Source organism: Urocampus carinirostris, chromosome 17 (assembly GCF_059441175.1).
Source record: "Urocampus carinirostris isolate Australia breed hairy pipefish chromosome 17, RoL_Ucar_1.0, whole genome shotgun sequence".
NCBI classification, from domain to species: Eukaryota; Metazoa; Chordata; class Actinopteri; order Syngnathiformes; family Syngnathidae; genus Urocampus; species Urocampus carinirostris.
The window spans coordinates 23,348,410-23,461,930 of record NC_142365.1 but is presented as its reverse complement, the minus strand read 5'-3'; the positions used below and the strand labels follow the sequence as shown (position 1 = coordinate 23,461,930).

Genomic DNA, 113,521 nt, shown 5'->3' with positions numbered 1-113,521 from the left:
ACGCAACCATAGACGTGACAATCTATCCACCAAATTACATGACACTATACCAGAAAAAATACACTACTTGACAAAATACACGACCACGATAATGCCAAAACACATGACTAAAATGTTTTCAAAATACACGTCCAAAAACATGAGAAAATACTCAACAAAATACATGATAAAATACACTAAAAAATAGATTACATATTACATAACTAAATATAAGACAGAAAACATGACAAAGTACACGAGAAAATACATGACCAAATACCCTCCAAAACATACACGACAAAATCTCGGTTCACCGCAGCACTTAACCGCCTAGGTTGTCAGGGCAACAATGAGGACGCAACCCTGGACAGCCTTCTCCACTGTTGACGGTCCCTAGCCTGTTCTTGGGTCCTGGTATCCTTGACACCAGTCCATTCCTTGATGTTGTCGCCCCAGTTCTTTTTCGGTCTTCCTCTCCTCCTGCCCCCTTGGACTGAGCCCTGGAGAATTATCTTGGCTAGTCCTGATGATCTTGTGACGTGACCATACCACTGCAGTTTCCGTCTGGCACAGTTGACAACAGTTCTTCGTAGGGTCCAGTGTTCCCTCTCATGGCGCTGTGCATTGTTTTGTTTGTCACATGGGCTAATTAGCAGATGCTAAGTAGCATCTCCATGGCCTGGATTTTCTTCTCCAGTTAGCTGTGAGAGTCCATGTTGTACTTCCCATAAAGCAGCTTGCTATTCTCTGTGGGACGCCTTCGTGAAATCCCCGAAGATGTGATAGAAGTTTTTCTGGTGTTGTTGAAACTTCTCACATAGGATTAAAAATCTGTTCTTTGGTGTTGCTTCCCTACCTGAAACCTGCCGGTTCTTTGGCTAGGATGCTCTCAGCTCGTGGTTTTGGTCTGTTCAGTAGGAGCTTTAGCTTAACTTGACTTGCACGGCTAATGAGACTGATGGTTCCGTAGTTGGAGCACAGTTGAAGGTTTCCGTTCCTTGATAGCAGAATTAATAGCAATTTTGTCCATGCAGTTGGCCACCGGCCTGTTTGCCAGATTGTTCTGCAAATCTTTGTCAAGATGTCTAGTTTGGACACCGCCATTTTGTGTGAGTTCTGATGGGATCTGGTCGATTCCCAGAGACTTTTCGTTTTTTAGCGAGTTAATTGCTGACTCTTCTTTGATGATAGGGAAGTCGCCACGTTTCTTCACGACCTCAGGGTGTCCCTGTGTCGGAGCAGCATTCTGTCCAGCTATTCTCGATCTCTTTTACTTCAGTTAGCTTTTTCCCTGCCTCCTGGCTTTTTGCAATCTGAATGACTTTCTTTGAATTGTTCTTGTTGAGGCACTCTTCTAACTCCGAGCATTGGTCTTAGATCCATTTCTCTTTTGCTTCTCTCAAGCTTTTTTTAATTATCTTGTCGGCTGCTCTATTCTTGGCTGCTCCTCCAGGGCAAGTTCTCACCTTGAGTCTCACTGTGGAGAATTTGGTTTGTAAGCTTTATCTTCTTTCTGTGTTTTCCTACAATTTATTTTGCTGCTAAGGTCATCGTCTCTGAGAAGTTGTTGGTCAAGGTTTAAGACATCTTCCTCCAAGGAGAGAAAAGGAGAAGACTTCCTGCCGATAAAGACCTGGAAGCTCTCGACCACCTGTGGGTCTTTCAGTCACTGAAGGTCAAACTTGATCTATGGGTTCCGTGACTTCTCGAACTTCTGGAGGCCAATGCGGAAGTTCATCAAGACCAGGTCGCTTCCCACAGCTCATTCCAATGTACATGACAAAATGCAAGACAAATGACAAAGCACATGACAAAATAATGACAAAAAAAGCTGTCTGGACCAGAACAGAGATAGGACCCACTCCCTTAACGTTTCTCACAGTTTTATTGGGAGGAAGGGAAAGGAGTGCACACACGATCCGGAGATCGCTGGTCGCGGGGAGTAGGTTGCTCAGACGCGGGAGTGGGACTTCCGTGGCGAGCGATGGCGGTGTCGGGAATGGAAAAATGGGTCAGTAGCCGGAATAAAAGGGCAAAAACGTGGTCGAGATCGAAACAGGTCGTAATTTGGTTGGGACGGGAGAGCAGATGTGGTCGAGATCAAACAGATCGTAGCAGAAAACAGGAGTAAAAAAAACAGGACAGGCGAAAAAGGGCTTACCGTGTAAAAACGGAGATCCGCAGACGGACTGACAAAAGGGGACTGACAGGACAGAGTTTAAATACTGACAGGGAGCCAATCTGTCAGCAAGCTGCAGCTGGCGCCACATGAGCAGGGCCAATTCGGCGTCATGGCAACCGTGACACAGAAACGGGGCCAATTGGGTACCATAGCAACCGTGACAAAAGCAAGATAAAATACGCTATATAATACAAGACAATTTCACATGAATTTCCACACGTGTTTTTTTCTTAATGTTTGAAAATAGAAAAAAAATATACTGTAATCCCTCTTTTTTTCGCGAGGGTTGCATTCCAACGAGGTCCCGCGATAGTCAAAAGATTTGAAGTAGAAACATACATTTATTCATTATTTGTTATCACTAATTGAAACCCAAATACAAACACACTTTACCTGCTCGAACATGTATAAGTACTTTGTGGACGTCTTTCTGCAATGCAGTGGTTAGCACGTTCGCCCAACGCGAAAGGTCTCTGGTTCGAGACCGTGTGGAGACATATGTTGGCCTGGAGAGGGATGGACGCCAGTCACCAGGCTGTGCTTGCCCAAGAGCCACCACAGGAAATGGTCCTCCTACTCTAGTGGTTGAGGGATCCAGCCAACCAAATTCCTGTACTCTACTCTCAAATCACGAGAGTATTTTAAGGACACGATGCACTTTACTTCACATGATATTTTGTCGCCATCGTGTGGATGTTTTGGAAAACTGCGTTTGCCTTCCTTGAGCACAAGGGGAGGCCTAAGATTTGGAGTCGGGGGTCGCATTCCGCTAAATGATATGGTCAAAGGGGGCAATCCTGGACACCTATACATTTTTTTAATTTATGAATAAACAAATATACAAAACTTTGTATGTTATATTTATTTTGATTTGTTTTTAAATGGTTTAGTTTCACCAAATTGCTTTTGGAACTTTCGCAGTTAAAGTAAAGTAATGCATTGGACTATTTGGTATATTGTTTGTTAGATTTGTAGTATTACTGTTGTATTTTTTTTATGTATTTTTGTAGTGTTCCTGTTGTATTTTTGTCTTATTTTCCTGGATATTTTTTCATAGTATTCCTGTAGTATAATTTTTGTAGTGTAGTATTACTGTACTGGTATATTTGCACTATTTCAATAGTAAAAATATCGCACTATTACTGTAATAGTATTTTTTTGAATGATTCTGACGCAATTGTATTCTAGTCTTTATGAGGAAGTATTTTTGTCCCATTTCATTGTAAAATACTTTTACTCTAGTCGTATTTTTGTATTATTTATATTATAATATTTTTGTAATATTTCTATTGTAGTAGTTTTATAGTATTTCAATAGTAAAATTATGGTACTATGTACTTGAGTTGTATTTTAGTAGCATTTCTGTAGAAGTATTTCCAAATAAGTATTTCTATAGTATTTTTGTAAAGTACAAAATACAATTTTTGTAGTATTACTGTAGTAGTTCTGTTGTTATAATATTACGCTAGTACTGTATTTCTATCGTAGTAATTTTGTAGCATTTCTGTATAAGTAGTTTTGAAGTATTTCCAAATTAGTATTTCTACAGCATTATTGTAATATTTCTAAAGTATAATTTTTGTTGTATTACTGTTGTAGTATTGTTGTCATAGTATTACTGTAGTGATATTTTGTAGTATTTCTGTGGAAGTATTTTTGTACTATTTCCACAGTAAAATTACTGTACTATTACTTTTATAGTATTTTTGTAGTATTTCTAAAGTAGAATTTTTGTAGTATTACTGTAGTAGTATTGTTGTAATAGAAATACTGTGGTGGTATTCTTATAGTATGTATGAAGAAGTATTTTTGTACAATTTCCATTGAAAAATGATTGCACTATTACTGTGCTTGTATGTTTGTAATATTTCTTTGGTAATATTGTTGTAGTATTTCTGCATAAGTATTTTTGTAGTATTTCTATTGTAATAATATTACATTATTTCCACAGTAAAAAGTGTGTACTATTACTAAAGTAGTACTTTGGTAGTATTTTTATTGTAGTATATTTGTAGGATTACTGTAGAAGTATTTCCAAATAAGAACTTCGATAGTATTTTTGTAGTATTTCCAAAGTACATTTTTTGTTGTATTAATGTAGTAGTTCTGTAATTATAGTATTACGCTAGTGGAATGTTTTTTGTAGTCTTTCCATGGTAATATTTTTGCAGTATTATTGTTGTATTTTTAATAGAATTTCAATAGTTGTATTTTTGGGGGGGAATTCTTTATTTTTTTTAGTATTTCCATAGCATTTTTTTTGTATTTCTGCATAGTATTTTTGTAGTATTTACATAGTGGGATATTTTTAGTAATTCTCTAGTATTTTTGTAGTATTTTCATAGATCATCTTTTGTAATGTTACTGTAGTAGTACTTTGTAGTATTTCTGGGATAATATATCTCTAGTCATTTTTTTCAGTATTTCTGTAGTAGTATTTTTGTACTATACAGTGTTCGTACAAGTGGTTGAAATTCTTGAAAATGCTTGAATTTTATTTTTGTGTTTAAAAGGATTGAAAAGTGCTTGAATTTTAGATGAAGTGCTCGTAATTGTTTGAAATTGTTGCCACAAGTCTGCTCAAAAATGACACTGACACAGCTCTCTGGTGGCATCCCCGGGACATTGCAATTTTACTTCAGTCATGATTAACGACACCTGGCATTAGTTTGTATGGCATTTCTTATTAAGTGTTTTTAGCCTCTAGGGGTTGCCCCCTAGAGGACAGGTGCATGCTACACCTAAACGGGGCACTCTGAAATGTGGGATTACGTATCAATTAAGGACATTTTTTATGGGCCGTGCAAAATACGAAGATACTAAAATGACATACTACTGTGATCTTTACCTAACACCTACAGTATACCTCAAAAACAAATATTTTCACGATTTAATCAATATCTAAAAATCATAAGTCGTGATTAATGATTAAAAATGGAGTATATAAATCATACGTACAGTATTTGTGGCTTTGCAAAATACATGATTCACACTGGATTTTTTTCTCTTTAAAAAGTACTGGAGGTATTAGAAAGTTGGCATTGAAAGTCCTTAAAAAGTGCTTGAATTTGGCCATGAACCCTAACTGTAGTATTACTGTATTTTTGTAATATTTTTGTAGAATATTTTTGGAATTATTCCATAGTCGTATTTCTGTAGTATTTCTGTTGTATTTCCATACTAGTATTTTCTAATATTTCTATTTTATTCTAGTAATATTACTGTAGTTGCATTTTTGTAGTTTTTCAAATGTAATTTTTCTGTGGTAGTATTTTGCACACAAAAGGGCAATAGCGATACAGTAGGCACCAAACAACGTTTTTATTAGAAGTACTTTATTTACTCTTATATATATTGTTATTATATTTTGATTATTTCATTCATGCTGCATTTGGCTTGCGGGCTGCAGTTTGCTCACCCCAGCTGTAGCATGTCGAGAAGTCCAACTTGACTGCAACGTTATTGCCGCACAGGCAGACACAGGCAGAAAAGCGACAGGGAGACTGTTTAGCCAACCAGGATGCAGTTCAAAAATCCGCAAAGTAGCAAAACGGCGAAAAGTAAACCACGAGGGATTACCGTACACGTAAGTAGAGACGGATTTATGTTGAATTGACTGAAATTAGTAAATAAGGTCATAAATCTAGTATATACATATGAGGGGATTAATCAGTGGAAACTTTGGGGCTGGCCATCGGCGGTCACAGCCGTCAGGTTCCCTCGAGCTTCCTGGTCCTTCTCGATGGCCTCGAAGAGCGACTTGAAGTTTCCTGCACCGAAGCCCTGAAAAATGATCACAATCTGAAGCAGGCTTGCCTTGTATGGTCCTACCGGGGCACTGTCTCAGGCACAGGGCTCAAGAATTTCTCCCTACTGATATTCTCCCTACAGTAAATAGACAACTATTAAACCAAATACTGAGAACAGGGGTGTGTTTAAAGGAGGGGTCTCCAACGGGTACCCCCTGGAGACAGTTGAGACGTCAGGGGACCTGTTCTGAAAATAGCTCAGAACAGGTCATAGTGATTTTCTAGTAAAATATTTTTTATTGGCGGACTGAGTCTACTCAACACTATTTTCAATAATTAACCTTGTAATAACATAGTAATTACATGCTAAATTTATATTTTAGAAATTCAAACAAATAAATTCCAGTTCACGGGCTTCATGGTCCCCCAAAAATATTTTCAAGTATGTTACATACTTTTAATTATTTGATTAACGGAATAATATGAGAATCTATTCATGTATTAAACAAATTCGTGTTTTGTTGATTTATTTTACAAGAAATACAACACACTTAATTACAATTTATGGGTTTTACAAAGCGAATAGGCAAAAACATTTGCATTTTTAGCTAACAATCTGGCTACATTTGTAAGCTATGTAGCTAGTTATCTTCCTAAAGTTTTAGCTATTTAGCCAGGGATCTAGCTAGCTTTTCACATTTTATCGCATGCTATCTAGCTAAAATGTCATCTTTTTTGCTATATATCAAGCTAAATTTTGGCCTCCTTTCTAGCTAGCTATGTCGTTTTTTTAGCTTTCTTTCTTGCTTATCACTCTTTTAGCTAACTATCTAGCTCCCTCCTACTCTTTTTACCTTTTTTCTTTTCTAGCTAACAATACAAGCTTCTTTTTAGCTATTTAGCAAGCCATCTAGCTAAGTTGCTATCTCAAAAATTCAGATCAAACTTACTTATTGAGTGAGTGCATTTTTAGACATGAACCAACTCACCAAGCTATACTAACTCAACAGGGTCCTCTAGCGGACAAACAAAGGATTTTCATAACTTTTCATAACTTTTGATTGAAATGGCCAAGAGACTCGCTTCTTTTTCTGAGATACTTAAAAAGACATGGCGCAACGGACCAGATCAGGCCTGTGAGCCGTATGTTTGGCATGCCTGGATTAAAGGAAGGAGCCGTTTGGGAGCCGTTCGGGAGCCGAAAGAGACAAATTTCCATCTCCAGACTTGGCGGGACTCTCGGAAGATGTTCCCGGTGATTATGAGAAACCCTCTAGGTGACACGGGAAGCCTTTTCATCTTGGCCCTTGATTGATTTATGTAGAATTGAACAAGCGGCGTCGTGTCAGAGGGCTGGCTTTAAACAGGTGTTCGGCATTCGCAGCTTCTTTATTAAACTGCAGGTGTTCGGTACCATCTATCAAGGGTGTTCATAGCCCTGGAGCTATCCAGTGAAGTGCGGTCAGGGGAGGCAAGTGAGGCTTTGCCTCACCTGTCATCATGGAAATGTAAAATTGAAAATAATCGAAATGTTTTATTTATTCAGTGTTAAAGTTCTTTCTCATGTCACTTCCAAATTTGGGGATTTTCATTTTCAAAATTGCTGGATTTCACGTTACACAGTGGTAATTCTACATACGAATGTCTCTAGTTTGAGGTTACAAAGTACCTGAACGGGAAAGTATCTGCTTTTAGAAGTCAAAACTACAGTGCCGTAGGCGCTGCCATTCGCCACTCCGAGAGTTCTAGTAACCCGAGCGTGAATCCCGGCCTGCTCTTCGCGTCTCCTTAATGCTCTAAACAGTCTTATGTATGGTAGCGCTTCTATGAGCTATCATTCACAGTGGACCCAAAGAAAGACATGAAGAAAAGTGGACAAAGGGAAAGGAATATATTGTGACTTTTTCTGGCCATCAAAACAAATCACCCGTAAATAGAAAGGTATGAAAAAGGGAGGCGTTTGTGTTGAAAAGGTTTTTAACAGCCCGTATTAAAGACAATTTGTTAAAATTCCACAAAGTCTCAGAACTCCTGGATAGACATCCCCCAGTAAAACATTTGACGAGTCGAGCTGTCGCTCATTATGATCACGTCTGCCTTGCGCAAAACCCAGCAAAAGCAGACGTCATTGAATCAGTTTTTCCAGAAACCCTAGGCATAAGACACTGTTGAGGACCAGTAAACAAAGAGGCCAGTTAAAACAAAGACACTTTTTTTTTGTTTATCTTTTTTTTTTTTACATTATGTGCCTCTTTATGTTTATTGTGCATTATTCAAATTTCAATGTGTATTTGTTTCATGTTTTGATGCTCTTTTAAGATTTATCAAAAATATAGCCTACTTTTGCGGGGCTTGGAACGGATGCGTTTGCATTCAATAGACATCTCTACTTACAAATGTTTCAGGTTACAACACTACTCCCAGAACCAATTACATTTGTACATAGAGGTACCACTGTATTATGGTTATTCGTATCAAACATATTGCTGAACGAGTGAGGCCTGCATTTCTCTGGCCTCATGGCAGAGGGCGATAGTGAGACCACAGATTCTGATGTGCGGCACTCCTCATCCCCAAACAATAGAATCAGTGATAGTACTAGCAAGATAACAGCAAGTCAAGCATCCAATCATTTTATGGGGCAGAAAATTCATCATTTTAAGTTATCATGTTTCTTAATTGTCTTAAAAAAAATAGGTGGCATCTGCCATTGTGAATTACATTGCTCACACTTTAGAATTTTTTGTCTCATAAAATCTGAAACAATGCGTTAAAATACAACAAAATGAGAAAATTGTGCGTTTAATAACCACATTATGAAAGGGAGTGAGAACGTATATTCTTAAACTTATTTGTGTGACACTAAGTAATGATAATAACTTAAGATGTAGGCCTTAAAACAGTTGATACAAAGTAATGGAAAGGGGCCAAACAAGACATAGTAGGAGTATTAAGGGGAAAAATGAAAGAAATGAAGAATCTGTACTGAATATACTCTCTGCCACCATCTCCTGGCTTGTGTAATCATTGCAGCCTCAATAAGGTCATTCATAATACGCGTGCAAGTACGTGCATTTTTTAGAGTGATCGAATAAACACTTCTTTAATATCTTTCTTTGGGTTTGTGTTGAAACAGGCCTTTTCTTACTTTCACCATTTTCATGCTACACTGACAAAAAGAAACAAAAAAGCAAGCAAGACACTCTCCATCACTCCACTAAGCCCCCATTCTCAAAACAATGTCTTCCCCCCCCAAATGACGCACCCTCCTTTAAAGCAAGTGTAAAATCCGTGTTGAACTTACATAATGGTTGTTCCTCTGGATGACCTCCAGGAAGAGGGTGGGTCTATCCTGCACGGGTTTGGTGAAGATCTGGAGAAGGTAGCCCTTGTCGTCAAAGTCAACCAAGATCTTCAATTCCTGGAAAGGAAATTCTTTTCGTGATCATAAACATCAAGACGACCGTGAATAAAAGCTAAAGTCGACTTCTCCTCACCTGCAAGCGGTTGAGGTCCTCCTTGACTTTGATCTTGGCTGTTCTGAGCTTCTCCCTCAGGGTGTCGTAGTAGGTGTCAGGTGCTGAGAGGAACTCCATCCCTCGGGCGCGCAGGTTCACAATCTTTTGGTTGTGAGGTTAGAAATGGGAAAAAAATAGCAAGGAAGGTGAGCAATGAAACACGCAAAGACTTGCCTTGTTTTGTAATTCAAGGTGTGTTGACATCCTGGAATTACAGTACCTAGCAAAAGTATTGGCCCATCCGAGAACTTTTTGTCGTATTGCCACATTTCGGACTTAAATACTTAAAGCTAAAAAGAGCTTGATAATATTTTCTCGGAATCAAAAACACGTGAGACACAATTATGAGGTGGAAGCAAATCAGTTTAACATTTTATATTATATTTACAAGGAAAAAAATGAAAAGGAGGTGTTGCAAAAATATGGGTCCCCTGTTCTCTCAGCTCAGCCTCCAGAAGTTCCCGGATAACTTCTAAATGATGCAACATCGACCTTAATGACTAACAATGACAAACAGAGTGATCCTGTGTGTCATTGAAATCATACTAATATTTTATTCCTGCAGTCCAAATTATTAAAATTAGATGATTTAGTACACTGCACAACTGCTATTTAAGGTCAACAAAAACATAGTGCCAGAAAACATCCGTAAATTATTCATTCGGAAAGAGGGACATTATAACTTAAGGGGCTTTAGTGAATTCATAATCCCAAAGGTGAGAACCGCCAGGAAAAGTATGTGTGTGTCTGTGTGTGGAGTCAAGCTTTGGAACGGATTGCAAGACGAGATCAAACGGTGTCCAACTATTCACTTGTTCAGGTTTAGATACAAAGGAACATTCCTGGCGTAATACAGAGAAGAGGAGGGTGGGGTATGAGTGGTACGGGAGATTGGGAATAGTGCGTTGAGTTAACTTTGTGTTTTTGTTGCTATTCTTGTATCATAACTGTTATTATTAATATAATTACAATTGTTGTTATATCATTGGTATATTTGGTGGGGAAGCTGAAGGGGTCGGTAATATGTAAACATTTTGCTTCTTACTACCCCTTTTCGAACATATCATGTAACGTTATTTTCTTCTTAAATTATTGTTTTTGTTCTGTTTTTATTTTTTTGTTCTCACATTCCTTCATTAGGTCTCACTTTAAATACACCTGCTCTGTGTTGGGGTCAGGGGTCTGCGAAAGGAGAACAGACAGCATTATGAAGACCAAAGAACAGAAAGATCTGAGATAAAGTTGTGGAAAGGTTCAAATCAGGAATGAGATACAAAACAACATTTACACATCTCCTGGAGCACTCTAAGAGCAGTAATATAAAAAAGAGAGAGCATAACACCACTGCAAACCTATCAAGACCTGTCTAAACCAGGGGTCTCTGATCTGGTGCTAGCCAGACCTGTTCTGATAATAGCTCACCAGTGTTGGGAAAATCGTTATTCTCTGGTAAAAGGATAGGATTATTGTAAGTTTATAATACATTAGCTACAAATATTGAGCATTACAGAGACCCTTACAGTTTAGTAGTTCCTTTCTTCAAAGAGACTCATCATCTTGTGAACCACTCAACTTTTTGCCTGAGGAGTACGACTGCATCGTCATGTTTGTTTTACTCCAGAGTGTTTGATGTTCCTTGTTTTATGATGGCATCCTCTTAATATGTTAAAGTCTCCTCTGACATCTCTGTGACTGAATTGTTTGTAATAAAATAGAGAAGGTGCTGAAGTTTTGGTCAGATAAGATTCAGGCTGAGAACTGACCCCATCCCCTTAAGAGCAATAGAAATATCTCTTGTCTCTTTTGGTGTGTAAGGTAATAGACCTAACAAAAATTATATTTCTAGTTGTGGACTGAGTTTATTTAACCCTACTTCAAAAAATCGACCCCGTAATAACATAGTAACAACATAGTAATCATAGCATGATCAGTTGTTATTTCAGAAATGCATATAAAACTGAATGCCGCCAGCGCTAAAATTTCAGACCAAACAGGGAGAAAACTAAACAGATCACCTGCAGGCATACACAGCTGAGGTGGGACAATTCGTGCATAAGACATTAATTAGTGTTACTCTGCATAAATCTGCCCTTTATGGAAGAGTAGTAAAAAGAATACAATAAAAAGGCTCGTTTGGCGTTTGCAAGAAGCCACAAACAACGTCTGGTCATATTATATCAAAATGGAACTTTTTGAAATGAATGCAAAGCGTTACTTTTGGCGTAAGAATGACACTGCACACTACACTGAAAACACCAACCCCATTGCCAAACATTGTGGTGGCAGCATCATGCTCTGGGGTTGCTTTTTCAGCAAGGACTGTGAATATTATTAGAGTTGCTGATAAAATGGATGGATGGAGCCAAATACAAGGCTATTTTGGCAGAAAATCTGTTGAAATCTGTAAAAGACCCGAGGATGGGGTGCAGCTTCACCTTCTAACATGACAACAACGGAATGGTTTAAAACTTACAATATCATGGTGTCAGAACGACCAAGCCAGATTCCAGACCTCAGTACTATAGAGCATATGTCGAAAGAGCTGAAAAATGCTGTCCACAAATTATCCCCAACAAACCTTACCGGACTTGAGCTAGTTTGTAAAGAAGAATGGGCAAATATTTCTGTCTCAAGATGTGCAACACTTAAAGAGACATACTCACGAATACTTGTGGCTGTGATTGAAGCAAAGGGGGGTTGTAAAAAGTATTAACCCGATGCTAGCCAATATTTTTGTAACGCCTACTCTTTTTTTTCTGTTAGTACAATATAAAATATTGAAAATATGTGGTTTCTTTTCAGGATTCTAGGATATATTTTGGGTATTTTTAATCTATAAGTGTCACGGTTGCCATGGCGCCCTATTGGCCCCGCCTGTGTGGCGCCACCTGCGGCTTGTTAACAGATCTGCTTTCTGTCTATTTTAAGCTCAGCGCTGTCACACTTCCTTTGTCAGCCTGTCAACGAACTTCTGCCCCACAAGACGGGGGTTTCGACTCGATCCTTTTTCTGACGGTATTTCCTGTCCAGTATTGTTCCTGTTTATTTTGTCCTGTTTAATTTAGGTTTCCAGTTTTGTTTCCGTCTATTTTTGTCCTGTTTATTATTTTCTCCAGTTTTCGGTCCCTTCTAGTTTCTCCTTTTATTTTTCGATATCCCGATTCGTTATCTATCCTGTCTGTCCCTTCCTGTCCTGTATCGACCCCATCTGTCCGATATCATCTCGGGCAATTGGAATCGATACCGTCGGTCTCTGGCTTCCTGTCTTTCCACGCCAGACCGCTGCCTAACGTGCATGACTCCCCATTCCCCATAAAATAAAAGGCTTGTGTGAGAACGTCACGCGTTTGGGTCCTGATCCTTTTCTGATTCTTGACAATGAGTTTAATATGTAATATGGCAATAAGTCAAAACGTTTTGGGGGGCCAAATCATTGTATGATGATGATGATGCAATGCTTACAGCTTGAATGATGTTGGATGTGTTGAGGGCGATGTGCTGGACGCCGGCTCCTCCGTTGTAGTCCACGTATTCCTGCATGAACGGGGGAGGCGCGAGGACCCCCAACCTGGTCAACTATTTTTTTCTAGCGTTAACCCTTGTTTGTAGTCAGACCTGTATCTGGGACTTCTTTTTCCCCACGGCAGGTTCGTTGATGGGCATCTTGATGGTTTCCTCGTAGTTGGTCACCACAATGGACCGCAGCGAACTGTACTGTGTGTGGATCTGCTTGTCATCGATGGACCAGAACCGATGGAACAGCAAGCACTTCCGATACCTGCCAAGTGGAGGGGATCAGTCTACACCAGCGGGCTGTTCTTACGGGGGCCGGACTAGTAAATGAATGTGTCCCTCAGCTGGAGGGCTGGGGGTCGTTCTGGAGGCTCACAATTGAATCATTATGATTCAGGGATGTAAGATTTAGTCATAAAACAATGATTAAGATTTAATCCCTTGTAGTGTTTATTAGAAAAGTAGCAAAATAATAATTGAATTAATTTCCACTACAGTTTATTTAATTCAGGGAAACTCATGCCGATTGCAAATTGACACAAAAGAGGCATATAAACACATGATTAATTTAATGATTAAAAAGTATTTTCTGCTTTTTTTTTAAAGAAAATGGTTTCCTAAATATCCCTGTTTGATTTCATATCTAATGTAAAACGCGCTTCTTTAAACTTCTGCAAAGACACAGAGGTGTTTTTTTATTTTAATTTTTTTAATTTTTGTGATTGTCTCTAATCCAGTGGATTAGAGAGAAAGAAAAGGAGAGAAAGAAATAAGAGCAAGAGAGGGAGAGAAAAAGAGAGAGAGGGACAAAGAAAGAGAGTAAAGGAGAAAGAGGGAGAGAAAAGAGAAAGAGAGAGAATGTAAGAAACAAAAGAGTTTAAAAGAGAAATAGTGAGAGGGGGGATGAAAGAGAGAGAAAGAAAGAAATCCAAAGAGAAATAGAAAGAGAGAAAAAGATGGGAAAAAAGAGAAGGAGAGAAAGAGAGAAGGGAAAAGCAAGAGAGAGAGAGAAAAAAAGATAAGAGAGAGAAAGTGAAAAGAGAACAAAGAAAGAAAAAGAGAGACAGAAAGAGTGAAAGAGGGGTAGAGAGTGAGAGAAAAGGGAGGAGAGAGAGTGAGAGAGACAGAGGGAGAAATAAATACAAGTACAGTGTCTTTGAGAGGCACCTAGCTTTGGCAACATCAAGGGGACATATTTCAACCAGCAGCTCGTTTTTCTCTTGCGCTCCCCTCGGCATTGTCTCGCGGGCAGTATTCAATCCCTCAGCGGGCCTGATCCGGCCCGTGGGCCGTCTGTTTGACGCCACTACTGTATAATGTTTTATGGCTTCATTTATAGTTTCTCGTATATTTCCCAGTCTAGTCAATTAAAATAGGCATAAATGAAACGTTTTGAATCCCTTCAAAATAAAAAAACCAACAAAACCCCCCCACCATATTGCTATGAAATAAATAGCATATAAAAAGATAATATACAGTATACACTATATATAAATGAATACTTACTTTAAATAAATCATGTAGTATCTAAATATATCACATAAATTCAATTCATTCATATATCAATGTATTTTGGAATTCATTTTGTTATTTATTAATTTCGTCATTATTTTTTATGTGCATTTCCGCAATTATTTTGTCGAGTATATCTGTATTTATTTGGTCGGGTATTTTATCTATATTCTATCGTGCATTTTGTTTGTATTCTATCGTGTATTTCGTCTGTATTTCATTGTGTACTTCGGCGTGTATTTTGTCGCAACGAAAATAAGGGCACAGGTCAAACTACCCAAACCTTTCACCTAGAGACGATTTTTTTCAATATTCAGGATTTTCTTTATTGGCATTAACATAAAACGCTAATGAAATTTTCTTTTCAAATGTAGCATTTATAAAAGAAGTTTACCATAGGATAAAATAAAATATGTACAGTGTATACAGAAAGGAAAAGACTATGTACATACATTCTGTGTTGTTGATTACTGATCAACCAATAGGTAAAGACCTCTTCATTTGAATAACATTTGGTTATTTCAAAATAAAAGATAAAATACCGGCTAATGTTATATGTCATGATGTAACGACAAGTAATCATAGTAATAGATTGACCGTGTCATAAATATTCAAATGTTCTTTGAACTGTGAAGTTTCACCCGAGTGTGTACGTGCTTACCAGTCCGATATTGGCACCATTTCGTTATCTGGCTGGTTTCCCACGACGTGGTCGATGAAGCGCAAACCCACTTGCGGGCTGCAGAGGAAGGAAACGAATAGGGAGAGATACTTTGATACTGGCCTGTGGCAATCATTGGTAAGAACTCTGACATCCATGTTTTTTTGTCTCCTGCTCATGAGAAAAAATATGAGCACTTGTATCACTGTGCTAAGAAGCTTCCATTGGGAACGTTTTGAAGAGATTCTGACATACAACAGAACTAAGGGTGGGCGATACCAGGAATTTTGGTATCGATCCGATCCAACAATGTAGTATCGATCGATACCTATACTTTTTGATGAGAAACGTCATGATCATTGAATAATAGAACCCTTGTCCCTTGAGCTAGTTTATTATATATATGTAATATATATATATATATATATATATATATATATATATATATATATATATATATATATATATATATATATATATATATATAAAATCTATATATATCTCATCTCATCTCATCAGCCGTACCGCTTATCCTCATTAGGGTCGCGGGGGGGCTGGAGCCCATCCCAGCCATCTCCGGGCAGTGGGCAGGGGACACCCTGAACTGGTTGCCAGCCAATCGCAGGGCACACAGGGACAGACAACTCATTCGCTCATTCACACCTAGGGACAATTTGGACCGGCCAATTCACCTGAAATGCATGTTTTTGGAACGTGGGAGGAAACCGGAGTGCCCGGAGGAAACCCACGCAAGCACGGGGAGAACATACAAACTCCGCACAGGAAGTCTGGAGCTGGATTTGAACCCACGACAGGTTCCCATGACATGAACATTGTGACCTTTTTCCACATTTCAGATTTCAAACATAAAGATTTAAAAGTGTAATTTCTTGTGAAGCATCAACAATAGGTGGGACACAATCATGAAGTGGAACACACTTTTTGGATATTTTAAACTTTTTTAACAAATAAAAAACGAAAAAGTGGGTTTGCAAAATTATTCATTGTAGCAAACTCTGTCCAGAAGTTCAGTGGGGATCTCTGAATGATTCAATGTCGATCTAAATGACCAACGATGATGAATGGAATCTACCTGTGTGTAATCAAGTGTCTGTATAAATGCACCTGCCCAGCGATAGTCTCAGAGGTCTGTTTAAAGCGCAGAGAGCATCATGAAGAACGAGGAACACACCACGCAGGTCCGAGATACTGTTGTGGAGAAGTTTAAAGCTGGATTTGGGTACAAAAAGATTTCCCAAGCTTTAAACATCCCAAGGAGCACTGTGCAAGCAATAATATTGAAATGTAAGGAGTATCAGACCACTGCAAATCTATCAAGATCGGGCCGTCCCCCTATACTTTCAGCTCATTACTGGTGTTTTTTGCCACGTGTTTCTTAAAAAACCAAATCCAATGATGTCTGCTTTTGCCGGTTTTTGACAATCCGGGGAATGCGCGAGGCAGATGGCATCATAATGAGCGATAGCCCGACCTGACAACACTTTTTCTGGGTGATTTCTTGCATGGGAATGCCACGTGTTTACAGAGCAGCAAGGGGACGCGAAGAGCATGCCAGGATTCACGCACACTAACCAAATTGGAGCGACAAAAGACGCGTACTGTACTGTATTTTCGTCTTTGTATCCTGAAAGTCCTAGGTAACTAGAGGCAATATTTTCCCATTCAGGTACTTTGTAACCTGAAACTTTTGTATGTAGACACATTTGTGAGTAGAGGTACTAATGTAATTTAAAAACAAAATCAGTAATGCAAATTAAGTGTATCTCTCAGGGTTTTCTTTTCAGGAACATTAACATGCTTACATTTTTTCTTGCAGTTTGTTGCTCTCTGTAGGGTGAGCTTTGTTCATAGTCGCCTGTAAATTTGTGGTATTGCCACAGTAGCAGACAATTTGACCACACAAATTACACATAGTATGGTCTTTTTTTGTTTTTTTGGGGGGGGGAGAAGCAGCTGCCTCTTGCACTTCCTAATTGCTTTGGTCATTTTGAGCCTTTTATGGGCGCACAGATTTGGCCCTTTCTTCTGCCTGGCAGGCAGGATGCAGCAGCTGGCCAGGTAAGGATAGGTAATAAAACTGTTACTATTAGTCCCAAACTCGGATGGTGCTACATAGAAAAGCGACGTTTTTAGGAAATAGTTGTTGGAGCCAAATATCAATCCCAGGACAATACAATCAATCTGAGTACATGTCGACATATGGATCGACCCGCCCACTTCTAATCAGAACTACTATGTTTAATCCCTTTGCCCGGAGAATTGTCTTCCCTTCTTTATCATCGCCCATGGCAAATTCCTACAGACAAACTCCCAATTTGAATCTGCTATTTCCCCAAAACACTTACAGTTGGCTTAAGAGGGGATCTCTAAACATGGGTTCTTTGTAGGCAGGCAGGAAAAGGCCTTTGTAGGGTCCCAGGTACTCAATGAATGTGTGAGTCGTCTGTCCGTACTGCATACAAACAAAACAGGAAATTTGCATCACATTTGAACTGGATTCATTGTATTTATATATATATATATATATATTCATACGCACCGTCTGCACCACGGCGTATTTCACCCTCCCATTGCTGTCCTCCTCCACCCAGGGATCCTTAACCACCACGGCTCCTCGCTGCTTGGCCGTCTGACGGAGGAAAGCAGATATTGAGTTTTTACAATTGCCTTAAAGAGACACTCTGCATTATTTGGCCACTAGATGTTGCTGTATTGTGTAGTGCAGGGGTCACCAACCTTTTCCAAGCTAAGAACTACTTTTTGTTACTAATTAGCACAAAGCGAGTATTTGGATTGGATCAATTCTATTGTCTAGGATTCGATACTGTCTTCCATTTTTTGGTGGTGCTAAAGCATGCCCAAAAACGAAATCATTTTTTAAACTCTCTTTCTTAATAAAGAACAGGATAGGCTTCAATATGATGAAAATGCTAGATAATGTTTTAAAAATGGTTCAGTCCATTTGATTTCTAACACCTCTCTCGCCCCCTCCCTGCTTCTCCTTAGCTCGGCTAGTGTCACTTGCGGCATAGCGGCAGAGTCTGTAGAGGCTCCGGTGTTCTACAGTGAGAGTATGTTATACAGTGGTTCTGTTGACCAATTTTTTCACCACCCAACACCGCAACTGTGTTATCATCAACAGATATTAGTCTTCAGTTTAGCTGCATTGAATAGAATCAACAATAACCAGCCTAGCTTAATTGTCGCATATGAGTAAGCTACGTGTGTGGACATCCTCCCAGCACCAGCATAGAAATTCACGTTTTTTTCTGTAAAAAAGCACCATGTTCAGGTGAGAGTCTATTACCCACAGTAACTAGAAAGAAAATAGAAATACAAAAACATCCTCCTAATGTATTTGTATACGGTCTTCAGTGCGATGGGAGAGAGGGGTAGAAAGGGGGGACAGGGAACCTGGAGCATCAGACAACACAAGTAACACACTCACTGAGAATGAATTGACACTGATTTTTATGATACTGAATTCTAATCTTCTTAGTATTGAAACAGTTAGTGTTTGAGAACAAAGAGCTAGATTATTTATGTATTATTTAATTATGTATTCCTTATTTAAATGACTAAATTGATATTTTTAATGTGGTTGTTGGTGGAAAGTGAGAGGGATTTAAAAAGGGAAAGGAAATGTTGGTCCAAGAACAGGTAGGATGGAGTGACCTGTGGACTTCATTTAAGCAATAGAAGACCCAAGGATTCCCCAAAAACCATCAGAAGATGTGCTTGACGAACTGCAAAACCAAAAAGTTATGGACAGGTTTGCAACCCCCAAGGCAGGCGGCACAGTTCAATCCGTAAAGTGTAGGGTGGAATTATAAATTTGGAATAGAATGCATCATTGTCAAATAGGTTCCATGCTTCTTCTTCTGTATGTGCGTGTCTGTTGGAAATAAATGAGTAAAAATTGGGCATGGCATAGTAATACTCTTTCTGCTAACCACAAATTGTGATGTTCACAAATGGGAAATGACACTCCTGAACCGTGTTGAATGATCCTAAATCACTTCAAGTGAAATTAAAAAAAAAAATCAACTGCTCTCGGAGCTCAGCACCCCTAAAGCTCTGAACCTAAAAACCATGCTGTCTTCCCATTTCAACTATCGCTATTGCGGTATAATGTTGATTGTGGATCTAAAGATTGTGTATACTATCCATTCTAACTTTCAAATGCGATCTATTTGTGTTTACATTTTGTTTGTTTTTGGCTATGCTAAAATCATTGCACTAGAGAATTCTAATCATCCATTAGCTTTCTTACACAATTAGACAACACAATGTACAATGAGAACACTAGTGTGCTGGTAATGGGCCTTGTAAGGGAAATGATGGTCTAAGTGTGCCTTTTATACTATATTCTATACTTTTACCTTTGCTTTTATACATTTATGTATACTCAATAATTGTGCAGTTGCGTTTTCGAGTATTTTTCTGGAGCGAACACCTCTAAGGTCAAGAGCATAAGCTTCCCAAGCCAAAGGAACTTTGTCCCTACAATTTGAAGGCGACTGTTGGGCTTCTTATCTGTTATCAAACAGGTGCACAGAACTCCTTTTGGCTAACCCATACAACCCAAAGACAGGAGCATGAGCTTCCCAAGCCTAAGGAACTTTGTCTCAACAATTTGGAGGCCACTGGTAATTTTCTCAAGACTCCTATCTGTTTTCAAACACAAAACTGCTGTGATGTATCATGTATTAAACTCGCACGCCATCTAGCGACCAACATCATACACTGCATTTAAATATGTGATTCCTGTCCAAACCAATCAGAATGCGCTGACATGCCCGTGTTTTATTCTATCCTCCAATCAGAAATCAATAAAACGGTAAAAGAAAGAGGCTCACGCTTCAGTCCGTGGGATTATTTTATGGCAATCCAAGAACACAATTTTGCCTTGTTTCAATGTGCTTGCTTTTCCTTAATAAACGAGTTTGATTGTAACTCAAAAGTCTCTTGATTTATCAGGACACCGTTTTGAACCTGATATTTCTTGGCACCCAACGTGGGGCTCTCAATATCCGACTGGCGGGGCGCCTGTGGGATTTTTTGTGAGCTTGGCAACTGTGGACAGGGGACCTCCTCCGAAAAGGAAAAGGAGCGTCCTAATAGCCGAAGACGGGGATGTCGCCGGTACTCCGCCACCAGGAGAGACCCCTTACAATGGAAACACTACTCTGATCGGGTAAATACAACTATTTACAATTTGATTTGATTGATTTCGTAAATCTCCGACTCAGAGTGTGTGTTATTTTCTTTTTTCTCCTACAATCTCAAGTTTTATCCTTGACAAGCCTTTATACACCTATGTAGATATCGCAACTAGAAATAGTCATTTAACAATGAATGTGTCTTATTTCTGATTAGTTTAATATTATCTTCATTGAAAAAAATGTGTTTTCCCTTTAAAAAATAAGGAAATTTCTGACCACCTCCAAACTTTTGAACGGTAGTGTATGTATGTATCGAACTCTAATTTTGAATTGTGGATTTTTAACAACAGTAAAGTATTTGTTTTCACTTTTACAGAGGATCAGTGGCCCTCCATAGACTGAGGCTACACGACAACGGATTTAGGAAATCCAGTCTGCATCCTAAACTAGGAATGTTTTCGCTTTTTAATGACGAGCCCAGAACTTGATTTGTTAGCTCAACCTTTCACTTTGACCTTGGGTTGGGTAACCAGTTCAACAAGTGCCCCAACGTCAACACTTTCACGTTTATCTCTTCAGTCTCAGTCCCATCACGTGTAACAAGTGGTCTTATATTAAAAGGATTTGCAATAAAAGGAGATGAAAGGAGATGAAAACACTTTGAACGTTACTACAATACTACATTTCAACTAGGGGTGTAACTATGTCGTTATGAGACGAGAGGGAAGATTAGCTGGTATAAATAAGTTCACGGGTGGTTTGATGGCGGCTCTCTCACTGGTATCGGGCTGCAAAAAGACGGGTTACAGACCGTCACCTTGTGAAAAAGAAATGATAACAATAAACAAAAAACATGCTGGGGTAGGGTGCAGCACATTTTGTTTTCTGTGTGTTCTTATCTTTGCTGACCTCACTGATGTTGACACAATATTTACATGGAGTCTGTGGAAACTCTGTCCACGTGTTTACATTTACTTTAGTTTTGCAACTGCATTGACCGAAACTATGGCTTCTATCGACTCTGTGGTAAAGATTTCAGAGACATTGCTGGATTATTGATAAGATGCCTGCTACAGCAATACCCAGAATTTGGTAAAATCTACTCTGATTTCAAAAACCGGCAATCGTCTGTGCATTTTTATATTAAATTTCCCCATTCTAGCTTGTAATAATATGGACTTTGTAGACCTGAAATGTGCTAAACACAGTAATCGCCATATTTAAAAATAAAGATGAATACATAAATAGACAATAGCAATGATGACAAATTACTTAATATTTGATTTACTTTTAAATTGTTTTTTTGGTTAATTTTTTTATTTTATTTTCTATACTGATTGTATTCAATATTGAAGGAAAACAAGTAATTAATGAAACTTAAGACCACTTTTAATTTGAAAAAATACTAAAAAGCAGCAAAATACATGCTACTATTGCTACCAATACAAATACCATGACAAACCTGTTTTATTTCTGTTCCAATAAAGGCAGATGTAGAAAAACAAGTACAAACTGTCAAATAATTAATGATACAATTAATCGCCAAGTACTATTTCAAAAGCTGCAACAATAGGAAATAAGAGGAATTGCTCATCACTGGGAAAAATCATAACTCTCAAATAGATCTCAGTAAGTATAGATTGGTGAAAGCAATATAAGTCTTATTAGCATTAGCTCTGGAGTCCCTCAAGGATCTGTGCTGGGACCTTAACTGTTTTTATCATATATAAATGATTTACTGTATGTAACGTATCATCGAAATTAAAATATATTCTTTTGCTGACGACACTACAATATTAGGCTCAGGTGCAAACCTAAAGGAAGAAAGTACTGTAGAAGCTAAACAGGTAAAAATGGTTTGATAAAAACAAACTATCATTAAATGTTTAAAAAACAAAGGTTATGGAATTAGGGAAATCCCAATCAGACGTTGAATAACAAATACAGATAGGTAATGTTCAAAAAGTTTAAGTTTCTCTGAAGGATTTTTAGATATGATATCAGCTGGAGACCCCATATAAAAACAATCAATACAATTTAGCAAAGAACATTGCAATTAAGAGCAGATATATTTGACCAAAAACTTCTCCATAATGAAGTTGATTTCTTGTTTTGATTTTGAATATGTCTTCCCTGCAAGGGAAATAAATGGAACAGGAGTAAGCCCTCTGAAGCTTTAGCCTACTCCCTTTGGACACATGTTAAAGTACTGTTTTATTATACTGTTTGTTTCCAAATAGTTTATTATTTCCGTTTGTTGAGTAATGATGTAATTGATGCTGTTTTGTGTGTTTGTGTTGTGCCTAAATTAAAAGCCACAAACAAACACATAAACAACTTACAACCTAATAAAAAAAACATGTTTTACTCTCATTTTATCAAGCAAAGTATGCAGTGAAGCTTATTAGAACATTAGTTCTCACTGAGAACTTCTCAGGGTCGGCGTTGAGAATTTCTTAATAAATGTTACCTCCAATGAGCCACTAGATGGCGGTATTATGCTAAAATATGTTCGTACCATGATCCATCGGGCTGTGGTTTATTGGTTTAGTTCACTGTTTCTTAATTGGTCTTACCCGAAGACCCACCATTCTACCCTAATAACAAGCTGCGACCCAAACAAGGAAAAAATGTCCACCTTAGATTCATCCAATAAAAGGATTGTGCAGGTTAAAGTTGAAATAGTAGAATACATCTATTTTTTTTAAAGAAAATGACCAAAAACCAAAACAACTTCAAGTGCCGTATGTACTCACTTATAAGTCCACGTTAAATATAAGCGACCCCCTAAAACTCCTTTGAAACAGCCACAAACACAAATACATTTAAAATACTAAATGAAGAGTATACCTAACAATTGATCACTATTTAAATGTTCAGTTAATAAAGATACATATACTGATAAAAAGCTAAAAATATTTTTTAAAATTGAACCATTTACTGTACTTTCCAGCAACGCTTCAATGGCAGACACTCATACATCATTTTCTAATTTTGCAATGGTTTCTCTCTTCGACTTGATCATTGTTATCACTGTTTACCACCTGTATTTCCCTTATATCTACCTATCTTGGGATTGATTATTATGGGCAGAAAAAGGAAATGAAACCCAAAAAATCACCATAAAATGAGATGTGATCCCTATTGGACGTGCCAGTTGAATGAACAAGCGGGGCATCATCGCCATGTACTGGTAAATAGTGTAATTGACCCTTCGATTTTTTTCTTGCCACGCTGAGAAATACTGGTTTATTTGATTTTTATGACATTTCGGTTTCTTAACACTTCAGTTTTACCTTGATTAAGTAATCACAGTCCTCCACTTGGAAGGCAATGTCTTTGGCCGCATCACCGTGCTTCATCAGGTACTCGCCCATTTCTGCAAGCACATGAAACCAAGTTCTTATGATGCATACATTTCATATTGTTATATCTATTCTTTTCCTCAAATGCCTTTACAAGGTTCTTGCCTTTATTTCCAGGGTTGAGTGCGGATTCAAATGCAAATATGATCTGTTTGAAGTATACAGCAGAGTTTGAGTAAAGATTGGAGAAAATAGAATAACGCTTCATATCAAAATCATGGGCAACAAAGGAAAAGTGATTCGCAGGATAGGTATTGGATGCGTTAACTGGTTTATTTTAACAGCTGACTGAATGCAGTATTACACCTGAATCAATTCACCACGCTACACAAACCCAAGTGGAAGCAATGACAAAATATATAATTTTGCCCTTAAATGTTGTACTGGTTTGACGCTGATAAGAAAGTAATGTGAAATAAAGTTGTTAGCAGTGCATGGGCAATGGGATTAGAGAACATTAAACTACTAGGCTAGGCCTACTAAAGATGAGAATATAACCCTTAATACCCTTTAGCAAGCATTTGGTTTGCATTTATTTAAAAAAAAATCATAACGTTTCATAGAAATCACTCAGACACTCGGTTCTTTTTTTGATATACTCAGAAATTCATGGCACGCCCAGATTAAATCATCCAATGGGCCGAGTGAGAAGTTTGACATCCCTGATGTAGAAGTTCCTGTACCTTGTCTTGGCGGATGACATGTGAGACCACCTCTCGGCTGCCAGTCTCCAAACCTTTGTAGGCCAGAGGCTCAAAGCCCATTTTGTCACAGTAGAAAGATGCAGCCTGCAAGGCGGGACCAAAAAGTAGTAGTTTAGTGCCCACTTGTTTGTTACTTTTTCTTTGTTTTCCATTGCCACACCCGGTTTCTATTTTTATATCTATTTTTTTGTTTCTGGTTTCTTGTTTGGACAGTTTGTTTGTACTTTAGTGCTTTTTTTCCATTTCCAATGTTGGTCTTTGTTCCCGGCTTGAACTTTGCCAGGTTTAGTTTGGAGACTTTAATTGTTTTGTGCCCCTTTGTTCGTTTGTTACATTGTTTCTGGTTTTGTTGATAAATACCCTCCTTTTATAACCAGATTTTTAATATAAAATATTTAAAAATGATAGTTTATACCAAAATGTGAAAATAAATGAACTATAATAAGCATATTCTATTCAAAGGCAAATCTTATTTTTTCTAATGAACTGATGAGTCCCCATTCATATTATTTCCAAAAGCAATGAGTAACATCACTGTAAATCTATGAATTAAATCCCTGAAATCCCAATCCAGCGACGCAGCAACCTGCTCACCTATTAACTTTTTGTTGTCCTGCTTGTTAAAATATTCTATTTGAGATCTTAAAATATTGAGCCTGTGAAATAATGAAATAAGCTTAGAAATGGGGTCTCCAAAATTTTTCAAGCTAAGAGCGACTTTTTGTCCCTGTTAGCTGAAATAACAACATATGTTGTTATTAATATGTTGCTACTAAGTTATTACCGGGCTATCTATTGCAAATAGGGTAAATAAAGTCAGTCAATCACTAAAAAAATAATTTTACAAGAAAATCACAATCACTTGTGAGTTATTTTCAGAACAGGCCCCTCAGCTGTCCTTAGGGGGCACACTGTTGCCTGCGGGCACCACATTGGAGACCTGTGGTTTAGATGATAGGATTAAATGTATACCCCTTTTCTACTACATGTTATTGAAGTATAGTAGCCAACCCCCTTACCTTTTGGAAGAAAAACTAAATCTAATAATAAATCCAAAACCAAACAGCTGATCTTTACGCGGGACCCAAAAAATAATGTCGGAATCTACTGACCTGCTTGGCATTGCCAACCCAAAAGGTTATATGATGGAACCTGAGAAATTTTCCCCTTTCATGCTAGAAAGAAACAAATGTTTTTTTTAATCCTCTGACATCAATGAGTACATTTTGATCTACATTTGTTTTTCTTCATAAGGAGAAAGTTTGGGCTTTAAATTATTGCAACTTACCTTCTCCCCTTTATCAGTGTAGCTTGTCTAAAAAGAAAATTGGGTTAAGGGTTATGACATCACCAAAATGTGCATAATTTACAAAAGATTTCATATTTCTTAGCGCTTTTGCATCATGTTCATTGAGTGCGATAAGCTCACCATGTCTCAAGTACAGCTTCAGTTCAACGAGAGCAACATCAAAAACCGTTGCTCGGGTCCGTGTTGCTGATAAGTACTGACCTGAGAGCGGGCCTTGATTGGTGGATTGCGACCTACACCCTACTGTCCAGTGTCCTCCTCCTCTTTGCGGAAAAATGCTTATCGGCCACCTATCTACAATCGATTCACAGACCCGGAAAACTGAAGGCAAACCTAGGTGGTATGGAGACCCAGTGGCGGGCAGTGCATTTCACAACTCGGCCTTCTGTGATGGATCTTTGCTGAACGAACCAGCTTCATGAGCCAGCTCATAGGAGTGAACAAAAGGAGTCGGCTCCTTACCAATTAAGAGCCATTTCCCTCTTGGAGGCTCTTTTTCTTTTAGGATTAGTCAGATTGCATGTTTTTTCAAGGATTCTATATTGCTGACTTAAAATTCCAGGTTTTGTAAGGGTGGTTTGTCATGATTACTGATGTAATCCACCTGTGCCCGCTCATTTGGCGCCAACCGCCGCGGGTTCTGATTGGCTCCCTGTCACTACTTGAACCCAGTCCTGTCTGTCCCCTGTTGTCAGTCCGTCTGCGAACCTCAGTATATACTAGGCAAGCCTTTTTTGACCCTGACTCCCACCTGTCCAGTTTTTGCTCCCATCTTTCTCAGGATACGACCTGTTTTGCTCCTGACCACATCTGTTCTCCCGTCCCAGCTTACGTCCTCTTTTTGTCCCCGACTACGTCTACTCTTCCGTTCTGGCTTACGACTCGTTTCCGACCCCGACCACGCCTTGCTCTCCCAGTCCCGGCTACCGACCCGTTTTTTCCGTCCCTGACCCCGCCATCACTCGCTACAGAAGATCCTCTTATGTGTTCGGATCCCAGTCCAAATCCGAGAGCGACTTGCCTCCCGCGTCCAGCGAACACCGGATCGTGGGCGCAGCCCTTCCTCTTTCTTTCAATAAAGCTTGTGGTAAACATCACGCAATTGGGTCCTGTTTCTGTTCTGGTCCTGACACAGTCTTGGTGTGGACCCTCTCTCCCCTTGTATGGAAACGAAAGCGGTGCCGTCACAAATCTATCACCCGGTTTTTATTCCAGTTATATGCAGATAAATTATTTTTTAATCAATCTTAAGACCAGGTTTTTTTTTGCATTACCCAAATCAAATAGTAATATCGCATGCCTTTAGGGGGTCTTTTTTGAAACACGGTGCTTTTATAGGTCTTGGGTATAGATAGAATAGAATAGAATAGAATAGAATAGAATAGAATAGAATAGGTCCTCCATGTCACCGCCAACTTTTGTAGTGGCTGTTTATCGCCCCCGGGACCATACTCTGTTTTCTTAGATGTATTCTCGGAACTGTTGTCTGACCTAGTAACCTATGCACACAAAATTACAACTATTGGGGTCTTTAATATCCTTATGAATTCCCCTCTTAGTTCGCTTACTGCTGTGTTTTAGTCGCACATTGATACAATTGGTTTTAATCAATTCATTATTAGGGCGACTCAAAAAGATGGGAACACACTGGATTTGGTTATGACTCGAGGAGTGTCACCTTCAAATGTGATGGTGTTACCAAATACTAACGCTATCTCTGATCATTATTTAGTTACATTTGAGGTGCTGGCTAAATGTTGTATTTAAGGAACTAAAGGATTTTGCAACCACAATATCTGCCCTGCTACCATATCTGGCCTCTTGGATGTCTTACGGGGGATAATTGCGTAATTTACTTTTATTTAAGGTTTCTGTTGACTCGCTTATGATTGATTTTAATGCTGTCCCGGATTCTGTGACGCCCCTATGACATAAATCGCGACCAAATAGATGCACGCCTTGGTTGACTGAAAAAAACTAGATGAATATAACTATGTTGCAGGAAATTTGAACGGATATGACGTGCTTGAGGTTTTCCGTCAGAACTGGTGCGACAGCTCACTGAAGTCCAAATCCATCCTTGCCTCCGCTAAAATAACCCATTTCACTCAGGCAGTGTTCATTTTACCTCTGAAAAGTGATGGGTCCCAGGGACTCGCATGCTCAAAAATCTATGGGTCCCAACAGAGATCTATGGGTCCCCAAAATATAGTGTTATCGCGGTTGTAATTGTAAATCAGCGACAAATATATAATATAAATCTATATATTCATTCCGTTTTAATCATCACAGTTTATTGGTAATACAAATCAGTTATCACTTCAGATTTTTCAGTTCACAATATTGTACACTATACAAAATAATATTGCTGAAATATTTATAAATCCATGCAGTTTTAATCATCACAGTTAATTGGTAATACAAAGCAGTTATCACTTCAAATTTTTCAGTTCATATATTCTTCGTGGTTTGCTGTCCCGCCATAGTTGTAATGCCTTCTCAAAGTCCAATCCATTATCATCCTCCCCATAGCGTAACCAGGAGTATAATTTAGTCCATTTTGGCAGAAAAGTCCTTTTCTTCCTAGTATTCTTTTGTTTATTTTCTTTCGTCGAATCGTTCGCTTCAAAACACGTGTTTTCCTTGCCTTCGCGGTCTTCTGAAGAATTTCTTCACCCTTTTTTCGTGCCGGAATTATTGCCGTTGTTACCACTTTCTGTGTTATGTTTCGACTTATTACCGACACTGAAGAAATGACCAATTTTTTGTTGATTTGCACCTAATACCAACTGTTTTTTCGGAGGCATACTTGTCTTTCACTCGACAACCGCCACAACAATGACATCATCTCGAAGCAACAAGATCTTGTTTGCCAAGACCAAAACAACAATGGCGATGGCGGATCTGCCTGACGAAAAGTTTGGAGTGCGGTAAATCTTTGTTAAAATTTAAAAAAAGTAATCAGGTAATAATGACAATTTGGTGTCAAAAACGATGCGTCCCAGGGACGCACGTTGATTTGACCCAATGCGTCCCCAGCAAAATTGATGCGTGTAGGATGCAGGGACGCGGGCAAACGAGAACACTGCTCAGGTAATCTTCACCACGATGGACAATTACAGGGTCCGCATTTCAAAACATATAATGACTTTTCGCACGTCATCTATCCCCAGTACTCTTGTGGATACGATCCAGCGCTCTCTCCACCGCAATCTAGGTTCGATTACCATTGCATCCAATATTGCAATTGTTATCAGCAACTAATTTCGACTTATCAATCAATGCACAAGACTTTTACAGTGTAAAATAAGTCATTGTTGGCGTCTATAGCAATCAATGAAGAATATCAAAGAAAACACCATTAATAGCAGTGGGTGGTAGATGTTAGGGTGTTTATCTTGATGTTTCAACGTTGTTTTATGTGTGCGTATAAAAAGTACTTTAGCTTTTAATAATAATAATAATAATAATAATAATTTCCTTGTATTGTCATTCTGTGTAACAATGTACACAGAACGAAATGTCGATTGCACCTGACCCGTTGTAGCGAGCCGATGCAGCCGCAGCCAACAGAGGGCGCCGCCGACCACTTTTTAAGTCTTAGGAATGACTCGGCCGGGGCGCGAACCACCGACCTCCCAGTCTCAAAGCGGGCGCCTTACCATCTAGGCTACTGAGCTGGTTAACAGTCTTTCTCAACTTAAACTATTGACCCTTCCAAAAAAGTTTATTTTTGTGCAGGGAAAATGCGTGGTGATGACACTGAGAACAACTGTCCTGTAATTGTCCTTTCTTCTGCCGCTAGAGGACGCAATTATGCATGACATGGAATGTTGTTAAATAAACCTTTATTCGTTTATTTGGTTGGACTTAATAATTGTGAATTAGTTTGATTAATAAATCTAAAAGTATGGTTGATCTTGTTAACATAATGTAGCTAAGTGGAACATATTATACGTGATTTTGGGAAATTTTGTGTTGAGGTCGACTACTTTCGAACCAAACATCATAATGCAGGCATGTCAAAGAGTTGGATGATTTAATCCGGCCCGCCACAAATTTCTGAGTAGGTATGTCAAAAAAAGAAGTCAGTCTATATGTAGTTTCTATCAAAGATTGTTGAAAATAAATGTATATCAAATGCTCTCTCCAGTCGCTAGAGGGCCATGTTGAGTTTGTATAACGTGTTGGTTCAGGTATAAAATAGCATTCACTCAACTGTGAAATTAAAACAGTTACCACATTAAATGACAAACATAAACATATATTTTCTCGTCGTTTGCGAATAAATGTGTGGTAATTAAAAAAAAGTCATCTAATGTGCGTAGTCTGATCAGATAATAGTCTGTAGTTTGTAATAAGCGTTGGTCTGTGCAACCCTTTGAGACTCCTTGTGATTAAGGGCGTCACAAATTAAAATGACTCGACTTGACTTGACTTGGATGGCAAAGCATAATACTAAAAAACAATGCTAAAATTTTAAATTTGACATTTTTTATCAAGCTCGATGGCTGGATCTTGCCCCAGAGCCAAACTAAGTTTGACATCTCTGGTTTAATGTCTAGAAATGGTACTTTGGAGCTTTGTAGGTCAGTTCCCGGTAAATTCTCCGATGCCAGCAAAATTTACTCATGCATGTGATGGGAGCAACACACGATCGCTGTATAAAATCAAATGCAATCGTCTCTGCATCCGGATTGCATTTATCTAAGAGAAAACCTGCTGCCATAAAGATTACAATGCTAGTGTCGTTTTCCTCTTACGGCTTGATAGCAAATAAATGTTGGATTAACTATTAATCCAAGCGATGATAAGTGATTAAAGACTTGATAATGAATACAATTATGAGTAGATGCAAATATCTATTCAACCCAAAAAAACTTCATATAATGTACAATACAGTTCATTCGTTTAGCAATATTTAAGTTATTGTATAAAAACATAGGAAAATACATATAACAGAAATATAGAATGGGTTATTCGATTATGGAAAAAAAGCTATTAGGATAGTGCCAAATACTGGGAATCTGTCACGGTTGCCATGGCGCCCAATTGGCCCCACCCGTGTGTCACGATTGCAATGGCGCCCAAATTGCCCCGGCTGTGTGGCGCCAGCTGCAGCTTGTTGACAGATTGGCTCCCTGTCAGTATTTAAACTTTGTCCTGTCAGTCCCCTTTTCTCGGTCCGTCTGCTAATCTCTGTTTTTACAAGGCAAACACCTTTTCGTCTGCCCTGTTTTTTTGCTCCTGTTTGTCTCCCACTACGATCTGTTTTGATCTCGACCAAGTCTGTTCTCCCGTCCCGAATAACGATCTGTTTTTATCTCGACCACATCTACTCTCCTTTCCTGGCTTTCAACTTGTTTCCGATCCTGACCACGTTTTTGCTCTTCTATCCTGGCTACTGACCCGTTTTTTCCGTTCCCGACACCGCCATCGCTCGCCACGGAGGTCCCACTTCCACGTTTAGAGCGACCTGCTTCCTGCGTCCAGCAATCCCCGGATCATGGGCGCAACCCTTTCCCTTCTTCCCAATAAAACTGTGAGAAACGTTACGTGAGTGGGTCCTGACAGGAATCAAGAACATAGAAACAAAAATCCAACGTGCTAAAATGTGAAGATATAGTGAAACTTAAATCCCTATTATTAGTATATAAAGCAATAAGCACCAACTCCTTATAAATGTTTAAAGGTTGTTTCTCTATAGAGCAGACACTCATTGTCTCATGGGGAATCCATAACTTAAAGGTCCAATATTCTTGTATACAATGAAAAGATATTGTGCCACCCGAAAAGCTATTTATTTATGGGACAATAATTTTCAATTGAACGCGTGAAGATACAGCAAACAGTATTAACGTAACGATTAAAATTCTGCCCTGCGCACGGCCCTGGGTGTCTAGCTACGCTGTTCCAAACAAAGAAGATTCCTAAGGCTATGTGGTGTAGCATGCTAGCGATGGAAAAGAGAAAGAAACACTTTTAGGCGGACTGTTTCGCTTTAAAACATTGCCCAATGGAATATTGACATAGTGAAAGTGATATGTATGCGTTAATTACCATCGGAGCACTTCTTCCCTGATGTTTCCCTTAAAAGCTAGCATCCCGGTGCGGTGGTACAGTCAGACAGCGGATCTCGTCAAACCACTTTGGATCAGTTTGGTGCAAGTGATGGGTGTTCTTCAATGTTTACATAAGGAACTTGAATATTTTAATGGAAGATTTGTCTATAACACCACATGCTTTATGCACTTTTCCTTTCCTTCTTTTACTTGGTATGCATTTTTTGTTGAACTATTTACGACAGCTTTACAGCAAATTTACAGTTCAACAGTGTTAACATAAAGTACTTGAATATCTTTGTTTTGAAAGCTATATTTGGCATTACAGTCTGTGTGCTCGTTTACTTTACTTGGTATCGGCCTATACCATTTGGCATGATATATGTAATCTTACTTTTATATGCATATTTGTTTCATATTAACTGCCATTTGTAATATATGGATTTTAATATTTCAAAACTGAGATTAATTGGTTAGTTTATTTTAGTCGATTCCCAGCCCTAATATATATCCTTCCATCCATTATCAGCACCGCTTATCCTCTGTAGGGTCACAGGGGTGCTAGAGCCCAACCCATCTTTTGGGCAGTTGGCAGGGGACACCCTGAACTGGTTGCCAACCAGTCACAGGGCACACAGGGACAGACAACTCACTCGCTCATTAACACCTAGGGACAATTCGGACCGGCCAATTAATCTGACATGCATGTTTTTGGAATGTGGGAGGACACCGGGGTGCCCGGAGGAAACCCACGAAGGTACAGGGAGAACATGCACACTCCACACGGGGAGGCTGCAATTGTCATGATAATTCATTGCACTCACCTGCACCCGCACGTTTGGCGCCAGTTGTTGCCTGTTGCCTGATTGATTCCCTCCTATTTATACCCAGTGCACCAGTCACTCCCTGTCAGTCCTTCAGAGAACCTCTGCATAGGCAAGCACTTTGACTCTGGCTCCCGTCGGTCCCGTTTTCACCTGTATACCAATCGTCCTTTCCTGATTCCCCGTTTGGCTCCGGCTATGACCTGTTTTTGACCACCGACCACGCTCTGATCTCCCGCTCCGGCTAACGACCCGTTTTTGACCACCGACCACTTCTGCATTCCGATCACGCTCCGATCCCGTGAGCGGCCTGCTGCCCTCGACCAGCGAGCACCGGATTGCTGGCATTTGTTTTCCTCTATATCTCAATAAACTTGTGAGTAAAAGCTACGCATCTGGGTCCTCCTCCTGTTCTGGTTCTGACAACGATAGCTGTACTTGAATCCCTGAACCTCTGCACCGTGGGGCTGCGTTGTAACCACCTAGCTGCTGTACCGGCTCCCTAAATATATATTATATATTACATTATATCTCATCTCATCAGCTACACCGCTTATCCTCAGTAGGGTCGCGGGGGTGCTGGAGCCCATCCCAGCAATCATCGGGCAGTGGGCAGGGGACACCCTGAACTGGTTGCCAGCCAATCGCAGGGCATACGGGGACAGACAACTCACTTGCTCATTCACACCTAGGGACAATTTGGACAGGCCAATTCACCTGAAATGCATGTTTTTGGAATGTGGGAGGAAACCGGAGTGCCCGGAGGAAACCCACGCAAGCACGGGGAGAACATACAAACTCCGCACAGGAAGTCTGGAACTGGATTTGAACCCACGCAGGAGGTTCCCAAGACATGAACTGTGCCGCACATGCGCTAACCATTGCGCCGCCGTGCTGCCATATTACATTTTATATATATATATGAATATCCCTAGGAGGGACTACATAATACACACTGTTCCTTTAAGTATTATCCAAAGATTTTTGTATACAAATATTAAATTGTTCCCTTTTGTTAATCAATGATTGTTGCTTCAATTGTGCTGTGCCTTAATTAAGAAAAGCCACAAAAACGATGAATTTAGAGGCAAGTTTGTGGCACGTAACTCATTACAATGAGACTGATAATAAATGTGTAATATTTCCTGTCACAAAGAAGTCTGAAATAAAATGGATTTGAACATGGAAGACCAATTTAAAAAAAATCCAGTATTGTATCCCTACTTAGATATTCAAAGAGAGCTTGAAGATTGAGTTTCTTCTTACCTGGGACCTCACTACTGGAAAACTACCAAGTCACATTAAGTTATGTTTATTAATTACAAGGAGTCTCAAAGGGCTGCACAGACTACTATTACACCATTCCCTGATCTAAAACCTACATGAGGGCAAGGAAAAACTCAAAAACCTCAACATGAGGTCAATGAATAATCATGAGAAGGGACCGCACAAGAGGTAATCCCCCTTCCAGGTTGACCAGGCTGCAACGGATGTTGCAATAGCAAATACAACACAGATATTGTCAACATGAAATATAGGTCATTCATAAACTAGAGAATAGACAGTTCCACTATGCAATTGACTGATTTTCCCAAACAAAATTCTGCTGCTCTGGAAACTACTTTGTGTGCACAACAATTTACCACAGTGAATAAAAAGTGTCATAGATATATTTATATTCTACGTGCGTTTCGCCTTTTTTCCCAAAAAATAGATTGTGGACAGCGTGTCCTCAGTTGACGGTGTACGTGTTTCCAGGGTCTGCCGCGCTGTGATTTTCTATTGGTGGGCTCCGTGCTCACATCGGCACGTGATTGGCTTTGCCGTGGGCGTGTTCGAGCGGCGCGCTATAGTATCCTCGATTCCTATTTGTAGATGGAAAGCTTCTCTCTCAATCGAGCGAGAACACCTACTTTCCTCGCTTGCTATTGGTTGAAATGGTTGTCATCGCGCAATAATGCGGAAGTGGTGTGGTCTACTACTGAGTCACCGTCGTGTCAGCTGATTCCTTCAGAGTGAGTAACTTGATTTAACTTTTTAAAATACGTTACTCGATAGTGCATTTCCATTCGTGACGTGGGCTTTTAGTACATGTGTTTGGAGGCTTGAAATATGGGTTGCTTTGAAATGCGCGTCTGCCGGCCGATCCAAGTATGCAGCCGCGCTTAACTAGTACGCGGGGCCGGTAACTAGCTTGAGATGCTAGCTTTTTGCAAACACACCCCGCTTCAGTCATTTGCATGAACTTTGATTTCCTCTCGCTTTTTTTTCTAACTTCATCTGATTTATGAAACATGCTTTCGCTTTCTCTTGCCCTGGTCTAAACTTCACACCGGTTTTTACACATTCACACCTGTTGTTTCTGGTAAGATGCACCTGAATTACGTGCTGTCAATGGACTTGACTCAATATACCTGGAGTTATGATCAAATCTGATGCATTTGACAGAATTAGAATGGCCCTTTATTATCAACATTGTATTTCTACAACTAGATTAGTTGCACTCCAGTTAGCAATTGCATATGCAATATAAAGACTCATAAATAGGAAAAAAATATGTGTGCACCTCCAGCTTAAAGTATTAACATCTGAAATGACAACTTCACCACTGGGATATTGCACTTGAACTGGCATATTGCACTTAAAACTGTAATAGTTAACATGAAAAGCGAAAAATGTTAGCTATGGAAATGAAGCCAAGTGTAAATAAATTGTATAATGTAAAACCCTTAAACAAAACAAAAAAAATGAACGAAAAGACCTTTCATGCATAACTGTTCCAGAATTCGTGCGCGGCACAGTTCTGAGGTCATGAGATCGAACCTCCTGTGTGGAGTTTGCACGTTCTCCCCGTGCTTGCGTGGGTTTTCACGGGCTCTCCGGTTTCTTCCCACATTCCAAAAACATGCATGTCAGGTTAATTGGCTTGTCCAAATTGTCCCTATTGGAAAGCTAAACTCACCTTGCGATATGACCATTTCAAAATATACTCATTAAAGAAACATCAAGGTCAGTCTGTAACAAGTTACCCGAAAACTACAAAGCCTGCGTAACTCACCAATTACGTCTCCTGGCCGTCATCAATTAGTGAAATGTCCGTAAAAATGGCTTTGTTAAATCCAACTGTGGAAAGTTTTTACTCCAAAACACATGAAAATCCTGACAGATTAAAAACAAAATCCACCTAAAAGCATTTCACCTTTGTTTGATGTTTTTTTGTAGTAATCCGTTTGTTTCGCTCCATAACTCCCATTTAGAAATAATCAGACAGATGATTTTCAAAATGGCCCTTGGCCTTTGACCTTTCGATTGACATTGCTCTCGACCTATTTATTTATTTATTTATTTATTTTTTAAATTACACAGTCCATAAACCCGTATTAGCTTTTACGGGCATGTTTAAATAAAAGGAGATTGCCTCCTGCTGCGCTGAATATTGTAATCCAATAGTAACCGATTTGAATAATGATTCACACATTGGTTAGCCCATGAAATTCCCAACATAATTTTATGCTGTTTTCCACGGGTGTATTCAATTCAGAGCCGAAAATGGGGATTTGGGGAAAAATCATAGAAGCGCTTATTTAACTACAGAAGACAACTGTTGGGACTCTGCATCATAATAATAATAATAATATAATAATTATGCTGGGTACCAAGAAGATGTAAACTGTGTATAATATCAAACGAGTTTAAAACCTAATGATATAGTTAAACTTAAACCTATATTATTAATACATAAAGCAAGGAAGCAAGCATCAACTCCCAACAAATACACTAAGCATTTTATTCTGCAGAGCAGACACCATTTAAGGAGACTCCATAATTTCAACCTCCATTATGCTCACACAACATTGAAAAGTCATTTTGCCACTGAAAATTAATTCATGGAATGATTTAGCTGATTACTGGAAAAAAAGCCCCAATTTGTGTCAATAAAAAACATGTATATAATGAGTATATTTAGTAAATATGCGAAAGAAAATAAATCAATCAAGAGTTTCTTTAAGAATTAAATGTTACAGGAGCAGCTAGCAGTTATCATTGCAAGCCAGAAATGTATTTTCTTTTTGTGTAGGGTTTTGATTTCTTGATTTGATTTTGTATATGTTTCTCCTGCAGGAAAATATAATAGAGGTAGGCACTTAAAATCTTCTTTAGCCTACTGGAAGTTGAGGCTTAATTTGTATGTGAAATATTCACCGGTGCTTTTTTTTATCCTGATGCTGATATTATTGGCTCAAAAATTCACTCTTAATTCAATACAATAATCCTTCGTTTTTTGTGAGGGTTCCTTTTCAAAAACGTCCCGTGATAGTTCAAACCTGCAAAGTAGGAAGCTTTTTATTCCTCAAGCACAAACTTAATTTACAAGCTTAAGTGTTTGTTTGACAAAAAAGTACTCTACTTTATAAATAACGTTTGTACTGTACTTATTATTATTATTAAAATCATATTTTTGTTTTATTGGACCGCTTTATGGTTTAAGGACCCCTCCCTCTTTACTTAACATGATTCTTTGCCGCCATTATGGAAAACTGCATTTACCTTCTGTTTCTGTCGTACAAAAAACCCCATATTTTTCCCTTATCAAACCTTTTTGAAAAAGCGCCAGGGAGCAACAAAGAGCCGAATGTTGCACCAGAGCAAGTGTAGCGGGTTGAGAGGTCCATTTTTCTTGGCGATAGAATACTTCTTCCTCTGTTTATCCAATAAGAGTACAGTGCTCAATGAAAACCCGCAAAGTGGTGAAACCATGATATAGCAAGGGATTACAGTATATTCTTGTACTGTACAGCTGTTTGTGTGCAGATATTGTTTCTTTTTCTGCTTGAAGCCTTTTGTCCAAATAAAAGGCCACTAACTTCATGAACCATCTACGATGCAGTTAATCGCTGATAGATTGAGTTGTATGTTGGGTGCCTAGTAGTTGTTGGTCTTGCAAGAGTGGGTGGGAGGCCAGAGTTGGTACTTTTCAAGGGGTGAGAGAGAGAGAGAGAGAGAGAGAGAGAGAGAGAGAGGAAGGGAGGTGTGTCATGTAATGGATAACTCCCTGCATGTGTGTGCGTGCATTGGGAAGACTGCAAAATCGTTTTCTATGCGCAGCATAGTACTTTTAGTTCCAACAATTACATTTTTGAAGCTTTTGGCAAACTCGCCAGGAACTCAAAAGGACTTGTTGTGAGGGGTAAGACGTTCTCACTAACTTTTGGCATGTCAGCCGGCGAAGCAGTTTATTTTTTCCACTCCGCAGAGCCGTGTGTAGAGGGGGGTGTGTCTTTTGGGGTGCAGCGAGAACACAGCTCCACTCTCTGAAAAAAATTTGATCCTTAAAGCTGTCCCTGCACCCGGCATGTTTCTTTCACATGACAATAATGTCAACACTAAATTTGTTGTCTTGCTTGCGTACGCATGCTACAAGTCATTTTCTGGTCAACTGAGCTATTCTGTTGCTTTGCTGCCCAAGGTTATACTTTATGCTTGTAGACCTTGTTAGTTTTTTTCTTAATATTTCTTTTAAGTACACTGGTACTTTTTTATACAAGAACTTCTAAACACAAGAATTTTGAGTTATATTTGCAACAAAAATCTTGCTCGCTATATGTAGGAAAATCCAGGTCACTAGCAGTCCCAAAGGGACTAGAAACTGCTTTTGAAGGCTCTCCACCAGCATCAGCTGGTTCCAGTTTGTGCATGCAAACTGCTACAGGTAAAAACGAATAGGATATGTGTTTTATAGCTATTTAGGGTTCACATGGAGGATGGGAACGGGCCAATTAGTTTTTGATTATTTCATATCAGTAAAATTCGCCCGTTACACAAGCGAATTCAAGCTACGAACACAATTCTGGAAAAAATTAAGATCATTTAAAGCGTGAATGCATTAAACCAAGCCAAGTTAAGATGTAATTCCTCCTGTTTTGTAGGAAGAGTCGAAGTAAAACAATTTTTCACTTAAGCCCTGATGCTAGTGTTGCAATCTGAGCAGAGCTGCAATATGTTTCTGGGTTAGGTTAAGCCCTGCCTCCACTACATGCTGTTATTTGTAATGCAGACGGAAAGGCCACCAAATATGGTCTAGAAAAGTAAGCAACCAGTAGGTGTCGGTTGTCATGGTAACTGAACTCAGCCATGCCCCTGGAAGTTGAGGCTTAATTTGTATGTAAAATATTCAATGGTACATTTTTTTTCTATCCTTATGCTGATATTATTGGCTCAAAAATTCAATCTTAAATTTTAAATAACGGAACAGCAAATTTCATCCATGCATTCTCTTTCGCTTATCTGGGGTCAGGTTGCTGGGGCAGCAGCCTCATCAGCAAAGCCCAGACCTCCTTATCCCCTGGCCCTTTGTCCAGCTCTTCTGACAGCATCCAGAGGCATTCCCCAGCCAATGTAGAGTTGTAGTCTCCAGCATGTCATGGGTCGTCCCCCTGTGGGACTTGTCTGGAACACCTGAGGGTGGTGTCCAGGAGATATCCTCCTGTTAAAACTCATTTTAGCTGCTTGTTTTGTGATCTTTTTCTTTGTCATGACCGACATTTCGTGAGCATAGGTATAGATGGAGTAATACATTGTCTGCATTATGACAGATGCAGGTCTGATCTGCCAGTTAAACTCTTGCTTCATCCCTCACTCATGAAGACGATCCTGCGATACTTGAACTCCTCCAACACATGTCACTGTTGCGGAGTATCATTTTGTCTGATTTAGAGGGGCTGATTTTCATCCGAGCCAGTTCACACTCTGTTGTGAACCTCAACAGTGAGACTCAAAAGATCACAGCTTGAGCAGGCCAACAGCACCACATCATCTGCAATGCTGAGGGACCCGAAACCGGAAGCCTACTACACCACTACTGCCCCTCAAACTTGTGTCCACTAAGGTTATAAAAAAATCTGTGACAAAGGGCAGCCCTGGCTGATTCCTGCACTCATTGGAAATGAATGAGTCACTACCGAGTACTACTCCAGCACCGGTCTTGCAGGAAGCTAACAGCACAGATCGGACTGTTACCTTATACTCCTGAAACAACCCCACCTGCATGGCTCCCTGAAGGACATTGTGGAATGCCTCCACAAAACACATAGACAATTCTATTTTGAACATTTGTGACATTTCCCCATTTCTTTCTCAAAAATCATTTTTTACAGAAAATAATATTGAATTCATTTAACAAAACGCCATACATGCTTTCATCTCTTATCACACGGCCACAATGGCAACTGCTGATATCGACTGTTGCGAGCTATTAAGGTTCAAAATATCAATCAATCAAAATGTATTTCTATAGCACTATGAGGAAACAAATTGCAACTCAAAATGCTGTATTATAAACATTCAGTGAACAGTAGGATAATAAAATACCCTCATTTCTCCCCACCCACGAACCCGAAACGCTACAATACACAGACACACACAATAGATGAAACATAAAATAAAAATCAATAATAGAAAATGAATGAATAAATAAATACAACTATAACAAGGTACAGACTACCTAATGTGAGGAAACGGAGCTTCATGCTTTATCGGCCTTGGCATATAGAAAGCTTCTGATGGGAGACGTATAAACGATCTTTCCTCCATAAGAGATATTATTCTGGCCCAATATTAGCTAGATACAGTTACTTGGTATTTGTAATTGCCAAACTCTATTTTTTAACTGCTGTGGCACGTCCCAGTTGTCCATGGAATGCCTTATCCGTTTTAGAGTGAGAGGGTATCGCCAAAAGTTAAAAAAACGCAGCTTAACATTTTCTAAATTTAACTGTGGCTGGTGAGGTGTGCTGCAGCCTCAGGTGACATCTTTTTAGCAAAAATACATGGTGTTTGTTAGAGCTCGAAGTTTTGTATTTTTTCATTCACGTTCGCTTTGATATTCTATATGACCATAACGTGTCAATGAATAGTATGACCTTGCCTAGATAGGATACTTTAATTAATTGCCCAGGCATTAAAGGTCAGTGTTGCAGTTCTAAATTCTCACAGTGCTATTATTAAAATGATTCGCAGAATTGTGTCGTCATGCTTTTGCAGGCGACCACATCAGTGCACCAATTTCGGTTTTGGGCGTAGAGTTGATATTGGTAATTTATTCCCTTGGCTTCAGCCTTTAACATGCATTAACCTGTGACTCCTCTTGGCTGTACTGAATGTTCTGTCTTCACTTGAACATGCCCAAAGCTCTAATCACTGCTCATATTTTCCTGCAGATACTTCACCCACCATGTCTCGAGATTTCTTTTTTTTTAAATTCATCGGCACGCTGTACTTTAGACCAAGGAAGTGCTGCTTTTTAGCCAAGCCGCCCACGCGCAAACTTCAGTCCTGACACACCCACTGTATCTCAAAGTTTCTTTTTTTTTTTTTATTCTTACGTTTGCAGAAGCCGTCGACAGCCGGGCCAAGCCCAGTAGATGGGAGGAAAGGAGCGGGCAGGCCGAGGAGCACGCACACCTACCTTCTTCAGTATGGTAAGCCAATCAGGAAAAGTGGCTGTGGCTGTTTTGTACTGAATACTTTTGCTTGATGTTTATTTTCCCCACACTAAAAAATTTTCCGAGACGCGCAGCCTTCAAACAGGAAGTGGCATTTCACTCTCGATTGCGCAAACAAAATGCACCATGTTGGAACTTGCTCAGCAACAAGTTGTACTTTTCTAGGTGTCGTGCAGACAGATGAGAATATATATTGGCATGAAAGCCTGTGCATCAATATTAAATCTTGGCTATTAACACATTGTAGTCTGCTTACTTGGTAGCTGAGATGCCACTTACTCCAAACAAGAAAATACCTAATATATTTTTACACATTGTTTTTATTTCCAAAATGAATACATGAATGCCAGTACTGTACCTGGAATTCATTTTCACATTAATGGAAAAACTAAATGGATATTACCCGAATGTTTTAAACGAGTACTTATTAATCAGGACGTAATGAAGGCAATACCCTGATATCACAGTATTAAAATCGCACAGTATCTCCATTATCAGCACACAATCGTAAAAGTGGCGTGTTTGATACAGAGTCGAGTGCCATCTTTCAATTTTGCAGTTGTTTTTTAGAACTGCCATTGATAAGAACATAGTGAACATACATGATATCAGATATGGCACTCCGTTGCACAATTTTTCGAATATCGCTTACAACTCAAGCCAGTCTACAAGCACTACCTTGCAAATATTGCCTTCATACCTGTCAACCTTGCTCCCCTTATTAATAATTGTATTTCCCCTAATTGATTGACAATGAACCCTACAACACAGCACCTATTTACTTGTAGAAAAACGGACTATGTAGAATAAAAACAAAGCAAATATGTGTAAACAAGTTCATTTACTGTTTGAAAAACACAATTATGTTTGCATCTTTTTTTTTTCCCCATTTGCGATAGATTTTGTGTTTATTATCTCTAGCAGTCCACAAGCAGCAACCTTCACATCCTTTTGACACGGAACTCAGACAGCATATTCATCTTGGAGAGAGTCCTATTCTTTTTTCTCTCAACCTGATCTTTGAGTTCTTCTTACTAGTCTGTCCTTCCATTCTTACTTTCACGATTTTAACTTACAAACGCCCAACTTCGAAAAGTACAGAAACTGATGTTATTTGATGTGCGTTCGCATATCAAGCTTTGTTGATAAGTCTGTACAATGAGCAAAGATGTCATGCTTGATTGAGGACAACGTTTGCCTGTGTTCACGGTTGACTGCTCCTTTAACGGCCTTAGTCGTTGGGGCACCACTGAGGACGCAGGTCTGGACAGTTTTCTTCACTGCTGATGGTTCCTGGCCTGTTTTGGGTCATGGCAAAGTTGGCACCAGTACATTCCTTGATGTTGTCTGCCCAGTTCTTTTTCTGTGTTCCTTTCCTCCTTCTCCCTTGAACTGTGCCCTAGAAAATGATCTTGGGCAGTCCTGATGATCTTGTGACCTCACCATACCACTGCAGTTTTTGTCTGCGCACAATGACAACAGTTCCCTCCAATTTGTCCTCTGATGGTGTTACACACCGTTTCGTTTGTCACATGGGCTAAGTAGCTGATGCTTAAAAGTTTCCTGTAGCCTCACATCTCAATGGCCTGGATTTTCTTTTCCAGTTTTGCTGTCAAAGCTCATGTATCATCAGAGTAGAGACGGATGTAAGTAACCTACGCTTGCACGAGTCTGATCTTTGATTTCACTGCGATGTTCTGATCCCTCCAAATGGGTTTAAGTCAGGCAAGTGGGGCTGTGGTTTGAGCTATCCTGGCCATAATTTCTGGTTATGACCCCTCTTCGCATAACTCCAAGATGATAAATTCGGCAAAAGGTTGAAGCTATTGGTGGTACTTGTGTACTGTGACATATTAACAATCTACAATAACGTTGTAGTCTGTTATCAGTGATTGTGACGATCCGAATAGGAGCTGAAATGGGGAAGACGAGATGGGTCCAACAAAAAGTTTTTAAAATGTATTTCATGTAAAAGAATTGTTGTACGGCATACACAATTTGTAATGATTAAAAAACGTGTAAAGTACAGGGAGAACATACAGTATAATTTGACAGCCATGTGCTTTTCCTATTTCTAGTTTAATTGTTTTGTCCACATCTGCCTCAGGCCCACATTAAATGTATTGATTTTAAATTATGCTACATTTGTCAATGTCTTATCCCAAAATGGATGCATTTCTATGTTTTTCAATAACAGAAACATCATGTCTTTATAGCTTTTGAACAAGATTTTCAGAGATGATCTTTTATGTTTACCTCTAAATCAGCAGTAAGAGAAGAACTTAACAAAGATTCACTGTTGAAAAACTGAAATGAAACAACAGGAGTGACGATGAAATAGTTCATTATTTTTAATTTTTTTTTTAAACGTGTTACTATTTTACTTTTGTGTTGTGCTTTGTTCAGCGAGTCTGGACAATAGTTCAAGCGAGAGCTAATAGCAACCAGGAGGCCACAAAATATTGCTCAATTTGTGTGCACATCTCATTCAGCAAAGTAGGAAGTGTAGAAGGAGGATGTGTGCCTCAAAGTTCCGGTCAACTGGGTGGATTGAATGCAAACGTGGCGGGCTGCCCAGCACTCTGCGTTTTGGAGCACACAATCAAGCAGTTGGTTTAATTGACAGAGCGGCTGATGAGCAAAAATTGTGCCTGCCCAGGCATGTAAATGAGAGCACAGGCTTGATTTTTATCCAGGGATTAAGTCTGTCCGTCCTGTATGGCATAACCAAAAGGTTAAGCATTTAAAAACAAAATAAAAGTGAAACATTTGTTTAAACCAGTTCTGTACCACGGAGCAGTTTAATGTTTAACTATTCTCCACGCAGCCCAGCTCAATAATAACAGTAATAAGAAAAATATGCCCAAGTCCATTGTGTAAGCGCTAGACAACAACAGATGACATAGGAAAAGCCATTCGATTTTATGTCATCATCACACTATTTTTAGTCACGTTGTACAAAGTCGTTCTGGCTGAACTTTTCCCTATAATGCTCCATTACAATGTTATAAAAAGTGGCACTGTAAGTAAAAATAGTGTGATGATGATAAGATAAAATCAAATGCCCCAAGTCCTACGGTTGCTTTAACTCCTTAAAGCATTTTCAGAGTTTAAACCATATCCTTTATGACACCTTGAATTTCAATGTCGTCTTTTCAATGGGTGAATTTCAGGTGAAGCACTTGTAAATGATTGAAACTGTCGCCATGTTTGACTACAAGTCTGCCTAAAAATGATGCCAACACTGCGTTCTGGTGGCTACACTCTGGCATTGCATTTTTTCCCCTCGTGATTAACAGCCGCTGGCATTAGCCTGTTAGACTTTGTCGGTATAATGTTCAGCCAAACGTTAAGGTTTTTTTTTTTCAGGGTGAAAAAAATGCTTGTATGCTAAAATGAATGTGATGCAAGCAGGCAAGAAAGAAAGCAATTAATTTTTTTCTTTGTGTGACCCTGGACCAAATACAGACCGGTACCGGGCACTGGGTGTGACCCAATGGTTTCTGACCACTGTGGTAAACCATTAACTATATAAAGTTTTAAAAAGGGATGAACAGCAATCACATTTGACTCATTTTTCATGAAGAGTTGTACCATGAAATGGATAAAGATGAGTGCAAAATGTCTCTATGGGATTTTTAATTGCATTAAGATATTTTTGCATTTATTCTCCTTTTATATTTTAACGTTGTTTTATGTGATTATAAATATATCTTTGGTTTTGATTTACATCTCTTATATAAGTTTTTGTCCTGACATCCAGTTTTGTGCGTTTACAGTAACCTCAAAATAAGTAGCTGCTCTGGGTTTGGTATGTGGTGAGTAATATTTGAGGTCTGTGTTATCATGTTGATATTACAATGTGGTCAATTTTAATGAAGCGTGTAATATTATTGGTTTTGATCACTTCTTATCAGCTGTCTTGAGTCATGTTTTTTTTCGGATGGAATTTGGGTCATTTTGCTCCTGAAGTAATCAGATCTTTTTCATCCAGTCTTGTGAAGGGGTGATTTAATTCCTTTCCAGCTTTCGGTGTTCTCACAAACTCAATAGGGGAAGTATTGAGTTCATTGTTTTCCACCCATGCTGCTGTATTGTAAGCTAGATAATGCCGGGGATGGAAGCTTGGACAATGGTGTTATTTTATCCTTCCTCAGGAGTTCGAGTGCATGGTAATGCTACCCCTGAGCCCTTGGCAGGGCATGCTAGTGAGGGCAGAAGTTAGTTTGGCTGGGCTTAAGGAGTTCCCTTGCATTAAATATTTATTTTTGTCGACCCAGCGTTCAATCTTGTTTTTAGAAATCTGATCTTGAAAAGGAGCAGTTTGTTGTTTTTGTGACATCTAATCATAGGTGCAATTCTTATCAGAGTTGTTTGTGAAGGAAATATTTTACCACTATTTATACTCTAATAATATTATGAATAATACACTATATTTTGTTTGGAGTCAAAGTATGTTTGTGTCTGCCCACCTAAGAAAAGGGAGTACGAGTTAAGATATGACCATAACCTTTTACAGTTTTGTTGGTTACCCTAAATGTGAAAAATGCACACACACAAAAACAGCAGGTTGCTTTTCTACGTTCAGTTTTCTTACTCCTCTTGGATTCTTAGCATCTATAGCAGGGGTGGCGAACACGTGGCTCTAGAGCCGCATGTGGCTCTAGAGCCGCATGTGGCTCTTGGCCAATAAGAATGCGGCTCTTTGCCTCATCATATTTTCTATATACTGTGGCTCTTTGCCTTGTTTCATGTTAAGTTTTTTTTGTGTGTATTGAGGATGGACACTTTCCTTGAAATCAACACAAGAACAGTACATGTATTGTAAGGAGAAGAGTGTGTTATGGCAAATAATATGTTTTTAATTGTGTGTGTTTGTGTGTATCTGTCATGACAGGTCAATGCGTGGTGTGGCTCTTTGACTCTCACAGTTAAAAAATTCGGCTCTTTGTGTCAAACTTGTTCGCCACCCCTGATCTTTAGGTTAATCTTTTCCAAACGATTTTATATATACAATATATATGGCAATTACATATTTTACCACCCCCATTTCAGGATTTTATTCCCCATCTGGACTCTGTCTTATTTGGGTTTTCCATTTTTATGTGCCAATGACCCCGCCATAAAGGGTAATACGACACAAAAATGTCATCTCAACACAGGTGATGCTCTAATGGCACACATCCATTCTAGTTATTGTGATTATTTTAGCGTACAAACATGTTTAATAGGTTTTATATTGTCGGACAATGAACTGGTTACAGACCAATCTGTTGCATAACGCAAGGTCATACAATTGACGGCAAATGGGCTGTACAACTGACGATGCAGTCATGAGGTGTGCTCACATATGAGCGTGTAGGTGTTTTTCGAAAAATGGGCCACGATGAAATGTTACAACCTTCGGAATGATAAAAAAAAAAAAAAATGGTGTACTTGTCACTCTGAGCAAGAGGGCAGGAAGATGCTGTGTCACCGAAGCTCTCCGCATAGTCACTTTCCTCAGCAACCCCTCCCCTTTCCATTCTCTGCAATGCTCCCCCTCCCACCATTTTTGTAAATCGAAGACTGAAATGACGTGCATTTTGTCCAACCATGGTGTGGTATTGGACGGTGGGTTTCTGAGCCTCCACTGACAGCCGCGTGCTCAGTCATCAAGGCGGCACCAGCCGGCATTGCCGAAAGAGTGGCGTTTTTATGATGTCGGTGAAGGGTGAGCAATACGGGAGGGGAGGAGTGAAGAGATGAGAGGGGAGGCTCGAGGAAAAACGTGAGCACGCGACAAGAGAAAGGGATGTTGATGCTAATGCAGTGGGCGGACCTTGGCCGGCATCACCCTCTGCCTTTTCTCTCGCGCGCTCCCCTTTTTGTTCTACCTCATCCGCTTACTACTGGGCGCATCCCTGCTGTCACGGCAGCAGGGTTCTTTCCCACTCATCTGCTGACCCATTGGATTTGCTGACTTTTTCATCTTGAAATCTTGACAGACTATTGGGCGCCTTTCTCAGCTCTGCGGTGAGAATCTGTCTTGACACATGGCTTCCAGGGGGGTGTGGTCTAGCATGGAACAGCCCTAAATTTTGAGTCCAGAAAGCGGCGCGCCCTCCCTCACTTCTCAGACTAGGTAGGGGGGTGTGCTGGTGGATGCTGAGGGGTTGGTAGTGGAGAGGAAGGATGGTGCCGGCTCCTCTCGCGGCGATCGTGCTGCTCCTCCTAAGACTGCGTGTCATCCCAGCTGAGCCTCGCGGCACCTCGACATGAGCGTTGCAGGAAGAGCATCCTGCTCCATGCTCAATTGCTTCGTAAGCTTTCATTTTCTTCTTTCTCTTAGATAATATCAGCATGACTTTGTATTTTCTTGGATACACACCTCGACCAAACTTGCTAGGTTGCCTGGCTGCCAATCACTCTGTTAAGGGCCCGGCGCGGCCGCTCAATACACGTGAGCGCTGCAGTTATTGAGTAACCATGGCAGTCTTTCCATGTGTTGAGGCGATGAGGAAGACTTTTTGCCGGAATCTTTGCACCGCGGTGGCAGTATGAGCCTTCTGCTCGCTCATCCTAATAGGATAGAAGTAGGCCAATGTGTAAAATGTGAATTGCTCAAATGAAACGTGTTGCATCTGTGTTCACTGCAGTGAGTTTCTAGTGACCGGATGACATTGGTTACAGTAGTTTCTACCAGTCTTGGGTGTGTTACTGAAAAGAAGTAATTGGTTACCTTTACAAGGTACTTCATTTAAAATGTCATTCAGTTGACTCCCGGACTACTGACTCCCTAAAGTAGTGCAATACTTTGAAGGTAACTATCTAGATACAACTGACCATATATGCTTGCATTGAAGCAGACCACCTAAATCTGATTAAAAGTAGCCACAGAACAAAACGTGTACACCAACATGTTGAAGCGGCAAATAGATTATATTTCTCGTGTAATCTTGACATTTGAAAAGAACACTTGGCCCGAGAGACTCTATCAATTTTGTTTTTTGGCTTCAAACCACTTGAGGATTTCCTCTTCCATTGCTGAGTACTGTTCAAGACATTTTCTATTTTTCCAGGAATGGCGTATTGCAAAAATCATTTTACAAATAACATGTTCTGACTTGTCATTTTAACTGTAAATTCTGTGCTTACATTTGCACCATTGATTTTTTTGTTGTTGTTGTTCTAGTATAGGCCACACTCCCTCTCTACACCCTGCCTACCATTCGCTTAGGGTGACACGCAACCGAACTTGTACATTCAAGCTTATCCCCTGATTTCAGTATTTTGTTTTAATAGTTGTTAATGTTGGCCTGGAGAGGGATGGGCGCCACCAGGCTGTACTTACCCAAGACATACCACAGGAAATGGTGTCCCCACAACAGTAGTGATTAAGGGATTCAACCAACCAACCGAGCAGCCAACCAGTTGTAAATATAAATACAGATTAGATGCGAATGTATATATGGAAGGGTGAAATTCTTGTATTCTGTTCTTGAGATGCGCTTCCACCGTAACTTTATTGAGTGGTATTTTATAGGGCCATATAAACATGCCAACTCCACTTTGACGTTATTAGCGGTGTGGTGCTGGCGGACTAAGGGTTCAATAATCAGTCTTGATTGAGCAAGGGGGAAACTAGTTCCAATTAAATGGCATTTTTTTTGTGGTTCCAAATTTTTATCGTTGACTCTTAATAGTACTTGTTACTGATAAAAATAATTGCGTTCCAAGAAAGTTAACAGTTACTCCTAACACAGGTTTTACAAAAAAAAGATGGTTCCCTTTGTATCTGATTCGTGTGGTGAAAAAAACCTTAAAGTTCTCAATATTAGTTTATTCCACTGATCATCTGCTGGTAAGCTTTCTGACTCTACAATTTGCATCCCACAGCCAACTCACAAGGGGCCTAACATGTGGTCTAGTTAGCCCACATTGAATTGTATTCAACGCATGCAGAATGCTTCATTTTTTTGGTAAGCTTTCAAAAATTCCGACAGTGTTTGACACTGAACGCAATACTCTGGTTGAGCGGCCAGCTTGCAAGTACCATTCGACTCATAGCTTACAATGTTAACAGAAGTAGGAAAGTTGCGTTCTGTTCAAGTTTGTAAAATGTCAAATTAGTAATGTGCCTAATTCATTTAACCCTCAAAACATCGACTTGGATGATTTTTTTTTCAACTAAAAATGTTTTGAAATGCTGTTTTAAAAGCGGAAAAATGTTGATGACCATCATGAATAAGGGGTTGACTTTTAATTGGATGCAAAACTGGCTCGGCAGTTTTTTTTGTAGCAAAAGTTGGGGTGACTTGAAGTCCCTTTATAAAATCATCTTAAACTATTATATAAGTTAATAAAGGAATCGTTTGTTTTTTTGAGATTCTTTGAGATAATGCTTTATTTTTCCGACACAAGAGGATGCTTAAAATGATCAAACTTGAACTCCCAGTCAAACAAGAATGAGTTTCAATAAAAATGTTTGAGACATCTTGCAACAGAGAATTCCATATGTCACTTTCAGACAAAAATTGACTCTTACTTTACTTACCAGGGTAATGTGTCTTTCACATGTCTCTCCAGTTGACATCAAACTAATTCCAATTCAACTAAAAATATTCTTTGGCACAGAGTCGTTACAGGAGATAATTGCAGGAGTACTTAGAACAATTACGTGTTTCCGATAAAGGAAGATATGATGCATCCTACACAGATGCCATTAAACTTCAAGGGTAATTTCTTAAAGGATACTTACTGTACATTAGAAAAAAACAATCCCATGTATATGTCCGATTGTGATCATTTAATATTAACTAAATCTCATGCATCAGCAGTTCCGATGAGTCATCAGCTTTTCCACGTCACTGGCTGTATAATGTAGTGTCTGTGCCCTTCGAAACAGATGAGCACTCTTGATTATCCTCGCATTATTAGGAACTCAAGATTTTGCGCTGTTGAAAATTGCAGTGAAGTTCTCATTAAAATAGATTTTTTTTTTTCCAGCCGTGCCTTCTGCAGGGGGCCACAACTAATAGTAACCCATGCAAGAATGGCAACTATGTCTGAATCGCAGTTCTGAAATAATAATTTAGCTGACATGTTTTTGTCTCCTCTTAATTGTTTTGTGCTAATCTCCGACCTATTTACAGTTTTTAGGGTGTCAACTTTTGTACATTGTGTTATGTGAAACGTTTATACTGGTAGAATGCTGCATTTAAAAACATTCTGCTGTGCTCTGTCCTTGTTCTTAGCCCGTCAATGTCGTCTGTAACATTGCTCTTGTACCTTTTGGGAATCCAGTGTTCTTTAAAATTACATTTTTCATGTATTTGCCCTTCATAGGACATAGCTGTTGTGTTTTTCCCTACACAAGCCCACAATGCAATATTAGTGTCAAGTAAAGAGAGCCTTGGATAATAAACCCAATAATTAGACATTAAGACATCAAGTAAGAACTGTTGCCATGACAACCGGACACTAATTCTGGAAGCCTATACAAGTTTGTTTTAGTGAGTGTGGTCCTCTGTTCCGCTACCTTTTTCTACTGTCAGGATTATTTGATTTTTCAACTTTGAGTATACGGTAATCTTTTGCTTTTCATGGCTGTTGCATTTAAAAGAAGTCTTGCGATAATTAAAACCCGCCACGTAGAAGCAGGTATTTATTTGATATCAGAAGTATATAATACATAAGACCAACAAAATAACAATTAGAGATGAAAAAAAAAAAACAGAATACAGAATGAATGAATGATCAGGACACGCTGGAGAGACTATGTCTCTAGGCTGGCCTGGGAACGCCTCGGGACTCTGTTGGATGGGTTGGAGGAAGTGGTGGGGTTCAGGGATGTCTGGGCGACCCGACACTGGATAAGCCGAAGATAATGGATGATGTTTGTTTTCATTATACAATAGTACAACGAAATTGGTGGGCAGCTCCTCTTAGTGAAAGTAAACAACGTAGAGAGCGGCCAACTAGCAGCATGGCATCGTGGTTACTCTGGTTGAGCCAGGTCTTCATGATGATGATCTGGCGTTAATCGTAATAGAGGCTCATTAGGGGGTAGCTTGTGAGAGTCGTTAGGTAGTTTAGCCGCAGTAGGCCGGACCTGCAAGGCCGTGATGGCATTCTCTCGCCACCCAGCCTCAGTCTCTTTCCAGAACCGATGATAATCCAAAGAGCACCCGGCATTTCTTTGTTCCCTTTTGACTTCCCTTAGTCACGTTTTAATGTACTATTTTCTTTTCAATGTAACGAGCCGCTGACATATTACCTGTCGCTGTGCAACTTACTTTAAATTTGGTGGAAAAAATTGATTTGCCCGCCCCGCTGATAGGCTGGCGTATGCTGTCAGTCAATCACATGATGGCATTGGCTATGTGCCGTCTGCTGAATAACACTTTGCAGGATACGTTATCAATGACAATAAAGACAATTCAATTCAAAATCTGAAGAATCGAAACGCAATACAGCAAGGGATTTTATTTCTCTTTGCCAGTGTAGTGGTACAGTTAACCCCCTCACTTTTTTTCCACCAAAAAAGCTTCAACTTGTAATTTAGCCTTGTTACTCTCTGCTGTAACGTAAATGAAAAGCACTATTCGCTTATATGCTTCAACTGTCAGACGCAATGCTTTGAATGGTATTTGAATGACTGTGGGGGATGGTTTGCAGGCTGCCAGCAATGACGAGGCAAAAAACTTTTGCTTTGGCTAGCCGTGCTCTACATATTGGTGATACGCTTTTTTGATTAAGTTTTACTTTTACTTTGGCATCCATTCAGAGTGAGGGTAGGGTAATTTTCAGTGTCACTGATGACTTGCCTTTTTTTCCCCAAAACATTTTCATAATGTATGTCTGTACAGACCTCCGAAATCAGTAAAAGGTGTAAGTGAGCACCAGAAGTTTGCAACCTAACTATGTTGGTAGATTTGAATGATGGAGGTTTTGCTATTAAACCGAGTGGGTGCAGCTAAAGTTAGACAATGAGGGGGGGAAACGTTTTTTTTTTTCTCCATTGTCAGATTAGTATAATCATAAAGATGTTTCGTATCACGTCTGACACCAGGGAAGGGTGACGTGAAAACGTAAATTTCCGTCCATGACACCCAATGAATTAACAGGATAATTGGACAAAAATAGTAATTTCTTGTATACCAAACTCTTTGTTTTCACAAAATCTCTGCAACTTGGCCTAATTTGTGGTGAAGTATCATTTTACATTTCTGCAATAACGATTTGACTATGGTCAAGTGTTGATGATATTCCGATTCAGCAACCTGATCCAATCAGAATGCCTTGACAATTACTATGCAGTACTTTTTACTTTTTAAGGACCTTTTGCTCCTCTGGAATGTAGGTGGGTTTTTTTTCCTTCTCGTTTTATATTGAAATTGTACAATGTAAATCTATAGATGCGTGACATGGTGGCTGTACAGGGATTTTTTTTCCCGATTTAGTGATCTGTCACTTGATAATCTTAAACAGGTGGTGAATACGGCCAAACCGACTACTTGCCTATTTGACCTACTTTTGGGTTTGCTGATCAAAGGTCTTTATGGGGTCCTTCGACCTTCAGTTGTAAATATTATAAACGTATCTCTCTCGTCAGTTGTAGTTCCAGCAGCTTTTAAGTCCGCTGTTGAGTTATGCACTACTCTTCGGTCTCCCGTAGTCCAAAATTAAGAGCCTTCAGCTAGTACAAAATACTGCAGTGAGGCTTTTAACTAAGAGGAGAAAGTTTGATCACCTTACCCTGATTTTAGCTAACTTAAATTGGCTCCCTGTTAGCTTAAGATGTGGTTTTAAGGTTGCATCGACTTGCTCCCTCATATCTTTCAGATTTAATTTTTCCCTATCTTCCGGTCCAGAGCCTTCGCTCTGAAAACGCGGGTCTACTAGTGATCCCAAGAGCCAAGAAGAGATCCGCAGGTTTGAGAGCGTCCTCCATTCGGGCCCCGGTGCTGTGGAATGCTCTTTCCCCCTGAGATTTGATCTGCAACCTCAGTGGAAATGTTTAAATCTAAGCTTAAAACACACTTCTATTCTACAGCTTATGAATAACCTATATTTTATGTTGACAATATCTGTGTTTTGTTTTGCCCTCATGTAGGTCTTAGATCAGGAGATGGTGTCATAATAGTCTGTGGTTTGCAATAATCTGTGGTCTGTGCAGCCCTTTGAGACTATTTGTGATTAAGGGCTATACAAATAAACTTGACTTGACTTTATCCCTGGTGTGACGTCTACTGACTAGAAAGTGCACATTGTGAAATTTTTACCATTACCTTGTGTGCCGTTAGTATTGCAACTGTATTTGTCTTAATCGTCAATGTACTTGTTGTCAGGGGTCATTTCCATAATGTGTCAACTGTCTCACTTCTGTTTATTTGTAGGGTGAAGAGGGGCCTCCCAGTCTGGAGTACATCAAGGCCAAGGATCTGTTTCCCCAGAAGGAGCTGGTGAAGGAGGATGAAAGTCTTCAGGTAAATTGAACACCGTTTGGCCAAGCCCTGGCAAACTGATTTAAGTTCCTCACTTGGTAAATACTTTTTGCTACATTCCTGCGGATTCTACGTGATCCAAAAAAACCCACACATTACAATTATTGCTGACCCAGAGAGAAAAGTTCAGGTTATTCGTTTTCTTGGCAGTAATGATACACCTGCACAAATTACCCTAAACGCGGCACTGTTTGATGTGTTTTTAGCGTGGATAATAAATGGAATAATTCATCAACCTTTTAAAAATGGGAGGTTTGACCACATGACAAATAAAGCCCTTGGTTATTTTAAGCTATGGATACATTGTGAAATTGAAACTTTCAGGCTGCTATTGTCAAACAAAAAACAAAGTTTGTCCGAATAACTGGCAGCATCTTTTGCTAAGAATTTTGTCCACATTTCCTCAAATTGACCTTTGTTTCAATCAGGTGCAGTCTGTTGTCCTTTTTTCTTCTTCTACAAAGGCCCATTAAACTTTCATTTAGTTTTGCCTGCTGGTGGTTGTTGCACGCATGCAGGGACTTGCTGTCGCATGAAGAGCTCTCGACATTACAACACAATGAGCCGGAGGAAAGTTAGGTTAAGCTTAGATGATTCGACAACTGAATACGCCCAATACGTCCCTGTGAGCAACGGGGACTTCTGCTTTTGTTGCGCTGTTTCGAAGTTAACGTTTGATTTTAGTTATCAGAATTCACTGTAGAAAAAATGGAGAAATCTGCATTCGATTTTCTAACCACAAAATGTCCTATTCCAGGGGTCTAAAACCATTTAAGCTATAGCTATTTTTGTTACTAATTAGCACAAAGGGCACCCAGTTTTAAATGCATTTATAAAATAACATTTTATTACTTTGTTGTTATTATGTTATTACCAGAAATGGTGACATTTTAAAAAAGGAATCTGCTCGTACCTGGTTTGCCATTATTTACGACAAAAATGACAGTCTAAGAGATGAAATATCAGGTTTGTTTGGATGCTTGAAACCCTTTCATGCTTGAATGTTAATGTTGTTTTCTCAAGTATTGATAAGTGCTTGAATTTTGGGTGAAGTGCTTGTCAATGCTTGAAATTGTTACAATGTTTCACAACAGGTCTGCATAAAAATAGTTTGCTGTTGAGTTTCTTTCCTTGTGATTAACAGCAGCTGCCATTAGTTAGTAGTGCATTATGAACCTACGAGTCACGCTTAAGAGGAGTGGTGCATGATACACCCAAACAGGACACTGTAAATGTTTAGTATTACAAGGATTAGGTATCAGTGGACATTTATCATCAGCCATGGAGAAAAGTAAGCGATCATTTCCTAGTGCTAATTTATAATAAGAACTTCCTGTAACTGAAAATGTAAGCTACATATTACCGTCATTTTACCCAACACTTGAATGTGGCAAGATTTGTCTAAAAATATTCACATACAAATTGTTCGAATCCACAAATACATTTGTGATTTACTCAAGTTCTAAAATCGTATGTCTTAATAAATGCAGACGCAAGATTAAAAATCATTTAAATTCTGCATATGTTTGTGTATCTGCAAAATACATGAGTCACATTGGATTTCTTCCTTTAATGGTACTGGAGAAATAGAAAGTTGGCCTTGAAAGTCCTTAAAAGGTGTTTTTTAAGCCTTTAAAGCGAACCCTGAATAGTATACAACATGATTTGCTGGTACTTTATAATGTTTTTAAACTGGTCCTGTCAAATTTGTCATTGAGTTTGTTTTTATTTCCCCCCTGTACATTCAATTCGGATCATTCCTCAACTGATGCACTGACAGCTGAGTGTTCTGCAGGCAAACCCCCACTAAATATATCGTTGAACACACCCCTGCTGTCTTCCCGGCTGCAGTGCATGCGTGCAGCTCAGTGTGTAACATTCCCGAGGCCAGCTTTCCCAACCGGAAGTCACGACTCACGAGTCGCTCGTATTCATTAGTCTCTCGCTCTCTCGCTTTCGTGCACACGCTCGCACTCAACAGCTCTCACTTGTGCTCTTATTCTTGTTCCTCCTCTTTCTTACAGTGATTTATGCTGCCTGAGTCCAGTAAAGACATGTGACACTGTCTTTTGCCGCATTCGACAGGCTCTGTGACTCATGTGTCTACTTTTGGAGTGCAGCTGGTTTAATGCTGTCAGGCTGTAGGACACGATAACTATGGTGCACTCAGCAGGATGTGTTTGGTCTCATTCTACGCAAAGGACCATAAACTATAGCCCCACTTCCGATTTTTTTTTTTTTTTTTTTTTTTTTTTTTTTTTAAATTACCCACGAGCAAAGCGAGGGTGGTGGTGTTTTCGTCTTGGATTTCAGTTTATGTCTGTTAGTTTTTTGTGTCTGTCCACCCAAGAAAAGGGTAAAGAGTTTAGAAATGACCACCATCGTTTACAGGCTGGATTACCCCAGATGTGAAAACTGCCCCTAAAAAACTTGGCATTTTGGGTTTTACTGACTCAGCTTTCCAAGAAAAACTTCTTACCCTTCCAGGCCAGAAAAGTTTGGCCAGGACCGCAATCAGATAGGTCATCTTAGAAGTAAAAATGCTCCAGAAAATTGACTCGGCACTTTTGTATTCGCTCACTCAGCATTTTTTTTCCAGAAAGACATTCCCCTCTTCCAGGCCAGAGCAACATTCAATTTTAACTCGATGTCCTGCAGACTGTCAGAAGGGTTGACCTCTGTGTGGAAAAAAAAAATGCAGAATCAGCATTTTTGGTTTTGCTGACTCAAGATTTTTTTTCAGAAAGACATTCCGCTCTCCTAGGACCTGAATGAAATTTTATATGAACACCATATTTTTGGGCAGACAGATGTGAAAACTTCCCCCCCAAAAAAGTAGCTGACCTCATTTATTGTTTTGCTGACTCTGCAGCTTTCCTAGAATATCGTTCTACTCTTTCAGGTTAGAGCAAGTTTGGCCATGATCAAAATATTTTACAAGCAATCAGGTAGGTCTCTCTAGAGCTGAAAAGGGTAATGACTCTGCCAGACAGACAAATACTAGCGAAAAATGGGTTTGCGTCTTAACGCGGGTGACAATGTAATGATGCACAGCCATTCGAGTTTCCTTCTGTCAAAGCTCTGAATGTGCACTTCTTTTATACTGCAAATCGTCTTTAACATTATGGGAGCTGCCCTGTAAACAATTGACCTACTGCCTTTTCTTATATACTGTAAATGACATGGAATTTTTGATAGGACTGTGCTATTATCCTGGTTGTATCAAATTGAAAGTGAGCTTGATTTTTCTGACATTTTCACAATAATCCCCCATCTGCTGCACATCCCCTTTGTCATGCATCAGCGGGACCTCCCTTGCGTGACTCCGCATTGCATGCTAATGCGGGACAAGCTAAAGCAGTCTCAATGCCAGTCATAAGGCAGGACAAGGCTAGCATCCTGTTGTTTCCTGATCTCATTTTGATGACTAAGGAAGGTGCTTTGGTGTCGACAAATAATCACACCGTTGTGCCGCACCATCTGGGTGAAGAGTGAGTGAAGTGATGTCTCAATGATCTCAGGCTAGTATGTTTGGCCAGCGCATTGAAAAAAAACTTATCATAAAGCACAGTGTGATTCAGTTACATTTTAAGTCAAGACACCCTGTGCGGTTTGATTTATTTTTTTAGTCAGCTGCTGTTTCTCCCTTGATACTTTTCCAAGACGGGGCTGTCTTGTCGAGGTGTTCTTTGGCAAAGTCAAGTCTGGCCTGTCTATTTTTGGGACTGATGAATGGCTTGCTCCTAGTGGTGTACTCCTTTCATTAAGTATTCTCGTTATTGTAGACTTGGATACCAATACACACACTTCCTTGAGAGTGTTTTACACTTCAGGAGATGTTCTATATGATTTTTTTTTAACCATGGAGCGTATTCGGCGATCATCTGTCGCTGTTGTATTTTTTTTTTCCTCGATCTTCTGCTTAACCTCCATTGATCACATGATTAGTGGTCACAACAACGGCTTTCAAATGCAAAATCCACACTCATAAAAGAAACCCCAGACCTTAGTGATACTTGATTGATAACAGGTTAACAAGGGCGTAGCTTTCTGAGTCAATATCATCCCTTTGAGTCAATTGTCCAGATACTTTTGGTCCCTTGAAAAAGGGGTTTAGGAGCTATAATTTCAAAATCTTTTTTCAGATTTGGATTTGAAAAGTCTTAAATTGCAGTTGAGATTTTGCACCTTAAGCTCATATTCATTTCTATATTGTACTTCGGAATGTGTTTATGTGCTAACAGCTAAAACAACAAAACTTGTGTCACTGTCCAAATATTTTCGGGCCTAAGTTTACATTAACAATTAAGTGTGCCCTTGGACACTAATGTATGTTAGGGTCTGTTTAGTTTTTAGAAGGTTTTCTGCTGTGGTCATATGCTGGGGCGTTCGCTACAGTGCCGTGGAGCTAAAATTTTGAAAAAATAATGCAAGTGTAGTGGCAGCCTGGAACATGAAGATACATGTGAGACAGTCTTACAAGGTTTACTTATCTTTTCTCATTTTGTTTGGAAAACTTTCATTTGATTCCCCGAGGTCTTGTTTAAGTGTGGTTCAGGCACAATATAAGCAACCTAAAACTTTTTAAAGGCCTAACACCAACAATTTTTTGTTGATAAGGAAATTATTTGAAATGGTTTCTCGGAGTGCCATTATTTTTTTTCTAAAGCTCATATTTTATTTGTGTCTGTGTACCTTCAAGACTTTAGCAATTTGGAAAATGGCTCAACTTTCTGCCTTTTTTGAAAAATATTTTAACATAAGATGTACACTGATCTCTTGATTGTTTTCCTCCACAGGTCCCCTTCCCAGTTCTTCAAGGGGAAGGGGTGGAATATTTAGGCCATGCCGATGAGGCAGTCATCGCCATTTCCAACTACAGAATCCACATAAAGTACAAGGAGTCTGTCATAAATGTAAGTCCGCCCTCTGACATATTACAAACCATATTCATAATTTGTTTGGTTCTTACTACAGGTTTCTTGAATACAATTTGGTTTATATCACTTTTTGGAATTACCCTCCTAAGGGAAGTGATGCCCCTTAAACCTTTTGAGGTTTCCAAAACTATAATGTGAATTAATAAATATGAAGTGATGAACATATGGACAAAAATGTTTTATCCCAATAAGTATATATGTGGGGGGGGGAAACTGGACTGTTAGTTACCTGTCACTCTTCCCATAATACTGGTTGTTGAAACCTCAGATGCCCACATTGGCCATGCTAGTGACTAGTCAGTGAAATTCTCGCCGCTTTAACGGACACTTGTATGAATTCCGACAATCCACAACCTCTCCCCCACACTTCTATTCACGAGTTCCCCTCATTCTTTCAAGCTGTTTGGTTGCCCTTTGCTCCCATCCTTGTTTGTCTTTCGTTCCATGATTTCAATTCGGCAAGGTCGTGTGGTCACGCGGCAAGTCGCCCCCTGCATGATCTGCTGTGCTCACTGACTTCTTTCAAACTCACATTTTTTTTTTCCTTTTTATCTTTGTCATTCCTTGTTTTTCCTCTGTTTGAATAAATTTTCCATTTCCTCTTGTGTCCCCCTCTCTGTGTGTTACATGTCACTGTACTTTAGACCTACCCAGACGTGGACAATGAAATATCTGTGAGTACCTCCCCTTGTCCAGGTTGCCACTTAAGTGGCTCATTTTCCTCCACAATGAAAGAGCGCATTGTATCCTGCATTAAAATTGCGTTAGTGTCAGGCGCATTGGGGCAGTGTTTGGTGCGTTAGTTACTAGTTAGTACATTTAAAAAGTTATTGCGTTACTCCCCAGATTACTGACACCCAACAGGAGTGTGTTAGTATGAAAGCTAGTTACAAAATTACTGTACATACTCACAACGAAGCCGACCTGGTAAAACTGCTTAAAAAATAACCACATAATAAAATAAATTAAAGAAAATGTATACTCCAACCTCAAGAAACAGTGAACATGTATTTTTTGTTTTGTGTAATCTCGAGAGCTTGTGAACTAACACAGCTGAAGGACTCCATATCTGTTTTGTCTTTTGTCTTTAAACCACCAGAAGATTTGTTTATCTTTCTGGGAATTGTCTAAAACTATATTGGAAATAGTTACAGATAAAAAGACAAAAATTCAGCACTTAATGTTAATTCTGTGCTCTCATTTGCCCTATTGATTTTGTTGTTCCTGTTTTTCTGCCCCTCCACTCATGCTGCCTACCATTTGCCACCGGTAACACACATCCAAATATGTGTATACAAACTGACCTCCTGATTTCAGTATTGTATTTTATAGTTGTAAATGCAGCTTGAACGGGAGTATTTACGGTATGGGGAAAATCAAAATATCAGTAGGGAGAAACTACCCATTCCCTTACATCATGCTTGAGACGGCTCCACCGCCTCTGTATTAAGTTCTATTTTGCAGGTATATTTGAACTCTGCCCAACTTTTTAGAGGACGGTTTCAAACTTGTGTTGCTGGGACAATGAGAGCTTTATTTCGAGGAATTAACTGTCAAGAAACAGAAGTGTCATTTATGATTTGGTAAGAAAAGTAGCGTAGTAACGCACCATATTGCAACGACATTTTATTTGTAAGGCGTTACAGTACTCGTTACCAAGAAAAATATTCCAGGAGCATGCTCCTTTGTAATGTGTAACCTCCGTCACTGGTTTTGGGACAACACAATCACCTTGCCTTGTGCCACACATTTATTATTTATGAATCTTGACATTCATGTGGGCGAAGTCAGGTTTGTGGGCTAGATGCCTGAACTATGAAGGATTTATAGGTTCTTGATGTGATCCTAATATTTCTGTCTCTTTTTTTTGTCATTGGTCCACCAGTTTTATGACACATGCTGTTTTCTTCCCTCTGCAGGTGCCCCTCAGGCTGATTGAGAGCGTTGAGAGCAGAGATCTGGCCCAACTTCACGTTATCTGCAAAGACTCTAAAGTTGTCAGGTAAACAAAAGATTGACTTAAAAATAGTGACGAGGTGATTGATAAGAAGGAATGACTTTCTTGAGGTGTGTTGTTTGGATTCTTTGTAGATGCCACTTTGCAACATTCAAGCAGTGCCAGGAGTGGGTCAAGCGTCTGAGCAGGGCCATAGCTCACCCGTCACGCCTTGAAGACCTCTTCGCTCTGGCATACCATGCATGGTGTCTGGGAGGTAGCGCTGATGATGAGGACCAGCATGTTCATCTGTGCCGCCCAGGTCCATACGAATGTACACACACACAAATCGTGTTCCCCTGACAGATCATTTTCAGGGTTTGTACGGGTGCTTGAAAACCTTAAAAATGCTTAAATTTTAATGTTGTTTCCAAGGATTGAAAAGTGCTTACATTTTGGGTGAAGTGCTTGTAAATGCTTGAAATCGTTACCATGTTTCACAACAAATTTGCTTAAAAATCACACCCAAACTGCTCTCTGGTGGCTTTGCCTTGCCATTGCATCCATTCCCTCGTAATCAACTGCAACTGGCATTAGTTTGTATGGCATTATCCTATCAAGCGTCATTGCCCTCTATTGGTTGAGCCGGAGGACAGGCTCATGCTACACCTAAACTGGGCACTATGAAATGTGTATTCATGAAAGGATTACATGTTAATTATGGACATTTATTAAGAGACGTTAGGGAATGGAAAAAATTGAAAAGTCTTTCTGAAAGATGTTAAAAAAAAAAAAAAACAATGACCATAAAGACAACTCATTAAAAAAAAAACTTGAGGGGGAAACTCTTTGGTGTATCTGATGATATTGGACTTTGAAGGGCATTAAAAAATACATATTTAAATGTTGGTATTGTGTTCAGAGTTAACAATGTCAATAAATAAGTTTAATCATGGCCACACGTATTCAACGTGTGTCACTTACAATTCATAGTTGAGCTGGAAAAAGTGACACACAATTTAATACCGTTTTTTTTTATTTAAAAAAGAAAATAAGGATGCACGTTATGCACAAATAAATGCGGTAAATATTTCTAAAGTCGGAAAATGTCAGTTTTCCCTTCAATTTTTTTCCCCTAGTGTTCTGATTTATTTTTATTTTGAGGATTTAAAAAGAAAGCTTAAAATGAGCTCATTTATTTTCCATGTTTACCTTTTTGTAAAATAAGAGCATTTATGTTTAAAATCAATACATTGAGTTGGCAGTGGGACAATAAAATTTCACCTGGAAAGATCAAAAATTGTACTTATTGTTAAAACATGCTGTATAAAGAATGCCATTATTAAGCTTTGTGAGTAAAATAAGATCTTTGAGAGTGCTTTTTTAATTTCTACCCTAAGGTCTGTGTTCTTGTTTTGTTTTTCTGCAGGCGATCATGTGCGTCAGAGAATGGAAATGGAGGTTAAAAGAATGGGCTTTGACATGCAAAACATCTGGAGAGTGTCAACCATAAATTGCAACTACAAGTAAGTCACATTTGCTGTGCTATAAATGGCACAACATTTCCTTTTTTAGCATTAGCTTGAATTAGATTTTGAGTTGGCTTTTAAAATTTTTGATGGCTTATCCAATGTTTGTTAAATGTGACCTCTGTGTGTGTTTTTAAAGAAGACAGGCCCATTACACCAAATTGAGTTTTTAACTCGCATGCATGAATGTATCCATGAGGTCATGCAACCTGAATTTTTTTTTATGCATTTCATGGCTCAACATTGAGATTTTTTTTCAATTTCCCTAGAGAAATTAAGTAAAACACTTCTGTCTTTTTAACCAAAATTCATATTCGATTGCAGTAATCCCTTGTTTACTACGGGGGTTTGTTCCAAAAAGAACCGTTGATTGGGGGAATCTGTGCAAAGAGATTTATTTTATTATACAATTAAATGATCTCTTATAAACAAACCAAAAAACAAACCATATTTAAAGGCTCAAGCATTTAACAAATAAAGGTATTTTACAAAGTTTTTTTTTAGGTATTTTTAAAAAAAATAGCGACTCAAATAATAAGCGGGGAGACTGTTAAGCCAATCAGAATGCAGAACACGATGCACAATGCAAATCCGTGAAGTAGAGAAACCGTTAGAAGTGAACTGTGTTATAGCGAAGGAAACTGTGTTGTCAGGTTTCGGAGCCTTCGCTCTGAAAATGCTGGTCTACTAGTGATCCCAAGAGCCAAGAAGAAATCCGCAGGTTCCAGAGCGTTCTCCATTCGGGCCCCAGTGCTGTGGAACGCTCTTCCCCCTGAGATTCAATCTGCAACCTGTGTGGAAATGTTTAAATCTAAGCTTAAAACACACTTCTATTCCATAGCATATGAATAACTTATATTTTATAGTGACAATATCTGTGTATTATTTACCCTCATGCAGGTTTTAGATCAGGGGATGGTGTCATCGTCTGTGCTTTGCAATAATCTGTGCTCTGTGCAGCCCTTTGAGACTCTTTGTGATTAAGGGCTACACAAATAATCAAGACTTGACCCTCTTCAAAAGCGTTTCTTGCATATACCTTTCTACACCTTTTTCAGGCGTGACGCTACAAACGGCATTTTGTTCCTACAGGCTGTGCTCCAGTTACCCGCAGAAGCTTCTTGTTCCAATATGGATAACTGACAAGGAGCTAGAAAGTGTGGCTTCCTTCAGATCCTGGAAGAGGATTCCTGTGGTGGTCTACAGGTACGCAAGTTTATTTTTTATTTTTTGGTGACTCCCGACTGCTCCTCTTGACCCTTTGGGTGAACATTCAGGCACCAAAAGAACGGCGCGGTGATCGCACGCTGCAGCCAACCGGAGATCAGCTGGTGGGGTTGGAGAAACACTGACGATGAGTACCTGGTGACGTCCATCGCCAAGGCGTGTCAAATGGACTTGGGCGCCAAGGGTCCTTGCAACTCTCATGCCTGCCATCTACGTGGAGAAGCTCCTGACTCATCCGACAGCGACTTTGGTAAAGCAATGCAGTATTACCTCGGTTATCGCAATTGATGGGAGGCAGAACCTCCGGGGAATGTGAAAATCCGCAACGTAGTGAGGATTAGGATTACGCAAGGATTACCGTATTTTCTGGACTATAAATCATTTTTTTTAATATAGTCTGGCCAGGGGTGCGAATTATAATCAGGTGGGATTTATCTGTAAAACTTTTAACATATTACTGCATAAAAATGTCACATGTAAGAGGGCGCTCTAGAATTGTGTTGATAATTCTAAAAATACATTTTGAGCAAGCTTAAAATATTGACTTTGGCAAAATGGCCCCGCCCCTCTACAATTGGATGTACACTTATGGTATACAAGATGCTTTTATTGCTATTTGCCAGCAATTCAAAACGGGTTTCTTCCAAATATCACATGCATTAAACTGTCTCCTGCTCTACCATAAAGCTTATTATGCTGAAATGAACTGTCAAATTATTGTAGCGTGTCGTTTTAGGGTGTTAGCGACCCAGTTCCCATACTCGCACTCATTCTTTTCAAACAGCTACCTATTTCACAAGTTTGTTTTGCAGAGCTGCATTTCCTGTATTCTCCTAAATATCTTTTCTGATGTATTAAAATCCGTGTCCCATTTTTCACATGCCGTCCCTTACATCAAGCCATTTCTTTCTCCTGTGTCTTCAGATTCGTCCCTCACGGGCACCTCAGGCTGCGATGACAACTCGGTACCACAAAAGCTGCTAATTTTGGACGCTCGCTCATACACTGCCGCAGTGGCTAACCGTGCAAAAGGTGGCGGTTGTGAATGTGAAGGTTGGTAGATCAAAATCATCACCTTGCTTAAATGTGCTTGAGTTACAAAATGTTGTCTGAGTAGGAACCATGATCTGTTAAGCAGCAGCACAACAAAACCGGTAAATTAAGCAAAGAACGGAATGTTAGACGGTATACATGCTCACGAAGAAGCAATCTAGAAATTCCTGTTCCTAGTTTTTTTCTGAATAAGATATTACAAAAGGGTGACTGACACGTTTAGAGTACCGGTACTTGATGTCAGAGCCATTCACTGTCATTTAAAATGTACGGCCTTTATGATTGCATATTATTGCCCTGTTTTTAGTATTACTGTTTTATTTGACTACGTTATTAACTTTTTTATGGTATTGTTTATCCTTTTATAGTGTTTTGCCAAACTGAATTCTAAAGCAGGGATGTCAAACTTAGTTTGGCTCTGAGCCCGGATTAGGACTTTCTGTTTTCAGGAGGGCCAGATCAGTAAAAGAATGTCAACTCAAAATCTTAAGCTTTTTTTTTATCATGCTTCGTCATATAGCCTACATTAGTAACCTACCCTTCATATTATAATCACAGATGACCGGGGGTCTTGTCTAAACACAACACATTTATTACCATACAATGGGGGAATTGATTTTAATGTTTGGCATTGAATATGCTCAATGGTTTATTTTAAATGTTGTGTGAATGCAGTTTTACACCTGAACCAACTCTACAAGCTATACTAACTCAACAGTGCACTCAAGAGGCCAGATATAGCATTTGGTGTGCCTTCATTTAAAAAATCATAACATGGAGAGAAATGACCTAGAGACTCGCTGCTTTTATTGACATACTCAAAAATTTATGGTGGGCTGGATTCAGTCATCTGACATGCCGGATCCCACCTGCGGGGAGCAAGTTTTACATGTCTGTTTCAAAGCATATTTTTAAAATAAGGTGCCAAGTATTTCTACATTCTATCATACTTAGAATCCAACTGATCACCAAATATATATTTTTTTGTTAGAATAAGTAAAATAAAGTATTAAATACATTAAAAAATCTAGAACAGAGTGTTGAAAGTGTAAATTATAAAAAGTCGAATAACAAAAAAGATTTAAATGTACAATACGTTTGTTTGAACATGAATTTAGATTTTTACCAAAATAGAATGCAAAAATGTTAATTTTATAAACTCAAATACAGAAAACAAAACCATTTCATAAAAACCCATTTCCACGTTATTTTTATTTTACACTTCCCTTCTGAGTAGCATTTTATAGTAGTAAATATGCTCTATAACTAAAGTTTGGGTTGACTTGTTGTCATGACACCAGTACGTTTAAAAACTCTGTTGTTAAATTAAAAAACAAGTTGACATTATCACTGTATGTGTTTAGAGTACTACCCAAACTGTGAGGTGATGTTTATGGGAATGGCCAACATCCACGCCATCCGGAACAGTTTTCAGGCCCTAAGGACGGTCTGCAGCCAGATACCCGATCCAGGAAAGTAAGTAGATCTGTTTGACCTTTTCTTCTTGAATGTGACTCCCCCACTCCTCTATCTTCCACTTGCGCTCATCCTCCAAGCAGGGCTGGAGAAGTCGCCACAGGTTCCTGCTGTGTTAGCCATCTGTCTGTCTAGCCACTCAGACATTAGAGCCACACAACACGTGTTTTTGTTTACTGCGGCAATTGCATTTATTAATGAGTGTGGCAAATGTACATTGTGGGGAGGACTAATACATACATAATGTGACATCATAAACACATTATTACCGGGTATATCATTTCACATGTTATTTTCACACTACACCACAAGAGGGCGCTCTAGGCCTGTGTTAATCATTTCAACCTTGACCTGTCGTGCTAAACAATTCTTGGCTTGGTCACTCACGAACACCATGCTCATGTTTTCCATTATTCTCCTTTTATCTCACACCTTACAAAAAGTCAAAAAAGCAATGCCATAAATGCAATCAGTTACAGTAGATGAGTTTAAAACAAATTTTGTGCGGAGTACAGATATTTTACAGCAGGGGTCTCTCACCTCTTTCAAGCTGAGTCCTACTTTTGCGACTAATTAGCCTATAAGGGCACCCAGTTTCATATGCATTTCTAAAATAACTAGTATTTTACTATTATGTCGTTACTATGTTATTACCAGGTATGTTATTGGAAGTAGGGTTAAATAGACTCATTTAACTAAAATATATTCTTACTAGAAAATCACAATGACCCAGCACTGGTGAGATATTTTCAGAACAGGTCCGTGGGACCCTCAGCTGTCCTTAACACAACGTTAGAGACCCCTGCTCTACAGGTATAACCAAGAGTGTGGAATCAGGTGCCTGACTGCAGGAGACGCATGCACAAACTGAACCAAACTGGTGGCGATTAGCGGTCTCTAGTGGTAGCCTCTGTTACTGCTCGTTAACGGGATTTTCCTTGTTGAAGCGAGTTAGATTTTTGTTGAAAAACTTAAAATAAAATCTTGTATCGAAATTCTCTTGTGTAGAGGTACTCCTAAAGAGGTTGCACTGTATCTTTTTGTCATGTCAATGTTTTAAGGGCTTGCAGAGATATGCACCCTCTGGTAGTTATCTGTGCAGTTTTCCGTCAAAACATATTTTCCAACTTCCGATAAACACATCATTGTGAAGTCCATCGACCCTATTACTACTGTTCTGTTTTTTCTTTTTCCTCAAATGGCGTTTCTGTTTTTCATTTTAGTGATTATCTCTTACAGTATTCTGTGCTTTCCCCCCTCCTTTAGTACTTTTGATGATTTTCAATTCATTTTCTACTTTTTACTATTCAGTTTTTAGTACTTTTCAGTACTTATTCATACTTTCTACTATTCTTCAGTTCTACATAATACCGGTATTTAGTCCTTTTTTATGTGCATGTTATTTTTTCTGTACTTAATAATGCTGTTTAATACTCAACATTTTCATACTTTTTAGTGCAATTTTCACATTTCTACTTTAACAATACTGGTCAGTACGTTTTTATACTTTTCCATCCTATTTAGTACGTTTTTTTTTTTACTTTTCAGTACTTGGTTAAATACGTTTTAATAATCTTAGTACTTTTTGAGTACTTTTTGATGTTTTTCAGTCTTTTTACATTCTGTTTTGTGCCTTTAGCCACTTTTTCAACCTTTATAGTGCTTTTTATATTTTTATACTTTTCGGTACGTTTTTCTACTGTACTTTTCAGTACTTTTGCCATATTTGACTGTTTTTTTTTTTTTTTGTCCATTGTCCACACTTTCCAGTACTTTTTCATGTGTTTTACAGAGAGTGTTTGTTCTACCATGGTGACCCTGAGCAAAATTGAGTTCGACAGCCCGGATGAAATTGTTGATTTTCACACTTTTTTTCTCCGTCAGCTGGCTTTCGGCTCTGGAGAGCACACGTTGGCTACAGCACATGTCTGTGATGTTGAAGGCCGCCACGTTGGTTTGTTCCTCAGTGGAGAGAGGTCGGCCTGTCCTTGTGCACTGTTCGGACGGCTGGGACCGGACTCCCCAGATCGTCGCCTTGGCCAAGATCCTGCTGGATCCTTACTACAGAACGTTAGAGGTCAGCTTGATGTAGTTTGTAAATAAAATAAATAAAAATGATAATGAAAGGATGCAGTCGTATTCTTATCGTATGCATCGTGTTTAAATACCCATTATTTTTTTTACCCTGTAAATGAACTAAAAGTTTGAGCGCACATTATACACGAGGTGAATTTTAATTTTGTCTTAAAGATTGAAAAGTGCTTGAATTTTGGGTGCTTGTAAAAGCTTGAAATTGTTGCAGTGTTTTCTCTACAAGTCTGGATAAAGTTGACACTGCTCTCTGCTGGCTTAAATTTGACATTGCATTTCTTTCCTTGTTATTTACGGCAACTGGTATTAGTTTGTATGGCATTGACCTATGAAGCGCCGTTGCGCCCAAGAGGGCAGGTGCATGCTACACCTAAACAGGGCAATATGAAACGTGTATTAGTGCAAGGATTACGTACCAATTCTGGGCCATGCAATAAAAATTAAGGTAGCATCTCCCAGTGGTAAATTGTAATGGGAACTGAAAATGTAAGTTATACATTATCATTTTTCCCAACACCTATTTGGGGAGAATTTTTTCTCAAAAACAAATGTAGTCACAATTCACTCTATCCAAAAATCATGTCACGGTAAATGCACACGTAAAATTAAAAATTGCGTAGGCAAATCATATCTTTGTGGTTCTGCAAAATATGGTTCCTACCGGATTTCTTCTTTTAAATGGTACTGGAGAAAATGAAAAATTGTCGTTGAAAGTCTTTAAAAGTTCCTTGAATTGCTGTCTTGCACTGTTACCAATACTTAAACATGAAGTCGTCCTAAAATATACTGTATAAATAAACGCCCAAAAAAAAAGCAAGACGAGGGATGAATCAGACTTTGAGGGACATTAAATGGATATTGTAAATTCTGTTTTGATATTGTGTTCACATTTTACATTGTAAATGAGTTTATTTATTCACTAGGGTTTCCAGTTACTGGTGGAGACTGACTGGCTGGACTACGGTCACAAGTTTGCAGACCGCTGCGGCCACCAGGAGAACGGCGAAGACGTGAGCGAGCAGTGCCCCGTCTTTCTGCAGTGGTTGGACTGTATCCACCAGCTGCTTAAACAGTTCCCCTGCCTGTTTGAGTTCAACGAAGCCTTCTTGGTGAGTTCCGAATGGCGACACCACTATTCAGAGACGTTTTTGGCGTCTTTCGGAGACAATCAGGATGTTGCTGTCCTTCTACGCAGGTCAAGCTGGTGCAACATACGTACTCGTGTCTGTATGGCACTTTTCTATGTAACAACGCTCGTGAGAGAGAGGCAAGGAACATCTACAAGCGCACCTGCTCCGTCTGGTCCTTGCTTCGGACAGGAAACAAGAACTTTCAGAACTTCCTCTACATCCCCAGTCATGACATGGTCAGTTTGAGAACTCTATAACAGTGAATTCCAGAATAACAACCACTCGGGCATGAAAATCTCCCATTTTTGGGCGAAATTCACCGTTTTGAAGTAAAAAAGGTGACCTGCTTGGATTGTCTACATCTGAGGAAAAAATGTTTTTATCATGAGATTTTGTCAGTAAATCAGGTGTTTGAAGCTGTGCGTTTGCATTAAAATCAGTGTAGTTTGTGCAGGCGGCGTTACAGTATTTATAAGATAATCCTTTATTCGTCCCACAATGGGGACATTTCTTGCGCGTAGCAGGCATTTTTTTTCTCCCTAAAAAAAATAGCGTTGGGGTGCGCGTTATGCATAAGGTTTAATGGTAACTGTGTTTGTGCAATGGTTCATCTTTTATAGAACATTGTTTATCAGGGTGGTTTTAACAGGATGCAACAGCAATTGAACCCTGCCCTTTAGTATGCTGAAACATAACCATAAGACCAGGGATCGGGAACCTATGGCACTTTATGAGTATGTATGGCTCGGAGACAAATGGATCATCATTTTCTAGTTCCGAAGTTGCGTGAACAAGCCTATTGTAGTGTACACAAAGCCGAATCAACACCGAGAAGAAAGATGTTACTGTTCAGTAAATGTAGGACACAATTTTAGCCACAGTTTAAAGTCTAGGTGTCACACGAAAAAACTTTTAAGCTCATTAATTAATCCATGTTCACTGTTGAGACACCTTCTGATGAAAATCTACATAACAAACTGTTAATACTGCAAAACGCCAGCAGAGCACCCAGACCTATTTGATTGGGTGAGCGGTTGGGATTGGATGTAGCTATAGACTGTGAAAGCGCTCCCTCCTGTCTCTCACCCTGCACAATATGCGCTGAAAGGAATTACATTGTGTCCACTTTTGCAAAATTTTGTGACATTTTTACAAAAAAAAACTTTGCTCGCACCTTTAAAACATTTTTTTTTTAAATTACAAACATGACCTAAACACTCAAGTATCTGGGGTTAGGGTATACATTTTAAGTGGTGTATTCATATGGGACATAAGCTCTGGCTTTATTTTTCCATAGATGTTATCAAATCAAAACACAGTAAAATAAAATGCGCTGAAGACTAAGCTTTTGTTCACAAGGCGGATTTAGCGCTTTTGATAATTTTGTTTTAAAGTATATGGTGTGCGAAATGTTCAAATTCTCCTTTTTAGCAGAATATACGTGTTTAAAATGTTCAATGCATTTCATAAAAAACGTTTTGTCTTGATTGTTACTTAAATCTTAGAGGCAAGTCAGACTCCATTTAGTTCATCTGTCTGACGTGCTTTCTCTTTAAATGTTGGTGCTTTACTGAGGTACTGCCATGATACGCAATCTGCTTCACGAAATAGCACCTAATGCTTTTATCAGCCCTATCCAGGCTGAAATTTTCCCGAACTTTAGAACACGTTTTTGACACGGATGCTGTGTTTTCTATATGTTACCTTTTGAGACACAGACGCTATTGCACATGAGCAACTCAGCAGAGGTTATATTCATTTCGTGATGCCTCACTCTGTTGGAAAAATATGTCTGGCTGTTATAGTCGACAATGAAATTGATTGTAGGCTTTTTCTGTTATCAATTTTTGTAAACAACGACTTATCATTAAAGCCCTACTAATTAATTTGTAATGTTTTCTTTTGTTTGTAGTAATTTTACCATTTTGATGTAGTTTTCACTAGATTGCTACTTGCTTCCCCCCACCCTTGTAAATTGAGAATTTGTAAATATCTGCCTTTTTCATGAATGGATAAGTGAAGTTAGCTGTGGTGTGAGTGTGATGGATTAGATTGAACCTGTACTAGCTCTCTTGTTTGACAGCAGTGTTGCTATTGATAACATTTGTGGCTGTTTTCGTTCCTTGTTTGACTGCAAGGTGCTGCAGCCCGTCTGCCACACACGGGCACTACAGCTCTGGACGGCAGTCTACCTCCCCACGTCCTCCCCTTGCACGGCTGTGGACGACTCCATGGAACTGTACTTGTCTCCAAGCGTCACGAGAGAGGAGCTCTCCTCCCGTTCCCTTGACAGGTACATTCTCATTTATGTTCAGTAATCCCTTGCTGTATCGCGGTTTTGCTACTTTGCGGATTTTCATCGTATATTGTGTTCTGCATTCTGATTGTCCCAAAAAAAAGATGCTTTTTTATCGGCGACACAATTGGACCTCTCCAACCCTTTAACTTGCTCTGGAGCCACATACGGGTCTTTGGCGCTCCCTAGTGGCACCCTGTCTTGGTTAATATTTGACTTTAATCGGTGCATGTATATTAAAATTAGATTTGTTAATGGTGTTTTTGTTTTAATTTGTAGTGATGATGATGATGATAATATTAAAACTAATAAGGAATGGCTCTGTACCACTTTTTTTCTATCCAACTCTGCGGCAGTGGGTTTCATTCAAAAGCGATCTTTTACTGGTCTGAATCTTTAACATGTAATGTTAATCATTAACAAGTATAAACATTTACTTTTATTCCGCTGCCTTTTGGCAACACTTTAAGAGACAGGAACAGCTAAATATCAGATGTCTGAGGACCAGAAGGATTAAATGATTACAAATAAAAGTGGAACATTTTGAATCATAGTTGCATATGAGGGCGGCAGTAGCTCAGGAGGTAGAGCGCTCGTCTTGGGATCCCAGTTCGAATCCCGGCTTGTCCGTGTTGCATGTCGAAGTGTCCTTGGGTAAGACACTGAATCCCTAATACCCCCAATAAGCAGGTTGGCAACTTACATGGTTGCAATACAAGGCCGCTATTGGGAAATGTGAAGCACACTGTAAAGCGCTTTGGGAAGTCATTGACTTGAAAAGCGCTATAGAAATGCAGATCATTTCATAATTATGGTGAAGAACACTACATGTTCTATCTCCAATTGAAAAAAAAAAACCCGTTTGGGAGTACCTTTTACGTTTGTATTACAAAATGTACAATTGATCTTTTCCTAGACTTCCCAAGACCCGCTCCATGGACAACCTCCTGTCGACTTTTGAGAACGGAATGCCCCTAACGCGGACATCCAGCGACCCCAATCTTAACAAGCACTGCCAGGAGGGCCGCCCCTCCTTGGAAGTCTCGCCCACCCCCGAAACTTCTGACGATGAGGACACTGCACAGCAATTGTGTCCAATTATGACTCTGAATGGCGAGTGTGATGAAGACGCATCTGAGGAGGAGTGTCTCACCACTCAGCCTTTGCCTTCCCTACCGCTTCCTCCTGCCCCTATGACATCTCACATTATCCAGGCTCCTACTCGCCTTCCCACAACCTATTCCCCTGCTCCGTCATCTCCCTCAGAGGCTGAGAGCCAAGACACCGCCAAGAGCACCCCGTCACTTATGCTCCAACCGGAATCTTGCTTGGCGCTTAACCTCGATGCTGCACAGCCTGCAACTACCCTGCCTGACAACCAGGACAGCCGCCTCAAGTCTCCTCACGCCATGGATCAGACTAACCAAAAGCACCTTGTCCCCTTGGAGGACTCTACTGACACTCTTATCGACGAAGAGGATGTTTCTCATGGTCCTACTTTGAATCATTCCACCAACGAGAAGCTGCTGGTGCAGGACAACCCACCAGATTGCGACAAGGAAAGAGACGAAATCTCAACCTGCGGGGATTCTCTTGCCGACTTTCAGGGAGCTGCCCGCCATCTCATCTCTCCCAGTCCGCATTCGGATCTTCCCCTGACGGGCTCTCAATGGCAGACTGTGCACGGCTTGACTCAGTCCACCAACCGCTGCTCCGGCCGTTCCCAGGCCCGCCAACTGGCCTACAAGATCTTGCGCTCGCATGGTTTCGACACCACCAGCGCTTCTCAGAGCTGCCGCCAGGAGGCGCTCTATCGCCCAGACAGCCCACCCACCACCATCAACGGTGGCTCGCCAGCTTGCCAGCAGACTCAGGCGGCCTCACAAAACCCTCCTCTACCAGTCTCCGGCTCCCCTCCCCCAGCGTACCTGGATGATGACGGGCTGCCGGTGCCCTTGGACGCCGTTCAGCAGAGGCTGCGGCAGATCGAGGCAGGCTACAAGCAGGAAGTGGAGGTGCTGCGGCAGCAAGTGCGACAGTTGCGGATGAGGTTGGAGAGCAAACAGTACGCCGGCCCACCCTCGGAGCCCGACATTGACTACGAAGATGATATTGTAAGTTTTTTCATTTACTCTTGTTAAGGTGGTCCTTGTATATTGGGAGAATTTCCAAGCTGAATATTTCGAAAAGCAAAGGCCTGAGTATGGTGTGAAACCCATCCATTATCCATTATCTGCACCGCTTATTCTCAGTAGGGTGGCGGGGGCGTTGGAGCCCATTCCAATCATCTTCGGGCAGTGGGCAGGGGACACCCTGAACTGGTTGCCAGCCAGTCGCAGGCGACACATGGACAGACAATTCGCTCGCTCATTCACACCTAGGGACAATTCAGACCAGCCAATGTAGCTGAAATGCATGTTTTTGAAATGTGGGAGGAAACTGGAGTGCCCGGAGGAAATCCACGCAAGCACGGAGAGAACATGCAAACTCCACATAGGAGGTTCAATCTCATGTCCTCATAACTGTGCCGCACACGCGCTAACCACTGCGCTGCCGTGCTGTCAGTGAAACCATGAGAAAGTAATGGTGGTGTGGCATGAAAACATTGTGACCCAAAACCATTTTTAGGTTGCATTTCCCTTTTGTGCAGGTTCATTCACTTTAATATGACATTTAAAATGACCTACCTGATCGCTTGTGATCTGGGCCAAACTTGTTTTGCCCTGAGCGAACAGAATGTCTAGAAAAGCTGCCGAGTCTGCTTAAGCAGAACTGTCGAATAAGCTTTTTTGGCCGATTTTCACATCTGTGATAACCTACCTGACTGTCTGTAAAGGATAGTGTTGATATTCAATGCCGTTCTAGTCTGGAAGAGTAGAATGTCGTTCTGGGAATGCTAAAACAAAAAAAACAAAAGTTTGGAGTGAGCTTTTTGTGGCATTTTCACATCTAGGGTAACCTGCCTGACTGCTAGTGAAATATCGTGGTCATATTAAAACTCCTTTTCCCTTTTCATGGTTGGACAGTCATGCAGGAAAACAAACGGGTATACATAGTCCGATCCCAAACGAACACCAAACCTTTCTTTGCTCGCGGGTGATTAACCCATTGTTGAAGATTCAGATTGATCGGATATATTTAGGACGTGCCCTAAGGCCAATTTGGACTGGTAATATAATCAATCACAGTTGTGCTTTTAATTTCTTTCGGGGGAAATTGCATTTGAAATTAGGGTTCAAAAGACTGAGTGTAAAAAATTGAAAAACATATGCATGTCATATTTATTTGGGAAATTGCATTTTAGTTTCATATTTTATGACTTAATTTGGTTCCAACCTGGTTTCAAATAAAATTCAGCCATTGAACCACCCCTACCAGGCTAACTGCACAACGTCCTACACCTTTTCCCTCACGAAGATCTGAAAAAAATAATGACAACAAAAATGTGACAAAGTAAAATGTTACAGTAACTGGTTAGGAGTTGAAGAACACAGACGACGCCACTCAGTTAATAGGTCTTTCTATGGAAAGAGAGAAAAAGAAGAGCGGCGCGTATCATACAGAGTCGTCTCTCATTTACTTTAAAGACCCGGATCTTAGAGATGTTTCATTCACAGATCATTTATATGAGAGGGAAAACGTTATTTTAATTAACATAAGTCTAATCTAGAACCTGCTGCATTTGCCAAGATTTTGGGGTAGGAAGCTGTCAGCCGGACATTCTGTTAGACAATACACCATCAACATGAAATATTGGTACTGTTGATGCCCTTGCAACATCCTTTGCAGCCTAGTTATCCTGAAAGGGGGATTGCCACATGTGTGACTCCTTTAGGTTTGTTCATTTTCCTCAGATTGAGGTTTTTAAGTTGTTCTTGCCCTCATGTACGCTTCAGTTCAGGGGATGTTGTGGAGCCCTTTAAGACTTTTTGTGATTTAGGCCTATACAAATTAAAATGATTTGACTTCAAATTTATATGTACATAAAAAGATTATTATATTGTTAATAATACAAGTTTATGAGACTCTATCTGTACCAATTTAACCCTGGCGGAGATCCAGAATCCTGGTAGGGGAAACACTGGGGGCACCTTTTAAAAATGTCTGATCGCTATGAAACGTCACCAGAAGATTTTCTCATGGTTTCACACCATAATCATTCAAGTTCAAAAATAAGGACCACCTTTGTACCTGGAAAGCCTTTCCTCACTTTGCTGTGGTTTCAGACGTGTTTACGGGAGTCGGACAACAGTCCCGAGGAAGACTCGCTGTCCAGCCAGAGCGAGGACCGTCTTTCTGAGGGCAGCTGGGATCGTGTGGAAAGCAAGGACACAGAGGTCGGAATCTCATTCATACATGGTCCATCAATGTTGAGTGTGTTACTTAAACAAAAGGAATTCGTCATCGTTACTTTATTTGAAAAATGATTCTGTTAGCTCCACAGATTGTCAACCAAAAGAAACTGTTGTTACAAATTTTCGTAAATACTCACATTGAAGCCGACCACCTAATACTGCTTAAGAATAGCCATATAATTTTTAAAAATGGAAAGCGGGAGGGCCATTATATTTTTTTGGTATTCTTGAAAGATTGTAAATGAACTCTTGGCCGAGACACGCCATATCCATTTTGTTTTGTGGGCTGCAAACCAATCTTAAGATTTCGTCCTCCATACTGTCCAAGACTTTTTCTTTTTTCCAGGCATGGTGTCCAATAATCCCTGGTTTTTCACAAGGGTTGCATTCCAACAAGGTCCCACAATATTAAAAACCCCGAAAGTATAAATCTTTATTTATACATTAAAACTAATGAACAAACTCAACTCACAGGCTCAATTATTGTAAATAAAAAATAAAGGCACTGTACTTATAATTTTTTTTTTTTTTTCCACACAACTCTTTTAAGAACACGATCCATTTTACATGATACTTTTTCACCAGGCTGTGGACCTTATGGGAAACTGCATTTACTTTGGGGTCGGCAACCCAAAAGTTGAAAGAGGCGTTTTGACCCAAAAATAAGTCTGCACCCACAAAAAATTAAGCCTCATAAAAGCCTTTTAAGGAAGGAAGTACAGCCTGGATCCATCCATACTCATTGGAAAACATTGAGAATGTGTTCTGTTAGCCTCTTTTACAGAAACCATATATTTCACCATATTAAAATATTTTTTTAAAAGAGCCAGGGAGCCGCATGTGGCTCCAGAGCGAGTTTAGCGGGTGAAGTCCAAGTTTGTTGGTGATAGAAAGCATCTTCCTCTTCCTTTAGGTGTTTTTTGAGGGCCCAGAACGTTTTGTCGACACGATGGCTTTCGGAGAAACTTTCAGTTGAAAAAGATTTGCTCATACATAATGTCGGTTCGTTAAGCGGTCTTATATTTGTGTACAACTCAGACCGCAAATTCATTGACACGCAGGCACCCGACAGAAAAGGGGCGGAGCGACTCTTCAGCCAATCAGAATTCAGAACACAAATCTGTGAAGTAGCAAAATCGCAATAAGTAAACAGCAATATTCGTTGCTTATTTATATTTTATGCTATACATTGATTTGATTTCTCTTTATTGTCATTGATATCAACGTTGCGATACATTGTATGCCACAAGATTAGACATGGCACTCCGGTGTAAACATGGAAAAAAGAATTTAAACAGAAAAAAAGAAGACGTTAGGATAAATGGAAGAAAATATATATTTACAACATAGTGTTAAGAGACTGGCCTAAGTTATAATAATCCTAACAGTAGTGTAATAACATTAAGCAGCAACAAAAACCCTGAATAAATCACATTTATATATTTTCAGTGTTTTGTGCAATAACATTTATCAGCAATTAAGAAAAAAAGAAGAAAAAGTTGCAAGATAAGTTTTCAGTTTTTAGTGCTTGTTTAGGGTGGTGATGGAAGAAGTGGTGTCTGAGCCTGCCTGGGGTCTCCAACTAATATGGCTATTCATCGCTCTGAGAAACCTACACTCTTTAACATTTCCTATTAGGACATTATCAATCTTTATTTGTTTATTAATGTCTTTTTGGGATTTCCCAAATACCATAATCTTTGTATTTGATACATTTAATGATTTTTATCAAATAGTTTTACGGTCATTTCTGCCCGCAATTCCTATAAATTTGTACCCGAGTTTAATATCGTAGTGTCGTCGGCAAATGGATTTAATTTTCATGATACATGACGTAAGTCGTTTATATAGAATAAATACAATCAAGTTCCTAACACAGACCCTTGAGGGATTCCACAGCTAAGACTTGACTGTCACCAATCTTTATGTATTGAGATCTATTTGTTTTTAATGAGAAGCAAAGTAATGCAATGTTGTAACAATGTTTGAGGTAATTTCTTAAAAATTTCGTGTCACAATACTCCTAATCGAGAAAAGTATTTGCGTTACAGAGTATATAGTTACTCCCGATACCGATGTAAGACCGCCCCTAAGCTTTGTTGTGCGCCCGTAGGTGACGAGGTGGGTGCCGGACCACATGGCCTCTCATTGTTTCAACTGTGACTGCGAGTTCTGGATCGCAAAGAGGCGGCACCATTGCAGGTTGGACTTTTTTTGTTTTTGTTTTTCCTGTCACACAAACGCGCTTTGATAATCTCTTATCAACCCCGAAAATGCTCGACGAATGTCCATATGTTCTCTGATCAAGATCTGTGGCGTGGCTTCCTTTTGCTTTCAATTGTTTGCTTTCACAACAGGAAAAATAACCCTGCCTAATAACATAATCTTTACAATGTCAGGTTATATACGTTGGCATTTGTTAATGCATGGATGTGGTTATTTCCTTTTAACCAGTTCACTGCCAGCCTAGTAAAACGTCATGTTTGACATCTAGAGCAGTCGCTGGTAATTTGTCAGTGGCAAAAAAATTAGTTTAAGTGACAATCCTGAATGCCTGCCAACATTTACTTCCAGGAATTTACAAGACCGTAAAATGTCTAAGTATTACGGTGGTCCCCAAACTACGGCTCACGGGCTAGATGTGACCTGCTTTCGCATTTGGTCCGGTGTTCTGGCAAATTGTCCTACCCTCTAGTGACGTCCTACCTTAGGCTAACCTGATGGCAGCAATTTTGTTTTCCTTATAACCAAGTACAACTAGCAACACTGAAACTCATAATTCTTGCAATCAGAACTTTAATTAATGATATAAAACGACAAAAAAAAAAACATCCTAAAAACAGGCGGCCCGCGGGCCGGCTCAGGCCCGCTAAGGGATTGAATCTGGCCCACGAGACAACGCTCGGAGAAGGGCAAGAGAAAAATGAGCTACAGGTTGAATTATGTCCACTTGATGTTGCCAAAGCCAGGTGCCTCTCACAAAGACGCTGTACTTGCGTTTTCATTCTCGCGCTCGCTCACTCGCTCTTCCTCCCTTTTTCTCTCGCTCGCTCTTGCTCCCTTTTTCTCTCGCTCGCTTTTGCTCCCTTTTTCTCTCGCTCGCTCGCTCTTACTCCCTTTTTTCTCTCGCTCGCTCGCTGTTCCTTTTTTTCTTGATCGCTCGCTCTTCCTCCCTTTTGTTCTTTTGCTCTCTCGCTCGCTCGCTCTCTTCCCCCCTTTTTACTCTCTCTCTTTTCATCCCTTTTTTCTCTCTCCCATTTTTTCTCTCTCTCTCTTCCTCCATTTTTCTCCTTTTCTCTCTCTGTCAAGATGATGTTTGTTCTATCATGTGGCCCAAGAGTTAAAATGAGTTTGAAACCCCGGCCATAAATAAAAACTTGTGCCTCCGACATGGCAGCTTTATTTTTTAGCGCGTTCTAGTTTTTAAAAAAAGCGTATTTCATTGATAAAATAATATTGACTAGATTCATTTTCCTCATTTTGAGGTTTTTGAGTTTTTCCTTGCCCTTATGTAGGTTTTCGATCAGGGGGTGGTGTAATAATAGTCTGTAGTCCGTGCAGCCCTTTGAGACTCCTTGTGATTAAGGACTATAAAAAAAACATGACTTGACTAGAAAGCTACCACAGAAAAACACACCAGACTTAAAATAAACATCAGTATATTGACGCAGTGAAAGAGTCAAATAGTTACTCAACGCTTTCAAAGGCACAAATCGCTATCAGCGTTGTGCGTGCGCATTTGCACTGGGCATTGGTAAGACTTTTACGTGGGTAGAAAGGAAAAGGTACCAGTACATGGTTTTATAAAATTTCATGGGTATATACTAATTATTTTCCCCGATGCATTTTGAAAACCGCTTCTTGTCTTGTACTTCCTGAGCTTGGACGTCGCATGAGGAACACTGGAAACTTAGCAAGCCAATCGCCATATTATTTAATGTTTTAAGTAGTCAAGGTTACAAGTGTTTTAAGTAGTTTTGTGGAGAATGCATACGTGTTGTGTCACAGGTAGACGCAGTAATGATACAATAAAGGGAGAGCCACCAGAAATGGGCTAACTGGCAAAAACGCATAGTTAACAGGAGCAAAGACTGATCGACTAAAGGCGGCCGCAGCTTAGGCTGGGAAACGTGAGGCTGGCTGACCAAAAAACACAGTGAGCAGCCACGCTAACCGGGAACTGACCAGGAAAGAAGTGGCTACCCCCCTAAAAAAACGCTACCCTGGCCTTGTATATAACTATGGACACGGCAGGCTAGGCGGCAAAACAACACACTGTCCAGCTAACAGGGGGAAATTGGTAGCAAGCCAAACCGGAAGCCTTCGGCAGCTCCGATGCGGGGAGCTAGACAATGTTAAATCAACTGCGACACACGTGGCGAATAACGCAAACAAAAAGCCTTAATAGCCTAACTAAAAGGAGGCAAAGGCCAAGAACAAATGCACGCAGTAATGGCGGCAGGTAACTTTACCCCATGCAGCTTTTGGAAGTCGATGCACACAACTCCGACAAGTGTCATAAGGCCCCCCAGCGACGGGGTAAGCAAAGTTTTGATTTCCCCTAGCACAAATGAGCAGTATGCATTTGCTGTTCTTGACAATCACCGTCTGTTTCGGAGCTGCCTCACATGTTGTGTTAAAGTGTTTCTCCATGTTAAAATTTGTGTGTTCCTTTAATGAGCTCACAGCTTTCGAGGAAACCAGCCACATTGGTCAACTTTGAGACAATTTCTTGAGTCCCCTGGTGCATGACATTTTTTGCAACATATCCGCATTATTGTGGTGAAGAACACCACGCACTTTGTAGAAAAGTTGAAGTACAGGTGCATAAGGTTCTTGAAAATGCTTGAATTTTAATGTTGTTTTTGAAGGTCAGCAAAATGGGTGAAGTGCTTGATTGTGCTTAAAATTGTTGCAGTTAGCATTTTTTTGAAAGACTGACTCTAGACCACCGTTGATTGAAGAGGAAAAAAACGTGTGAATGACACCTACAAGCCTGCTCTAGTGGCTTGTCATTATGGTGTTATGTGAAGCATCACCGCCCTCTAGTGGTCGCACCAAGGACAGCTCTATTTAGAAAACCTTACACAAAATATATAAATTAAAATAAGTAAAATATCAGCAGTTAATTGAAAGATTGATATAGTCAGCTTTGGAGTAACCTTAAAGTGAGTTTTTCTGTTTTTATACATACAATTCTTTCCTTCTTTTTTTGTGTTGTGTATTGAACTCAATTATTACCACCTATACAGCCCTTTCCATGTTCTGAATCAAGTGTGACGTAGCCAAGCTGTGTGTGCATTGTTGAAGCAGAATGGCAGAATTCATGTCAGTTTAGAGTAGCTCAGTAAGACAAAAAGATTGTAGACCAAAGATGGGAACATCTCAAAACAGCACGAATAATGTGCTAGCAGCAAGATCGCAACTTTATTTTAGTCATCAAAGTCAACAACAACAAAAAAAAACGTTCTTTTGATTGGCGCTGGATTTTTCTTTGAAGGTACTGGAAAAAATGGCCTTGAACATGCTTGGATGTGCCCATTAAACGGGTGTACAAACCCTGCATTTTGTGTTACCGGGATCCACCATGTTGAAAGTTATGCAATCCTTCAATGACATCACAGTTTAAGAGGAAACGTGCCAGATTGGTTATTTTTGAGACTACATTTCTCGAGTCGGCTCCCGGCTCGTGGCACAGACCTGGAACACTGCACGTTCTGTAGAAAATTGTGTTAAAGGAAAATGTAACCACATCTGATGTTCTACAATCCTGCCAACAGGAACTGCGGCAACGTCTTCTGCAAAGACTGCTGTCACCTGAAGCTTCCCATTCCGGACCAGCAGCTGTACGACCCTGTTCTGGTGTGCAACACCTGCCACGACCTGCTCCTGGAGTCTCGGACCCGCGAAATCCGCAGCCAGCAGTTGAAAAAAGCCATCGCCACCGCTTCGAGTTGAGAGCCGAACCTTTTCCCGTCTGCTCTCCTTCTGCGCTCGAGTGACGTCGCCCCAAACCGAGGAGGTGCACGGCTCTGCGGGAGCGGGTTTGCTCGACCCCGAGACAAATTCCGCCTCGGGAGATTTCGGCTCGTAGCGAGGCGGCGCGGTCAGGCCGTTCCCATTTTCCAGCCTTCCTGCACTCTTCATATAGAGAGGGACGATCGGTCGGCGGTTCAGAGCCTCGACACGCTGTACGGACGACGACGAAGAGAATCGCTGCTATGTATTTAAAAGTCTAATTTTGTATTCTATCGTGCACTTGTAAATGTCGTTATGTACGGAAGGGAACCCTGAGACCAAACTTGAGTGCCGTCGCGGCTCTGAATGTAACGCCGTCTCGAAACGGTAACGTGAGGCCGCGGCGTTTTTGCGGGAATCCCTCGCAGAGGGCGTTTCTGGGAAAGGACTGGAAATTTTCCGACACGGTTTCGTCGTCCCTCCGAACAAACGGCCCCTCATTGTCTTTCTGATTGGCACTCGGCGCTTGGAGAAAAAAAGAGCGAATATGTGATTGACGGTTGTTTAGTTTACTGAGGGAAAGCGGCCACACGGAGCTCACAACACACCACACGCACACTCGCACATTTGCATTGTAATTGTTTGTGTCCGCCGGGTCTTCGATTGTGCCATACTTTTTTCGTTTTTCGCAGAAGGTTGCAGTATGATTCCTACGTTTCCGTGGTACCTGAATTTAGCTGCTTCAGTTTAACATTACGGTTGTAAAAATATTACCGGATGATGCACCATCATTTAATCGGAATTCCTGATGAATTTGGGTTATTTTCTTCCGGTAACATACATCGGGATGTCCGATGGTGGCAAATATCCTTTGATTGCTTCATTGATAACTGTACTACACTGTATAATTAGATTCCATTTGGCAGAGATAAAAAAAAATATGCCAAGAATTTGTTTCCTTGCCTGTTTCCTGTTAAAAGAAAAAAATCAGTCACTGTACATATATCAAATGTGAGGAAAAGTGCAGTTTCTGAACAATCATCAAAATAAATGCTGAAATTTGGTTGTACAAGTGCTTTTGAATTGTTATCAGAAAGTGCAACGCTATACTTTGGAAGAAAGGTAGTTTGCTACTGTTCTTTTTAAAAAGTCGTTTTAAAAGACACTAATATTTGACCACTAGATGTCACACTACTTGTGTAGTGCAACCAAAAACAAGTCTCACACAAAGCGCTAGGAATAATGTAAGCTATGGAGACTCAAACTTCAAAGTGACTAAACCATACCATTTTTTTCCCCAAGATTTTTCTTTTGGGGGGTATCTGTAGCAGCAAGATGGCGGACTATTATGTCAGCACCCCCTAGTTGAGCATCATGTTACGTAAATTTATTTTAAAAATTCGACCTACAGGTATATAAAAAATGTATCCAAATCAATATTTTTGAAATGAATTAGAAATTACAACTGCGAGGCACTAAATAATAGTTTCGGATTGAATTAAAACTGTCGAATTATTTACCCATATAATTTTAAGTCTAGGTTCTCATTCTGATAAATATTAAACTAAAATGGGCTTCTAATCAAAATTTCGCTTCAAGGAAGGGTACACTGTCTAATATTTGGCCGATAGATGTGAAATGCCCAACAAAAAAGTGTGTTTCTGGTACCCTGACTAAAAAGTGTAATAATGAAATAAAATGTACGGCCTTTTGGAAAGTCGTCCACAGTGCTTGGCAAAATGTTTGGCCCTCCAGGAACTTTTCGTCATATTGCCACATTTCAGGCTTCAAACTTCAAGCTAAAGAAACCGAACAACATGTTGAGACTGTTGTAAAGTGGAACCATTTGAATTCCACATTTAATATTTGGAAAGAAAACAAAACCTGAAGTAGGTGTAGCAGTATAATGCTCTTTAAAGTCCTCTCAGTTCAGCCAACTGACTAAAAGTTGCCTGATGACTTCCGAATGATCCAATGTCGACCTAAATGGCTAACAATGACAAACTGCACCTGTGTGTCATGAATTCCCTGTTTAAATTCACCTCCATGATGGGCTCAGAGGTTTGTGAAAGGAGACACTGGAGAAAAGACAGCATTATGAAGACCAAAGAACAGCAGGTCTGGAATAGCGTTCAAAGCAGCAAGAAGATTTTGCAACATATATACATCTCCCAGAGCACTGTGTGAGCAATAATATCAAAATGTAAAGAGCATAAAACCACTGCAAGCCTTTCACCCCAAACAAGGAGGGGGGGAAAACTAATCATAGAAGGAACCAAGAGGCCCATTATCATATTGGATTACCTGCAGGCATACAAAGCTGAGGTTTGACAATCTGCATAAGACAACTGTTGGTCTTACTCTGCATAAATATGCCCATTATGGAAGAGTTGCTGGAAAAAAGCCCTTTCTAAAGGAATACCACAAAAAGGACTGTTTTGTGTTTGCAAGAAACCACATGGAAGACAAATGAGAGGTAGAACAGGGTGCTTACTTTTTGGGCTGAATGCAAAGTGTTAGGTTTGCTGCAATAGTAATAGTGTGCCCGCTTTGAGACTGGGAGGTCGCTGGTTCGCGCCTCGACCGAGACATACCTAATTGGTATAATGGTGGCGCCCTCTGGCTGCGGCTGCATCGACTCGCTACAACGGGTCAGGTGTATCGACATTTCGTTCTGTGTACATTGTTACAAAGAATGACAATACAAAGGAAATTATTATTATTATTATTCCACATCACCCTGAAAACACAATCCCCACTGTCAAACATGGTGGTGGCAGCATCATGCTTTGGCAACATTTTTCTTTAGATGGGTCTGGGAAGATCATTTTATCAATTTGTCAAAAAGTTTGTGGGAAGGGGCAGTGAGAAGGAGGGGGGTGTAATACTTTTACAAGGCACTGCATACCGCTGGTGGTCCGGTGCTCCGGGATCTGAGCTGAACTTGGACCTGTTAAGACTTAACATGTCTTTTTTTCTGTGAAAAATCTACCAAGTGTTATTTAGTGGTTGATTTCAGTAATAGTGTTATCTATTTTCGACTTGTGTTCGGTGAAAAATCCACAAGGTTCATTGGATTGTGGATTTCTGGAAAAGAATACATTTTTATATTAAGACACTCCTGCAATCGTCACACACTTTTGTTACGAACTGAACGTGTGCCCTTATCAAGGAAGGTAAAAGTTATGTGGCCCTCACAAAAAAAAAGTTTTGGACCCTCTGCTTCTCTGGTTGAATCTCATTTTCATATCCACCACCAGATGGCGATCGTCCCACAGTTCTGCGTTTCAGTTCTGCAGTGCCCGACTGTAAACTTGTTATATGTCGTTCAAGAACGAAACGGCTTTTTGAGACAGCTCCCAACCATTCAAAAGCTGATTCAATGAGTTTGTTGACTTTAAATTTGTTGAGGTAATAAAGTAAACTTTGTATTTGTGTCATTTTCTGAAGCTTTTTAAATATTTAAACTTGTGTTTTCTGTGTTTCTCATGAAGAATGTAAAGAGATTCCGAATTGCCCGACTTTAAAGTTGCTTAGTCTAAAGAAGTTAAAATATGTTAAAAATTCACTGTCGCGTGAAAAAAGATGCGATTATAATTTAGTAAAATGACACATTTTTTTCTAAAAATCATTAATTAGTTCTACACATAATGTAGTATTTTCTATTGGTAAGATGCCAATTGTCTTTTTGGGGGTCTTTTTTCCCTCTTGTTTATTTTTTTTCTGTGCCTTTTCTCTTTTCTCTCTTTTGTTCTTTCATTTTTCCCCTACCCATTCACCTAATTTTTTCTGCTTTTTTTATCTTTTTTGTCTTTTTTTCCCCCATTTATCATTTCTTTTTCACTTGGTTTTATTAAGCCCCTCCCGAACTCATCTTTAACTTTTTTCTTCATGTTTTTCTCTTTTTTCCATTTTTTTTTTGCATTTTCTTTTTTCTTTACTTTCTTAGCTTTATTCTTCTTTTTTCTTTCGCGGCAGTAGCTCAGGAGGTAGAGCGCTCATCTTGGGATCGAGAGATTACAGTTCGGATCCCGGCTCCTCCGTGTTACATGTCGAAGTGTCCTTGGGTAAGACGCTGAACCCCTAATGCCCCCAATAAGCAGGTTAGCGCCTTACATGGCTGCACGGCCGCTATTGGGAAATGTGAAGCGCATTGTAAAGCGCTTTCGGAAATCATTAACTTGATAAGTGCTATATAAATGCAGATCATTTTTCTACTTTTTATTTCTTCCCCCTCCGCCTATTACTTCTTTCTTCTTGTTTTTTTTCCTTTCTTCTTTTTTATTTTCTTGTTGCTCTTTAGTTTGTTTTCTTGCTTTTTCCTTTTTTCTTATTTTCCTTTAGTTTCTCTCCTGCCTAGCTTTTCACATCGTTTTTGTTGCCGTCTTTCTTTTTTCAATTTCTTTTTTCCAACCTTTTTTATTTTTTCTCCTTTTTATACCTTTCTTATTTTTTTCCATTTTCATTTTCCCTCTCTCCTCCTGTTTTCTTTTTTTTTTTTTTTTTTACTTTTCTTTGTGTTGCTTTATCCCCTCTCCCTTTTTTGTTTTACAAAAGTATTTTCGTGCATAATGTTACCCAATATTTGGCAATATATAGACTTAAGCAACGAAACAAATCAGAAGAGCCGTTTGGGAACCAAAAAAAGCAGTCTCTTTTTAATGAGCCGAGCCGAAAAAGCCGGTTTTCGAAAAAGATCCGGAATTCCCATCCCTCTAATAAACTGAGGCCACCCGGGCAACTGAAACTTCGCAGGTTCACCGAAACGAGGCGTCATTTTCAGAGTCCTCTTTCTTCACGAGTCAACAAACTTCCTTATCATTGGCTTTTTGTCCTAGCTGCCCACAAACGTGCAAAGTCGTTTTGTCCTATCGGGAACAGGACAAAAGGACTCTCTGTGATGAAATATTAACATAAGGAGTCTGCGTTCTGGTGAGGGGAATTTCGTGTCTTTTTTAGAGAACTGGTTCTTTCGGTTCGGCTCACTAATAAGAACCGGCTCTTTCCGCTTATTGATGGCTGTGCAAGTTTTTTGTTGTTGTTTTTGTTTTAATATCCATCCATCCGTTATCTGCAGCGCTTATTCTGCGTATAGTCGCGGGGGTGATGGAGCCCATTTTAGCTGTCCTCGGGAAGTGGGCAGGGGACACCCTGAACTGGTTGCCAGCCAATCGCAGGGCACACAGGGACAGACAACTCACTCGCTCATTCACACCTAGGGACAATCTAGACTGGCCTATTAACCTGACACGCATAATTTTGGAATGTGGAGGAAACCAAAGTGCCTGGAGCGCTTGGACACGGGGAGAACATGCAAACTCCGCACAGGAAGACTGGTAGCTGGGTTTGATCCCATGACCTCAGAACTGTGCCGTGGACATGCTAACCACTCATCTGCCGTGTCGCCATGTTTTAATATGGAAAGATATTTTTTTTATACAGCGTAAATTACAATAGCCTTTATTTTTTCATTCGACAGTTACATTTTAACTCATTAAAAAAATTGAACCTTTTTATTATTAACAGCTTTGAGTCAAGCAACTCAGAATTTCAGAAAAACACACGCCATTTAAAAATATTGGCGTTCAGTGAGACAACAAATAAACTAAAGATGATACACTTCATCCTGTGGCAACACAAGAAATCTAAACTACAGTATTTGTAAATCTACAGGAAAGATAAAAAATATATATGTTTAAAACCTTAAGTGAAGAAAACAGGAATTTGAACACCCTGCTATTTTGCTATTTCTCCCACTTAGAAATCATTGGAGGGGTCTGAAATTTTCATCCTAGGTGCATGTCCACTTTGAGAGAGATAAACTAAAAAGAAAAATCCAGAAATCACAATGCATGATTTTTTTTCACAATTTATTTGTGTGATATAGCTGCAAATGAATGTTAATATTTGGTAGAGTAGCCTTTGTTTGCTATTACAGCGGTCAAACGTTTCCTGTCGTTTTTCCACCAGGTTTGCACACACTGCAGGAGGGATCTTGACCCACTCCTCTACACAGATCTTCTATAGATCACTCAGGTTTCTGGGCTGTCGCTGAGAAACACGGAGTTTGAGCTCCTTTCAAAGACTTTTAATCAGGTTCAGGTCTGGTGACTGGCTGGGCCATGCTAGAACTTTGATATGCTTCTTACGGAGCCACTCCTTGGTTTTCCTGGCTGTGTTCTTCGGGTCGTTGTCGTGTTGGAAGACCCAGGCACGACCTATCTTCAATGCTCTGACTGAGGGAAGGAGGTTGTTCCCCAAAATCTCACAATACATGGCCCCAGTCATCCTCTCTTTAATGCAGTGCATTCGTCCTGTCCCATGCGCAGAAAAACACCCCCAAAGCACCCTCGTGCTTCACAGTAGGGATGGTGTTCTTCGGATTGCACTCTACGTTCCACGCTTAGTGGAATTATGACCAAAAAGTTTGGTCTATTTCTGACCACAAAACTTTCTCCCATGACTCCTCCATCATCCAAATGGTCATATGCAAACTTAAAATGGGCCTGTGCTGGTTTAAGCAGGGGAACCTTTCGTGCCATGCAAGATTTCAAACCATGATGTCTTAGTGTATTACCTACAGTAACCTTGGAAACGGCGGTCCCAGCTCTATTTAGGTCATTGACCAACTCCTGTCGTGTAGTTCCGGGCTGATTCCCCACCTTTCTTAGAATCATTGAGATCCCACGAGGTGATATCTTGCATGGGGCTTCACTCCGATTGAGATTGACCGTCATGTTTTGCTTCTTCCATTTTCTAATGTTTGCTCCAACAGTGGACCTTTTTTCACCAAGCTCCTTGGCAATTGCTCCGTAGCCCTTTCCAGCTTTGTGGAGGTGTACAATTTTGTCTCTGGAGTCTATGGACAGCTCTTTGATCTTTCCCAAGTTCCTTGTTAAAGTCTTACTGATTGTATGGGGTGGACAGGTGTTTGTATAGAGCAAGTGACCTCAAACAGGTGCATCTGATTCAGGATGATACTTGGAGTGCAGGTAGACTTCTAATGGGTGGACTAACAGGTCTTTCAGAGTCAGAATTCTCGATGATACACAGGTGTTCAAATACTTGTTTGAGGCTGTATCACACGAATAAATCACTTAAAAAATCATGCATTGTGATTTCTAGATTTTTCTTTTTAGTTTATCTCTCTCACAGTGGACATGCACCTACGATCAAAATGTTAGACCCCTCCATGATTTCTAAGTGGAAGAAATAGAAAAATAGCAGGGTGTTCAAATACTTATTATCTTCACTGTATACTGGTATATATAAACCAATATGTATGTTTTTTTATACCTAACAGCACAGAATACCTGAAAAAATGCATATTGGCAATTAAAAGAGAAAAAGCTCCTGGAAGGCTGGTTAAAACCATTTCTTTCATTTCCCTTAAAGGGACAGTGTGTAATATTTAGTGCCTCCTAGTGGTACAAAAAACTTTCATTCATTAAAAAAATTAAATAAAACATTTATTTGAATACCAGGCAGAAATTTTTATTTATTTTACTTAGTGGAATCCCTACCTAAGGTCAGTGCTAGGTTTGTTTGGCATCTTGCTGCTTGCTGTGGCGCTGGCCATCTAGGATTCAAATATTACACACTGGGGTTTTAGAGTCATTTAATAAGATCTTAATTAAGATATTTGAATAAATGCTTTTGATTTTAAATGTCCGTTTTTATCAATTGAATGTTTCTTTTCAGGCTGTTTTTATCAAGCGAATGTTTTGTTCTGTTTTAAATTGAGTTGTAGCACTCTAGGACTTCCGTAATAGCATACTTTCACTGTAATACACAGGAGGCTCCACAGACTCCACCGCTATGGCTCAAGCGACACTAGCTGAGTGGAAGAGAGGTGGGAGAGGTGCTACGAATCAAATGGACTGAACAATTTCAAAGCAGTTGCATTGCTTACATTTTTATTTTGTTTTACTTAAAAAGAAAATAAAATCTAACGTTTTTCAGCCAATTCTGTCCTTTATCAGGGAAAAGAGATTTAATTATGGAGATGCTTGGGTTGAACTTAGGGGGGCTCGAATGATGGGGAGCCGGCTCCTGACGATCACTTCAAAGAGCCAGCTTATAAAGCCTACTCGTTCGCGAACGACACACCCCATCCCGCGTTATTCCTATGCAAAAATCCCTTCGAGTGTTCAATTCTTTATCAGTATTTTGATTGCAATTTTTTTGCCTCTCGGTGCACTAAAAAGATGCTCAAGGATGATAAAGGGGGGGGGGGGTGATGCAAGTGTAAGGGGGCGGGGCCGGCTTCTTCCTTTCCTGCGTGGCATGCTGATGGATACGTCTAAGACCCCCTGCGACAGTATAAGACCCCCTGCGACAGTGCGAGCGTCATATTTTTTGGGGGGAGAACTTGCATTGAATTTCAGTCATGCAGCAGAAGAATTTGTCCTCCATGGCCGCCATCCTCCTCCTTCTGGCTGCATCCTGGAGCTTCGCTGCCGGGGCCGGAGGTGAGGAGGACCTGCCTGCTTGTACCTGCATTCATTTTATTAAGATTATTATTATCTTTTTTATTATTATCATTATATATTTTATATATTTTTATTTTATTTTATTTGTTCATTTTTTATTCGTTTTTTATATCTTTATATTCTCATTTTTTAAAGAAAAAACTATTATTTTCTTATTGTTATCATGATTTGCATTTGTTTCATTACAATTATTATTATCGTTTTTGTTTTGTTTTAATTTAACTATATATCTATATTATTTCATTTGTTCATTTTTAATTCGTGTTTTATATTTTTAATTTTATTTTCAATTATTTAAGAAAAAACAACTATTATTGTTATTATTATCATGATTTGAATTCGTTTTATTACAATTATGATCTTTTTTATTATTATTTTCTATGTATTTATTTATTTATATACTTTATTTTTTCATTTTTAATTCGTGTTTTATATATATATATATTTTTTCAATTATTTAAGAAATAACAATTATTATTGTTATTATTATTGTTATATTAATTCGTTTTACTACAGTTATTATTATCTTTTTTATTATTATTCTGTATTTATATATTTCAATTTATTTGTTCATATATATATATATATATATATATATATATATATATATATATATATAATTTCTTTTTTAATTGATGGAAAAAAAAACAATTACTATTATTATCATGTTTATGTGTTTCTTAATATCCTATATGATAAGGAGCCAGTTTTTTGTTTTTATGTATTGCAGGGGTGGGCAATTATTTGAAGTCAGGGGCCACATTGGGGTTAAAAAAATTGGCCAAGGGCCTGTCCTAGAGACCTTTCCGAATCGATAAACATGGAGAACTCTATGTGTTCTGTTTTCTTTTGATTCGGATTCTTTTCATCCAATCGCTTTTGAAACATCCATCCATCCATCCATTATCTGCACCGCTTATCCTCAGTAGGGTCGCGGGGGTGCTGGAGCCCATCCCAGCTATCTCCAGGCAGTGGGCAGGGGACACCCTGAACTGGATGCCATCCAATTCAAGTAAAATCATTTACGAGATCCCTTTCTTAACGCAAGATTTTCATATTTAGTTTGGTAGTATTTTTTAAATATTTTTGTAATATTTCTGCAATCAGTTTTTGTAGTACTACTGTAGTTTTATTTTGGATCATTGTGAAATATTTTCTTATAATGAGTTTGTTACTATTGGATGACTGCGAAGGAGATTGAGTGTCTACTTAAGTTTAAAGTTTAAGACCACAGTAGTAGTTTTTGTAGTTCTTCTTGAGTATTTTTGTAGTATTTCCATAGTCGATTTTTTTGTGGGGTAATATTTTCATAATATATTTGTATCGTATTTCTGTTGTAATATTACTGTCTCTGTATGTTTGTAGTATTTATTTTGAATTGTTTTAGAAGGATTTTCATTGTAGTGTTTTTGTAGTATTTGTGTAGTCAGATTTGTGTAGTATTTTTGTAATATTTTCATTGCATCGTTTTTGCCGTATATCTGCAGTACTATTGTAGTGGTATTTTTGTATTATAATATTACTGTAGCGGTATGTTTGTAGTATTTCTGTTGAATTGTTTTAGAAGGATTTCGATAGTGGTGTTTTTGTAGTATTTGTGTGGTCAGATTTCTGTGTTGTTTTTTTTTCTAGTATTATTTTCATTGCAACATTTTTTGGTAGTATATCTGTTTTACCGTAACTGTATTTTAGTGGTATTTCTATCATGCTATTTCTGTAGTAGTGTCTTTGTATTATAGTATTATTGTTGTGGTATTTTTGTCATATTTCTGTAGTAGTATTTTGTAGTATTTTTGTAGATTTACATCATCATATTTTTGTAGTATTTTTTTAGTATTCATGTAATATCACTGTAGTTTTTTCTTTTTGGTATTTCTGTTGTAATATTTCTGCAATAGTATTTTGTATTGTAGTATTAATGTAGTAGTAATTTTTTTGAGTATTTTTATCGTAATTTTTCCTTTTGAGAATTATAGCAATATAATGGAAGAGGTCCCTTTTTCAAAGCACAAAATTTGATACTGTAACGATCTGTATTTATATCGAAGGTTAAGAATGTGTTTTTTGCTCTCAAGAACCATATATTTTTCCATTATCAAACAATTTTTCAAAGCCCTGGGAGTTCCTATGGAGTGCCAAACACCAGCATGTGGCTTCAAAGCGAGTTTAGCAAGTTGAGAGGTCCAACTTTGTTGGCGATAGAAAGCATCCTTCTCTGCCTTTTGCTGCTTTTGTGGCGTTTTGTATATACAATATCTTTTAGAGAAACTTGAAGTTGAAAAAGATAAGAACCTGCATAATGTAAATTCGTCAAGCTGTTGTTGACACGCAGAGCGTCTGTTTAGCCAATCAGAATGCAGAACACAATGCACGATGAAAATCCGAGAAGTAGCGAAACCACAAAACTGAAACTGCGATACGGCGAGGGATTACTGTAAAGGCTACGTCCAAGAGCTACTTTGTTGTTATTGATTAGCGCAAAGGGCTAAGGGGTCAGCACCTTCTGAACTCAAAGAGCCATGAAAGCGAGCAGAGTTCTTTTGTAAAAATGTCACAAAATACTGCAAATGAGAAGGATAAAAATGTACTTAAGGGAGCGCGCTATGTATGCAGAGATCCACCTATTTCACTGCTCAATCAAACAGCTCCAGGTGCTTAGCAGGTGTTTACAATTTATTCTGTGGGTTTTCGTCATCAAGTTTCATGGTTTATTGAGCTGATATAAGAGAGAGGAACCGCCTGTCCTCAAACCAAGGAGTGGCTTTGTAAGAAGCATATCAAGGTTCTGTTAATGTAACACCACGAGTGTAAACTGTAGTTGAAACTTTGCCCTGTGTAATATGGACCCAAGATATTAACTCATTAGTTGCTCTGGGTTTGCAAACATTAATCTTGGAGAGTCGCAGAAAAAAAATGACATGCTGTCTATGTTATCTCTCGGCCAGGGCTTTTATTTGAATATCATACATATGATTACATATATTTTTCCTCTCACGCTCTCTTATCATCTGTCTCTCCCTTTTTCTTTCGCTCTTTATTTTCCTAACTCTACCTCTTTTCCCCTACTCTCTCTTTTTTCCTCATTCTAATTGCCTCCCTCTCTTTTTTCCTCCATTGCTCTCTTTTCCTCCCTGTGTTTTCCTCCCTCTCCCTTCCCCCCGCTCTTTCTTTGCCTAACTCTACCTCTTTTTTCCCCTATTCTCTCTTTTTTTCCTTCCTTTCTCTTTTTCCTCCCTCCCTTTTCCCTCCCTGTCTCTCTTTTCCTCCCTCTGTAACCTTACCTCCCTCTGTCTCTCCCCTACAATTTTTCCTCCCCTTCCCTCTTTCTTTCCCTATCCTTTCCTCCCTGTCTCTGTTGTCCTCCCTTTCTAACATTCCCTTCCTCTCTCTTCCCCACTCCTATTTTTCCTCCCTCTCTCTTTTCTTCACTGTCTCTATTTTCCTCACTTTCTAACCTTCCCTCCATCTTTCTTACCCCTTCTATTTTTCCTCTCTGTTTCTCTTTTCTTCCTTCACTCTTTTACAACCTCTCTAACCTTCCCTCCTTCTCTCTTCCCCCTCTAATTTTTCCCTCCCTCTCTCTCTTTCATCTCTTCTCCTTTCCTCCTTTCTTTTCCTCCCTGTCTCTATTTTCCTCCCTTTGTAACCTTACCTCCCCCTCTCTCTATCCCCTCCAAACCACCTCTCCCACCCTTTTCCCCCTTGCTTTTCCTCCTTTTCTCTATTCCCCCCCTTTTCTAACCTTCCCTCACTCTTTCTTACCCCTCCCATTTTTCCTCTCTGTCTCTCTTTTCTCACCTCTCTCTTTTACTCCCTCTTTAACCTTGCCTCCCTCTCTCCCACCCTCTTTTCATCCCTGTCTCTATTTTTTTAACCTCTCCAACCTTCCCTCCCTCTCTCCTCCCCCCTCCCATTCTTCCCGTCTCTCTCTCTTTTTCCCTCTATAACTTCCCCTCCTCTTTTCCTCCCTGTTTCTATTTTGCTATCTCTCTAACCTCCCCCCTGTTTTCCTCCGCTCCATTTTTCCTCCCTCTCTTTTCCTCTCTGTCTCTCTTCTCCTCCCTCTCTCTCTTTCTCTTGTGTAGTACACCTGCGCAAAAGGGTTTATAGGGCAATAATAGCTGATTGAATCCCAGGGGCTTTTATGAGAAATGGCATCTTTATTCCCGGTCTTCTTATTCTCTACATTCTTGTTTCATGAGTGGAGTGTCCCGAATTGTCTAAATAAAATGTTTTTCATGTCATTATTTTCAAAAACAATTCAGAAACCAACAAAAAAATATATCAGTCGAGGTAATATGAAGAATAATAGAGGAGAAGCGGCATTTTCATGAACGTCCGGTATATGTGAGTGTCATTTCACGAAAATGTCCAAGAGCGTTTTGATCGCGTGTGTTCATTTGGAGTCCAAAGAAACCAGTCGGCTGCGCCAATTTCTCGCCTGTTGCTACACAGTTGATGTCCATTTTTAGAGAAACGTCTGTTTCGGCTCGTCTCACTAGACAACTTTTTTGGGTCCCAAAGCGGCTCTTTAGGTTGTTTTTGTTGCCTTAATCAAGGGTTTGTAACCTAAGGCCCCGTCGGCGATATATGGCTCTTTTAATGAGTCAGAATGGCTCAGAGATAAATGTTGAAGGAAGCAAATTTGATCTGCGTTGAATCCATTTTGATTTGCCTTTAACTTTGATTGACTTGTGCAAAGCTAACGTAGTATTGATTAATAGAAATAAGAGACAAAAAGAGAAAAACTAAAATAAAAGAGGAAAAAAGGGAAAAGGGAAAAAAGAGCTACGATTTAAAAAAGAAACAAAGAAGAAAAAGGCAATGAAAAAGAAGCAAACATTTAAGGGAGGAAAATAAGAAAAAGAAAAAGGAGAAAGAAGAGAGAAAAAGAAAATAAGGCTAGGGAAAAAAGAGGATTTAAAAGCAAAAAAATGGAAACAAAAAATAGAAAAGATAAATAGAAAAAAAGAGGGACAAGAAAAAAAACAAAAAAAACAAAAAAGAAGAAAAGGCTTAGGAAAAAAAGCAAAAGAGGTAAAAAGCTCAAAAAAACAAACAAAGAAGAATACAAATGAACAGGTCAAAAGCGAGAACAATAAGAAAATAGCAAGAAAACAGTAATACAGATCTAGGGGTGAAAGGAAGTAAAAAATAAATGTAAAAAAAAAAGAAAAAAGGAAAAAACACCCAAAAAATGAATAAATATGCTAGGGGGAAGGAAAAAAGCCAAAAAGAAGTTAAAAAGCTAGGTCGTCAGGTCACCCTTCCTGTTGTGTGTCTTGGGCAAATACAGCCTGGCAGCGCCCATCCCTTTCCAGGCCGGTTCAATTGAGAGTCAACAACCTAGACTCCCTGAAAAACAATTCATATCATGGATATTGAACAATCACAGGAGAAATTTAACGGGTTTCGAAGGGAGCCGGCTTCTGATTGTTTGGGGAGCCCGCTCCCAACGGTCACGCTTCAAAGAGCTAGCTTATAAAGCCGTTTTGTTTGCAAACGACACATAATTAATATTTGGTCTCTTTCTGCCGTTCGTCCCATTACTACACAGGACGACAATCGACAGGAAGTCTCTTGTGTATTTTTTTCCTACCTCCAAAATAAGACACGAAACGTTTGTTTTTATAAGATGGGGCTATTGTCGTTTTAAATTGATTTACATTTTTTCTTGAGTTTCCTGGCGGGTACAATGACAGGCTTTTTGGCTGTTTGTACTGTGTTCTCTGCTCACGTACCAATCGGCAGATTCTTCACGTCTCTGATTGGTCGACGATTGAGCGGACAGTCGTTTAATTGGTTTGTGACAAACTGCCGTTATAATGTTATTTTCCTTATAAAAAGATACAAAATGCGCCTATCTTGAGCTTTATCTAAACAATTATACCGTTGAAACTATAAATAAACAATATATATATATATATATATATATATATATATATATATATATATATATATATATATATATATATATATATAAGACATAGAGAAATAAATAAATGGAGAGAGATAAAAAGAGAAAGATGGTGATAAAGAAGGAGAAAGAGAGAAGGAGAAAGAAAGATTGAGAGAAAGCGAGAGATAGCAATTCAGAAAGAAAGAGAGGGAGAATGAATAAAACAAGGAGAGATAGAAAAAAATAAGAAAGGCAATGAAAGGGTGAAAGAGGAGAGAAAGAGGAGGGACAAAAAAAGTAAATGCGTCACAAAGAGATTAAAAAATAAAGATAGACAAAACAAGAAAAATTAGAGAAAGAGAAAGACTTGGAAAAAAAAACAAGAAAGACAGAGTAAGGGAGTAAAGAGAGATGGAGAAAGAGAAATAGAGAGCAAGAAAGAAAGGTGGAAAGATGGAAAGTAAGGAAAGTAGAAAGAAAAAAGGAAGGAAGAAAGAAAGAGAGAGGAAAAAGAAAGAAAAAATGAAGAGGGGAAATAAAGAAGGTGAAAAGAGAGTGAGAGAGAAAGGGAGAAAGAGATAGAGAGAAATTGTTTTCATTTTAATTTCATTCTAATGATAATATTCATAACATAATTTGAGAATTCAGTGAATTAGAAAAAAAAAGAAAAAAATGGAAGATATATAAGAAAAAAAACTTTAAGACTGGATCGTAATAACAGTTTCATATATTTTTCGTTAAATTTTCCTAAAATGTCAATGGTAGCCGTCTTTAATATTAACATCCAAACATCGAGCCGGGAACCCAATCCGCGTTTGACACCGATCGCAATGCATGCTGGGAGTTTTGCTTTTTCCAAGCGGAAGAGCTCGACATGTCAATAACTTCCTCTTTGGACGCTGAGAGACGCTTTCATACAATCTTAATAACCAAAACAGGAAAAAAAAACGGACCCTGTAACCGCCCCAACGCCCCCCCCCCCTACGCTCCCCTCTCTTCTTCCATTTTTTTCAATGGCAAGGTTTTTTCATGAATGTTTGATGCGTCGGAAAGCGAAAGAGATTTGTAGCGGAGAATGCGGGGAAGCCCACACGCGCTAGCTCGCTCGCTCCAGTATTCGTAAACTCCGTGCACTGAATTACTCCCTCTTCATTTTTCATAGCTCTTTTCTTTCTGTTCCTGTTTTTAACTTTCTTTTTTCCTTTTTTTCTTTATATTTGTCTTCTTTTTTTCCCCCAGCTTCTTACTTTTTTTTTTGCTTTTTCTTCATTTTTTATAATTGCTGTTTTCCTTTTTTCTCTTTTCTCCTTATTTTACTCTTTGCTTTTATTTTTTTATTATTTTGTTTTATTTTTCTCCAGCTTTTTACTTCTTTATCTTGCTTTTTCTTCATTTTGCCTAATTCTTTTTCTTTTTTCCTCTTTTCTCTTTTCTCTCTCTTTTCTTTTTTACTTTAGTATTATCTTCTTATGGTTCTTTTTTTCCTAGCTTTTGACTTATTTTTCTTGCATTTTCTCTATTTTTCTCTTTTTTCTTCTTTGACCTGTTTTTCTCTCTAGCTTACCTTTTGATTTTATTTTCTTCTTCTTTTCTTTCCCCTTTCCCCAGCTTTTTACTTATTTATTTTTTTCTTTCAATTTTTCAGTTGTTTCCCCCCCTGCTTTTTTTTCCTTTTTTCTTTTTTTTCCTGTTTTTCTCTCTATTTTACTTTTTGCCTCTGTTTTTTCTTCTTTTGTTTCCGTTTTCCCTAGATATTGACTTCTTTTTCTTGCTTTTTAAAATTTTTCTCATACTTTTTTAAAAAAAATTGTGCTTTTTTTCTCCTTTCTTTCCTTTTCTTCTTTTGTAAGACACAACTTGCCCCACCACTCCACCACCCCTAGCGTTTTACTTCTTTTGGTTGCTTTTTTTCTCTCTTTTTTCCTTGTTTCCCTCTTTCTCTTTCCTCTCCCCCTCTCTCTCTCTCTCTCTCCCTCTCTCTCTTGCTTTCTTCCTTTTTTCTTTATCCCAATCCTCTTTTACTATCTCGCTCTCTTTCTGTCTCTCTCGACCCCCACCCTGTCTCTCTCTTTCTCTCTTTCTTCCTTTTCTTCCTCTCTTCCCCCCTCTCTCTCTTTTAATTTCTGACTTTCTCTTTCTTTATCTCTCTGACTTTGTCGCTTTCTATATTTTGTTCTCTCTCTTTCTCTCTCTCTCTCTCTCTCTCTCTCTCTCTCTCTCTCTCTCTCTCTCTCTCTCTCTCTCTCTCTCTCTCTCTCTCTCTCTCTCTCTCTCTCTCTTTTCTTGTGCGTCCTTTTGATACTCCTCGTGATAAAGGGTGTCACAAATAAACATAACTTGAGTTTTCTTTTGTACTTTTTTTCATCGTTTTTATGTCTTTTTGGGGGGTTATGAGTTGAGATGATTAATAATTTGTGATTTTCATATTTGTCTCTTTCAGACTGGTGTTATCAGTCCCAGTTCACTTGTGAGCGTCAATGCAACGGTAAAGCTTTTTGATGGCTTCCGCACGCAAACAAAAACGACAGTTTCGAAACATTCGCTTTGTGATCGTTTTTTAGGTCCCGACAGGTGGAACCACGCCAACGGCGCCTGCGCCGGGAAATCGCAATCGCCCATTAACGTGGTCACCAGGAAGGCTTTAATGGACGAGCGCCTGACTCCCTTGGACTTTGCCGATTATCAGCATATCTTTCGCAGCACCATCAAAAATAACGGACACTCGGGTGAGACTCCGAAATCTGGAGCGGTGACGTGACGGCAACTCCGGCTCTTTTCAGCCGGCCGAGCCGGAAGCGCCGCTTTGTTCGGCTCCCAGACGGAGCTTCGGGATTTGTAGTTGTCGCTTTATTCCGTATATGAACAGAAATGAGGTAACATTATACACGAAATGATTTAAAAAAAAAAAAGGGGGGGGGGGGGGGGGGGGGGGGCGAAATTAGGCAAAAGAAGAAAAAAAGGAATACAAGAAACAAAAAAATCAAATCAGAAGAGAGAAAAACTAGGGGATTAAAAAGAAAAAAAAACACGAAAAAAAGCCAGGTATTAGGAAACAAAAAAAGAAGAGAAGAAAAGGAAAAAAAGGAAAAAAGAATCAAATGAAGATGAAAATAAAAGAAGACAAGAAGAAAACAGAGAGAAAAAAGATGGAAAAGCTGTGAAAAAACAAAACAAATAAAAAGCCAAAAAAAGAAACAAGAATGAAATAAAAAAGGGTAATAAGCTAGGAAAAAATAAACAAAAGAAAAAATGTAAAAATGGGGGAAAAAGAACAGGAAAAAAGAGAAAAAAATGTAAAAACGGGGAAAAAAGAAAAACAAAAAAGAGAAAAAACAAGTGATAAGTCAGGGGAAAAAAAAGAAAAAAAAAGATCCCCTAAAAATCAAATAAGAGGAGGAAAAAATAAGAAAGGAAAATAGGAAAAAAATAAGAAGAAATAAAATAAGAAACAGAAAAAAAATGAGAAAAATTGAAAAAGCAAGCAAAGGAAGAAAAAGGCTAGGGAAAATAAGCAAGAAAGAAAATGATAGAAAAAAGTTAAAAGGTTTAGAAAAAATAAAAGAAAAAAGTAAAAAAGCTAGAAAAATACACAATAGAGAAAAAGAAGAAGGAAAAAACAGAAAAATAAAAATGAAAAAGTAAGTAAAAAGCCAGGGAAAAAATAAAAAAAGCATAGAAAAAAATAAAAAGAGAGAAAGATAGAAAGAAAGAAAGAAGAAAAAAAGCACAATAATAGAGGTAAAAAGCTAAGAAAGTAAGAAACAAAAGATGAAAAAAAGTTAAAAGAGAACAAAGGAAGGAAAAAGATAAAAGTAGGAAAAAGAAGTAAAAACTTAGTAGAAAAAAAGAACAAAAGAAGTAAAAACTTAGTAGAAAAAAAGAACAAAAGAAGAAAAAAATAGGACAAAAAGGAAAAAAGAAGAAGAAAAAGGGAAAAAGCTATCAAAAAAGAAAGAAAAGAGCAAGAAAAATAAAATGAAAAGCTAGGAAAAAGAAACATAGGTTGAAAAACAAATTATCAATAGGAAAAATAGACGGAAAAAGAAAAAAGCGTTCGCTGCCTACACATCGCTAAAATGGCGGCCATGTGTTTTTTTTTCCCAGTTCAAGTTGGCGTCCCTCAGGGCACCATCTCGGGCGGAGGGCTGCCCAGCACTTACAAGGCCGTCCAGTTCCATCTCCACTGGGGCACCAACGGGGGCCCGGGCTCCGAACACACCATCGATGGGGAGCAGTACCCAATGGAGGTGCTTTGAAATCGATTCATAACAGTTGCGGCCTGTGCCTTTCACAATTAGGCCTTCACTAAACTGAATCAATAGAAAAAAGCATCATTGTTAACCGTATAAACTTGCATTATTTAGGAAGAAAGCCATATTTTACTCCCAAAATCTGATGTTTACACAACATGTTTTCATATCACGCGATCATTCAAGATGGTGATTGCAAAAATGACCACAGATTTACTACTGCGTGAAATGAAAATGCAAATGAGGGCTCTATGTTTCTAGAACAGAGCGCCAGGGCAACCATACTGTAGAGAATAGTGCCAAAATGCAGCACAGACATATCTTTTTCTGTTATTGTCATTACTGGTTGCCGTAGTAATGGCCCAAATTGCATTCACTTGTCATCGTTCCTCGAGGATGAAAGGAAACTTCAGCAACCTGATATTCAGGCTGAAAGAAAAGTGTAGCATTTTTGATAGATAACTTCCCCTGCTGTTCTATTTGGAGGTAGAAAAGTTGTAATATCATGTAGTAAATATTGAATAAAGTACTCTCAAACCTATTGTTATGTATTACACGGATAATGTTGTCAAAAACTAATGTCTCCTCTGGAAGGACATCACAAATGTTTTCAGATGTCCCCGCAATTTTAAGTATTTAGACCGTATGCGTTGAGAAAAAAAACACCACGAAAAAACAGAACGAACTGCACTGTATTTAAAGCCACGGTATTTAAAATGTAGCCCCGAATTGAATTATATTGCTATTATTACCTGCTAGTATTGCAAACTTGGTGTATCCAGTCGCTAATGCTATCTGCTAGCAATCCCAAACTCGACCAATCTAGCCACAAATGCTAGATGCTACCATTACAAACTAGCTAACTGGCATCACTGCTATGCTATTAGCATTAGCGCTTAGCATCGGAACTGATAACTGATGTTGGCGGGCAGCTTAAGCGATTCGATTTGGGAATAGATTTAGATGACGACCCTATTTTATTGAGGTTTTAGGGGGTTTGTTTTTTTCCCTCTTCCTTTCCAGTCATGGCAGGGTTTTTTGTCCTTGCCTATTCCTTGGATTATCCCGAAGCCACTGTTTCGTGGATTTGTAGAAACACAGGCATATTAGCTAAAGTGATGACTTTTGAAAATTTTTGTGGGTTCTGCAGCTCCACATTGTGCACATGAAACATCACTACGCCGATTTGACCACGGCGCTCGCGGACCCTGAAGGCGTCGCCGTTTTAGGCTTCTTCTATGAGGTACCCAATTCTATGAATTCCTATGCGCACTGGATTATAAGGCGCACCCCCATCAAATAGTCTTTGGGTGATATACGTTTTGTATATAAGGCGCACTGGATTATAAAGCGCACCACCATAAAATTGTTTTTTTTGGCATATGTTTCATATATAAAATTCCTCCAACTATAAGACCTCCTCCCAAAAATAATCTTTTTGTGATATATGTTTTATATATAAGGCGCACCCCCGAAAAATATATTTTTGTGGTAAGTGTCTTATATATAAGGCGCACCATTATGTAAAGCGCACCTCCAGTGTATAGTTTTTTTTTAGATATATGTTTTATATATAAAGCGCACCAGATTATAAGGTGCACCCCCAAAATATGTCTTTTTGTGTAAAAGTTTTATATATAAGGCGCACCAGAATATAAGGCTCCCCCCTAAAACAGTCTTTATGTGATATATGTTGCATAAATATGGCGCACCACATTATAAGGTGAACCCTTGAAAAATAGTTTTTTGTTGTAAATGTCTTATATATAAGACGCACCAGATTATAAAGCGCACCCCCCAAAAAAGTCTTTTGTGATATATGTTTAATAAATAAAGCACACCAGTTTATAAGGCGCACCCTCAAAAATAGTCCTTCTGTGATATGTTTCATGTATAAGGCGCACCAGATTATAAGGCGCACCCCCAAAAATAGTCTTTTTGAGATATATGTTTCATATATAAGGCGCCCCAGATTATAAGGCGCACCCCCAAAATATTGCTTTTTGTGTAAAAGTTTTATATATAAGGCGCACCAGATTATAAGGCTCCCCCCCCTAAAAACAGTCGTTTTGAGATATATGTTGCATATATAAGGCACACCCCCCAAAGAAAGTCTTTTGTGATATGTTTCATATCTGAGGTGCACCAGATTATAAGGCGCACCCCCAAAAATAGTCTTCTTGTGACATGTTTCATATATAAAGCGCACCTCCAAAAAAAGTCTTTTCATGACATGTTTCATAAATATTTTTTTTCTTTCTCTCTGTCTCTCTCTCTCTCTCTCTCTCTCTCTCTCTCCCTCTCTTTCTTTCACCTTTTACTTTTCTCTCTCTTTTTCTTTCTGCCTTTCTTTCTCTATCCCTCTTTTTTATCTGCATGTGTTTCTCTCTCATTTCTTTGTTTTTCTGCCTTTCGTTATTTACGCCTTTCTTTTTTTTTCTTTCTCTTCCTCCCTATTTATTCTCTCTTGTCTCTAAGGTTATTTCTCTCATTTTTCTCTCTCTCTTAATATTTTAATCTCTCTCTCTCCCTCTCTCTCCCTCTCACTCTTAATCTCTCTCTTTTTTCTCCTTTTCCCTCTCTCTTTTTCTCTTTCTATTCTTTTTACTTTTTTCTGTCTCTCTCTTTTATCTATTATTATTATATATCTATCTATATATTATTATTTTAGAAAACTGAGTGACCTTTGGTCTAATAAGTAGCAGAGAGTCGGAAGACCCATGCACTCCAGTATATAAAACGTTCCTAACCCTGCTCACAAGTGCCACCTGGTGGTTGATTGGGTCACCGGTCAAATCTGAATAGAAGAAACAAGGTCTCTGACCAAATAAATACGCCTTTGCAGAGAGAGACAGACACGTACTAACGTGGAAGAGATTTAAGTAACGGGATCGATGTAGCCTAATGTAGCAGAGTAAGAGTACAGTTTCTTCTTCACAAATCCAATCAAGCAAAAGTAAAAAGAATAGTGATTTCAAAGTACTCCTAAAAGTACAAAATGCTCCAAAACTTATTCAAGTAAACGAAAAGTAGTAAATCTAACTCGTTTCCTACCCACCTTTGAATGTAACTATGTATTTCCAATTTTTGTCCACCGTATTTCCCGGTATATAAGGCAAAATCTCCGGCCAATTTGGTGGTTTTTAGGTGCGCCTTATAGTCCGGAAAATACGGTCTTAAAAATGACCGTGATGTCACTCTTTTGTCGTCCCGAAGGCGTCCAGCAGCGCCAACCGAAAGTACGACTCCATCATCGGCGCTCTGCGAAGCATCAAAAACACGAGTAAGTGCTAATAGGCAATCGTAAAAGGAGCCGAGCGTGAAAAGACTGCGGCAGAGCGGCCATTTTCTTCTCTTTTCTTGCAGACGCCAACATCTCCCTGCCTCCTATCTCCTTGGCGCAGTTGATTCCAGCCGAGCGGAACCTCACTTCCTTTTACCGCTATAAAGGATCTTTGACGACGCCCGGCTGCACGGAGGCCGTCATTTGGACCTTGTTTGAGAATGCCATTCCTCTCAGTTTTGAACAGGTCAGATCAAAATGGCAAAAGAGACATATTGGACCCCTCACCCAAAAAGAAAACGTGTTTTTTTAGCAGCGAAAAATTAAAAGATGTATACTGTAGGAGCCAGAATTGTGGAATGACGATGGTCAAAGTAGAATGACGATATACATAATCGTAAATAAAGTACTACGAATAAAAAAATGAAGGTTTGTTTTCATGGTGCTAAAATACTACAAAATGAATACAAAACTAAATATCAATTTTAAGACCTAATACATTATCATTCTTTCACTCTGAAAAGGAAAAAAGTACACAGAAATACTACAAAAATAATAATACATTAACATAATACAGAGACACTACTGTAGAATTACTACAAAAATACAAGAAAAATATAGAAATATTAGTGCTTAAAACATGAAACCTTATAAATTATTATTCTTTTACTCTGAAAAGGAAAAAAGTACACAGAAATACTACAAAAAGAACACAAAAATAACATAATACATCTATAATACTACAAAAATACTACAAAATACCAAGACACTGCTATAGAATTACTACAAAAATACAACAATGAATGAACAACATATGAATATTAGCGCTTGAAAACATGAAACTAATACATTATTATTCCTTCAGTCTGAAAAGGAACAAAGTACACAGAAGTACCACAAAAATAATACTAAAGTAACATAAAACAGAAATACTACTATAGAAACACTACATAAATACTACAAAATAACCACAAAACTAAAGATCAATTTTAGTGCTTAAAACAGGGACATAATACAGTATATTATTATTCTTTGAATCTGAAAAGGAAGAAAGTACCCACACATACTATAAAAATCATACTAAAGTAACATAATACAGAGATACTACTACAGAAATACTACAAAAATACTACAAAACTAAATACAAATGTTAGTGCTTGAAAACATGAACCTAATACATTATTATTCCTTCACTCTGAAAAGGAAGAAAGTACCCAGAAATACTATAAAAATCATACTAAAGTAACATAAAACAGAAATACTACTATAGAAATACTACAAAAATACAACAAAACTAATAATGAATGTTAGTGCTTAAAACATGAGACTGATACATTATTATTCTTTCATGCTGAAAAGGGAAAAAGTACCACAGAAATGCTACAAAAATAATATTAAAGTAACATAAAACAGAAATACTACAATAGAAAAACTACATGAATACTACAAAATGACTAAAAAACGAAATATCAATTTTAGTACTTAAAAACGGGGACCTTATATATTATTATTCTTTGATTCTGATACTAAAAAAATACGACAGAAATACAACAAAAATACTGCTATAGTAATACTATAACTAATTAATAGTACTTCAGAAATAATACAAATATCCTACTATAGAAATACAACAAAAACGCTACTTAGAAAATACTACAAAAATACTTGACTACCATATTAATGCAGAAATACTACTACAGAAATACTACAAAGGTACAACAAAACTACTAAAATACCAAATATAAATTCTTGTGCTTAAAAACCGGACCCTTATACATTATCTTTCTTTCATTCTGATAAAAGAAAATACTGCAGAAATACAACAAAAATATGACTATAGTACCAATATAACACATAAATACTACTACAGAAAAAATACAAATATACTCCTACAGAAATACTCCAAAAACACTACAAGGAAATACTACAAAATACTACTACAAAATACTACTATAATAATACTATAATACAGAAATACTACCAAAGAAATACCACAAAACTACTTCTACAGAGATACTACAAAAATACTACAAAATGACTAAAAAATTAAATACCTATTTTACTGCTTAAAAACAACCAAATGTTTTATCATTCTTTCATTCAGTAAAGAATAAAATACTATAAAAACACTACAACAATAATACTACTGTATAGTAATGGTATAACACAGAAACACTACTACAGAAATACTACAAGAATACTACGAGGGAAATACCACAAAAATCCAACTTCAGTAGTACTGCAACTAACCCTGACCCTGAACGAAATATCCCCCATTTTTATTGTATTGATGAAACTTATGTTTAAAAAAAAAAATATATGAAAAGCAGTATAACTTGTAAATGTCTGCATGTATATTTATCTCTAAATGAAAAAAACTGTATAGGTCTCAAAGACTGGCTCTGTTGCCATAATTTTTCAACCCAAAATTCGATATACACCTTTGTCTTCCATGGTTTCTTTCGAAATCCTCACATTTGGCTTCCCTTCCCTCAGCTGCGGGCTTTTTCCGAGCTAAAGTTCCACGACGGCAAGGCCATGGTTGGGACCTTCAGGCCCGTTCAGCCCCTGAACGGCCGGCGAGTCTACCGATCCGGAGGATCGGTGGTTTCCGTCAGCTCCGCCCTCCTGGCGGCCGCCCTAGCTACGGCTTTAGTACTCTCCCGTCCGAACTAAAAGGGGCTCGAGGGGGAGCCTTGAGGGACGCCGACGCTTCCGAACTTTGAAGATCGAGATGCCCTCCGACGTAATGCATGCGTGAATCACCTGATTCCTCTTATGACTCATTGACCAAGGTGTTCAAAGGACACCTTAGAAGTGTATCAAGCAGGGGTTGGGAACCCTTTTAGACTCCATGAAAACAAAATATATTTCAAGACAAAATTCAACCAAACCACCAAACCCGCTGTCCAGACAAAAGCTCCTTCTTTGGAACATTTTAATTGACTGTGTGACGTTTAATGATAAAATATATGAAATTGTACATCAGTAGATATTTGTTGTCCTAATTTAGCTGGCCAAACTAAAGCTTCCATCGCCATATTTTCGAACGTCAGTCAAGATAATAATGAGTTTATCTTACACCCATCCAGTATGGCCGCCCTACTCGTGTTACCAGGATTCCGTGATAGGAACTATGAATATATTTTGGACTGAACAGTACGATCACTGTGTTTCTTCAACTTCGCATGTACTGTACTGAAATTGGAAAGTCACAGAGTTGATTACTATGGTGCTGATTTTAACTCTGATAGTTAGGTTTAAACTTTAGTAGACACTCAAAATAAGGCGAGAAGACATCAATGGATTTTGAACTGGAGAGGAGAGAATTTCATCCCTTCCTTAGGATCTTCTCTGAGCCCCCTGTTTTTATTAAATCTTCAAGGTTACAAAAAACAGATCAGCCCTGAAGGGTGTGGAAATCAAACTACTGCATGATTGGCTGAAATCAACTACAGTGTAATAGTCAAAATAGTTAGTCCGAGGAACTGCTGTTCTACTGAAACGTCCTACCTCTCGAGATGTCCTTCCTCGCGATAACTTGAAAGCAGCAATGTTGCTTTCTTTAAAAGTAAGTAAAACTAGCAAAACTGAAACTCTGAACTTTTACCCATGATAGAAAATGAGAGGTGACGTGTACATACTCTGCATGACTACCATAGTCAACAAACCCGTACTAGAAAGCTACCACAGAAACACAGGTTTAAAAGCTACATCAAAAAACAGTATTTTGAAGCAGTGCAAAAGTGAAAACAGACTAAATCTAAGAAAATTGTGAGTGCCATATTTTCACGACTATAAGGCGCACCTAAAAGCCTTTAATTTTTTCAAAACCTGACCATGCGCCTTATAATGTAGTACGCCTTATATATGGACCAATATTGAATCGCAAGATCCCGCAACTGATGCAAGCAGCCACAGACTCGATTTTCCCCCGTAGAAGTTGTTTGCGTTGTATGCTGGGATATATATTTACCATTGTTTCATTTCCTAACCAATGTGTCATTTGAATCTGTCACTATTGGCTAGTGATTCGGAGGTATAGGCTTGCATAGGCTAAAGCGGGGCAAAACAAAGCCTGTAATTGGCCGAAAAATATGTGAATCACAAGTTAGGTTGCTTGTCGCCATTATTATTTTTGTTTTGGAGGGTGTAAATATTTTACACGGTTCGATTTACTACACTCAAAGAAATAAGAGGACCATGGTTGCGTATTATTATTGAATGTGATGGCTGCAAGACGACTTTAGTGAGCTACCCCGGCATTATATTTTCCCAAAATCTTGTTCCAGACTGATCTTGACCTTTCTGGGATGAATCTATTTTTAAATTCAATTCAATTCAAAGTGTTTCTTGTCATATGCACAGTAAAGAACCACGTTTCCCTGCACAATGAAATTCTTACTTTGCTGTCCACACAGTTGCCAGCGAAAAAGAAAATAGAAACTAAGAAATGGTCTGCGTTTCTTGAATCCCAAAAGTTTGATCTTCATTCAGACCGTACAGACAACGTGTTCTTACATGTTGGAGAAAAGTATTTGCTTCTTTGCGAGCCGTCAGAATGTTAAGGGGTAAATATGTTTGACTGAACTATCTGACTGTTTTGTTGACAATCCCACTGTAGCGCCTTATAGTCCGGTGCGCCTTATCTATGGAAAATACAGGACAAAAACTATTTTTTGGGGGGTGCGTCTTATAGTCGGGAAAATATGTTACTCACTGCTTTAAAAGTCAAAAATCACTATCAGGGATATGTGTGTGCATACTGGGCATCTCGAAGGGTAGGAAGGAATATCAGAACACGACATCCTTTAAAATCTATGAAATATGAGGTTCTATCTCCTTTGCATTTGTTCCATATTAACCCTTGGATGCATGAGTGGGGTCAAAAATGACCCCGTGGGTTGTTATTTTTCAAAATGTTTCAAAACAAAAGTTAATATTGTCACATTCCAGGTATTCCTCATAAAACATGTTTATGACATGATACCTTTAGAAGCTTTATCATTTCTGCGTATTATGGAAGCATCTGTCCTTGAGCCTTCAGGTTCTGGCTCTGAGACTCTGCAGTCTTTTATTATTCTATATTCTGGGGGCTGGACCTATCAAATGTTCTATGTTAGTCCTCATAATGACACACAAACTCACTCACTGTTGGGTATGTGGTAAAATATGAATACACAGCGACAAAAGAACAGGTCAAAACTAAAATGACCATTTTGTTGAATAAAATATATAATATCTAAAAAAAAAAAGAAATAAATGTATTAAATTACTGCATTGATTTTAATTGGGGTCATTTTCGACCCCATTCATTGAATGGTTAGGTACTGGAAGGTCATGCATTCAAGGGTGGAAAACAAAATAAACCTATAACGGATGTTCTCATGAAAAGAGCCATATGTGGCTCTTGAGCCGTAGGTTCCCTACCCCTGCTATAAGGGTTGCTGAGCATGCTTGCATGCTTTGTGTATCGGCCGTCTGTCCGCCTTCCGAATGTGCCGGCGAGTGACGGCTTCCGTCAGTCCCCCCGCTTGGAAATGTTCCCAGCATCATCAAAAAGGCACACAAACTCATCCCGAGTTGCGTCGTCCTTGGACAATGTCGAGCAAACTTTGGTCTGCTGAAATCAGCGCGAACGGGCTCCACGTGATGCCTCCTTCTCTCTGAATGGCACATGAGAACCGCGCTATTAATAGCACAACTGAGTCATAAAAACAACAACAAACAAAGCTACGTTTCAAAGGCTGATGCGAGGAAGGCCACTTTAAAATCTTGCCGCCTCATTTGTCGCCATGATTGAAGAAGCCGTATATTTTCCAAAATGCACATGATTTATGTATGTTATGCACTGAATGTGTCTACTGTTACTAAATGCACACTCTCCGTCTTATTTATATGTATCGCGAAACGTTTGAGGATGGCAACTTGAACTGTGAGAAATGTGATGCTGTTGAACAATAAACTTCGTATGCCTTTTTAGAGAAACTTTGTCGTTGTGTCAATTTGTAATGGGAATTCAACATCAACTTTTAATGAATGAATGAAACTTCTAGAGCAAATAAGCCCGGCACAAAATTGACTTCCAAGTAACTCAGAATTTTGGAATGGATTGAATGACTGCGTCCCCTTTTGGACAGTTCCTGGACGTACCACTTCACCATGTACCATAATGAGATCTGATAATATGACGTTTTGAATGTAATTTACATTCTCAAGTACAGAAAATTACGCTAGTTTCTCACTTCTTTGGCTTTCTAATAAGTTTAGCAACTTCAAACACCGTCATCCAATCCTGGTGGTCTCTGAGTAAATGTAAATGGACTGCATTTATATAGCGCTTTTTAAGTCACTGAAGACCTCCCAAAGCGCTTTACTTACCCACTCAGACACACTCACACACCGATAGCAGCCTCAGCCATGCAAGGCAATTGACTGCATATCGGGGGCATTAGGGATTCAGTGTCTTGCCCAAGAACACTTCGACATATAACGCAGAAGAGCCGGGAATCGAACCTGTGACCTCTTGATCCCAAGCTTGATCCCAAGCTTTACATCCAGAGCTACTGCCGCCCCTGAGACCACGCCCAAAAAGGCATGATCTGGTCAAGCGTCCCTGGCCCATATAAAAAGGGTAGCTGATCGATAGCTCGTCCTCTTTTTCTCCTACCTGATGAACTCATCACACTTCAGCTGCATGGCGCGGCCGTGCGGGGCTGCACCTTGAGTTCAGCACGTGGGACACACGTTGCGACCATTAGGAGCATGAGACCAAATCTCTCTACAACAACAAGTAAGATGACAGATTCAGATTTCACTCCATGTTCGCTGGTTCTTGGAAATAAGCGTTTTTTTCTGTACAAAGGAATCTCCCCAAATCGACTAGCATTATAGTAGAAACTTGCTTTTTGTGCTTGTAACGTTCAGACTTTCAGCGGTCATAATCTCTGGCGCTTCCCCTCCCCTTCTTTTACCTATCAATAATTCTCTGCATTAATAAATTGTGTGTCCTATTTCAAACGGCTTGGTTCATTGAATCCAGTGTCTTGGGATTAGTAATTCATATCAGAACTCAAAGAACTCAAAGTAATCATGTCATTTAAGTTTTTTATCAGTGTAGGAAATTTTGACAACCTTCAGAGACAAAAAAAGATTTATGGTGGAGCACAAGCAACACCTAGAGGCAAATTCGTTTACTGATTGCAGTATAGAATAATTTGGTTCAATCCTAACGATTTTCCAAACTAAAGCTAGAAAAATTCGCACAAACTTTACTTTCGAACTTCGTCAAAACGGAAAACTGATCAACAAATGGGAAAAAACAAAACAACGTTATCGTACATGTTAGAAAGGGAGTAGGAAAAAAAATGCTTATTAAATCCTACCCCTTTGACTTCCCTTACAATTGTATCCCAAATGTAGATCCCCTGTGTATTTACATGTAAAAATACATATGAATATACGTATTTACATTGGCTCTGTGGCTATCATCATCATCACCATGACTTCTTCCATCACTGTTCTTATACTAGCAGATTAATTATGTTTTACCCATCTATTAACTCTATAATGCTAGTAATAACTTTATTGTAAAATATGCTATAGGCACAACGTCAACACCGATGAAAATACTTCCTCCTTAATAAGGCACAATACAAATGACAAAAAGCAGAAAAGTCAAAGAAAAAAAGTCAGCGTATGAAAATAAATGTGCAAAGTAAAGCTGGAATCTAAATAGAACAGTTGTGCATTGATCTGGCAGAAGGCAGAGAAGTACAAGGCGTGAAGGCTGGAGTCCAGACAGCCTGATGGAAGAATCTGTCCTTGAGCCTTCTGGTTCTGGCTCTGAGACTCTGCAGTCTTTTCCCTGAAGGCAGAAGGTTAAAGTGGCTGTGAGATGGGTGAGTGGGGCCACTTGCAATCCTTGTGGCTTTGAGGATGAGGCAGGAGTTATATATGTCCAGGAGGGGCATGAGGGGGATGCTAATGACCTTTTCTGCTGTTCTCACAATGCGCTGCAGAGTCTTTCAGCCGGACACTGTGGAGGTGCCACACTGCACCTTTTAGCACCAGGGGGACTAATAATATTCACTGTCCCTTTGAACTTTCAAATCAAAGTGGGGGCCACGGGCCATGAGTTTAAGTCATCTGCTCTATTGGATAGAGGTTGGGACTTGGTCATCCTAACACCTTTATATCGAAGGTTTTAAACCATTCTGATATAGAATTTGCTTCGTTTTTTAGGGTCGTTGTCCTATTGGAAGGTGAACCTGCACCCCCTTCTCTTTGGCTCCGTCAATCTTCCCATCAACTCTAACAATCCTCCCAGTCCATGCTGAGTAGCCTAGATGGTAAGGCGCCCGCTTTGAGACTGGGAGGTTCGGGTTCGCGCCCCGGCCGAGTCATTCCTAAGACTTAAAAAGTGGTCGGCGGCGCCCTCTGTTGGCTGCGGCTGCATCGGCTCGCTACAACGGGTCAGGTGCAATCGACATTTCGTTCTGTGTACATTGTTACACAGAATGACAATACAAGGAAATTATTATTATTATTATTATTATTATTATTAAAAGCCAGAGCATGATGCTGTCACCACCATGTTTGACAGTGGAAATGTGATTTCAGGGTGATATACATTTACTCTTATGCCCAACATAATCCTTTGCATTCAGTCTAAAAGAAAATTTTGGTCTGGTGCAGGTGGTCAGGATTTCTCTCAATGGTGCCTCTGTAGAATTAATTCTAGGCTCTTTTTAAAGAACCAGCTCTTTTACTTGGCTCCCTGAAGAGAGCTGGTGTTGTGAAATTCTTTACTACCCATTAAAAGTTTTCTTCCTACCTATCATATGTGCCTTCAAAAGCAACAATTCACTCAATTGATAGCTTTTACAGCTTGTAAGCCTCGGTTCATCTAGTTAGGAAATAATGTGTAACAAAAATAACTTAAACCAGAAAAATGGGAACCTTAATGTGCTGGAGCAATGAACGGAATCAACTTAACAGTGTAATAAAAACATAGGTAGGTGCATTGAATAATGCAAATAGGATAACATAACTTATGCAAAACTCTCAGAAAAGGGCCAAAGAACTAGTGGAAGTATGTCAAACATAAGAACTTAAAGGAACAGCCAAAAAGAGAACCAGTGACCACACAGTAGTAGCAAGTCACTAATTATACTCTACTAACCAATAAAGTACAAGGGTACCAAACCCCCTCTAACCTCTAATACATTCTACGTCCTCTGTCTGACCTTCCCTAGGACCTGGCCTTACCAACATACCAGTCTGTAGGAATATGTATCTGAGGCATAACATTGAAAGAGAGAATACAATAGCGAGTGTACAGCAAAAAAATAAGGAGTTTCTTTTCTACACTAATGGGAAACCATGCGTATGTGGCTTATAAGTTTGGGAACGGCTGAACCAACTTTTGTGAAAACTGACACTGTTGTATTTTAGGCCTCCTAGAGTGTCTTTAGCTAGGTTTCGTGTCAAGGCACCCACAATAAATACCAACAAACATCTGCTTTTGTGTATTCTGCTTTTCTGGGATCTCTGAAGCCATCTGGTGTCCAAATTGGGTACTGCAGCCCCCCGACCACCAACCACTCCAGGCCGCCAATTACAATCTTCTATCAGCAGTGTTCTCGTTTGCCCACGTCCCTGCGTCCTAGACGCATTATTTTTGCTGGGGACGCATCGTGTCAAATCGACGTGCGTCCCCGGGACGCAACTTTTTTGACACGAAATTGTCATTATCACTTTTTAACAAAGATTTACCGCACTCCAAACTTTTCGTCAGGCATATCCGCCATTGTTGTTTTGGTCTCGCGGTTCGAATTTTCGTCTGCACGCCAATATCGAGTTCGAGTTGTGTGGTTAAAGTCCGTCTCTTTTTAGAGAGCCGGCTTTTTCGGCTCAACTCATTAAAGAGCTCAAACAGCTCACTTGCTTTGATGCATTATATTAATGATTATGTTGTATAAAGAAGTTAAGAAAAAAAGGAAGTATAAAAGGAGAAAATGAAAAAAGACAGGTTTGTGGTGATCCTTTTAA

At 39.2% G+C, this 113,521-nt stretch overlaps 3 protein-coding genes across 5 annotated transcripts; 2 read left to right on the top strand and 1 right to left on the bottom strand.

Annotated features, from left to right (window-relative positions):
• Nucleotides 1-5,458: 5,458 nt before the first annotated feature.
• hpda (4-hydroxyphenylpyruvate dioxygenase a) lies at nt 5,459-25,917 on the bottom strand. Its single transcript, XM_088320943.1, has 14 exons — nt 25,880-25,917; nt 25,658-25,684; nt 25,482-25,544; nt 24,349-24,453; nt 23,771-23,813; nt 23,597-23,679; nt 17,675-17,764; nt 17,481-17,587; nt 15,115-15,192; nt 13,044-13,206; nt 12,891-12,962; nt 9,408-9,530; nt 9,215-9,331; nt 5,459-5,944 (listed from the first exon to the last, which is right to left on the bottom strand). The coding sequence occupies exons 4-14, from the start codon at nt 24,427-24,429 to the stop codon at nt 5,831-5,833; spliced, it is 1,071 nt and encodes a 356-aa protein (XP_088177069.1). The 5' UTR covers nt 24,430-24,453; nt 25,482-25,544; nt 25,658-25,684; nt 25,880-25,917; the 3' UTR covers nt 5,459-5,830.
• An 8,577-nt stretch (nt 25,918-34,494) lies between these two features.
• mtmr4 (myotubularin related protein 4) lies at nt 34,495-82,616 on the top strand. 3 transcript variants are annotated; one of them, XM_088320921.1, is made up of 19 exons: nt 34,495-34,579; nt 40,954-41,041; nt 53,446-53,535; nt 58,353-58,469; nt 60,413-60,495; nt 60,585-60,751; nt 61,859-61,955; nt 63,051-63,164; nt 63,236-63,435; nt 64,110-64,238; nt 65,603-65,714; nt 67,599-67,791; nt 68,729-68,914; nt 69,001-69,171; nt 71,074-71,228; nt 72,148-73,345; nt 75,458-75,568; nt 77,700-77,788; nt 81,367-82,616. In XM_088320921.1, exons 2-19 carry the CDS (start codon nt 40,985-40,987, stop codon nt 81,542-81,544), a joined length of 3,447 nt encoding a protein of 1,148 aa, XP_088177047.1. In that variant the 5' UTR covers nt 34,495-34,579; nt 40,954-40,984; the 3' UTR covers nt 81,545-82,616. The 3 variants fall into 3 exon arrangements, with proteins under 3 accessions (XP_088177047.1, XP_088177048.1, XP_088177049.1); XM_088320922.1 differs by lacking the exon at nt 34,495-34,579 and adding an exon at nt 37,630-37,752; XM_088320923.1 differs by lacking the exons at nt 34,495-34,579; nt 40,954-41,041 and adding an exon at nt 46,714-47,367.
• A 7,205-nt stretch (nt 82,617-89,821) lies between these two features.
• ca4a (carbonic anhydrase 4a) lies at nt 89,822-109,456 on the top strand. The gene is made up of 8 exons (XM_088321335.1): nt 89,822-90,015; nt 98,376-98,420; nt 98,497-98,661; nt 100,040-100,182; nt 101,336-101,428; nt 103,402-103,468; nt 103,552-103,715; nt 105,965-109,456. Exons 1-8 carry the CDS (start codon nt 89,934-89,936, stop codon nt 106,142-106,144), a joined length of 939 nt encoding a protein of 312 aa, XP_088177461.1. The 5' UTR covers nt 89,822-89,933; the 3' UTR covers nt 106,145-109,456.
• The last annotated feature ends 4,065 nt before the right edge of the window (nt 109,457-113,521 follow it).

Excerpts from the sequence above, each read along its gene's own strand:
- hpda (XM_088320943.1), bottom strand. The coding sequence starts at position 24,429 with ATGGGCTTTGAGCCTCTGGCCTACAAAGGTTTGGAGACTGGCAGCCGA. Across the intron at positions 17,765-23,596 it reads ACTGTGATTACTTAATCAAG|ACGGCCAAGCAGCGAGGAGC; the intron begins GTAAAACTGAAG and ends TTCCTCCGTCAG. Across the intron at positions 9,531-12,890 it reads CATCCAACATCATTCAAGCT|ATTGTGAACCTGCGCGCCCG; the intron begins GTAAGCATTGCA and ends CACAACCAAAAG.
- ca4a (XM_088321335.1), top strand. The coding sequence starts at position 89,934 with ATGCAGCAGAAGAATTTGTCCTCCATGGCCGCCATCCTCCTCCTTCTG. Across the intron at positions 100,183-101,335 it reads GGGAGCAGTACCCAATGGAG|CTCCACATTGTGCACATGAA; the intron begins GTGCTTTGAAAT and ends TGGGTTCTGCAG. Across the intron at positions 101,429-103,401 it reads TTTTAGGCTTCTTCTATGAG|GCGTCCAGCAGCGCCAACCG; the intron begins GTACCCAATTCT and ends GTCGTCCCGAAG.
- mtmr4 (XM_088320921.1), top strand. The coding sequence starts at position 40,985 with ATGGGAGGAAAGGAGCGGGCAGGCCGAGGAGCACGCACACCTACCTTC. Across the intron at positions 41,042-53,445 it reads CACCTACCTTCTTCAGTATG|GGTGAAGAGGGGCCTCCCAG; the intron begins GTAAGCCAATCA and ends GTTTATTTGTAG. Across the intron at positions 71,229-72,147 it reads TCCTCCCGTTCCCTTGACAG|ACTTCCCAAGACCCGCTCCA; the intron begins GTACATTCTCAT and ends ATCTTTTCCTAG.